Raw genomic sequence first — 139,939 nt, 5'->3', positions numbered from 1 at the left:
GAACAAACTTTCCTCTTCTCCCCCAGCCAGCCCCAGTGGGTTCACCTTTACAGGCTCTGGGACGAGGACAGGAGGTAAGACATGTGAATGTTTCTTCACCGGGAAATTTTAGCTTGGCCCACACCCGGCACCTAAGTTTACTCACCTCTAACTTCAGAGTGGAATTGAGCAGAAATGTGGCTTGGCTTACACTTTCCCTGCAAAAGATCGATTGGAAACTTAAGTCCCCAGCCCTAGGAGTCCCTGTTGCTTGGGGAAAAGGTACACCTGTATAGACTATGTAGGCTTTAACACATTTTATAGGAACAACCAACTAGTCTGAAGAACTTCCTGCTGGCTGTAAAGCCTACTCAATGAACTACCCATTGTCACTTTTCACTCCAAGGCAAGCTCACAGCTCAGAAAATACCTTTCAGTCATAGTGATCAGACTGGGGCGGTATTGAACTCATCACTGGTGAGTGGTTCAGTAATGGCCAAAGACAAACTGGATTAAGCCAATGGGTTCACGTCTTTGCACCGGTATCCAGACTAAAGTGCCATACAAAAACTGACAAATCTTATATAGCAGCCCTAGACTGAAAATGTTGCAAAGGGATTTACCTCAAATCATTCTTGGGCTCCAGAGAAGGTGCCGGACCTGAAACAAACAAGATTGGGTCAGCAATGCTTATTTCTTGCATTGTTGTTCCCACCTGAGCCAGTTCCTAGAAAATCAGATTTCCGAGTCTCAACAGCAATTCATCAGCCGAACGAGATTCCATGTAAATCATCATGTATGTATAGGCCTTTTTTACCCAACATGCACCAACACATATGAAAACCACTCACCTTCTAGTGGCTAAACAGGTTACTGTTAACAGCACCTAGGGAAAGACAAAGCTATGGGTGACAAAAGTTCCTCACACATCGTATCCCCCTACTACCGTCTTCTCCAGTTTCTCAGGTGTTCAAATGTTTTCATTGTGTAAGTCATAGTGAGCTAGTTTGATTCATCATAGAAACCGACTACTTGGTGATATAAACCAGACATTAATCAACTAACCTTTTAACTCTGTCAGCTTTTCAGTAGTACACAGGAACAAGCTGCTCCTAAATGAGATCATGAAATTAGGAAAATAAAACAGCCAAAGCTATTCTAGCTAGCCAAGAAAAACTAACCAAATGCTATCTACAGGCTATTTGTTGTATCTCAGACAGTTCCTCATGGAACAAGTTCTCATCCTCTCTCCCAGTTAGCCCCAGTGGGTTCACCATTACTGGCTCTGGGGCTAGAACAGGGGTTAAGACGGATGCTTGCTCTCCTCACTGGTACCGGACTCTGGGGCAAGCTACAACCATGTTACAAGTACTCACCACTTCCAACTCTTTCCAGTTCAACCCCAGGCAGATCAATGGGCATCTAGTAGATGAGAGATTAAGAATCATTACTAGAAGGACCAATGGGAATCAGCATGCTATATGGGTCAATTAGGGCTCTGGTAACAAAACATCACAACAACCCATGATGATGCTATCCTTCGGATAATGGGTTCACATGTTAATTTACCACGAGAGAAGCAACTTACCATTAAGATAGATGAATATATCATCAGGACAGTCTGCAAATAAGGAGCAAATAATTACTTAAAAGTATTAGGATAGACCAACATTTCTTCATGAATAGAAACTGCCATCAGAACTCTAACATGCTATTAACTGTCATACCTCACGGAACATCAGCATTAACAATTCAAATCATCTGACAGTGACGTGGGTGAAGGAAAAGCACACCCTCTCAAAAACCAACCGTGTTGCTGGTTGTTCTTTCCCTCCCCAGGAAAAAAATCATTCCAAGAGGAACAAGCTGGAAGGAGCAAAAAGCAACACCACTCCACTGCCCCTGTGCTCTCCCGGTTGTGAGGAACCCTGGAGAGCTGACACCCCAATCCCATTTGAACAATTACCTGTAGTCACCCCGGGACACAGCTGAATTCCTCAGGATTGGGGATGAGACCCTGGGAACAGAAAAGGGCGGCCTTATATGTACCGAGGGCAGCCTGCAAAGGAGGAGTACTTGAGTAGTCTTGGCCCACTCCTCAGTATTAAGATGACATCACTTCCGAGCTCAGTCATATGCTTGTCGTTATAGATTCATCACGGAGTGGCCCGCCCAATGTGACGCCCATCGAGACACTGCCCCCACCCACGATTGCATAAACCGTTGTATACACACCTGGAGCATCCCCGTAACACTTGATTTGCACAAAGATTTCGTCCCATCTTCCAACCTGTTAAGTTCTTTTAAACTGAGCCATGTCTGAAAAAAACGGAGCGCACCTTTCACTTCGTTTTAGACCTTGCAGCCTGCCTCGTGTTAGGGCCTTACCACCTCCGAGCTAAAAAGAAACCCCAAACATTTGCGGCAGATGGTGCTACTCAGAATTTTTACGTTTTCTCCACTCATCCCTCAGAAAGAGAGAGTTCAATTCTTAACATCATCCCCGTAGCACATCCATCGGCCTCCCAAACACTCGACAATGAAAGAACCATGGTCAGGGACAGCCGTAAGCACTCACTTGAACAAAAGGGCTGTTCCCGGTTCTTTGGCGGTCAAACTTGCCCCTGAACCCTGCAGACGAGAAAACCTTAGGTCAGCACTGGGTATTTCGCAAACGCTTTGTTTTCCGGAGAGTCTTCTGCATCGGCTGCGCAAGGCCAGTCTCCTCAGAGGTTCTCATCCTCACGGAACTCAGTACAGGTCTGTGAAAAGGTTCTCATCACACAGAGACGGCCGCAAGCACCGTCTGCCATCGCCATTTTGTCCTTCAGAAAGCCCTGCAGCAGATTCGAGGCCTGGAGGCCATGGCCAAGGTCCCCCACCCCGCCAATTAAATAAGTGCAACCCAGACGGCGGCCAAAGGTGCGCCACGCTCACGCGGCGGTTTCTTTATGAAACACACAGTACACTCACCGAGAGGCGCAGAATGAACGAGACCGAAGGCGCACCGTGAAACACTTAAATACCATCCCGCAGAGACCCATGGGATTTGAGGGCGGGACTGTGGCGGGCGCACGCGCACGAGGAGGGTGCGTGGGAGCCTGGGGAGTTGTGGGTAGAGATTTCCAAAGAAGGCGGGCGTGGAGCGCGCGCCCCAGCGGCGCGAAAAAGGCGCGCGTGCGCCTTAGGGCAGTACCCGAGCACGCCTCACCGCGCTGAGACCCGGATTCAGAACGGCGGCCTGGGCACTGGAGCGTTGGGGCTCCGGGCGGTTTCCTGCGTTTCCTGGACTGACGTTTGGTCTGGGTCCCAGCCGCCTGCCCCACACTCTTTCCTGTGAGCTCCTCTTTCCCACACACGCCCTAAACCCGTGTGCAGGGCCCGCCTGTATGGATCCTAAATCTTCTGAACTCTTCTTGACCGGTGTCGTCTCCATTCCACGCCAGCCGCCCCGCGCGCATTCCGGGCCTGGTGCTCAGTGTCCCCAGCTCAGGAGGTGACACAGGTACTGAGCCCCGGGCTGGGCTGAGCTCAGGAGGAGGTCCCTTGCGTGAAGCCGTTTCGGGTAGCGAATCAGGCCGTAGGTGCTCCATTGGAGTCTTACGACGGTGTCTGATTTTTCCTCGCTGGCCACAAATGTCCCGCTGTCCCGTCCGATTTCGCTAGGAGCTTGGCTTGTAGCAGGGTTAACGTTAGGAGCACCACTTTAAGCACAGTAATGAGTGGATGATTAGTCTTCCAAACTCCCAAGACGTAGGTACAATAACTACTCCCGTTTTATAGGTGAGGGACCCCAGGTGTAAAAAGAGCTGTTGAGCGACCTGCATCTCCCCTCCTGATTGGCACGGTGCTTCCAGTCGTCTACAGACTGGTCACTGAGACCCACCGGCATCGCTGCACAGGGATTTGTGTGTGTGCAAACACACGTGCAAGTTTTATCAATACGGGGGCGGGCGGCAAAAAAATGTATACGCCTACCTTGTATTCATCTTTTATTATTGGCATATATTATTACATTTTAACACAGGGTTTTCCTTTGTTAAAATGTGCATACATTTTGGGGGCACCATCTGTATTTACTAAGCTCTTTGTGCACGGCTCTTCTGAATGACCTCACTTGATCTACAACGCTAGGAGTGAAGTGCTAAGGTCATGTCATAGATGAGGAACCTGAGACCCAGGGAGGTGAAGTAACTTGCTTGGTGTTACCCCGCTGAGAAACTTCAGGGCCAAGGTGCAAATCCAGGCAGTCTGATTCTAGAGCCTGCCCGTTTGACCACTGCTTTTGCTGTCATCACACGCTGTTCTCAAGGTAGCCAGAGAGCAAGCACACGCACAGGAAACAGGTGGAATGATCCCTGGGTACTGTTTTCAGTTTTTTTTCATTGATGTCTCCCCCTCCCCAGGAGCCTTAAAGAGACATTTCCTTCTCCAATCCGCCCCCCCCCAAGAAATTTTCATACCACTGATATACTGTATATCTGCTTATGTACTGTAGCCCTTTGGAGGGCCAGAAACCTTTTTTTTTTTTTTTTTTTTTGGTTTGGGTGGTTTTTTTTAAAATTTATTTATTGGGGTGACAATTGTTAATGAAATTACATAATTTCACGTGTACAATTCTGTATTACATCATCTATCAACCCCATTCAAAAACCTTTTTAATATCTAAGATTTTCCTGCCCTCCTTCCCCCACCAAGAACCAATTTTCACTCCTTTGGGGGCAATATTGTCTCCATGTGTCCCTAGGATAACATCACAGTTGACACTACACAATATTGAGAGAATTCCGGTTTGAACACAGTTATGAACTGAAATAAATTCGTTTACTCATTAAGTATTGCTTGTTCAAGTACATGATTGAAACATTGTAACAAAATGTGTAGAAAATGAAAGATAAACTATGGGAAATCCAGAAGTTCCAGAGCAGACAGACAGGGCTAGGCAGGTTATATGCCAGAATGGGAATTGGGGATTGCTTTATGGAGTGTCTGAGCCTTGAAGGGTAGATAAACAGACCTGGGGAGGAAATTCCAGTTAAAAAAGCTATTTGAGGGGCCGGCCTAGTGGCTCAGGCTGTTAGAGCTCCATGCTCCTAACTCCGAAGGCTGCCAGTTTGATTCTCACATTGATCAGTGGGCTCTCAACCACAAGGGTGCCAGTTCGACTCCTCGAGTTCCGCAAGGGATAGTGGGCTCTGCCCCATGCAATTAAGATTGAACACGGCACCTTGAGCTGAGCTGCCTCCCGGATGGCTCAGTTGGAGCGCGTCCTCTCAACCACAAGGTTGCCAGTTCAACTCCTGCAAGGGATGGTGGGCTGTGCCCCCTACAACTAGCAATGGCAACTGGACCTGGATCTGAACGGCACCCTCCACAACTTGACTTGGAAAAAGGCCTGGAAGTACACACTGTTCCCCAATAAAGTCCTGTTTCCCTTCCCCAATAAAACACACACACACACACAATTTGAGCACAGTCTTGGAACTGGAGAAGGAAGGAAATACTACATGGATATAATTCATGAAAGGTGGGCTAATCAGGAATAGTAGAATATAAAGCTGGAAAAGATTTCCTGGGGCAGGCCAGAAGAGGAGGACCTGGAATGCGAAGCTAAATTTGAACCGTAGATAGTGAGAAAAAAGCCAGTGAAAGTTTTTGAGCAGGGAGGTGATAAATTGAAGGATAAGATGGAGACAAGGACATTACTTAGATTGTCACAGGAGTTTAGGCAACAGGTTAAGTGGATTCTGTAATGGCAGAGGAAATGGAAAGGAGGAGAGAATTTAAGTCGGGTCTCTAACTCACCTACAAAAATGGAGGTAATGCAGATAAACGATAAGAACTGGGTGGGGGACTCTGGTGAACCTAGGCAGCCCTTTCTTAGCTCCAGCTGATTGTTGTCTTGCTACTAGAGTATTGTCTCTGTAAAAAAAATCTGACCAAGGGAATCCAGAAATCCAGAATTCTGTATTTATTTGCCCATTTTCAGTGTTGGTGTCTAACTTCCAATTTTAAGCACATTCTATGAGCCAATCAAGATATGCCTGTGAGCCAAAGGTGGCCATGACTGAATTTGCATCTCTGTGGTGACATGGAATCCACTTGAAAGGCGTAATGTCTAAAACTGGAGGCTCTTTTTGGAAGAAAGGGATTCAAGGGCATCATCACTGAGAAAGGAACTGGTGGTTCAGCTTCTCTGACCTAATCAGTAACCAAGAGAACAGTGCCCCTTCCTACATTTTCTTACTAAGGCACAAACCACTGGGGGTAATACAGCTGCTACAGTTTCAACACTAAAGATCAGTGATTATAGGTAACAGTGCCAGTTCTTTCCACATCCTGATAAAAAATCACCTCAAAGAGTTTCGAAGTAATTTGTTTCCAGACCCAAATTAAAACTGACACCAGGGGCTACAGCAACTCAACCTATCTTTTCTATACATCCCTCCCATTAGATGTAAAACTGTTAAGTATTGAACTGTAGGTACCCTAATTGAAACTTCTAACTAACTCATCAGCTCACCAGATGTCGTTTACACTTACTACTGCCTCTGCCCTCTTTCCCAAAGTTAGAGCACTGTTTCAATACTTCTTGAAGCTCTGCTCTCTGGCTGATAGTCCTCAGCAAGGCCCATAATCTTTCTAATATTTCCAAAGATTCAGGTTCTTTTTTGTTTTGTTTTTCTCTCTTCTGCCCCAGCCCCACCGCCTCTGGTTCAAGCTGTTGTTTCTCAGTCTAGTTGTGTAGGACACAGCTCCCTGGCCCATGCTGGTATTATGAGCCTTGCACCTGCCCATGCCCTCCCCGCCCCCGCAGTCCGTTGCCCCTCGTCAGTAGGCCGCTTACAGCAGCTCATGGCAGCTCTCACCGGCTGCCAGCAGCCCACACTGGCTGTCGGCCACTCACACTGGCCACCGGCCGCTCCTGGCAGCACACAGTAGCCCACGGCAGCACACAATAGCCCACACCAACCTCAGCAGCTCACACCAATCTCTGGCTCACGGCAGCCCAGCTCCAGGGAGAGCCGTTGTTCACGGTCCTAGCTGTAGAGGGCGCAGCTCACTGGCCCATGTGGGAATTGAACCGGCGACCTTAGGTTTAGGAGCACGGAGCTCCAACCACCTGGGCCACCGGGCCAGCTCCAGATTCAGGTTCTTTTCGTTACAGCACCAAAAAAAGCTGGTGGTCTTAGCAGTTGGAGAGCACCTGGAGGTTTTTATAACAGATTTATTCTATAATAGCTCCCTGGCTCTGGTTTCCTCCCTTCTCATCCATTCTCCACCTTGCAGCCAGACTGATTTTTCCAAATAAAAAATTTGGTCAAGTCTCACGTCTCAGATCATAGTCCTTCCATATGATCAAGTGTCAGATCAGTGCCTCTCCATAGTCTTTAAGCCAAAGTCTAAATCATCAATATAGTGGTTAAAACCCCTGCTTCCTTTGCAAGTTTCCTTACTACCCCTCCCTCCCCAAGCTGGGTCCATCTTGCCCACCCACCTTAAACTCCCTGAGGTCATGTCTATGTAAATCATCTGTGGGGACAGAGTCCCAGAGAGCAGTTTCCAGGTTCTCAACCTCCTGTGGAAAGGTGCTGGCTCGGTTATTAGATGGCTGTCAGCTGTAATCAGATGGCCATCAGCTGTGACTAGTTGGCCATCAGCTGTAATCAGACATTAGCCACTAATATAACTACCGTGGCTAGGCTAGAGGGTTGGTTGGTTGGTTGGCAGAGAAGCAGACAGCTGTGCCTCGTGTGGAACCTGCTTCCTGTGTCTCCAATCCAGCCACCATCGAGAAAATAGTGGTATGACTCCCCTATCTACACCCGTGGGTGTAGACCCGTGGGTGTTCCTTGTTGGCCTCACCATATCCTGTGTTCTCATGTGGGGAGCGGGACCAGAGCCACTGCATGACATCATCATTGTATCCCTATTGCCTAGCAGAATGCATGACACAAAGTAGGACTCAATATGTATTAGTTTATCTCTATAAAATTTTGAATGATCTTATTCCAGCCTCAATTCATTGACTACCCTGCTTATCCAATGAGCTACTCCTAAGAGAGGTCTGGGGAGTTTGCTCATATAGCAACCCTGCCCCCACCTGGCGGCAAGAGGCACTGTCCCCCTTAATGGAGGAAGAGATTGAAATGGCCAGTGCTTTGCCAGGAACTGGGAGATAAGACAGTAACCTTGGTGGAGGAAAAGGCCCTATACGATAACAGAATTTCCTGGATTGTGGAGAAATATGACACTGGGGAGGATTAGCCTGGTCTCTGGGGAGATGAAGATGGTAAAGATTGTAAGGACAGGCTTACACGTTGTATTTGCGAACCTGAGTGAGGAATGTATGGGGTGTTGATACAGGTAATATCAATCCTTAACCTTTTGGCTAAGATCATATAATATCTGTTCTTATCAGTATAATATCTAATGTGTCCTCCCCCCAAGGACAATGTACTACATTGATTTTGGAACAGGAACTTGGTCTGTCCCATGCACTGACCTGACATTACAGTATTCCTAGGAATGGTGCACCCCCTTAGCAGTATTTAGTTGTTAAAAGATTTGTTAGCTAGATATCTTTGGTGGAGTTGTATCTCTTTTTGAAAAATGAGCATGATAAATTACGGCAACTGGATTGATTAGTAAAGGATTTGAGTATGGACTTGCAAGAGGTAATATAAATCACATGAAGCTGTCTAACTAGGCTAACAAGCATGCTTATTATTTCAACAACCAGCGATTACTTTAGTAACTGTTCACATAGTGGCAGGGTAGAGCAGTGCTCATCAAACTTTTTGGATTATGTTCCTTCTCAGTAAAGAAAAACACTGGAATACCTTAATATATGAAGGCTTTTTAAAGTATATTATTCTCTACATTAACAATTATTTGAAAAGGAGGGAAATTTTTTAAAGGGTGAGATATAAATAGAAGTTCAAGCATTTTCTTTATAAGTCATTGTGTTGATTAAGAGAGTGGCTAGAGCTAGACTGTCTGGATTTGAACCCTGGTTCACCTTGTGCTTTCGGATGAAGGCCAAGAAGTCCTGTTGTCTGTTTTGTTCAGGGCTTCTTTCACGGTGGATGCTTTTTTTTTTTTTCCCCAAGGAGGGCGCAGCTCACGGTGGCCCATGCAGGGATCGAACCAGCAACCTTGGTGTTATTAGCACCGTGCTCTAACCAACTGAGCTAACCGGCCACCCCATGGTGGATGCTTTTTGGTGGACATTAATATGTGATGCAGAAATCTTCCTGCTTTGTGTACACTCCCAAGTGTCCATGAACACACCTCCACCCCAGACCTCACTGCCTGTGTCTTCCAGTCCTTTTCCTTTCAGGCCTCAATTCAGATGGCCAGGCCATTGACCATCACCCTGGAATGTGTATGTATTCTCACCTAGGGCTATTTCTTCTACACAAAGTAGATCATCAGGTGTACTGCTGGCAGATTTTCCCTCTTTGCTGTCTTTCAAGACCACTTCTGAATATGACTGTTGTCCATTTTCAGCTGGCACCCATAAGTTACCCATCTTGAAATCAACTCAGACCTTTACTTCCTTCCTTAGCAGGTTATACGAGATACGCCATAGGATCATGGGTGCTTTTACAAGCATGCTGGGTAACACGGGGGTCTATGCTGTGCAGTTGGCTGGTGTCTCTGGTTCTGCTTAGTCCTGATCCCAGAAATACCACTTCATCTCTTGAAAGACTGCTGCTGAGCTGGTCTGACTTTTTGACTTGATAGGTACAACTCATAATGGGGGCAATTCCTGGTCACTTGGTGCTTCGTAATCAAGTGTTCCACTAGTGTGCTGAGAGCTGTACCTCATATAATTCTCTATTGTGGACAACTTGGCCTTGCTCTAGAATCTCAGGCACCTGCTATTCCCATTGGCACTTGCCATGAGCTCCACAGTGCATATTTTTTCACCACTGATACGTCCACTCCGTTAGATCTGTTGGATTTTATGGCCTGAGTGGCAGGACGTCATGCACTGCAGCTTGGACCTGCTCAGAGCCATTTTCTGTCTGGGCTGCGCTCAAAGTTGGCAATTTACCATGTCACCTGCTATATAGGTGGGAGCTATACCATATTTCCAGGTGTGGAGGTGATAAGTATCACCCTCCATGCATCCTTTCTGTTTTTAGTGGTGGTGCTAATCTCTGCTACCGTGTTTCCCTGAAAAAGAGACCTAGCCGGACCATCAGCTCTAATACATCTTTTGGAGCAAAAATTAGTATAAGACGCAGTCTAATTTTAATATAAGACCCAGTCTTATATAATATAATATAATACCAGTATAATATAATATAATATAACATAATATAATACTGTGTGTGATATAATATAATATAATACTGGGTCTTATATTAATTTTTGCTCCAAAAGATGTATTAGAGTTGATCGTCCGGCTAGGTCTTCTTTTCGGGAAAACACGGTAATCCCTCGCCCCCTCTCCCCAGCATGTGTTAATTGCTTTCCATTTACTATCATGGCTGAAAGGTGAGGGTGGAGATTTCTACTTTGCCTTTTCCACCGTGACAGGTCTTATTTCTGTGGCCAAGGATCCAATGTAGGGGTTGCTCCAACTTCTAAGTATAGCTATCCCAGTAAACACTTGGGAACTGAGGAAATTACTGGATACCTGTAAGTCCCTATTCTAATGGGAATTATGCTGACACTTTGGGTCTTCAGGCATCAATGTTAGCTCAGATCTGGTGTCTAAAATCCTCGAAATATTTGCACATTCTCCTTTGCTAAATGTACAGTCACACCTGAGTAGATGATGAGTTCCCTTTAGGGAAGAACTAGAATCATCATAATTTCAGGATGCTTACCCTAGGGACTTGGTTACCTCTTTAATAACTGAATTTTGGACATGAAAATCGGCTCCGACCCAGAAACTGAGGAAGAGCTCCTGGCTGGTTATTGTGGTGACCCCCTTAGCCTTCCGCTCCTTTCTTCGGGTTGTAGATGTACAGCAGCACCCTCGTTGGTTCCCCGGGACACCATTGTCTGTTATATCCACAACTCTCTGTGGGTCAAGCCCCCATGGCTGTCTCTCCAATCTTGCCATTCTTATGGCAATTACAGCTTTCTGTCTTCTGGCAGTTAAGCCTTTATTATAACTGATCTCTAATACAGTAGTACCTCGGTTTTCGAACATCTCCGTTGACGAACATTTCCGTTTACAAACGCCGTAAACCCAGAACACGCCTCAGAAGTCGAACATGTCACGTGGCTTCTGCTGAGTGCAAGATCCTGAAGCCTAGCTGTCGGCTGTTTTCGAACGTTTCAGAACTCGAACGGTGTTCCGGAAAGGAGTACGTTCGAAAACCGAGGTACCACTGTACTTGATGATGGTCAGGAGGAGGGTGAGTGTCATCCTCATACATCTTAAGTAGCTCAGCTCTGTGACTGCTTCTCCTGTCTTCAGCTCTGGACTGCAGAAGAGAGCCACCACTGGCCTTAGTGATGCTGATGCCCCTCTCAATAGTGCATTCCTGATGGCCTTGTGAATATGGTGTCCTCTGGGCCCTTTTTCGAAACACGGTTCTCTGTGGGTCACTGGCCTCACATAATAGTTCCATTCCAGTATGCCCACTTTCCTCAGCCTCTGTATCACTTCCTCTGCTGTCCACGAGGACATCTCAGGCATATCTATGACACTTCACTCAGCGTACACTGCTTTATCCAGGCTTCTACAAGCCACCATAGCAGTGATTTTGCCCCCATCCACACGTGTCCTTGTCAGGGTGTTAAGTCCTGGGTCCCAAGAAAGTTTCCCTCAAGTCAGTGGATTCTTATCTACTGATCCTTTCCCTGGTCCCCAAGTGTTTAATGGGATTTAATGTACTTGGAGTTGTAGTAACCCCTGCATTGGGTCTTTGGCCTGTGAAAAAGAGCTGTAGTGGGAAAGACAAAGTGGAAAGCTTTAAAAGTGCCCTGTCCTGACCAGCAATTTCCTCACCTCCCATTCTCTCCTCAACCCACTGCACTGTAGCCCCTGTACCTGCCCCTCTACTGATACTGCTTTCCCCAAGGCCATTAGTGACCTTTTACTCACTTAGTCCCAAAAGGTGCTTTTCATCTTTCTTCACCTCAATAGCATTTGACGCTGTTGACCTGCTCCTTCTTCCTGAAGTGTTCTCTCCCGTTGCTTTCTGGGACACGTCACTCTCCTTGGTTTCCTCTTACTTCTTGACCATTTTCACTGTCTATTCCTTACACGTTCCTCAGGGTTCTCTCCTGGGTCCACTTGATCTCTCCCTCACTATACTCTGCCTAGACCAACTAATCCATTGTCATGGTGAAACCGACAGTTACCAGTACCATGTGTAGGTAGGTATTAGATCACAGAATCTAGAGATATAGGCTTTTACTAAATGTTTCAGTTGCTTTTGTTGTCCCATAGCTTGTAATCAAAGATTAAGAAAATATGTTAGTCACTCATAGTCAAAGATTATAAAGTATGTTCGTTATGGCCTGAAGACCTGCCTATAAAGCAAGTTCCAGAAAAAATGTTTCAAAGTACACTTTGCTTGATAATGGATAATAGAAAAATGTAGCCAGTTGAGCGCAACATAATGATAGCTTAAATAATAACAATGGTCACAAGACATTTAGTTTCTGCCTTTTGTTTTAAAGATAATGTCACTGCTGCACAATCATGAGATGTCTTACAGAATCTTGATTCTTCAGCACAGTTAGGTCACTCGACCACTATTACGAAGGCACCAGACAAGATGACAACAGGAAGTGAGTTAACCAGACTAAGGAAATCCACTGAAATTTACACAAGAATTAACCAATCAGCTTCATCCATGACCCCTCACACTCATCCCTCAGTCTTTGCCTATAAAAACACTGGATTAAAACCATCGGGCAGTTGGATTTTGGCACTGGCTCACTGTCCTCCTGGCTCGACGTCCTGCCAGGAAACCACCTGAATGTCTCCACTTCAAACTCGGTGTTCAGTGTTTGGCTCTGCTGTATGGTGAGTGTGCGGACCCGCTTGTTGGGTAACAATGGCTTTGTTTACCATATATATTCTGCCATCTCTGCCCAGGATCTCCTGGACTGCAGATCCATGCACCTGTCTGCCACACGTCCTCGCTGGGGTGGCCCATAAATAGCTCAGCTCAACTTGTCCAAAACTGAATTCATGATGTTTCCCCACAAATCTGTTCCTTCTCCACCATGCCCTCTTTTACTCAATTGTTTACACCACAATTGTGGTCATTATCCCCATACTATAAATGCCCTCCTGCTCAAGGAACATCCTTGTATTGGAACAAGCTGGGTTTATTACTTGTTAGAGCGAGGAAGAACACACACCAGGGGGAACCAGGGTGTGTCTTAGTAAGAGGGTGTTAGAAAGAACTTACAGGATTTGGGCTGTGTTAGGTGATTTGGGGGAGGGTTTCAGCAAGTGGGACTTTACTTCGGAAGGGATGTTTTCAGGAAGTGGGATCATTTTTTATTTTATTTTTATTTTGGTGTTTATTAATTGATTGTCTTTTCCCATGCAAGTCAAAATTTTCTTTTCTCTTTTTTCTTTTTTTTTCTTTTTTTAAATTTATTGGGGTGACAATTGTTAATGAAATGGGATCATTTTATTATTCGATATCTTCCTAAGTCTATCTGGAAAGAGGGAAGACTAGAATGAGGCTAAAGCTATAATTGCTAAGCAGCGGCAGTCACTCATACCAGCCACGTTAGGGAGATGTTTGGACTTTTGTGATTTGGACACTGTTCATGTTTTGGTCTGTGTTTAGACATGATTATGAATGGTCTCCTTTTGTCTTAACCCATCATGACCTCAGAGGGGCCTTGTCCGACGCTGACATTCTGTGAAATTATGTCCTACGGGAGGACATCAAGGCCTGGGATTGAGTGGCAGGCCAGCTTCTGGATGTCAGCAGCTGCTTTTCTCTTTCTCGGGACTCTAGTTCAAGCCATTCACCCCTGGATTTCCGCTGCAAATCCCTAATCCCTGGCTCTGAGTTGACCTGCTTCTCATCGGTTCTCTACATTATAGCCAGAGAGACCTTTCTAAATAAAACATCTAATCTTTTCAGCTCACAATTCTCATCGCTCCCCCTTTGCTCTTAGGTGAAAGTCTGTACCTGTCAACCGAGCCATCAAGGCCCCGGTGCCATTTTCAATTTCAATACCACCGCTCTATTCCCTCCCTTGCTCTCCTTGACCCCTTTCCTGCATAAACTCCCTGAGGTCAGAAATCGTATCTGTATAATTTATTATTTTATCCCCATCACGTAGAACAATGCAAATCCCGATAATTTGTTGATTGCCTGACCTATGCTATGATGCAGACTCCTGAACAGGTTGCTGGGAGAAATACCTTTGAACTGTAGACAGCGCCTAACAGGAATCTCTTAGAAGATGGAAGCCCATTGGGGCGTTTTCCTCAGGGAGCCGCTCTGCCCCCTCCTGGCCGCAGGAAGCACTGCCTCTGTTAGATGAGCAGAGATGCTCCAGGGCGCAGTGCTCCGCCGGGAGCCGGCAGGAGGAGGGCGGTTACCTCCGTGGCACAAATTCAGTGTGAGAGCAGAATTTCCTTATTTCCTAGACTGTGGACGAATGTGCCATTGGGAAGGATTAGACTGGTTGGGGAGAGTTGAAAATGAGGCATTTTATAAAGAACAGCTCTCAGGCTGTTTTTGTTGTTTTGAGTGGAATTTATGGAAGCAAGGCCTGTTAGGAATCTTAATTGGAGGTTGTTTCTTTGGTTTTTGGACCAAGATCAAGAATGGTATCTGTGGCTGGCCGCTCGGGCTCTGGCCCCGCCGCTCGGCCTCTGGCCCCGCCGCTCGGGCTCTGGTCCCGCCCCTCCGGCCGTCCCGCGGCCGCCTTGGCGACAGCCGGGGTGCTCCGAGGAGGTTTGCCAGTCGTCCCCTCCTCAGGTGGCGACGTCTCCGCGCGCGGCTGAGGAATTAACAGGTGGAAGGAGATTGTGGTGGGATGTCTGTCACTCATCCTCAAGTGAAGACAGCTGGCAGCTGCTGCTTTTCCCAGGGTCAGATGGAGAGGCTGGGGCATCCCAGGACTCCCTTCTTAGGAACACACCTAGACAAGCTTACACGGCCCGGCCCGAGCCACGCTGAAGAGCCCCCATTCTTCTTAATGAACCACAAAGCATGCAGAACCGCCTCCACAAGATGTCCAGAGTCACAGTGAACCAGCTTCTACTCCACCCATACTCCCGGCTGCCCACGAGCTCTCCTGTCGCTGACCAGACTTAGTACCCCTCTCCGCCCCTTGTCAGCAGGAAGCTGCAAGATTGACCTCACTGCCCCTTTATAACCCAAAAGGCTGGAATGTTAGGTCAGCTGCGGGCATGGTCAAAATGGTCGGAAACCAAGTCATACCCCTCTGCCAAATTAGACCCCTCCCCAGGAGCCAAGTCATACCCCTCTGCCAAGTCAGACCTCTCCTCGCATGACAGAAATGGAGGCCCCTGGCATTTCCCAGAAAAGGCAGCAGACCGCTGGTGTGATAAGCAACTCCAGACATAGCCACTCACACCCGATGTGCTGCTAGGGGGGCCTGCTCATCTGCCACCTCACTCAGCCAACCCCCTCCCCAAAAAATCGCATATATACCTCCCACCCTCTTCCTTGGGCGTGACTTCGCTGGCCCCCATCTGGGGACCGATGAACCTCGCCCGGGAGCGCAGAATAAAGCATTCACTTTTCTCAAAAAAAAAAAAAAAAAAAAAAGAATGGTATCTGTTCTCAGCATTTAACATCTCATAAATTAGCTACCTGCGGACACTTTATCAAGTGGATTTTTGACACAGGGAGATTAAGTGACACTTGCTCCCTCCATCCCACAAATCAACCTGATACTGCAGGACCTCCAGGAGTGGCGTCGTCTTCCCTTTTGGGATAGATGTCAGTCGAAATGCAGACTGTTGGCGTTCCACGGTATCTTTTGTTTTTTGTGGGGGAAAAAATTAAGGTGAACCTACGATTTCCCTTTTTTTTTAGCGTTATATTTTTTACATGTTTTGCCTGTCTTTAAGATTTGGTTGCTTACATAGTATTTTCTTTAGAAATGTTCTACAAATTATTGTGTCTGTTAATGATAGGCCATTTTTCAGTGTTCTAAATTTTTACTACTATAACCAGTGCCGCAATGAAATCTTTTGTATGTTGCCTTGTGTGTAGTGGGAGAGTTTCTCTGGGGTCTGAATCTAGGGGTAACATTGCTGGGTGGTGGCTATGAGTACTTTCAATTCTGCGGGCTTGTACACATTGCTCACCTGGAGGGCTGAACACATTAATGTTGCCACTTAGGCAGTTTCATATCCTTGACATCACTTCATTCAGTCAGGTGTTTTAATGTTGCCAATCTGGACATGAAATTATATTTTATTACGATTTTAATTTGCATTTTACTAATATGGTCATGTAATCTTTCAAGAGTTCACTGGCCTTTCTTTTGTGAATCCAATTTTGTGAATTGACTGTTTCTATTCTGTAACATTTTTTCTTATTGGGTCATTGTCTTTTTCTCACTGATTTTTCATCATACTTTATATTTTTTATACAAGACTATGAGTTGGTTTTTTTAAAGATTTTATTGGGGAAGGGGAACAGGACTTTATTGGGGGAACAGTGTGCACTTCCAGGACCCTTCCAAATCAAGTTGTTTTCCCTTCAATCCTAGTTGTGGAGGATGCAGCTCAGCTCTGGGTCCAGTTGCCAGTTGTTAGTTGCAGGGGGCACAGCCCACCATCCCTTGCGGGAGTGGAACCGGCAACCTTGTGGTTGAGAGCCCGCACTACAACCAACTGAGCCACCTGGCCACCCAGGAGCTGAGCGGTTGCGGAGGGTGCAGCTCACTGGCCCATGTGGGAATCGAACCAGCAGCCCCGTTGCCCAGAGCTCGCTCTCTAACCAACTGAGCCACCCGTCCGCCCCAAGACTATTAGTTTTATTAGTTCAGATACCTTTTAACATTTGTGATTTGTTTTTTCAGTTTGTTATGGTCTCTTGTGATGCACAGATTTTTCTCTTTGAATGTTGTAGAATTCATCGGTTCTTTTTTTAATGATTTGTGCTTTTGTGTCTTGTTTAAGAACTCTTTCTTTACCTTGCAGTCAGAAAGATATTCTTATTTTCTTCCAAAACTTTTTTTTTTTAATTTATTGGGGTGACAATTGTTAGTGAAATTACATAGATTTCGGGGGTACCATTCTGTATTACATCATCTATAAATCCCATTGTGTGTTCACCACCCAGAGTCAGTTCTCCTTCCATCACCATATATTTGATCCCCCTGTTCTTTCAAAACTTTTAAATATTTGCTATTCATATTTAGGTCTTTTAATCACTTGGAATATATTCTTGCATTTGGTGTTAAGTAGTGATCTTATTTTATTTTTTTCCAGCACCATTTGGTGAATAGTTAATCTTTGCTGATTATAATACTTCTCTATATATCAAGGTTTCTAATACTCATGGGTTACTTTATGGCTCCCTATTTTGTTCTGTTTGTCCATTTGTCCATCCCTGTGCCTTTAGCATGCTATAATTATTACTTTAGCAATATAACATGTTTAGTCTAGGGTAGGATTTGTCTTTAAAAATATTTTTACTATTTTTGGCCCTTTCCTCTTGCCCACAAATTATAGAACCATCGTACAAAGTTCCCAAGAACAGATATTAGGATTTATATTGGAATTGCAGTGGATTTATAGATTATTTTGGGAGCATTCATTTATTTATGACATCAAATCTTTCTATTCATGAATCCGTGATATTCTCCTTTTGGTCTTTACACTTGCTATTCCTCACCTAGAAAACTTTCTTTCTGACAGCTCCCTTGTTCCCTCACCTCCTCTGTTCTTTACTCAACTGTCACCTTATCAGAGGTGCCTTCCCTCAGTAATGTTGTCTCCTTACCCTATTCTATCTTTTCGAAGCACTTGTAGTCATTTGACATATATGTTTGTGTATGTGTGTATATATATATTTTATTATTGTTTCTCTTCTACTCAGTGGAGTTAATGAAAGTTCATGAAAGCCGGGACTCTTCCCTTGCTACATCCCCAGCTTATAGAACAGTGCCTGGCGTATAATAGGTACTTAGTATTTTTTGTGTGGATGTATTTCTGGAGAATACTATCCTTTCCTTCATAAATAAGTTATCTATTTACTGTTAGATTTAATATTAGATCTCAGTTTTTGTTGCTAGTATAAGTGACAACTTAAACATTGTTTTCTAGTTGTTTGCTACTGTTGTACAGAACAGAATTGATTTTTTGTATATTGTTCTGTGTCTAGCATTTTATTGAACTCTCTTATCCTACATAGTTTATCTGCAGATTCAGTTTGATTTTTCTGTACAGAATTTTATTTTCTGGAAGTAGAGAAAAACATTTATTAGATTGGTGCAAAAGTAATTGTGGTTTTGCAATTATTTTTAACCTTTTAAACTGCAGTTACTTTTACACCAACATAGTAGTTCTCAACTTTTTTCCCAAATCAAATGTTAGTTATCTATAAAAGTGTTTTGTAAATTACTGATATTACTGTTTTAAAGAAACCGGATACATAGGAACTCAGTTCTAATGCTGCTCTCTAACTTGAGAATGAAAAGGGACCCAACTTGCTATAAGATCCATTTTCCTTAAACTTCTGAATTTTATTTTATTTTATTTTTTTTCAGGAGGTGCAAGAGAGGATAGTTTATTAAAGCAGGAGAAAGGTTGTAGCTCCCAAGCAGGAGGGGGTACTCTAAGCTGGGATGCCCAAACTTCTGAATTTTAAATCAACACCTTTAAAAGGACAAATTTTTGTTCAAGATTACTCACTATTTTCATAGCACAGTGATAGCCAGGATGTAGATTTCTGCTGTTTCATAATGCCTCTAAATGTCTGCATTTCTATAGCTATTTTGTACCTTCTTTGTTCAGTGTAATGAATAAGAAAAAGCTTTCTTAAATAACATTTCTGGATTTGAGTGCAGTTTACCCAGGGTCTGTAAGAAGAATCTGCTCTTACTGCCTGTTTACTGCGACTGTATTTCCCCGAAAATAAGACCTAGCCAGACCATCAGCTCTAATGCGTCTTTTGGAGCAAAAATTAATATAAGACCAGGTCTTATATTATATTATATTATACCCAGTCTTATAGTAAAATAAGACCAGGTCTTACATTAATTTTTGCTCCAAAGGACGCATTAGAGCTGATGGTCCGGCGACGTCTTATTTTCGGGGAAACATGGTATGATCTGTTTTCTGCACAGAGTACTTCTGTGTGGGTTTTCCACACCAAGCAGTTCTCCAGTTCTGTGCGGACACCAGTTAGATGTCCTACAATTTAATTCAGTTCTGAAACTAACTAGCCGGTGTTTGCACAGACCCCAAGAGGGTCCTATAGACTGTCCTACAGACTGTCTCCCCACTTCCGATGCCGACCTTAAGTAGTGGGTTCCCAGGTTGCCCACACTTTTATCGGAGTTGGCTACAAACAGGGGTCCCCACAGCCTCCTCCTCAGATCAGAATTTGCTATAACAGCTCATAGAACTCAGGGCAACTTAATATTACTAGTTTATTATAAAGGATATGTCAACATAAGAAATATCCAAACCTGTAGAGAAGTTTAATGAGTTTATTTGAGCCAAACTGATGATAATTGCCAGGAAGCAAAATCTCAACGGATTAAGAAAATGCTCTGGAAAATGGCAGTTTTGCAGCTTATTTTATTTATTTTTGTTTATTTATTTATTTTTAAAAGGAGGGCGCTGCTCACAGTCGCCCATGCGGGGAATGAATGGGCAACCTTGGTATTATTAGCACCACGCTCTAACCAACTGAGCTAACCAGCCACCCCCTCACAGTTTATTTTATACATTAGAATCAGCGGAGACGTACTTAAAGAGGTTTACTTGAAATCCATTGGTGGTAGATTAAGGGGGTGGGAGAAAGCAGAGTGGGGACATTTCTGGGACTGGATAAAAGTAAAATGGAGAGACACATCTTTTACATTGGCCACAGAATAATTCATTAGTTAATAATTAACATTTACAGCACACAGAAATGGTATTCAGGGAACAAGATAACAATGAGGGGTTTTATAGTCTCTGCTGTGGGTTGCGCCCTGAAGGGTCTGGAGAAAGGGATTACTCTGACATTCAAGGGTATGTTATCTTAGAGGCAAAAAGACAATAGACAGGTTCACTTAAGGTAAAGATTGACGCTTGTCAAGGAAGCTACAGGCCAAAGATGTAACTACCGGCCATGGCTTGTTTTTAGTTAGGAATTGTTATGTTCAGACCATCCTAGGTGGTTAATCTCGGTCTCTGAGTTTGTAGGACCTGCCGTGCTGACCTCCTCTGAGCTTGGCAGGTGTAGTATGTGGCCCCTTTTTTATCCACAGATATTATAAAAGATACAAACGCACAGCCAGATGAAGAGCTACATCGGACCATGTGTGAAAGAGTTCCGAACAAAGGAGCTTCTGACCCCGAGCACTTGGGGTGTGTTATCTTCCTGCCACAGGGATGTATTAACTAGCCTGTAAGCTGTCCCAACTCTGTTGTTTAGGGCTTTTAGGGAGGTGCCATTACAGCAGGCATGACCCATGGCCACTGATGATTCACTCAATCTCCCACCCCTTTCCCCTCTCCAGAGGCCTAGTTCTAACCGAATCACCATTTGTCCCTCTGGCAACCAGCCCCTCCCCTGGAGCTGTCTAGGCTCTCCCCACCCTCACCTGTCAGCTCATTAACATAGAAAATGACACTCTTACTACTCCAGAGATTCCAAGGGTCTTGGTTTTAGAAGTTCTGTCTGAGACCAAACATTAGAACAAAAGATGTTCCCATCACCTCTATTGCTCTAAGAATTACAAGGGTTTTTAGTAGCTCTTGTGCCAGGAAAAAGGGATAAAGAGCAAATGTATATATAGACATTCCCCAAATTACGGTGTTTCATTTTAGGACTTTCCCACTTCACAATGTTGTGAAAGCTATAAGAATTCGGGAGAAGGGCTAGATTAAACTATGATGTGTGGTAGCTTAGGTGTATTAAATGCATTTTCTTTTTTTTTTTTTTCAAGTTTTTTTTTTTTTTTGGTTGAGAGCCCACTGGCCCAGGTGGGAATCGAACCGGCAGCCTTCGGAGTTAGGAGCATGGAGCTCTAACCGCCTGAGCCACCGGGCCGGCCCCTAAATGCATTTTCAATTTATGATATTTTCAACTTCATGATGGGTCTCTTGGCAGGTAACCCCACCATAAGTTAAAGAGCATTTGTATTTTTTACATCACAATATCACAGCCTGGAATTGTAGTACCTCTGGGAATGTGTGCTATGGGGGACTTAACAATAGTTAAAAAAAAAAAAAAAAAAAGCTTGTGAAAGTGGGGCTGTGGTAATCATGTAAGTTAGTTCCTATCCTAAGTAGTGTGGTCTGGGTCGGGAAAGTTTTGTTCTCAGATTGGTTACATTCTAACTAGCATTCCATTTAGTGTTTCAATTTCTATTTCAAAAGAGAAAAGAGAGTTTCCCTTCTTGGTGATGTACTTCACTTTTTAAAAAATTTTTCTTTAATTTCTCTATAGTCCAATTTTTTTTAGAGTTGGTGTTGAAATTAACCACTTTAGTTGCAGAGAGAGTAGTTATTTCAAATGCAGGCTTCTATTACTCCATGCCTAAATGTCTTCTCAATGTTGTATACCCCTTTTTCACCTTATTGAATATAAAAAGTATTTTAAAACCGTAGTCATCTGCTTCTTTATATGAAGGCCCTAAGAAGGGCCTATAATTGACATGAAAAGGAGAATAGGTTGGGGCAAGGGCAGGTGTGGGCGGGGTTATTCAAATATTGAGTTACTTGTAGCCTGGGAATAAAGGGAAACTTTATGTTCAGGGAGCACAAATTGAAATCTAAGATCACAACTTCTCATTATGTGTATTTATGATTGTATTGTTGGAAAGCTCTGGTAACATTTAGCCATTTTGAATGCTTATGTCCAATTTATTTGAGTACCAGATACTTTTCCGATTGTGCATTTATTTCTCTTCTACTAAGAGAGGGCCTTAGTTGCATTTCCTTTACTCTTTCTGGATTTATCCCCCTCACATTCCTCACCCTCCATAAGACAAGGCTCTTCTTTAGCTGCCTGTGTCCCTCCTGCAGAATTTGTAATAACAAATAATATTATTCCAACATCAGTTCTTCAAATAACAGCTGCCAAGTCAGTCCCTTTGGTTGGGGTCTGCTTTCATCTCAGCTGCACTCTGACTGCACTCAACTCCTTAACGTCAGCCATCATCCTTTTTTTTTTCAAATGGCTAAACTGCTCCAGGCTGATGGGTATTGTGAGAGCGTAGCCTGGATGTTTTGTTTTCGTTTTTCCCCTGGGTCTTTAGAATAATGCCCTGGGGCTTTGGCAGAATTGTTGGGTCTGCTGGACAGAGAGAGTCTCCTGAGTTTCTAAGTGTCCTCCCGTCTTTGCTCTGTCTATGGAAATCCTTTATACGTGGTGGGGGTGGAGGGAATAACGTCCTTTTCTTATCGCCAAGATCAAATAATCCTCATCTGTTAGGAAATATGTGCCATGGATTTTTGCAATAGTGAGTTGGAAAGAATTTCTCTTGGCCTTCTGCGTTTCAGGGCCCCAGCCCATCTGCCTGCTGGAGTGGGAAGTACTGAGGACTGTGGCCTCACATGGTCCTTCTCAGCCTCTGGACTGTTGAACTCCTTTTTTTTTTCCTTTGCTTTGTCTCAGCTTCTCTTAAAGCAGGGGTGTCCAAACTTTTTTCAACGTTTTTTACCAAGGGCCATATGCGGCAAAATACACAAACAGCCAGGCCACTCACTCGAGGTGAAGTACATATTGCCTCACCTGGTTTATTTAAGTAAACTAAATATATTTTTGGAATTTGCTGCGGGCCAATTAAAAATGGATTGCGAGCCGCAGTTGGCCCGCGGGCCACAGTTTGGACACCGCTGCCTTAAAGGCTCAATTCTTTTTGACAAATTATATACTTTGCATTCCTATAGTAAATGTTAAGTTTTATATTTATCAACATACATTGTAGGATCTGAGGCTCTGTAGCCACCTTCTGCCCTTTTTCTCTACAGTTGCTTTTCTGTTCTCCCTTCACCCCAGATTTAGTACTTTGCTTTATTTTGGTTGAATAGTTATATAAGTTTTCGTTTCTTTTCCTGCATAAACAGTTTCATCTTGATAAGGTGTTGTTTAAATTCCTTTTCACTTTTATCCCTTTATCTTCGCATGCTACTTTTGTTGAATTGTGTCTAAGAAGGGAAATATTTGGGTTTGATATAGTTCATCCACTCATTTATCAAACAAGTACCTACTGTACGCTACTTGTGAGCAGGCAGGTCCTTGACAAATAACGCAAGGTCCCTGCTGCATGTCTTGAAGTGCAAACAGACTCAGACAAGGAAACATAATAACCAAATGGTACATGAATTTTAGCAGAGGTAGGTGCACAGTGGATGGAAAGTAATTCTTTCGGGGGAGTTGAGAAAAGCTGTCATTTGAGCTGTCTTGAATGAATAGGAGCTTACGAGGCAGAACGGCAGAGCAGCAGAACAGGAAGGGCAAAACAGAGAGAATGGCATGAACAAAGATGGAGAGGCCTGACAAAGCCAAGTGCGTTGTGAGCTTGGCAGGTGTTTGAAGCTGATGTGGCTGGAGGGTGGAACCTGTGGCAGGTGTGGTGGATGATAAACTGGGAGGTAAGTTGTTAGCTTCTTGATCCCATGTGGAAGGGATTGGCTTTATCTGTCTGGGGCCATGGGGGCTTAGTGAGATACTGGATTCCTGGGGGGGTTATGTTGGGCCATCTCAAAGAGAGCTTCTGACCCCACAACTCTCAACTTTGAGCTTTCATATCGAGGATGAAGTCTGTGCAGAACCCGTTTGGCACTTATCTGCATGCCCGCGGCACCTTGGACTTCTTATCATCCAGCACTGGTCTGAACTCCAACCTCTACCCACTTGCTTGCCCCCCTCTAGGAATTGGCTTTCCAAGGGTGGGGGGAGGTGTGGGCTTTGAGATGAGGAAGGGGATGGCAAAGGATGATCCTTTCACACCCTTGGCTCTCTTTTGGCATCCATTCTCATCTGTTTCTTCAGATCTTGGCTTCTGCCTTCTTCCAAATACACAGCCATCTTGGCTTCCAGCCCAGGTAGGAGACGGAGAAAGAACTTACTTCCTTCAGCTCCTCTCTGAAAATAACCCAGCTGGCACTGCTCAGGAACAACAAGTTCCTGAGATTTTGGCACCTCATGGTGTTGATGTCCGGCAGTCCCTGCTATGAACCTTGTCTCTGCCCCACTTACCCTCAATTCAAGGATCTCTGTGGAGGGAAGCTGGGTGGTCTTCAAGGCCTCTGCAGTACCAGCTGGCTCCAGGACCTAGCATAGTGAAGTGCTGGGGAGGTAGGGGGACCCTGGCGGCCTGGGGAGACGGGAATAATCTGTGGGAGCAAGGTGGGGAAAGGGTCTAACCATGGCATCTTCTGATGTGTTGTACGACAAAGGTGGATGCCTCCAACTGAGGCCAAGCCCAGGAATGTTTTTGCTACAGCCCAGAGGTTGTCTACCAGCCTCTCAGGGATGTGGACACGCTGGCGCCAGAAGCTGGGGGTGGGGTCGGGTAAGACCGGGAGTGTCAGCAACTTTCCTGCCCAAACAGATTCATCGTAAAACATGGAGAAGACTGGATTAGAATTAATTCAATCAAGTTAAAGCAAAGTATTGTAGTGGGAGTTCCATAAATAGTTGCAGTCTGATGAACTGAACAAAATTCATGATGAGTCTTGAGGGACGAGTGGGGATAAGCCCTGCGCGGGAGAGGAGGTCCGGTGCCAAGTCGCAGAGGCCTGAGAAGACAAGCCCCGGTGGGAACGGGCGAAGTTGAGTTTGGCTGGCTGTGAGCCGCAAGTGGCCTTGCGAAGTTGGGAAGACCAGACAGGCGGTGGCCTGAGTGCTGGGCCAAATGGAGTATAGTGTCCGAGGTAGTCACCAGCCTTCAGCCTGGGCGAAGAGGGGCCTCGTGACCCCCGCGGTGCTGGGCGTCCCCTCTCCGCCCACTTTCCGGTGGCCGGAGGGACCAGAAGGAACCTGGGGTGGGACAAATCGCAGAGCCCGCCCACCTAAAGGTGGCTGGGTGCTCAGCCTTTTCAGCGTCCGTCCGGCTCGAAGGAACCTTAGGGGTAGAGGGGTCCGAGACGAGGAGTTAGGCCACACAGCAGTCGGCAGCCTGTTCCAGGCAGAATCCCCCTTCCGCCGCCCGCCCCCCCCAGCGGTCCCAGAAGGAGCAACGCCGACGTTCCCCTTTAAGGGGCGGGCCGGGGGCGGGGCTCCCCGCTGGCTCCCCGAGGCCGCTCCTCCCGCGCGGCGGGGCTGCACCGAGTGACGCAAGCCGCGGGGACCGTCCAGAGGCCCGGAGGTCGGGAAAGGCGTCCAGCCATTAGCTGACCGCAGACTGCGTCGTGTCGCCGGTCCCGCAGGCACCATGAGCCAGGACACTGAAGTGGACATGAAGGAAGTGGAGCTGAACGAGCTCGAACCCGAGAAGCAGCCGATGAACGCGGCATCGGGGGCGGCCGTGGCCCCGGTCATGGCGGGCGGTGCCGAAAAGAACGGTCTGGTGAAGAACAAGGTGGCCGACGACGAGGCGGAGGTAGCCGCCAAGTTCACGGGCCTGTCTAAAGAGGAGCTGCTGAAGGTGGCGAGCAGCCCCGGCTGGGTGCGCACCCGCTGGGCGCTGCTGCTGCTCTTCTGGCTCGGCTGGCTCGGCATGCTGGCGGGCGCCGTGGTCATCATCGTGCGGGCGCCGCGCTGCCGGGAGCTGCCGGCGCAGAGCTGGTGGCACAAGGGCGCCCTCTATCGCATCGGCGACCTTCAGGCCTTCCTGGGCAGCGACGCGGGCAACCTAGCTGGTGAGCGCGACGCAACCCCACCCCCACGCCCCACGCCGTGCTCCCTGGTTTAACTGGTCACCGCCTCTGATCCCGGCCCCAGAGTGACTCGGACGGTAGCCCCCTCACCCCCTACCCCAGTATGGAGCCCGCTCTCTGGGACGTAGGTCCTCCTTCCTTTCTTTGAGGGAACACCCCCACCCCACCCCCATCTCTTTGCATTACCGACTCTGAGTCTGTAATGCAACACTTAGCCCCAGGGAGAGGAGCCAATAGGCGAGATCAGGGGCCTCTCGGACTGGCTTCCCTTTAACCCCCTTCCGCATTTCAGGCCTCAACGAGCGAGTCGATTACCTGAGCAGCCTGAAGGTGAAGGGCTTTGTCCTGGGCCCAATTCACAAGAACCCACAGGATGACGTCAGTGGGACCAACTTGGAACAGATCGACCCCACTCTTGGCTCCAAGGAAGATTTTGACAGTCTGCTGCAGTCGGCCAGGAAAAAGAGTGGGTGTCCTGCCGTTGAGATTTGCAAGGAAGCAGCTTCTTGGAAGGGCTTGGCCTTCTGGCCAGAGGAAAGGCAGGCTACGGTTGTTGTCTGCTTTACTCCTGACTGAGTGTGCCTCCGGCAGACACAAGGAGGTTTAGGCTGCAGCCTAAAATGGATTTGTCAAGTGCTTTAGAGACCTTCTACTTGGCTGTGCAAGCATTTCACTTCTGGGCTCCCACGTCCTTGTTTACAGAATGTAGGCTTTTACTAAATCAGTGGTTTTTAAACTTGAAAAGAGTGGATCCTTTTGAAAACAAACAGATAAAATCTTGTCTTACTTTAAAAGGGTTCACTTTGGGGGTGGGAGCCCAGGCCCAGTAGCTCAGCCTTCTCTGCAAACTTCCCTAAGACGCTAAGGCCTCTCCTAGCTCCTATCTCTGTTTCAATAGAATGAGTTTTGCCAGGGTTCAAATCTAAGCTTTTGTACCAAGTAGTACAAAAGATATACTTTACAGACTTGTGTTTGTTGATTTCCTCCTTTCCCTTCACCCCAAAGTCTTTCTCATGACTGCTTCTTCATTGTACTAGGCATCCGGGTCATTCTGGACCTTACTCCCAACTACAAGGGCCAGAACTCATGGTTCCACCCCTCTCAGATTGACACTGTGACCACCAAGGTGAAGGTGAGTGTGCTGGGTCTGTGCTGGTCCTTTCACAGCAAGCCCTGTAAACCCAGCCCGGATTCAGCTGCGGGGCTCTTGCTCCTTGCAGGCCTGCTCCTCCCACGTAGGCCAGCAGTGCACCCGTTTTTGCTTGTTCCTTTTATGACCGCTCATTTTTCTTATTTCCTTGACTCTGATGGTGAGCGTGCCAGGAAGGGAGCTTCTGAGATATCAATCTGGGCTTGATTTTCCTTCTTTGTGGGAGAGGAAACCCTTTCTCAGTGGGTATCCTGTCCTGACCGGTTTCCCAGTTCTCGTTTGATGGGTTTTGGAATGGAGCCCAGCCTGAATTTTTAAGCACTGGGGTCTTTCTATGTGTCTGGGACTTTGCCAAGTATTTTATATCCATTCTCAAATCCGCTGCATACCCTCATACATACCTTCACATACATACCCAAGCAAGGTCCCTGTCCTGTCCCCTTCTGTAAATGAGGGTTCAAAGGGCTCAGTGGGTCTGGGATTTGAGGTCCCAGGTAATCTTATTTCTCTAATTCCGCCTTCCCTGAAGGTATTGGCTCAAACTTAATACCCAGGGGGCCGGGAGTGGGGCTTTGAATGTCACCCTAGCTGCTAATGCCTGGCTTCTAGGACACTGATAAGTTTGGCACGGGTAGAACAAAAATGGAGGCAGACCCTGACACTTTGCTTGCTCTGGATTCCCTGATTCTGAAGTAGAATTCCATATTCCCAGCATTTCCAGAGGACCCTTTGAGTCTTTAGTTCATCAGCAAATTGCTGGGAGACTCTTTAAAAGTTACTGATAAAGGAAGCTTTCAGATGTTAATGGCGTGAGGAGTGGTAGCTTCAGAGGAAAAGGGAGACAAGAGGGGAAGAGGAGACAGCAAATGGAACAGAGAGAAAAAGAGAAAATTGGGGCTAATGGGAGTGGGGTTCCGTGTTCTATGCCTCAAGAATGCTAGGGCTTCATACCTGGGCCTGTTCTGCAGTTTACTATTTCGACTCTTCATCTAAACTGCCCTGGGGCTTTACTTTGAAAATCGCTTTTTCGTGCTTGGCTGTGTTCTGACTGACTTTTTACTCACCCTCCCCCAGCGTCAGGACACTGGGGAAGGAGTAAGCACACTTGTCTTGGGATCTTGACTAGCATTTTGAGTCCTGTCTCTGCTGCTCTTTGACTGTGTGGCCTTGGACATGCCTTCTTGCTTCTCTGAGACTGTTTCCTCATCTCTGAAATGGGTACACCAGCATTCCACACATGTTAAGTATTAAATGAAGTTATGTTTATGAACGCTTTCTCTTGGGCCATGTCTGTGGTTGTCAAAGGTGAAGCTGTGTGATTTGCTATGGGAGGAACAGAAAAGTGAAATGCTATAGCACTAGTAGTGAATGACAGGTTAGAATGAGAGGGAACCAAGGGCTAAACCTTTATAATAGAAGTGGGAAAGTGAGACCACTCCAGGTTCTCTCATTCAAGTGACTCTCCCAAGGTCATGGGGAAGTGCATAGCAGGCAAGGTTTAGTGTGGGCTGCAATATTCGGAGCCTTTACATCAGAGTGTTAATATCTTTCCTCTTTCTTTTGCGCCCCCTTTCCCCTTTGTAGAATGCTCTGAGTTTTTGGCTGCAGGCTGGCGTGGATGGGTTCCAGGTTCGGGATGTAGAGAAGCTGGCGGTAAGGTCCTTTTGCATGTGAGAGGCAGAGCCTGGATGAGAAAACTCATCAGGGCCTGGTAGTGTTCTCTGCCCTTTGACTCTGCTTTTTGTCTTCTAGAACGCATCTGCATTCTTGGCTGAGTGGCAGAACATCACCAAGAACTTCAGTGAAGATAGGTGAGTGCCACACCTCTTGTCCCCAATGCTGCTCCATTGTGGGAACCCTTCAGTGGAGTGCTAGGGCCCTCGGGAAGCGCGGAGTCCCTAGTCCAAAGAACCTCTTCACCCACATTTTTCCCTTCCCTCCCCTCCCCTTCTCTCCTTTCCCTTGCTCCCTCCCTCTTCCCTTCCCCTCCCCTGTACCAACCTTGACCCCTGCTTTGCTCTCTGCAGGCTCTTGATTGCAGGGACTGAGTCCTCCAACCTTCAGCATATCCTGAGCCTACTCGAATTCACCCAGGACCTGTTGGTGACTAGCTCATATCTGTCAGACCCCAGTTTAACTGGGGAGCATGTGAAATTCCTGGTCACGCAGTATTTGAACTTCACTGACAATCGCTGGTGCAGCTGGAGTGTGAGTACCACAGTGGTGGGAGAGGGGGCAGGAGGTGTTTTGGAGGAAAGGGGTGTCGGGAGATGGGTGGGTGGCGGGCTTGGCAGCTCACCTGTGTGCATTCCTGCAGTTGTCTCAGGCGAGGCTCCTGACTTCCTCGGTGCCAGCTTACCTCCTTCGACTCTACCAGCTGTTGCTCTTCACCCTGCCAGGGACCCCGGTTTTCAGCTATGGGGATGAGATCGGCCTGCAGGCAGCTGACCTTGGACAGGTAGTGTGTGCTGCCTCCCCAGCACAGTGTGGGAGGTCGCGTCCCTCCACAATGGTTCTGTGGCTATCGGCAGACAGGCCTGAGCCGTGGGGTGGAACTGCATTTGATTTCTGGGCAGTTACCTAGTCAGTAGCTGTGTGGCTTTGGCATGGTATGTCACTTCTCTGAGTCCTGGTCAACTCTTCTGTGATACTGGCATTTCTTGTAGGGTAGTTAGGATTAAATGGTGGCTTACTTTGAGATGCAGTACCTGGTACCTGGTAGGTGTTCAGTATGGTAGCCATCATTCCTTCCTTCCTTCACTGGACAGTGGGTACTCTGTGCCCTCCAGGAACTCTTCCTTTGGTGGGGGGGCAGATGAGTACGAGGAGGACACAGCAGCATGCTGTCATAGGGGTAAGACCATGAAGGCTCTTGCTTAGCTTTAGCCACAGGCGTGGAGGCTGACACCTGAGCTGCTGTTTACAGAACCAGTCATTCATTCATTCCACGGGGGTTTATAGAGTAATTCCTAGGTGCCATGCACGGAGATACAGCAGTGCGCAAAAGGACGGGAGGTGGTGAAATTAGGTAATCAGCTGATGAAACAAAGTGCCGGGTGCCAAGGAGCGCTATGCAAAAGAAAGCGGGGTAAGGGGTCGGGAGGTATATTTTATATTGAGTGGCCACAGAAACCCTGACGAGACAACTGAGCAAAGAGGGAGGTGAGGAAACCAGCTTGTGGCTGTCCTGTATGCGAGCACCTGGCATAGGAGCCTCTCTTGCTCATCCAGCAGAAGTGAGGCATGCGTGCGGGAGGGGATGTGTGACCGGGGGTGGGAACAGGAGGGACAGTGGGCCCAAGGCCTTTTCCAAGTCCTGTTCGCCCTGCCTTTCAGCCCATGAAGGCCCCTGTCATGCTATGGGATGAATCCAGCTTCAGCACCTCAGGAGTTATGAGCTCCAACATGTCAGTGAAGGTAAGGGTTTTAAATGAGCAGGGCCTGGCCGGCAGAGCGTGGCCAGGGGGCTTGCAGTTTACACCCGGGGGAGTTCCTCATCCCCTCCTGCTACGTCTTAATCATTTGCAGGACCAGAGTGAAGACCCTGGCTCCGTCCTTACACTGTTTCGGCGGCTGAGCGACCATCGGGGCAAGGAGCGGTCCCTGCTGCACGGAGACTTCCATACACTGTCCTCGGGGCCCAGCCTCTTCGCCTACATCCGTCAGTGGGACCAGAATGAGCGTTTCCTGGTAGTGCTCAACTTTGGGGATATGGGACAACCTGCCAGATTGGGGGCCTCCAGCCTGCCCGCCAGTGCCAGCCTGCCAGCCAGCGTTAACCTGCTGCTCAGCACCCAGACGGGCCGTGAGGAGGGCGCCTCGCTAGAGCTGGAGCACCTGAAACTGGAGCCCCACGAGGGGCTGCTGCTCCGCTTCCCCTATGTGCCCTGACCCTGACGGGGGACCCACCGCCCTTCTCTGCCCCTCCCGAGGCCCTTTGCCTTTTGTTTTCCCTCGCTCTCTCTTTTTTTTTACTGTCATAGATTACATATGAACACCATATAAGGTGTTTTCTGGCTTCAAATAAAAGACACTCCTACAAGAAGATGAGGTCTTGCCTTCCCTCCACAGCTCTCTCAGGGCAGTGATTTCTCTCCCACTCTTCCCCTCTCCGCACCTGGACCTGCCCCACAGTGGTCAGGGCCTGAGAGGTCCATACATCTGCTCCGCTCCAGAGAGGAAGGGGCTTGCCACGCTCATAGCAGCATGGAGGTGTCGGGGCTGGGGCCAGCGCCCATGTCCCCTCCCCAGCTGAGCCTCTGCTGTCCTGGAGGTCTGGGGTCTTGCTGCTGACTCTTTCCTCCTCAGCAATGGGCTCCAGCCAGTGGTGGTCAGTGTTGCCTTTTTTGCAGACTTAGCCTTTCAGGGAGGTAGAGTGGGAGTGGGTGGCCTGTTTTCTAAGAGTACTTCTAAAGGATACTAGAGGTCATTCGTTCAACGGGAATTAATGGTGCACTCAGTATGACCAGGAAATGTTCTAGGTCCTGGGGTTACAGGAGGGAACAAGGTTCAAAAATCCCTGTCTCCTTGAAGCTTAGATTCTAGTGAGAAGACGGATTAGAAATGAGATGAATAAACTTTAGAGTGTGGTGGATATGGCGATAGTGTTCAGGAGGAAGAACTAAAGCAGGAAAAGAGGTGGGTGTCTGGGGGTGGAGTTTGCTGTGGGAGCTAGCAGAGGCCTCCCCAAGGTGACATTTGAATAAAAGGCCTGAAATGAGGGAGTTAACTTGGCTGATACCTGGGGAAGGAGCTCTCCAGTGCCTTGGGGTGGGAGCATGCCTGACTTGTGAGGATGGCAAGTGTGAGGGGAGAGAGGGCAGGGGATGAGGTCTAGTTGGCAAGGAGTGGGCAGATGAAGGCCGTCGACAAGTGGACAAGTGGTCCCGGTTTGTAAGTGGGCGGAGTTTGGCAAACCGCAGTTAGAGGGTGCAGTCCTCAGAAGACTGCCCTCCCTTCAGATTCCAGCTGCAAGTTCCGCGTCCCCATGACTGTCCTCAGTGGGTAGTCGCTAGAACACCTCACAGAGCTCAGGAAAGCACTGAGATGATCGTTTTACAGTGAAAGGATACACGTTAGGACGAAGGGACCAAAGAACAAGATGCATAGGGCGGAATGCAAACCCGAAGCGTGTGAATGATGGTCCTCTCGCAGTGGGTCCTGGACACGAGACCTGGTGTGTAACAGGCAGCCAGGCAGGGAAGCTCCCCTGAGCCTTGGGTGTCAGCGTTTCTTGGGGCCTAAGCACATACTGCCCACGTGGCTGACCTTGAATCCTCCAGCCTCTCCCAGAAGTTCAGGCTAATATCTTCATTGAGTTCCTCTAGAGATAGCATGTCCCACAGCCCTCATCATAAATCACATTGTGCGACTGATGTCTGAAGTCCCTGTACTGACAAAGACACTCCTGCCCGTCAGGACCTTCCAAGGGCCTGGAGATCACCTCCCAGGAGCTGAGTGCAAAGGCCAGCCTCCCAGCTAAGATGAAGTCTTCCTGTACACAGGGTCTGAGGGAATGGCATGGGAGTTGGAGGGTTTTGAGCGGAGCGCTGCGGTCCCATTTGGGCTTTAACTGGCTCCCTGGCTGTCCCACTGGCAGGGAGGCTGGTTAGGAAGTTGTGCTGCTACTTAGAAGACCTACTAGGGTGGTAGCTGTGGGGGTGCTGACGAGTGTCTGGGTCCTTAAGGGCTGTGACCCTTAAGTTTGGTTAAGTTTGGCCCCCATAGGTTTCTTCTGCTAAAGAACACTGGTTTCTGTGGGATGGATGGTGCTTGGGGTGGAACTGTGCCTTTAAGGGTGTCCTGGTATAGGGGACAGATCAAGAGACTCGATGTCCCAAATTAAGGCCCAGTCCTTGTGTGCTCACTTTGGTTTGCCTTGCTCTGCATCTGTGATTGAGGGTTATGAGGGAACGTGCACATTCAGTGTGTACTCTGAGCTGTTCCAGTACAATTCCGCACAAGCCAGCCAGCCAGCCAGCCAGCCAGAGCTCAGCCCTGCTCTGCCTAAGATTTTACTTCTCCCTCCTGATAGCCTCTCCCCATTTGGGCTTTTTTCTAATCCAGGCCCCTCTTCCTGAGGCTCCCCACCTCTTCCCTTCTTAGGTCCTTCCCCAGGGTCCCAGCTGCAGCCCTCCCTTCTTGTCTTTCTCTGCCTCCTGGCCTCCCCTCTGACCCACTATTTGTATCATGGTGTCACTACAGAGGAGGCTCATCGTTGCTGCGTGCTTTGCAATTTACTGTGGACTTTTTTTTTTTAATTGTAAGATATGCATAACAAAATTTACCATTTTAACCATTGTTAGGTGTACAGTTCAGTGGTATTAAGTATCTCACGTGCACCCATCACCACCATCCACCTCCAGAAGGTTTTCGTGATGCCAAACTGAGACTGTCCCCATGAAACTAACTTCCCACCAAATTTGTTCTTAAAACAGAAAATAAATAAGCCAGAAATTCAATGAAGATTTTCAGCAATGCTGGGAGGGGTGGTGGTGGTGCCCTGACCTGTGAGAACAGGTGAGAACATCAACTTGCAAGGCCTCTGAGATTTGTAAGAGCTGTACCATACCTGTCTGTCCCTCACTTCCCACGTTAAAGAAGGAAGGAAACCACGCCAGATGTAGCCACAGGAGCTGTCTCCGTAGCCACCCAACTACTCCGTGAAGGAGGGATTCTCACCCCGACGTCACAGATGAGTTAAATGGCCAGAATACTTCTCCACAAGGCAGTCTGGGCTGAAGCCGGACACGCCTAAAGCAGGGGTGCAGAGGGTAGGAAGCCCCCACAGCACAGGCACCCCTGCTATTCCTTAATCACTCAACCTCTTTTGAGTTACTGCTCTGTTCCTGGTACCATCCTCAACCTTCTGGATTCTGGGTGACCGAGACCCTAACCTCACACGGTTTCCAGTCCCCAAAGGCCTAAATGGTGGAGTTCTAAGAACTGAAGGCCGTCTCTTAAGGGTTAAAGACACTTTTAAATGAGATCGTCGGTTTCATGAGAATTTTTTTCCCTTTTAAGTCATGCGACACCTATAAGGACTGTGGGAACCGTGTTTATAGAGGAGGTGGAGAACCCAGAGATGTAAAGGGACCCTCCTGGACACCAGTGGAGCTGCCATTTGGACCCAGGCCTTAGCTCCGTGGTCAAGTTCCCTGTGCCCCCAGATTGAGTCCCCAGGGCCCCTGGCCAATGACCTGCCGGTGGGTTGGGGAGGGACTGACATTCAGTCTGAGTCATTCTTCTGGTGCCAGTCAATGTGCTACAGTGTTGGGGACAGAATGGGGAATAAAATACTGCCCTGCAGTTCTGGACTTTACTGATTGGGAGTGGAAACAGATGTCCAAATAATTGCAGTCCTGAGATCAAGGCTGTGTGGGGAGCAGCAGGGAGCCAGGCCCTGTGGCGGTCAGAGGAAGTGTTTAAAAGAGTTCCCGAAAACTTGGAGCTTTCGTTAGAGCTGAGGGTGAGGCACCAATAAGCAATCATGTGACGCACTGAAGGATGTGGCCCCCCCCCAGGGAAAGGGGACATTATGTACAACCATTCAGTTGAGACAGCATGGCGAGTGTGAGGGACCATAAAACACGGTTTTGGACAATTTGGGAGAGTGCTGAGAGCCAGACAGAGGCTGAACCATAAAAGGCTTCAACAAGCCATGCTTGTAACTCCCCTTTGCCCCATATGTGGTTCCCAACCTGGTTATGCAGAATCCTCTGGAAAAATCTCTTCTGTCCAACATCCACTAAATCAGAATCTCCAAGGGGGTGAGCCTGGGAGTCTATTTTTTTAAAAAGATTTTATTGGGGAAGGGGAATAGGACTTTTATTGGGGAACAGTGTGTACTTCCAGGCCTTTTTTTTTTCCCAAGTCAAGTTGTCCTTTCAATGTTAGTTGTGGAGGGCGCAGCTCAGCTCCAGGTCCAGTTGCCTTTCCTAGTTGCAAGGGGTGCAGCCCACCATCCCTTGCAGGAGTCGAATCAGCAACCTTGTGGTTGAGAGCCCACTGGCCCATGTGGGAATCGAACTGGCAGCCTTCGGAGTTAGGAGCACGGAGCTCCAACCGCCTGAGCCACCGGGCCGGCCCTGGGAGTCTATTTTTAATCAACTTTCTGAAATGATTCTCACAGCAGTTTGAGAATCACTACATCAAGTTTCTCAAATTTGTTTTGTTTTGCCAGAAGACAATGATTAGAAAAATCCTGATTTTTCTCCTGGATGTTCTGTTTCAGAGGGCCTGGGGTAGGACACCAGTATCCACGTTAAAAGCTCAGATAAGCATGAGAAAGGAACATTGTTCTCATTGGTGGGAAAACCACTGAAGTGTGCTTGGTAGGGAGTGACATGGCCAGATTTGAGTTCCAGAAAGCTCCCTGTGGCTCTGCTGTTGTGGAGGAAGAAGCTGAAGGTGGGTGTGGGGACAGAGCCAGGAGTGCAGTTTCCAGGCTCTCGGCCTCACATGGAAAGGTGCTGGCTCAGGTAGTAAATGGCGATCCACTGTGATTGGATGGCCGTCAGCTGTGGCTAGTTGGCCGTCAGCTGTAACCAATGAGCCATTGGGCACTAATATAACTGCTATGGCTACGCTAGCAGAAAATGGGGGCTGGAAAGAAGATGGTGGCTGAGCTAGCAAGTGCGGATTGCAGTTAGCACTGCGGATTGCAGCTAGCGAGGGGAGTTGGTCAGTTGGCAAAGTGGACAGTAGGTCGTACGTCGTGTGAATCCAGTCTCCAGTGAGACCATAGTGGTGTGATTCCCCTACCTATGGCTCCGTGGGTGTTCCTTTTTGGCCTAGCCACATCCTGTGTTCTTATGTGGGGAGCGGGAGCAGAGACCCCGCCTGTCACCCTGCACGACAGTGGGCAGTACTGGGCACAGGGAACCATTTGGAATAGCCCAAGAAGATGGGGAAGATAAGGAGTCTGTGGGGCTGGACAGGAGGGGATGGTTTGGAGAGATGGTTCAAGAGAAGAAGTCCCAGGATTTCCTGATGGCCTGGGAGGGATGGACTGGATTGATGGGGGAGGGAGCTGTGCAGTGACTGGACTTTCTAGCTTGGGTGAGTGGGGGAGGCAGGAAGTAAGAAGCAGCTGTGGGTGGCAAGTTGATTGGCTCTACGTAGATGTGCTGGGTTTAGGTGCTCTCGGACTTGCAGGTGGAAGTTTCCAGCAGGGGAAGACCTGCAGCTCAACAGAGGGTGAGATCTGGGAGCCCTAAGGATAGAGGTGGGGGTGCACACCATGAGTGTGAATGATGCCCCGTGAGTATGAGGGGTGAGAAGGGTGAGGCTGGAGCCCTGAGGACTGGCAACACTTATAGGACAGACACTGGGAGAGGGACCCACAGGAGGGAGAGCAGAAGAGAATGGAGCCCTGGGGTGGGGTTGGGATGGGAAGGCAGAGGAAGAAGCCAGGTCAGTGTCAGCAGAGCTGTCCCAGCTGGTCTTCAGACTTGGTGACAAGGAAATCATTGGTGGTCTTCTCCAGAGCACTTCCAGAGCATGGTGGAGAAATGGGTTTTTCTGATTGTAAGGGTGGGAGGGATTTGTACAAGTTTCTAGATTGTATCAGTGAGAGTTCCTGGTTTTCTTCCCCCCCCCTTTTCCGCCTCCCTCCCTCCACTCCAGTTCAAGCTGTTGTTTCTCAGTCTAGTTGTTTAGGACATGCTGCCTGACCCATGCCGGTATTATGAGTTTTGCGCTCCCCAACAGCTGAGGCGGTTGGTCACCAGTCATCAGTCGGCCTCTCACAGCAGCTCACCGCAGCACACAGCAGCCCACGGCAGCCCATGTCAACCTCCAGCTGCTCACGGCAGCCCAGCTCCAGGGAGGACTGTTGTTTACAATCTTAGCTGTAGAGGGCGCAGCTCACTGGCCCGTGTGGGAATCGAACTGGTGGGAGCACGGCGCTCCAACCACCTGAGCCACCAGGCCGGCCCCCTAGTTTTCTTAAGCAGCAAAATAATTCATTGAAAGGTAATCAGGAACTGCCAGGAGGAGGCAGGACCAGACTTGGAAAATGGTCAGGAAGGAAGCACCAAGCAGCAGGAAGTACAATTGTCTTTTAACTGGAACAGCCTGGGAGGCTGCCACCAATGTGTGTGTGGTTGGCTACAAAGCCTTTGGCTGTTGGGGTAGGGGAGGATGATGCTGAGATCCAGAACGTGTTCCACTGGCAATGGCTTTGACATGTCCTCAGTCTAGTTACTGAGTCACACACCGTGGTACTGTGCTTGCATTGATGGGACACCCTTTTCTAATTCACACGTAGGGGGGCCCTAGATAGAGCAGAGTCAAGGATGATTTTAAGGGTTTTGGCCTGGGCAGCTAGAAGATTGGATTTGCCATTTACTGAGGTGGGGAAGACTGCCAAAGGAATGGGCTAAAAGGCGAAGGGAACAGCTCAGTTTGGGCTTTGGTGCCTTTGAGATCCAGTAGACACCTAAGTGAAATATCAGGATGTTAGCTGGACAAGGGATGGCCACAGGAGTGAGTGTAGAAGGAAGAGAAGGGGACCAAGGACTGAGGACCAAGCCCTTCAGAGGTGAGAGAGGTGAGGAGCAGCCAGAAAGAGAGACTGAGGAGGAGGAGCAGTGAGGCAGGTAGGAGGGTGCAGCCCTGCAGCCAAGCCAGGAGGGGATGGCGGAGTCTATCAAATGCTGCTGGGGACCAAGTAGGACAGAGGCGGGGCTGTGGGAAGTCTTTGGTGACTTTGACAAGAGTGGTTTTGATTGAGGCTGGGGCAGAAGCTGATTGCAAGGGGTTTAGGAGGATCAGAGGAGAGAGAGAGCTTGGAATCAGTGACTGTAGACCGTACTGTTAAGGAGGGGAGAGAAACGAGGCAGTGGATGGAGGACGAAAAGGGCCAAAAGGCTTTTGTGTGTATGTGTGTATTTCACTATTTTTTAATTGAATTTTATTTTTTTATTGAGGTGTCATTTACATACATTAATTTAGTTTCCGTGTACATCACACTGATTTGATATTTGCATATATTATGAAATGATCACCCCAATAAGTCTAAGTTATCTGTCACCATACAAAATTTTTAAATTTATTTATTTGAATTTAAGTATAGTTGGTGTACAATATTATGTTAGTTTCAGGTGTATACTATAGTGATTTGACCTGTATGTACCTTACAATGTGATCACCGTACTAAGTCTAGTGCAGAATTGTTTTTCTTGTGATGAGAGCTTTTAAGATCTGCACTTAGCAACTTTCGAATATGCAATACATGGCTTTTTTTTTTTTAAGATGGGAACAATAATTTTCACCTAAGTCCACATATACTTCTATAAGAGCATGTAATAAAGGGTTAATAAAAAAAAGATGGGAACAATAACAGCATATTTGCTTCAGTAGAGGGGAAAATGCCAGGGAGAGGTGTCTTGCTGGACGCTTGCATTTGAGGTTGGATGAGGGGGTGGGGTCTAGTGTGGGAGGGGAAAGGAGGGCCAGCTGTTACTGGCAGCTGGTCACAGAGAAGGAGAGCATATGAGTTGGTGGGTAGACATGCTGGGAATTTGTGGAATTCCACCCACAGATAGCTTTTCTTTTCTCGGTGAAACAGGAAACAAGGTCATCAGCTGAGAGTGAGGATTGGAGCCTCCCAAGTATTGGCGGTTTGAGGAGAGGGGAGAAAGTATATGAATAAACACCCAGGACCTTCCTGTTCAGTGTCTCGTTGGGAACGAGCAGCAACCACATCACCTACTTGTTAGAAATGAGAGTCTCAGGCCCACCCAGACCTACTGAATCAGAATCTGATGCTGATTTGAGATCCCAGGTGACCCGTATGCGCACTCAAGTTGGACAAGTCCTGATGTAGGAGAATGGTGGAGCCACTGTTTGAGGGAAATGTAGATTGATTGACAGGCGGTGTGAACAGCCCACTTCAGACATGCCTTTCTTTCTCTTGGAGCTAACTAATGGAATTTCAGCACTTGATCTTGGAAACTTTAGGTCCCTCTAACTGGTGATGACCAAAAAAGAAAAAAAAAAATTCTTTTCAGTATAATAAGGAGAAAATGTTCCATCTTTTTCTGAAGCTACAGAATTAAAAGCAGATCACTTTCTGCATCACAAAACATCGTTGCAAATGTCTCTAACAAGGGAATCTTATCAAGACAATTAAATTTAAGAGGCTGTTGCTTTGTCCTGTGAAAGTAACCTTTAATTTTTAAAAGGCTTGTGATTCTGATTGCTTGTCTTCCTCAATAATGCGTTGCCTGGCAATAATATTTAAATTCCATGTCTGTTTTTAGAAGGTATAAACACCTGTGAGTTTTTTGTTAAGCCAGAAGGGGAGCATTGGCATATCCCTTTTCTCCCATGTGCAGGAGGTAAAATAAACCCAACGACTGCGTGATTTCTTAAATAGTTTGTCTTGTCTCATTTAATGCAGAGGAGTCCAGGACACCTGTTGTGAGGTGGAGGGTAAGGGGCTTGAGGAGAGAGGTGAAAGTTGAGAATACCTTTGGGAACAAGGCAAGGGAGCTGACTGAGGACAAATATATGGATAGTTAGATGGCACTATGAGGCCCATTGGCAGGGATCAGGAGCCCTGTGTCTGTTCTGGAGCCAATCTTCCAGGTAGCACGATTTTTTTGCAGCAGTGCCTGACCACCCAGGTATAAGACAGGGAAGATGGAAAGTGGGGTTGATCCAGGATGGTAAATTTGCCGTGGAAGCAAGTGGCCAAGGTGCTATGGATATTTGTGGTGTGGTTGAAAGACTGCACAGTTCAGGCTTCTTAGGGAAGGAAGAGCAATGGCAGGGGACAGAGCTGAAAGATTGGGAGAAAAAAAGGACAGGGTCTGGAGGAAGGTGAGGGAGCCTGGTGTGAGTGGGGAGACACTGGAGTTTAAGCTGTCCACGAGGGAGCAGTTGAGAACGTGGCTGACATGGGATAGAGGGTGAGCTCCCTGGGGCCGAAGAGATCACGGCACTGGCACTGCTAAGTTGAATGAGCCACCCAGCTGGAGAGGCAGCCAGGGTGACCAGGAGGAGAGCATGGGTTTGGAGATCCTTTGGGGATGGCCTCCTTGCTGTTCCCCTGACAAAACCTCTTAACCTCAATTTCCTCATCTGTGAGGGAGTTGGCACTGTTTTTACTCACAACACTCTGACACCAACCTATTCTCTGATTCTCTGGACACTGGGTATCCTGCAATTCAATTGAATTCTGATACTCTCTACCCGGAGTCAGCATCAGATCCCACGAGTTAAGGGCTCATTCCCACAAGATGTCCCCATTTGAGATACCAGTTGCAAGTCCCAGGTTGTCATTGGTATTTCTGACCAACTGGCTATAAATTCAGGGCTTTCCCATAACTCCCTCCTCAAGCTCGGTAATTCTGTAGGATGACTCGCAGGACTCAGGAAAGTGCTTGTGGGGACAGAGTCCCAGAGAGCAGTTTCCAGGCTCTCGGCCTTACATGAAAAGGTGCTGGCTCGGGTAGTAGATGGCCATCAGCTGTGACTAGTTGGCCATCAGCTGTTACCAGTTAGCCATTAGCCACTGATAACTGCTGTGGCTAAACTAGGGATTTCAGATTGCAGAGAAGCACGGATTGCAGTTAGCACAGCGGATTGCTGTTGGCAAGTGAGGTTGGTTGGCAGAGAAGAGAAGCTGACGGTGGGTTGCGGATTGGGTGGCTCCTGCTTCCTGTGTTTCTAACCCAGCAGCCAGCAAGACTATAATGGTATTGATGTAGGTGATGTTGGACCTGCTAGCAATTTCTGAGTGTGGGCCGGGATCTTGTCTCGTGAAGCTGAAGAATGGAAACACTGACCAAGGAGAGGCAAAAAGTTTTAAAAAGAGGATAGTTTATTAGAGGCAGGAGAAGAGCTTGCAACTCTCGAGTGGGAGGGGGCCCCGAATAGGGGGTGCCCCATGACTGAGGCAAAAGCTCTTAATTTTATACCTTCCCTTTGCCTGCTTGGGGAAGGGGAGCTGTTTGAAGAAGGGAACTTGTTTGAAGAAGGGAACTGGTGCCTTCTAATGAAATTCGTCTACCAGGTTTGTTCTGCTTGCCCATCCTAAAGGAATTAGCAAAGTAACCCACTCTTTATCTATTAGATCTCCATTTGTCAGGCCAAAATGAATTTTATGATTAACCTCAAGGCCTTGTTACATTATGTCCTGGAGCAAAGGAGTGATTTCAAAACCTGAAGTTTTAGGATATGACTGTCTTTGTTTATTCCACCGGGGGCCTCCCCGTCTACCTCGGGACCTCCCTGTCTACCTAGGGACATGCTAACTCTCCTGTATCAGTGTGACTCCCCTACCTCTGGCTCCGTGGGTGTTCCTTTTTGACCTTGCCATGTCCTGCGTTCTTATGTGGGGGAGCGGGACACCCTGCATGACAGTGCTTTACTTATTATTACCAGTTTACTACAGAGGAACAGCCAAACAAAGGAGATGCATGGGGCAAGGTATATAGGAAGGAAGGTGCACACTGAAGCCACCCGAGGTGCATTACCCTCCCAGCCCCTTTGTGTACTCACTGACCTGGATGGAAGCTCTCAGGACTCTGCCAGTTACGGGTGTTTATGGAGGTTCCATTATGTAGGCCTAATTGATGAAATCACTGGCCATTAGTGATTGAACTTAATCTGCATCCCCCCCGCCCTGGAAGTCAGGGGTGGGGCTAAAATTTCCCACCCTTAGTCATGTGGTTGGTTCCTCTGGCAACCAGCTTCCAACCTGAAGCTATCTAGCACCCCCTACCCCACGCCGGGCCCTAGAGTCCCCTCATTAGCATGAAGTCAGGTGTGGTTAAAAGGGGTTTATTCTGGATGAAGTAAGATGGTTCTCTCACCTCTATCACTCAGAAAATTCCAAGGTTTTTAGAAGGTCTGTATCAGGAACTGGGACTTGAAAATCCCTGTTTCTTATTATATTACCCATAGAGACAGTAACATCTAACACGAGGGATTTTCAAGATTCAAAATGAGAATTTGTTTACATGTCAGAGCGGGAACAGTGCTCGTAGCAGTCTGTCTGGTTCCCAGTTGTTCAAGGCAGCAAAAATATAACGCTCATTTGTTGTCTACAATGTCACAATATTCCCAATGCTTCACTAATCCTGAGGGGCCATGGATTGACGTGTGTACCCCCTGGGCTTGGCTGGGCAGAGACAGAGGAACGTGAGAAAAGGAAAGTGAAGACCAAAGCCGGTAGGGGGAAGGAAATCAATGTTTTCTCAATGTTCAATATCCTGTTTCCCCGAAAATAAGACCTAGCCGGACAATCAGCTCTAACGCGTCTTTTGGAGCAAAAATGCGTTAGAGCTGACTGTCCGGCTAGGTCTTATTTTCGGGGAACCACAATATAAAACAGGCCCAGCATGATTATCTCCTTTTACAGATAAGGAAACAGGCGTGGAGTAATGAAGTAATTTGTTCAAGTTCACAAACTCTGGCTCCCAAACTTGCCTTTAATTTCCTGAGTGATAGGGGTGCTAGGAGCATCTTCTGTTGTAGTATTTGGTCTTTGATCCTGGTTCCTGACACAGACCTCCTACATCCCTTGGAATTTCCTGGGTGATAGGTAGGAGTCTTTTGTTCTAATTCAGTGACTCTTGATAGGTTCCTGGGTAGATTCAGGATGGGGGCTAGTTATCAGGAAGCTTGGCACTTTCAGCCCCACCTCTCATTTTCCAGGGAAGGGAGAGGGGCTAGAAATTGAGTTAATAATTAATCACACCTACAGGATGAAGGCTCCATAAAAATCCCCAAAGTACAAGGTTCAGAGAGCTTTCCAGTTGGTGAACACGTCCATATGCTGGGAGAGTGGTGCACCCCAACTCCATGGGTACAAAAGCTCCCACGCTCAGGACCCTTCTGGACCTCGTGGCCCTATGTACCTCTTCATCTGGCTGTTCATCTGTGTCCTTTATCATAGCCTTTGTTATATAACTGGTAAATGTGTTTCCCTCTGTTCTGTGAGCTGTTATACTCGTAGAAAATCATTCCCTGTTTGAGAAAAGCGTCCTAGGAATTGGTTTGGAAAATGAGGATTTCTGATGAGTACACTAACCCTTCTCTCTAGACTTTCCCAGGCCGCTGTTGTACCCTAGATCCTAAACTTGAGCTGCAACTACCAGCTGGATTTCTGGCCTCCAGCCAGCCCTGCTCCCTTTAGACTGGCTAGTCCCCACAATCCAGATTGGCACGTGCCAATAATTTAATCTGTTTTATTGCTACTGTTTCTCCTGATAAGGGTTTTGTACAATCAGGTGGTTTTTGTATATTGATAAAGACTTAGTCTTTGAAAGCCAAGGGACATTCTGTCAGCAACCAATGACCTCAGTTCAGTCCCGAATGGGTTTTTCCTCCAACTGCAAGTTTTCATGTCTACCTGTCCCTAGTTCATAGTTATACCCCTAAATGCATATAGACAGAATTTCACCTCCCCCTAAATTCTCTTAATTCAATATATTCTGCAATATCTATCACATTTTAAAAGCCTTCAGTCCATCTTTGCATTTCAAAACAGGACATTATAGTCAGCAGTATTTAATGGTGATATTTAAGTACAGTAAATAAAAACTTAAAAATAAAATAAAAGTTAAATGCTTTTAAGGAAAAGTAAAAATATAAAATAAAAATCACCCATGTAATTCTTAAAAAGAAAGAAAGAAAGAAAGAGAAAATTATTGAACCTGAATAGGGGGTCTTGGGAACCCCCAACTTATAGTCAAGTTAAACAGAAATGTCGGTAAGCTCGGGACTCACTACTTGTGACTGGTGTCTGAAGTGGGGACAGTGTTGTAGGACTGAGTTCTTTACCTGTGGGATCTGATGTTAATTCCAGGTAGTGTCAGAATTGAATCATAGGTCACCGGGATGTTGTTGGGAGAATTGGTTGGTATGGGAAGAAAACCTACACATTTGGTGTCAGAAGTTTTGTGAGTAGAGTGTAAAGGAAACTGATTTTTCCTTTTAGCAGGGCAAGAATATTCCAAGCAGAGGAAACTGAAGGAGTAAAAATCATGAAGGAGTGAGCTTGGGGCTCAATTTCTAGCCCCTCTCCCTTCCCTATGTGAGGACCAGGAGAATTTCAGAGGCTGGGACTAGGATCTATGGCAAGGAGTCAGAGGAGACATTGAAGAAATAAGTTGGGTTGAATGAAAGGCTTCTGGAGGCTTAAGGAGCTTGCATTTATTATTTTTTTTAATTGGAGAAGGGGAACAGGACTTTATTGTACTTCCAGGACTTTTTCCAAGTCAAGTTGTTGTCCTTTCAATCTTGGTTGTGGATGGCGCCATCCAGCTCCAGGTCCAGTTGCTGTTGTTAGTTGCAGGGGGCGCAGCCCACCATCCCTTGTGGGAACCAGCAACCTGTGGTTGAGAGGACGCGCTCCAACCAACTGAGCCATCCGGGAGCTCAGCAGCAGCTCAGCTCAAGGTGCCGTGTTCAATCTTAATTGCAGGGGGCGCTGCCCACCATCTCTTCCAGGAGTCAAACCGGCAACCTTGTGGTTGAGAGCCCACTGGCCCATGTGGGAATCGAACTGGCAGCCTTCCGCGTTAGGAGCATGGAGCTCCAACCGCCTGAGCCACTGGGCCGGCCCCTCATGTATATATTATTTACGGCTACTTTTGACAGCAATGGCAGAGTTGAATAGCTGCGACAGAGACTATAACACATAAGTACCTACATGGTATTGAGACAGGTTAGTTAGCAAGTCGTTAGGCAGACAGGGAGGTCCCTGGTAGAATAAACAAAAGGCAGCCATATCCTGAAACTCCAGGTTCTGGAATGTCTCCTTCATTCCAGAACAAAGATATGAGAATACGCCTTGAGGTTAATAAATTATCTCCAATCCCTTCTGGCAGGACAAAGGAGCAGATCTGATAAATAGAGATGGGTTCTTAATCCCTTAAGGGTGGGCAAACAGGACAAACTTGATAGACGAATTCCGTTAGAAGGCAAGCAAGGCAAGGGAAGGTATAAAAGTAAGAACTTTTGCCTCAGTCACTGGGCAAACCGGTGGGGACCCCCTCTCATTCTGAAAGCTGCGACTCTCTTTACTCTTTACTTTTAATAAACTATCCTCCTTTACTCCTCGCCTCTCCTTGGTCCGTGCTGCCATTCTTCGGAAGGATTGAGACATGATTCTGGCACAAAGAAAATATTCTACATCACTATTCTTATTTTTTTTTATTTTTAAATTTTTTTAAGGAGGGCACAGCTCACAGTGGCCCATGCGGGGATTGAACCGACAACCTTGGTATTATCAGCCCCCACACAACTGAGCTAACTGGCCAACCCAATGGGATCCTTAATTTTGTCTCTTGCCCCACTGAGCCTAAAATATTGACTACCTGGCCCTTTACAGGAAAAGTTTGCCAACCTCTGAATTAAGGGATTATTTTAGCATTTCAGGCAAGAGACTGCCCGGGGATAGTGACAGTGGGATGGAGAACACTGGATGAATTTGGGAACCATTCAGGAGGTAGACTGTCTGCGTACAAGGGTTGAAAGGAGAAGTCTAAGATGATTTCCAGATTTCTTGGTTGAGCACTGAATGAATGGGTGGTGCTAGCCAGTCCAGGAATGCCAAGAGGGAGAGTGGAACTGGGGGCAGGGGAAATATTGGGACCGTGAGGGAAGAGTGAGAATAGTTTCCAGGCCTATTTTGTGTGATAGTCTGACTTCTGAGTTATGCCATTTGTGTGTGTTACCAAAGATGCTAAGAACAAACATCTCAAACTCTTTAGGGCCTGAGGCTGGTGTGAGGCACCTGGCATTCAAAAGGCTTTCCTGCTGTAAAGGTGAACAGGTACCTGTCTGAATTTCCAGTTGGATCAGCATCAGCTCTGTCAAATCAGAACCAGCCTCCAAAAAATGAAACCAAAAGCCTGTGGAGGCACTGGGAGGAATTGGGGTTGGCCCTACGTCCTTCCCTTGTCCATTGCCTAGTTGTCTGGTGAGGTTGGATACTGGGGAGAGGGAGGGCCTGCCTCTGCAGGTTTAGAGTAGCAGCCACGTGAGCTGATCCTTTGGGGGCCTTGGTTCCTGCTGAGGTGTGGGGGCAGTTGCTGAGATGGCCAAGACCATCTGCTCTGTCATTGGTCCTGCGGTCTTGTTCTCTCGGAAGCAGCCCAGGCCTGGAAGAACTATTCCCTTGATCGCCTGCAGATGGCACCAAAGTGATACTATGGGAATGGAACGGGCCTTGGGGCAGAGGGAGGATAGAGAATCCTAACCTAGTGCCTCTTCTCTAGGCCTGCTCCAGCCTGGTAGGGGGGGAGGAGTGGCGTTCACAAAGCTTCCTCATTCTTTCCCTACTTCCTGCTCAGGCAAGAAACAGCCCTTGTCTCTGGGGCCAAGAAAGACTCCTTCAGGCAGGAGGGGGTGCTTTGTGGAGGGTGGACTGATGCCATTTATGTCCAGATGTCCTCTCCTGCCCAGCTTAAGCCATTTCCTCTATCTTCTGGCAGCTGGATCTGTAGGACTCTTGCTTCCGAGGCTTGCAGGGCACAGACCTCATCTCTGAGAAGCATCCTGGACCACACGCCCTCCGCCATCCAGGCTTGCTCCCCATACTCCTTTTTCCAAACCATTTCTTCCTCCTGGGCTGGGGGTGGGGTGGGGATGGGACTCTGGACTCTTGAAAGAGCAGACTGGAAGAGTAGGGAAAGGTGTGTGTCTGAAACTAGATGTGGTTTCTGGTCTTCACATGTGAACAGCCTGGTGCTGTGATAACACAGATGGTGGAGCCACTGAGGTGCTGTCCCTACAGTCTCTCTCATCTTAACTCTTCCCTGAGGGGCTCATTCTCCTTTCAGAGATGAGGACACTGAAAATGAGACTTGCCTAAGGCTGTGTGGTGAGGCAGGACTTGTGCCTGGGACAAGGGACAACTGTGAACTGCCAGCCCCATTCCTGATCCAAAACCAGCTTTGACCTCCCCTCTTGGTCAAAGTGAGGCCACACCAGTTTCATTTCAGCACTTTTGCTCTCCCCACACTGCTCAGCTTCCTCAGTCCCTCTGCCTCCCAGGACCAATGCCTTTAACACAGGGCAGGGCATTTAGCTCTATAGGGGGCTCAGGGCTAAGTGGAAGCAGTGGGAAGGGAGGGGCCCTCTCTGAGTCTTGAGCTGACAACCCAGGAAGCTGTGCTGGTGGTAGGGCAGGGGCTTGTGTCCTAGCGTCAGTGACCACAGCGCTGTGCTCCTGCTGGGCCCTGGCCAGCCTATTCTGTCCACTTCTTCGGTGGATTGCCCTGCCCCTAGTGTTGGAAGCTTCCTTTTCAAAGGATTCTGGGAGTCCTGACGGTTATGTGTGGGGTAGCTCTCCAATCCCCCTCTCCGCAAGGGTTCAGCCCCACCCAGGACCTTATACTTCTAGGCCAGCATTGCTGAAACTTCAGCCTACGTCACAATCACCTGGATGGCTTGTTGAAACACATGGCCGGGCTCTACCCCTAGAGTTTCTGATTCAGTAAATCTGGGGTGACCCTGAGAACTTATATGTCTAGCAAGTTCCCAGATGGTACTGATGCTACTGGTTAGGGCCACTGTGCACTGCAGGATTAGCTTAGGAGGTCTGGGTTCTCCAAACGTTGTACATGCCAAAGAAGAGTTTGACCCTTGTTTGGCTCCTGGGAGATAATCCTTAAGCCCTTGGAATATCCTGCCTGCTAAGAGTGTCTTTGCTCACCTGGGGGCCTGGAACCACACCAGATTGTCTATGCTAGCAATGTGATTTATATATAGTGAGGGCCTTGGGCCGTATGGTATCAGTTTAACCTCTGGAGGAGCTGAAGACTAAGGTCGGCCATGTCTACATGAGCAGCCTCTAGTAAAAACACTGGACACGAAGGCTCCAGTGAGCTTTCCTGGTTGGCAGTATTTCATGCATGTTGTCACACATCATTGCTGGGAGGATTAAGTGCTGTCCCATAGCTCCACTTGGAGAAGAAACTAGAAGCTTGCCCCGGTCTCTCCTGGACTCTGCTCTATGCGCCTTTATCCTTTGCTGATTTTAAGTTGTACCCTTTCACTGTAAGAAACTCTAACCCTGAGTATAACAGCTCTGCTGTGCTCTTTGGCTTGGACTGCAGGTACCTCATCTCCACTGTCCAGGAATCAGGAGTCTGTGAACTACGTGGAAGCCTGCGTGTTGCTTTGTGGGGTAACCCCGAGCAGTCCAACTGCGTCACTGGGCTTTCGTTTCCCTGTCTCTAAATGAGGCTTTGGAGCAGTTCTGTCCTCCGTGGGTGTGACAGGGCTCCCAGAGCAGCCACATATGGCAAAGCTGATAAGGAATATGCTGGTTTATGGGCAGGGGCAGTTTATCTCCCCTAGTTTCCCTACTTCCAATAGCCAGGTCTTCCCATTACAGCTTTACTCACCTGAGCAAGTGACCCTGGGGTGCTGGGGCCCACAGGTTTCAGTAGATCCTGTCACTCAGTGCTGTCCCTCTTGGGACCCTGTCAGGGCAGTGGCCCACATTCCATGGTACTTGGGCCCTCCCTGTCCCATCCTGCCCAGGCCTAAGACCAAGTCCTTGATCCAATACAGAGAGGAAGGACCCTTAACATCTGCTGGTTATGTGGCTTTATTTACAGACTCAGCCCTTGCTGAGGATGGAAGGAAAGAACACTTGGGGCCAGGCTGGGCCTGGAGATAAGGGTAGCTGGGAGGCCATGCATGGTGGGACTGGGGAGTTCACAGAAGAGAGCCTGTTGGCTAGGCCAGGCCTGTGTGGAGCAACCAGAGGCAGGCAGCATGCAGGAGGCCTGGAGGGATCTGCATGGAGCAGATGTATCCAGGTGATGGCTGTGGACCAGGGAGGGAGGGACGGAGGACTTCTCTGGGGCAGGGGTTACAGGTGTGAGGCTGGACAGCAGGTTCCCCTGCCCCTCACTCCCAGGGAAATGACAGAGTGGGACAGACAGGACACCTGGCGCCTGGTCCTCCTGCTGCCTCTGGACTTGATGTGTGACTAGCCAAGCCGATTCCCTCTGGTGTCATTGACCTGCTGATGCTTAGACATTTGCCTTGGGGGTGACCCAAAAAAGGGATGCTCTGGGCACATTGGTAGGGAGGCTGGACAATCCTGGAGAGTGTGTCTAGGGCCCAGCAGAGAGGGCTGTGCCTGTGGACGGAGGGGATCCCCAGCCAGGGGCTGCTCTCTTCCAGCCAAGCTCTTCTCTCAGTGGTTTGTGTCAGTTCCCTGCTGTGTCCCCAGGGGTTGTCACCTCCCACCGCCAATCCAGACCAGCCACTGGACCAACGATGACTGTAATGGTAAACCTTTCTCCTGGCCCGCCCAGCTGGCTCTGGACAGACTTCCTGCCTAAATGCAAACAAGGAATCCAAAGGCCGGATCCTCCTCCCAGGACTTCTTCCTGGTGAAGAGCCCATTCCCACCCAGCAGGGAACAGAAAAACCAGTTCCCCCGGGTTCTCATCCTGCCTGGGAACAGCAAAGCTTGGAAAGTTGGCAGGGTCTCTGGGCTATCCAGGAAGGTGACCTCGGGGCTGGGAAGCCTGGCTGGGACTGAGCAGGGCCCTGGGTCTGCGGTCATGGCCCCTGCCCGCTCCCCTTCTACCTGGCTCTCCCAGGGACTGGGGTGGAGGGATGCAACGAGGGGCCCATCAGCACTGGCGGGAGGGCGTGCGGTGCACGGAGCCAGGGCGCTTGGGGATTTTGCGCCAGCGTCGCTTGTCCCAGCGGCAGAGCAGCAGCAGGCGGAAGGTGTCCCGGAAGGCCTTGTTGCAGAGGGCATAGCACATGGGGTTGACGGTGCTGTTAACGTAGCACAGCCAGTAGCCCAGCTCCCACAGGGTCTCGGGGACACAGTCCTTGCAGAAAGTGGACACCAGCACGATGATGTTGTATGGTGTCCAGGTGAGGATGAAGGCCAGCAGGATGGCGCTCAGTGTCCGAGCCGCCTTCTTCTCCTTGACCAGCGAGAAGGTCTTCCGCTTGGCCAGCTGCTCCTTCCCACGGGGCTTCTGGCCCTTGCCCGCTCGCTCGCGCCCCTTCCTGGTTGGCCTTTTGACTGTATTCGGGGAGCTCCTGGGGGGCTGCTTGGGGGGGGCCTGTGCTTCCGGGTCCACCATGGGCATTTTGATCACCACCTCGGAACCAGGCTCCTCACCCTCTGACGACGTGAGGGACTCCATGGAGCCTTCATCCTCCTCCTCTTCCTCCTTCCAGCTGTAGGCCTGTAGCAGCCTGGGGGCCCGGCAGCAGCGACAGCAGCGCCCTGGGGGGGTGTCCGCTGAGCCCTCAGCCCCCGGCTGGGACCGCTCTGAGCTGCTGCTGCTGCCACCTCCCTTACCTGGTGTCTCAGAACCCTGCAGGGCCGCCAGCTCCCGGGCCCGGTTCTCCGTTTCCCGGTAGATGCGCCAGTAGAGTGTGCACATGACTGTGACAGGGAGGTAGAAGGCGGCCATGGCGGTGCCGAAGGTGATGATGGGCTGCGAGAGGAACTGAATGTAGCACTTCCCAGCCAGCACCGTCCGCTCCCCCACCAGGTACTGCCAGAACAGGATGGCTGGGGCCCAGAGGACGAAGGAAACCAGCCAGGCCAGGCCAATCATCAGGGCTGCCCGGCGGGGGGTGCGCTTAGCGCGGTAGCTCAGGGGCCGGGTCACGGAGAAGTAGCGGTCAAAGCTGATAAGCAGCAGATTCATGACGGAGGCGTTGCTGGCCACGTAGTCCAGAGCCAGCCAGAGGTCGCAGGCCAGCGTGCCCAGAGCCCAGTGGCCCATGAGCAGGTAGGTGGTGTAGAGGTTCATGGAGACGGTGCCGATGATGAGGTCGGCGCAGGCCAGGCTGAGGAGGAAGTAGTTGTTGACTGTCTTGAGCTCTGTGTTGACCTTGAAGGAGATGAGTACCAGCAAGTTGCCTGTCACTGTGGCCAGTGACAGGAGGCCCGTGGTGATGCCAATGAAGGCCACTTGCCAGGGACCTTTTCCTGGTGCCAGGACGGTGATGTTGGGGCTGACGGCGGGTGGGGCTGAGGTATTCATGGTGGCCAGCTGGGGCTCGGGGGCAGCCCGCTCCTCTAGTCACACGACAGGGCTTCCTCAGGGGGAGGTCATCACCTGAAAAGAGAGGACATTGGCTTTGCTTGGGCTGCTGGATATCCCCTATAGCCTGGAGTGGACGGTGCTAGGAACGCAGCCACTGTCCTGCCAGAGCTTCAGGCCAGACTGTGTCACCCTCCCCTACCAACTGGTCCCTTCCTGTTCTGGTGTCCACACACGGTCATTTAGAATGCACATTCCCAGCCATGAATGGATTTGCCAGCAGCATGGAGGTGGGGTGGCTTTGGAATCCAGAGATCTGAACCCTCATTCCAGCTACACCGTTTAGACTCTGAGCCTCAACTTTCTCACTGAGAAATTGCTACTAATCCCTGTCTTGCTTAACTGATGTGGAAGGAGTCAGGAGATTCGCTTTGAATACAGTACTGCCAAATTTTCAAAGCATTTCACTCAATTTTATTAAAGCTCTCATGTACTGAGTAGTTGCTACACACCAGACACTTCATTGAATTATCTAATTTAACTCTTGTACATCTCTAGGAGGAAGGTCTCTCATGATCCTCATTTCACTGAGGCAACCCTACCTCCGAGCAGCCACAAGGCCTGGCCACGGCGACACAGGTGGGGAGGGTGATCAGAACCCACTTCTCTGTCACTCTTTGAGCATGTGGAGCTCCAGTGGGATAATTCCATCAAATAAGGAGAGATAGAAGGTAGGGGAGGGCTCCAGAGAAGAGAGGGGGAAAGAGATGGGAGCAGAGAGGCGCTGTGTGTGTGCATGGAGAGAAAGAGAGAGAGAGAGAGAGAGAGAGAGAGAGAGAGAGAGAAACGGTTTGGAGCTGGATGTGACCCTCTCTGAGGGCAGCAGGGAAACTTGCCCTGGGCCTGGACGCTCCCCTGTTGGCAGATCTGGAGTAAAAGCAGGCAGCAGGGGCGAAGGACTCAGCTCCCAGATAAGCGGGGGTCTGGCCCCAGATGGGGTGTGGGAGGCCCCCTCCATCTCCCCACTCTGTTCCAGGACTCCAGCTGAGTGGGGGGCAGCTAGGGGAACAGGAAGATCCCCCAGATTTTTCTTGAAGCTGGAGTCAAGCCCAGGAACTAAATGTGGGTAAAAGGAAAAGCCAGGGCTCTTAGCAACTTCCTGGCCTGGCAGGCGGTACCCGCAGCTCAACCATGGCCTTGCTGCTGTGTTTTGTCTGGTCCCTTCCTGTGTTGGGCCTCAGACATCCATCTGTCCGTTGACAAGATTGGGGTCTCCTCCTGCAGGCCTGCAGCTGTAGCTTCAGGGGATATACCATTGAAAAAATTCCAAGGGAGAGATTTAGGGCAAGGACCCACCAACCATTGGTGTCCCTGGGGACCTGGTCTGTGACAGAGAGACTAGAGTGCCATACCTGTGAGGGGGTTGCTGCGTGATAGATGGCCTTGGGGGTGTGTGGCTGCGATGGTGTGTAACCCAGAGTGTGTGTGGTGGAGGCATCTCCACGGCTCATGGTGAGCTGTCGGTATGTGAGAGTGATTCTCAGTGTGGGGAGTTCAGAGTGTGACCCATGGACAAGAAAGACTGCGGCTATCAGTGTACGTGTGGGACAGTCTGCATGTGAGGGGGCACATGTAACATCCTGGTAGAAGGACCTGGACTCTGGAGCCAGACTGTGTGCATTTGACTCCAGGCTACACCATTTACTGGATGTGCGATCTCTGCTCGTGACATAACTTCTATGTGCCTCGGTTTCTTCAACTGAAAAACAGGGATAATACTAGTCCCTAGCTAACAAATCAAAGAATTATTGTGAGGCTTAAACGAGTCAATCGATGTAAAGTGCCTAGAACAGCCCCACCATATGGTAAGCACGGTTCCCATGGAGTTTTAGCATGTGTGGCAATGAGGGCTCCCTCCTGCCTAGTAGTGTCTGTTTGTTTGATTAAAGATTCCTAATACGACAATAGCAACGAGTAGTAATACTGATCATTGCTGTTATTTAGTTCTCCCTGAGTACCACTTGCTGCTCAAAGCACTTATGTTCCTTATGATAGTTAATCTTCACCGGAGCCTATGAACTAAGCCTTGCTCCATTTTACAGATGAAGAAACTGAGGCTGAGAAAAGCAAGAGAATTTTCACAAGGTACACAAGTAAGGTAGGAACCAGGATTTGAGCCCAAGCAATTTGTTCCACTGAAACTTTATTTATAAAAATTGGTGGTCGGCCCTGGTGGGGGGCGGGCATAGTTTGCCAATTTGAACTTTTAAAAGATACATAAAACTGTTATGTATTTTGCTTACTGAGTTTTGTTGCACCCTCCTTCCTTAACCAAAGTCAGGCGCCGGGTGGGAGGCTGGGATCAGATGTACCTGCTGTGGCTAACCCCGTGAGGCTGCTGGAAGACACCACCCTTGATGGGTTACGCTGCACGACACTTGTCTCTGATTAGAACTTAGAGCTGTTTAATGCCCATTGCACAAATAGCACAACTGAGGTCCAGAGAAAAGGGGGAAGCAGGCATCGTGTAGACCATGGTCTCCTGGCTTCTAGACTGGGTGCTGCTCCTCCCTGTCCCCCAACTCCCAGGTGCCTCTGAGTAGCTCTGTAGCCCCAAGTGGCAACCTGGGCCGAGCCCTGAAAAGGCTCTGTTAGAAGAGGAACTTGCTGGTCCGAGAGGCCACACTCCGTGCAGCTGCCTTCAATAGAGCAGCCTGAACGCGGGGTCAAGCACTCCATTCATTCCTCACTGTACCCGGGCCTTAAGCCTCAGCAGGGCTAGGACGAGGGTGAGGAGGGTGAGGCACTGCCTTGGGTGCAAACTTGAAGGTGGTGCCCAAAATCTCAGTAATCAAGAAAATAATAGTTTAATGTAATATTTAAAAAATGGAAATTAATGCGAAACATCCATTATGGACAATTTTAAACAAAGACAGGACCCAACCCTGCACTTGCACAAACATACCGTCCCCCATGCCTCGCCCTAATCCTGGTGCTGGTTCCAGTGAAACTTTATTTACAAAAGCAGATGGCCCACCTGCCTGTGGGCTGTACTTTGCTATTTGATTTCTAAAAATATTACATTACGATAGTATTTATCTTGACTGGGGAGGTTTTTTTGTGTCCCCTTAAATTTCACTCTGAGGGAGTGCCTCCCTCACCTGCCCCAGATTCCCGCATTGTGGACCACACGCAGCCCTGGGTATGAATGTCAAAGCCGTCCCTTCCTAGCTGTGTGACCATCAGCAATCATCTAACCATTCCTTCCCTGGCTGCCTGCATCCCCCAGCTGATGGGGACAACAGTATCCAAAGTGCCTGGCACTGAAACGACAGTTAAAAGCCTCTGTTATTATTCCTGATTCCTCATTCTGATCCAGCACGCAGCCCCTTTAGCCCTGCCCCTTTGGCCCTGCCCCTTCCTCTCCAGACCCCAGGCACAGACTTTCTCTGGTCCCCAGATTGCTTGTTTGTACAATGGAGGAGTTGGATGGATCAGTCTGGCGTCTGTGGAGATTTTACAGAGTCCTGAAGCCAACATCTAAAGACGCTAAAAAAAAAAAAAGACCCAGGTCCCTGAGGCTAGGCTGCAGAGGCTGACAGCTTACTTAGGTTCTCTCAGCTGTGGCTGGAATGACATCTCCTCACGGTGAGAACATGGCAACCGCTGCCCATACAAGCTCTGGTTGGAAGCTAGCTAGGGCTTTGATGAATTAATGAAAGGATTCAGAATGGGAGACCTGGGAGAAGTGGTCCTTGGCAGTGAGGAATCCTTCTCCTTAATGGCTGGAAGTCCCTTCCAACACATTCATTTTAATAGCCATATTGATAGCCACCATGATTAATCACCGCCAGTGTGCCAGTCACTTGATGTATGATATTATTTCCCTCAATCCACAGGACACCCCAACAGGGGACGCTTATCTCTGTTTTATAGGTTAAGACACTGAGGCTTGGGGGCTGAGTGACTCCCTGATGGTCTCACAGGGACTTTGCCTCTACCTGTGGGCTCCAGGGCCTGGTTTCTTTTTACCTGGCTGACCTATGAACTGTGAGGGCTAAGACCTCCCATCTGAGACAACTGGGAGAAGAAGGCCACAGGTTCTGGGGAGATGGACCCCGATTCTTGCCACCCCCTGGGGCTTCTGAGCCCCTGAGATGCAGCTCAGAGCAGAGCTGTCAGTGACTCTGCCTTTTCTCCACAATCAGAAGCAGGTTTCCTCCCCAAATGTCTCTCGACAGGGATTTGCTCAGGCAGTGTCCTGGAGGCCTGCTCTTGTCCCTGCTGTGTGACTTTAGGTCCTTGCTCTGGTTCCTGCTGTATGACCTTGGACAAGTCTCCTTAACTCTTGATTGGGGGCAATTCTCTGCCTGTTCAAGGCTCCTGGGGGTCAGCACGGTGATGGTTGTGAAAGAAGCAGCCTTCCTGTGATTGCGTCTTATTCCCCTGGGGGGACGAGCCCTGGGCTGAGAGTTGGGGTGCCAGGGTTCAGGAGCGCTCCAGAATTTCTGCAAAGGAGGGGCTTAGGGTCAGCCATGTGGTTGAAAGTGGCGCTGGAAGCTGTATTTACATAGCATATTCTGTGAAACATACATGGGGGGAAGAGTTGGTCAATGGGGATTGCAGGGGATGGGCGGAGGACTCCCCAAGGAAGACCTTGGTGTTGCTTCTGCCTAGTTTTAAGCCCTGTCTCTGTTCTTGTCTCGCTGTATGACCTTGGGCAAGTCACTGTTCTGACCTGATAACTGTTCTGGACGATGAGTGTTTTGTGTGTGAGGGTGTGTGCGTTGCTGAGTAAGAATAAGAATTAGGGGGAGAGTCTATAGCTTTGTGGGGATGGGTTGGGACTCATTCTCTGAGGGTGTCACGTTTGGGGTCCAACAAGGTGGTAAGGAAGCAGGGAAGTGCTTTTCTGCCCCGGACTGTGGCCTCTTTGTGAAGGTTGTTGGGAGTTTTTAATAATATTATTTATATTATTATAGCAACTGGTATTTACTGACTGCTTCCGATATCTCTAAGCATTATATACATTATTTAATTGACCTGTTTAAACTTCTTTGCCAAGTAGGTTCTATTATCCTCAATTTGCAAAAGGGGCAACTGAGGCTTTGAGACCTTAAGGACCTTATAGCTAACTCGTCAGCAATGCAACCAGGATTTGGACCAAGGCAATCTGCCTCTAAGACTAACCTCTTAGACCCCTACTCTACACTGCTATTGTGGGGATGCGGGACTTAACAGCTTTCTTGCCCTCCTTGACAAGCTTGGCCAAACTCTAGTTTGAATCAGTCAATTGTGAGGAGCCAGTCATTCTTCAGAATGTGGTCAGTGTGTGTGTGACAGTGTCTGTTGTTATCTGTGTGATGTGTGATGACAGTGTGGTGCGAAGGGGCTGGTCCTGTCATAGTTCTCTGAGAGGCAGGGTATGAGCTGTGTCTGCCTCACTCACTGCTTTTTTTGAGCACATAGTAGTTGCTCAATAAATATTTGTAGAATAAATACATGAATGTGTCCATGGGGTCGTCCTGCTTGGGTTTCAGGCCCGGGGGCACGAGGATGAGCCTGGAGACCTCAGGGCCAGCTCCAGAGCCTGGTCGTCTGTTCCCTCCAGTTCCTGTAACTCCTCACCTACCAAGCTCCTCTCCTGGGTGAGGTCCTGCCTGGCTTGAGAGCACAGGAGAACAGCCTCGGGCATCTTCATCTGGGGACCAAGGAAACCCAGCCTCACCTGCCACTAGGAAGCTGAGTGAGGAGTGACAGGATAGGCATGGGCGTGAGTTGGTGCCTGTCAGTGTTAAGGGAGGAAAAAGTCATCCTGGACTCAAAGAGTTAAGGGATGAGGTCAGAGCCTCTAGCATGGCAGGCCAGACTATTGACCGCCAGCGCCCTGGACCAATCCCCTGGGGCTGGGGATCTGGTTGATGAGAGGAGGGGGAGGGGAGAGAGTCACTGGGGGAGGCTGGGAGAGATTGCTGGGGAGAGGGATTCCTGAACACAAGTGTCTTCAGAATCTTACCACTGGCCAAGTAGTGGAGAAGGGGAGGCAGAGAATGAGGAGGTGCTGGGGAAGAGATCCAGGAGGGAGGAATGAAACCATCTTGTGATTCTGGGCCGGGAAGCTGGCAGAACCTGGACTGAAGAGAATGGGTAATATTGGGGAGGAGGAGGTACGAGGTGCGGGCTGTGGGGCTGGGCACCTGGGACCTGACTTGGGCAGTGAAGAGAGTCTCTTGACTTGTCCCTTCTGCTGGGGCCATAACCCAGAAGCCAGCCTGTCAGAGGTGGCCCTCTTCCCCTTGGGTTCACTTTTCTCTGAAGGCTGCTCTTGACCCATCAAAGGTGCACAAGACTTCCACTTCTGATGCCTGGCCTTGGGAATGAGGGGGTAAACAAGTACACTGTATCACATAGTCAGGCTCCATAGTTACCACTAAGAGTGCCAACTAGCCCTGAGGAGGGCAGCAGCCATCAGTTAAATGCTCATAAAGGCACTGCTGAGCCGGAAGAGGAGCGTCAGCCCTAGAGCCACTGCCAAATACGCTCACTGTTGATGGACCTTAACCAGTGGCCTGGCTTCAGCCAGGCCATGCCAGAGCCTGGCAGTTAGCAGGCTGGGCCTAGACCTCACTTTGCCTGGTGGCATCAGAAGTGCTGGGCCCCTCATCCTCCTCTCCGCATGCCCCCTGCTCTTCACTCCTTGTGCTCCCTTCCCTGTTTCTTTTCTTCTCTCTCCCTCCCTCCCCCATCCTTCTAGGCATCACCATGGCATCAAGCAGAGCAGAAACCTAATGCAATATTCACCCACCTCTCTCCGCCAGTCAGAGCCCAAGCTTCTGCCTCATAGAGCTTGCCGCTCCCCACCCGTCATCCTGTTCAGGCAAGTGGGAGTGTAGTGCTATGCCGAGGGCGAGGAGAATAGGGTCCAAGCCCCCACTGGACCCCTAAGTATCTCTTCTGTGATGACGAGCATGTCCCTTCCCCTTTCTCAGCCTCAGTCTCTCCACCTGTACAATGGGGAGGTTCCTTTCTAGGTCTGACGTGACCTCTGCCTAACCCTTCTTGACATTCTGGAGTCCTCTTTGCACTTCGGGATTCAGCTGTCAGATCTCCAGGCCCCAGCTGGGAAGCCAAGAGTCACATCTTATGCAGCCCCATTTCGCCATCTCCTCCCCTGCCTTCTATATCACAGTGGCGATCACCGCTTGCCTAAGCTGAGGTCAGGGGGCAGAGAACTAACTGTCATCTGACAGCTCAGTGAGCAGCTGATTATCCAGGGACAGGAGACTGTCCGGTTGTAGGAGACAGTATGACTCCTTCCGGCCAGTTGGGCAAGGCCTGGGCCAGTCTGGGTGGAGCTGCAGGTATGTTTCGTGGGAAGAGGTGGAACCCTGTCCACTGGCACTGATAACACCTGAGCAGCACTGTCTGAATGACCCAGTGACAGCTGACCACCCCTCCCCAGCTGCCAGCCCAGGAGCTGGCAACTCTGCAAGAATCAGAGCTTCTGGCCTCCAGCCCATCCCCACATTGTGGAGTCTGGGGGTACGAGGATGGGTACCTGCATGGGTGCCCATTACTGTCCATGCATGACCTGGGCATAGGACTGGGACCGGCCCGGTGGGAGCGCAAGATACTATGGACATAAGGAGGGTCCCTGCACATGTTAGTGCCACGTTCCCTGGCCGGCATGGCCATCCATGTGCCCATTTGTCCCCGGAGAGCCCTGGGGCTCTTGGCCTGGTCTCCCGCTGGCTTCTGGCCCAACACCCACCTTGGCACCCGGCTTGTCCATCTGGCCAGCAGCCTGGTTCAGTTCATCTTGGGAGGCTGAAGGCGGAGGGGTACGGTGGGATTCAGGAGGATTCCCTAAGGGCAGAGAGGAAGCGGTTCTGGGACTGGCACCCCAACTGGGGGGTCAATCTCCCACAGGACGCTGATGGCAAGGGTTGCCCCTTGGCCCCCCACCCTTCCCACTCTATCCGTGGGGTTCTGGGGACTGTGCCTGCTCCATGGCAGCCTGATCCCTTCTGGGCTCCAGGTCCAGTTTCCTAACCCGGGGTCTCCATCTCCTCTGAACCCCAGAAAAACATAGGTGTATCCACTCAAAGCCAGGAGATGGGGCATGAACCCCTTTAGCCTCTAGACCCCTCCCCAGGCCCCTCCCTTCTCTGAGGTCCATCCGCATTTCCTTCTAGTTCTGGTCCCTACCTTGCTCCCAGGACCCTGCTTCTTCAGCTCCCACCTCGCGGGAGCCCCTCCCAAACCCTTCCAAATGTACTCACCATGGGGCTGCAGGGGTCTGTAGGGTCCTCAACCCCACTGCCTCCCTGGGGGCCGGCAGCGTCTTCAGGGACCCAAACACCTGGCTCCCAGGGGGAGCTGCACCCTGTGCTGGCAGCCGGAGAGGCACAGCCAGTGATTGGCATGTCCCACCCCCTGGCACGCCAGCCTGGGGGGGGGGGTGGAGGGAGGAAGGGAAAGAGAGGGAGGGAGGAAAGGAAGGGAGGGGAGCTGGAGGGAAGCCTCAGGCGGCGTCTGGGGTTGGACTGGGTCCTGGAGCGTGACCCTCTACTCCACCAGGGTCCCCAATTCGAGCCACGAGAGGGAGGGGGTAGGACATGAGGAAGACAAGCCCAGGAAGACTAAAAGTCCAAGAAGGCGGATACAGGGAGACAAACACCCACACCCACTGCACAGACTCAGCGGCACACACACCCTCACAAAGGCACACTCTGTTTCCTTGGACTCCTTCCCCCACCCAACCTTAGAGCCCCCAACCCGCATGCACCGTGGCCCCCAACACACCCCCCGTGGTATTCACATGCCTCTTTCCTCACACACGCCCTGCCCCCTGCACATGCCCACGCACCTACCCACCCACCCAGCCCCACACCCTGCTCTTCCTCCCGCTGTGAAGGAGCTAGATTCCTTCTGTTTGGAAATGACACATTGGGCCTCACGTGAGAGGCTCCAACTTGGAACAGACCCAGAGGGCTGGCGTACCCCCGCCCCCCGGCCCCCTCCCTGGGGGCTGAACAGACACGCCTGGATGTTGGGCTGTGTGCTCTCTCATCTGTCCATGCTGCATAGCCCGGTGTGAGGGTATACGGGTGTCTGGTTTGTGAAGATGAGGGCGGGAGGGGGGGTGTCAAGGGGGGGGGTTGTGTGCCTGCTCCAGGTGCTGCTGAGTGCCTCACACATGTGTGTCCCTGAGCACACATGTCACCATGCAGCCTGTGGAAATGCAGGTGTCACCCTGTTGGTCTGGAGCCAGGATGACTGTGTACACGTGTGTCTGTATTTGGTGTGTGTCTGTCTGAGTGTTGCCCAACTGTGGAACTTGTTAATTCTGACAGCGAGGCAGCCTCTATCTCCCTGCCTGCTCCACCCCCAGTTTCCACTTGGAAGACAGACAGACAGGCAGACAGATAGCTCTCCTCCCAGCTTGTCAAATTCTGTCTCCCCTGACTCCTACTCAAGGCTTACAGGTGTGTACCTGGGAAGTGATGAACCTGCCCTTCCACACCACATTCCTTAGACCCACCGCTTGGCAAGCACCCCTGCCCCTAGGTTGGTTTGGATTTCTGTGTTTCCTCAGAGATAGAACCCCTGGGGGCCATTTGCCATAGAGATCTGGGTGCTGCACGACCCTAACCTGGCCCTAGAAACCTCCTGGGGAGCTGACCACTGGGGAGAGAGGGGAAGGCTACTGCTGGGCTGCTATGTCCTTTGCCCTATGGGGCCATGCTGAAGGTAGGAAGGACCAGGATAATCTATTATCCCCATTACATGGATGAGAAAACCAAAGAGCAGAGAGGTGTGACTAATATGTGGCGGGTGAGTGTTTGGATTCAGGTCCCTTAGCTCTAAGCCCAAGGCTCTGGAGTCTGGTCAGGGTGTGGACCTGCTCCACCACTTTCCCCTGCTCACTTCCCCACCAAGCACCCCTCTCAATTTTGATGCCTGAGGGTAATCTGGGGCTCCCTCATGCTGGAGTTCAGTTGCCAGTGGTGCCAGGTGGAACAGAAACTGGAGTTCCTGGGCTTGGCCAGCAGCCATCCAATGCCAGTGGTAGGCAGAGGAGGCAGGCACATGTGGGGGCATCTCTACTTCTCAAAGCCAACTAGTTCACCTCCCTTCTGAGGTCGAGGAGACACTGCAGCTTGGAGAGGAATTTGAGCACTCCCCTCCCACCCCAGGGTCAGCCCGCGGGTCAGGGGTGCGTTAGAACTTGACCAGTCCCTGCCCACGGGCGTGGACTAGGCTGCCCCCTGCTGGGCTGTCGTGGTTTGCGGCTGAGGCTCTTGCGCCGTGGGGCTGCGTGCACTTGTGCGCGTACACGTGGCTGAGTGTGGGGGTGTTAGGCCTCCACGCTCCACATCCATTTCCGAGTCTGAATCAGGCTCTCTCCTTGCCCCCTCCCCCCAATCTCCTTGGTCTCCCTTTTCTCTTCTCCCACCGCCTCTGCACACGTCCCTTTAGAAATAAAAACACTTATTTTGTAGGCGGGAGAGGAGGGTGTCCAGCTTTCCCCTGCCTCCTCTAGAGTGTCCTCCCCAGTCCAAGCGGTTTCCTCTTTAAGTCCGTGCTGCCGCGGAGGCAGGGTGTGACGCCGCTCCCTCACCCTCACCCCTGCCGTGGCTGTATGACTCTTCTCTGCCCAGGTCTTCATGGCTCGGTCCCATGACCAGATGGGGAAACTGAGGCAGGAAGGGAGAAGGGAGATAAGGCCGGGAGAAGCTCTCCCACCCGGCTCTCTCACCGCCCCCGCACCCGCGCCCGATTTAGCCACAGGGAGGCTGGGAACATTGTCTTTATTTTAAGCCGCCGAGTGCGGCACGAACGCTGCTGCTCGCGACAAAGGGCTTTGCGAAGCAGCCGCAGGCAGCGCACGTGGGGGCCCGCTTCCCCTCCCCCCTCGCGCGACCCGCAGCCACTCTGGAGCGGCGGGGCCTGACCTCAGCCAGTTCTGTCTTCTCTCTGGCCGGGTGGGACCCGGGCTGGTGCCGGGCATCTGGGTCTTCGCTTCTGTAGGTTGCTACTTTTGATCGCTTGGCCGAGGATTCACTCCGCCAGGCCACCGAGGGAGCGCGGGATCGTCCCGGTGCAGCTGGGCCCCTCTTTCAGCCTCTCCACCGTGGAGGAGGGGAGAAGCTGCCCTGCGTGCGAATCCGGTTCTGTCTCTTCCCATTTGAACCGCATGTTAGTGCCCCTCACTAAGTCTCCAGGTCAGTTTCTTCATCAATGTCGTGGGAGTTAGAAACACCTCTCTGACGGCGCTGTTTGACGATTAGTTGCAGGTTAAACGTGGCACTGGCGTCTGCTACAAGTGAAAGCAGTTATTCTTGTTATTTAACTTGCACTGAGCACTTCCTATGTGCCAGGCGCTGCTAAGCGTTATGCATTCACGAACTGGTTTGTTTTTCACAACTCTCTGAGGGATGTTCTTGTTATTCCCATTGTACAGATGAGTACATTTTACAGGAGGTGCGCATCCCAGGGGATTCGCGCAAGGGCTGGGGCTGGGGCTGGGGTCGGGGTGGGAGTATGCAAGGAGCAGTTCCAGGACGGCAGAGAATCCGTGGGACAGCATTTTTAAAAGGCGGGGATCCTGTAGGAATGTCGCGGGAAGGACGTGAGCGCCCTCCACGATATTTAAACGCTTGCCCTCGGCTTGAACCCAACTCAGATCAAACCCAGATAATCTTGCCACTTCTCGGTGATGTTTCCTCAGACCTGGGAGGAGGCCGAAATGGGCGGTCCTCCTCGCCCCCACCAGATCTTTGAAGCGGTGCTGGTAGGTCCTTAGTTCCTCGGGAAGGGGCGTGGGTTGGTGTTCTCATCCGCCGTCGAGGTGACGTCCACCGGGAGCCCGGGAGGGGGGCAGTGGTCAGGGGCAGCTGGTCGTCCCGAGGGCATTCCTCCTTCCCTCCCCACCGTTGTTTTAGACCCTTAGCCTCGTCCCCCACCCTACCCCTCACCCAAGGCGAGGACCCCGGGGGAGAGTAACTCCTAGATTTAAAACGACGGTAAAATCCAGGTTCGGGGCTGCGGACACAGTAGGCCTAGTAAGGGCCCCGGGAGTCCCCACCGCCGAAGGGCCAGGGCTCAAGTGGCCACAACGAAGGCATCATCTTGGGACAGGAAATCGGGTTTTCTGGGTCTGGTTCCGAAATCAAGGCCACGTAGAAACAATACCCCTCCACGTACAGGGCGCTTCGCCTCCTCGCGGAGCTCTGCTGGGAGCCTGGGGACGGGGAGGGCCCGAAGCAGTTCCGCTCCCCTGCCCCAAAGCCTCCAGGTCAGCTCCGGAAGAAACGGGGGTCGGGCGGCCCCGAGCGGAGCGCTTCCCGGTCCTTACAGCGAGCGGGGCGAGTGACGCGGCGTTCAGGGCACCTGGGGCGGGGCGGGGTGCCGAGCGCTGGGAACCGAGGCAACGCATCCGGACGAGGCTGATTCTCGGTGGGTCCGGCCGCGGCGTGGCCTGCGTTCCCACTGGGCGTCCCGGAGCGTTCTCTGTCCCGCCTCCGAGGACAGGCCCTCAGACGCCAGGAGTCGGACGAGGCTTGGACGCGTCGTGGACGTGCGGCCTCGACGAGGAAAGGGGCGCTTTCCCTCGCGCTCTGGAGGCGGGTGCTTCCCATTCGGATGTCTATGGCCAAAAGCGGCCGGAAAAATCTCATTAACGGCGTTGATTTGGCTTCGCTTAGTCAGTGGATACGGAGCCCCCAGGTTTCCGCCACATGCTGCCCTAGCCGGCGCCCAGGCCTAGGCGCGACGTGACACTGCTGGAGAGAAGTGGGGGCGCGGTGTGGGGTGGGGTGGGTGAGCTTCGGGCCGGAACTTCGGCTCGGAGCCGGGACCTGAGCTTGGGATTCCTAAGGCTTCTCCCCAGCCCCCCACCTCCACAGCGGGGTCTGCGCGCCCAGGGAGTGACTCGGTTAGGCAAGACCAATTTCGGGGTGCCCTGTCCCCGACTCTGTTCTGTTTGCTTCTTTTCCTCGTAATATCCCTCCCCGGACTCCCGTGGGCGGGTACGCCTTGCCCTCGAGTTACCACCAGAGGCGGAGACCGAAAGCTGCAAGCTCTCTATGGCGAGGAGTGGGACCGGGCCGGGCGAGTGGAGCCACCTAAGCCCACTCCCCCTCCCACCCTCCTCTCGGCGAGACCCTGGCCACTGCCAGGCTCTGCAAGTCCGTGGGTGGGCAGGGTCCGTCCGTCACCCTTCGGGACTGCGGCGTCGCGCACCCGCAGCTTCCACCCGGGTGGTCCCGGGCTGCCTGCGTCGGCTCCAGCTGGACGCACCGCCCTCCGCACCGCCCGCCGCGCCCCCTAGTGGCCTGCCCAGCGCGGTGCCCAGATGGGCGCGACGAGAGGCTGGCTTCCTGGGGTGGCGTGTGCCTGGCACGAAGCGCCCATTTTCCTTCGCGGAGGGACTAATAATAATGGTACCAATTTCTCCTTCGTGCCTTGAGTGGAGTCCTTTTGTTGGCGGAGTGGGTGAGGGATGGTGCAGATCTAACTCTCAGAAGGAATAGGAGCTGGTTGCCCTTCACGGAGTGCTTACTTCTGGCTACCGCATTCACAAGCGCTTTACGTGCACTTTCTCTTTTAATACGCATAACAGCTCCAGGATCAGGTGCAATTCTGATATCAATTTTATAGATAGAAAACTGAGGCCCAGAGAGATTAGGGTCAGCCCTCTTGACTCCTTTACAGTTTGTAGGTTTTGCCCCCAGCTTGGAGCCTAACTAGCTGATAACCCTCTTGGCCCCTTCATGAGACCGAGGGGTATCCTGGGAATTTGCTGGGCCAGTGTCTGTCCTAGCCCTTCATTCGGCTGTCCCATTTATTTAACAAACACATACCCCCAATATGTGTCGACACTGCTCTCAGTGTTTTACATATTTCAACGAATTTAATTTTCGTCATAACCCCACGAAATAGGGAGAATTATTACCCCCATTTTATAGATAAGGAAACTGAGGCCCTGAGAGGTTCAGCAATCTGTCCAAGGTCGCATCGCTAGTAGGTGTCAGAGTTAGGCCAGTTGACTCCTGATCACTGCTTTTGCCCTTATCCTGAAGGTCCTCCCAATGTCAACATCAATGTAGCCACATCGTCTCCCCCGCCACCCCCAGATCCCTGGACTGTGGGGGTAATCAGCCTTTCTGCCAGGGTCTGAGGCTGTCCTCCCCTGTCCCCTTTGCACCTCCTGCCAGCCCCTGCGCTGAAGGAGGCCTGACCAGGGCAGGGACTGATGAATTTGAGCGGACCTTGGAGGCTGCCTGTTTACTTCGCCCGCGGGCACTCGCTTGATTAACAGTGCACAATCGAGTTAGGGCCCGAGCTCCGCGGCTGAGGCCGGGTAGTAGGAGGGGCCTGCCGGCTAGAATTGCCTCTTCCTGGAGGCATCAGGGGTTTGTCAGAAGCGGGAGCCCCCCTGAGTAGTCAGAGAAGGGTCTGTGCCCTGCCTCCGGAGATAGGGAGCATGTGACCTTTGGGGGCCTGGACAACCTCCCCTGCCCTTCCCCTTTCCACAGAGAAAGGGAGGCTCAGAAAGCGAGGGGCTGGGAGCATGTTGGAGGGAGGAAACCCTTTACTGAAGGGCGGCCTCCCAATAGAAAACGAGCCAATGCTCGGAGGGAGCTAGGAAGCCAGGCTGGGTTTGGGTTTTGGACAGTGGGAAGCAGTTCTACTTGGGCCTTAAGGTGCCTCACTTTTGGGGTGAGTATCTATCTCTGTGTTTTTCTCCCAGGCTTGTGGACCTCTCCCGTGAGCACACACCTGGCCCACTCTAGCTTTCCTGCCACCAACAGCCAGTGAGATAACTCTGCAAACCACCTGGGGTGGGAGACAACAGGGATTAAAGCCTAGCCCCAGCTCAACACTCCTTCTGAAGCTCCTTTGCCCCCTTGCCCTACATACAATCAGGGATAGGCTTCCAGAGTTTTCAACTAATAGTCACTGTTTAACAACCACACAGTGCAGCCTATCATGTGTCCTACTTCCTCCAGATTGATAATGCAGCCCCATCCTAAGGGAACAGTCTGAAGTCTATGCCCAGCACTGTCCTCAACACTGGGAAGGAGAAACGAGAGCCCAGAAGCCATAGGGTTGACAAGCTAGTTAAGAAGACGAGATAATCTTGGGAAAGATACCAGGGCAGAGCCCATGAACTTTGGGAACAGGGAAAAAGGTGAAGAAAGGTAGAGGGCTGGTCAGTGAGAACTGGCCCCAGTGAGGAGGGTGTAGGCCTGGCTGGGGAGGATGACATAGTTCCGTAGGTTATGTAGTATGTCAGGGCTCCAGACTGTTGGAGTCATGTTGGAGGCACAGTCTAGAACCTTGTGGGAGAGAAGGAGTCATGGCCTTGCGCTCAGCCTCAGGCTACCCATTTATAAATGGGGTGGGGATAGAGGTGAAGTTGGACTAGATGGTCCCAAAGGACTCTCCCAGCTCTGACGTTCTTTGAAGATGGGCTGGTAGAATCAGGCGCAGAGCCAAGGCTAAGGGGACAGATGGGGCAGGGAAGAAGGGTGGGTCTAGAAACAGAGACCAGGACCAATAGGATTCTGTGCATTGGGTCTTCAGGGGCCTGTGTGCCCTGGTCTCTGCAGAGCCAGGTGCTGGTCATGCCAGTCCTCTCGCCTCCCCCTTGGGGTTGGGGCAATGTGTGCCTGTCTCTGGAGGTGGTGGTGGCACAGCAAGATGTATAAGGTTTTTCACTGTGACTCTAAGAAAGCCTTGAGGGGAGCAGAGAAAAATGGTGAGGAAGGTGGGAACACTGTGTGTGTGTGTGTGTGTGTGTGTGTGTGTGTACACATGCACAAATTCTGTCAACTCTGTGTTCAAGTGTAGGCTCCATTATTTCTTAACTGTGTCTCATAAGCTTCCTCAGCCTGAGGATAATAATACTTACCTTATAGTTGATTGAGGGCTTTGATATGCATGATGATGTTATAGTATCATACAGAATAGTTTTCTTGCCCTAAAAATCCCTTGTGGTCCCCCTATACACCCATCTTCGTTTCCTTTGAACCTCTGGCAACCACTGATCTTTTTCTTGTCTCCACATGTTTCAAATTTTTTGATGCTACTGTACATGATATTGTCTTTTAAATTTTGATCTCCAGTTATTTATTGCTAGTATACAGAAATGCAATTCTTGTAAAATATTGATCTTGGAACTTGCAACCTTGCTAAGCTCATGTTTTAGTGGTAGTTGCATTTGTAGGTTGTAGGTTGCACTGTATTTTCCGCATAGGTGATCGCTGCATGATATTTTTTTCTTTCCCCTTCTTCGCACCCCCCCCCCCCACTCTGGTTCAAGCCGTTGTTTCTCAGTCTGGTTGTATAGGACACAGCTCCCTGACCCATGCTGGTGTTATGAGCCTTGCACTACCCCCTGCTGAGGCAGGCAGTCCCCAGTGGTCGTCGGTCGGCGCTCACAGTGGCTCATGGTGGCTCCCGGCAGCTTTTGTGGGCTGCCGTCCGCTCCTGGCAGCACACGGTAGCCGATGGCAGCACACAGCAGCCTGTGGCAGCACACAGCAGCCCATGGCGATCTCCGGCTGCTCACGGCAGCCCAGCTCCAGGAAGAGAGTCTTTGTTCACAATCTTAGCTGTAGAGGGCGCAGCTCACTGGCTCATGTGAGAATAGAACCGGCAACCTTAGGTTTAGGAGCCCGGCATTCCAACCACCTGTGCCACCTGGGGCTGGCCCTCTGCATGGTTTTTTGAACCAAGGGTTGGCTGATGTGGATTGGCTACTGTGTGTGGGCCAGAGAGGAACAGTGGGAGAAGTTGTGCAAAATGACTTTAATAAGTGACTCTGGCTAGGAGTGGGGGGCCTAGGGGAAGAGTTTCTGAAACCACAGGTCCAGTAGAGGGGCCTCCTGTGCTCCCCTGGCTGCCATTTCTCCATTCTTGCTCTAGTGTGGACATCCAGGAGATGCAGGGGCTTCTTCCTCCACTCTCTGCCCCCTTTCTGTCCTCAAGAGGCCTGGAGCAGGACCATCTGCTGCTCCTGCTGCTTCTGCCCCAATTTCTCTTTCTACCTATGGAGAAGGAGAAGCAGGGCTTGGGAGTAGAGTTGGGGATACTTTTTAGGCGTCTGTGCTCAGCTGTCCCACTTTATGTCCTAACTTCCCACCGTTTTCAAGAGCTGAGAGCCCCAGGAAGAATTCCAGGGGACTCAGCTTATCTGTGAGAACAGGAAGCAGGAGGCCCAGGAGACGAGAGGCCTGGATTCAGGCCTTGGCTCCACCAGAGTCCGGTTGAATGACCCTATGTAAATCCCTGCTGTCCCCTGGGTCTGGCCTTTTTTGTCAAGCCGGGCTGGATCAAGGAGCTGTGAGCTCCTTGTAGCTCTGTGGGTGAGGTGGGTCAGGGAGGGTGCAGCCTACCTTCTCTCCAGGTCCTGAATTGTGTTGGGCTGGCCCAGGGTCTCTGGTAGGAAGATGGTGACGGTGCAGGCAGTCACAGAGACCACTCCGTAGATGAAGAGAGGCAGGGAGGGGTAGATCTCGGTGGCCATGCCCACCAGTGGGCTCAGGATGTTGCCTGCATTGGCCTAGGTTGGTATCATGCTCAGACCCCTCTGCCTGTGGGGAGGAGGAAAACCCTGGAGAGCCCAGTGGGGCTTGTGGAGCCCTAACTCTGCCTGCCTCTGGTGCTCCCTCTTTTCACATTCCCTGCAGTGCCAAATGCTTGCGCTTACCTTAGCTAAAAAAAAGTGGGAAGCAAATAGTTTTGGAATCGGGAAGCCTGGGTTCCAGTCCCAATTTGAACCTGCTATGTGACTGTGAACAAGTCCCGAAACAACCTCTCCCCTGAGCTCCAGAGTATACATAAATATATCCAGCTTCCCACTTGACCTCTTCATTTGGATGTCTAAAAAGTCAAATTTTATGTAGTTGAGGAACCCTTCACTCCTCCCTCCAAGACTGCTCCTCCCCTAGATTTCCCCATCCTGGTACAGGGCACTTCGAACCACTAGTTGCTCAAGCTCAAGTATCTAATTACCCTGAATGCCTCCTGTTCCCTTATTTCCCCGCATCCAAATTAGGAATTTGGATGGCTCTTCCTCCAAAACTACATTCAGAGTTAATCCCCTTCTCTCCATCTCTATAACCACTGCCCACCAGTTCACTCCAAGCTATTTTCATTTCTTGCTATTGCCATACTGCGGTACTAACACTACTTTTTCAGTAGCCTCCTGACTGGTCTTCCCACGTTGCCTTGGCCCTCTCTCCCAGCCTATTCTGTACGAGGAAGCCAAAGTGATCTTTTAAAACCACAACTCAGATCATTTCACACTCTGCTTAGAATCATCCAGTGATGTCTCATTGTACTAGAATAAAATCTGACCTCCTTATAAATCCCTACATGATTGGTCCCTGCCTACCTCAGCTCCTATCTTGTGCTGTGGGGACAGAGCCAGGAGTGCAGTTTCCAGGCTCTCGGCCTCACGTGGAAAAGTGCTGGCTCCGGTAGTAAATGGCCATCAACTGTGATTGGATGGCCATCAGCTGTGGCTAGTTGGCCATCAGCTGTAACCAGTGAGTCATTGGCCACTAATATAACTGCCGTGGCTACGCTAGCAGAAAATGGGGGCTGGAAAGAAGATGGTGGTTGAGCTAGCAAGCGGCGCCATGAGGGTTGCAGATCATGTGGCTCCTGTTTCCTGTGTCTCCAACCCAGACACCAGTGAGACTATAGTGGTATGACTCCCCTATCTATGGCTCCGTGGGTGTTCCTTTTTGGCCTCACCGTATCCTGCATTCTCTTGTGAAGAGCGGGACCAGAGACCCCGCCTGACACTCCGCATGACATGTGCCCTATCCCTTTGTTTTCTCATTAAGGCCTTCAGACTTACTGTTTACCTTTTGTCTTTATGAAAGAGACGTACCTGATGACTCGGATCATCTTATCTGAAGTAGTAGCTACTCACTCTCTCTTTTGCTACTTTTGTTTTTTACCCCAGGTGCAGAGGGTTGAGTAAATTATAATCCTCTGTTCATGACCCTCTCTTATTTGTCTTTGCAATGTCTCCTTACCCCCCTTAATTGTTTATTCCTCTTTATCACCATTACCCACTCCTAATCCCCTCCCCGCCAAAGTCAATCTATTGTGTTTAATGTGTACTCTTTTATTTGTGTATGTTCTTGTAAAATCTGTATTTTTTTTTGCAAATATATATATATATTTCCCTTCTTCCGCCTCCTCCCGCACTCCGGTTCAAGCCGTTGTTTCTCAGTCTAGTTGTGTAGGACACAGCTCCCTGGCCCATGCTGGTGTTATGAGCCTTGTGCTCCCACCGGCTGAGGCGGTCGGTCTCCGGTTGTCGGTCGCTCACTGTGGCTGCTGGCCACTCATGTTGGCCACCGCCCATTCCTGGCAGCCCATGGTAGCCCATGGCAGCTGTGTGCAAATACTTTAGTTTACCTAACTGGTATAAATAATAGATCTCATTCTATTTCTCATTTCCTTCAGCACTCTGTTTTAAAGATACTTTCCTGCTGGTGTGTGTATGCCTGTTGCTGCATAGTACTCCACAGTGTGCATCTCCCCACGGTTTACCTAAATGTCTAGATTCCTGCCACATGTGACCTCAAGCAATACTGCAGTGACTGTCTTTGTATGTGGACCCTTAGGGGTTTTTTGTGTGAAAAGTTCTCTGAGATACAGGCCCAGGAAGGAAATGGCTGTGTCACTCTGTGTGTGTGTGTGTGTGTGTGTGTGTGTGTGTGTACGCATGCCCGCACATGCATTCTGCCAGTTGCTCTCCAGAATGATGGCACCACCTTTCACTCCCACCTGCGGCGCCTGTGGCCCATGTGTGTGGATGTAGGGGTCCTGTGTTCTTCCGTGGCCACCAACACCTGGCATTATCCAGCTTCTTACTGTTGCCAGTTTAATGTGTGCAAAGTGATGATCTCATTCTTCATGCATTAACCTTTTGGGTTTCATTGTCTTTAAAATGCCCATTCGCTTTTTTTTTTTTTTTTGCCTGTTTCTACTAGGGTTCCTTCCTTTTCCTGTGGATTTGTAGGAGATTCATGTATATTCTTTTTTTTTTTCATGTATATTCTTAATATTAGAATTTTGTCAGTGTTAAATGTTACAAATATCTCCCAAATCTGTCATTTGTCTTTTAAATTTGTCCATCGTGTCCTTCAATAAGAAGAAAGTCCTTTTTGATGTAATCAAATGGATGTAGTTGCCATCTATCTCTATTTCCACCTCCATCATCTCCATCATCTCCTCCATCTCCATCTCCATCTCCATCTGACTCCAAGCCCTCTCTTAAATTCTGTTTGTCTCTTGCACCAAAAAGCCGTAGACATACAATGGCTTCCTTATATGTCTTAACAGATGGTAGAGTGAGCCTCTCCTCTTTGCTTTTCTGTTTCAAAATTGACTTAGTAATTGTGGTCTTTATTCTTCCCTATAAATTTTAGAGTAAGTTTTTGGAGTTCTTAAAACATAATCTATATGAAATTCTGATTAGATCCCACTGAATTTCTATAAATTTCTATTAATTAAGTTTGGGAGGGTGGACATCTTTATAATATGTCATTCTAAACAAGAGTGTGGAATGCCTCTCTGTTTACAAAAGTAATCTTCATGATCAAAATTTTTCTCCGTGGAAGTCTTGGGTGTCCTGTGTTAAATCCCTAATAGGATTTAGCTTTTGGTGTTATTTTCAATGGTATCTTAATTTTCAAAGTTTTTCTAGGATATTTCTTAGGTTATTTCTCTATATTATCACTTAGAAGTTATAACTTCTAGATTATTGCTGCTGATATTTTGGTAATTTGATTTTTGTATCCAGAATCCTTGATGAACTCTTTTATTAGTTTTGTTTATTGATTTTTTGGGTCATCTAGGTAGATGATCATATTCTCTCCAAATAATGGCATTTTAAGCACTTTTCTTTTAAAGTTCTTATTTCTTTTTCTTTTCCTGTAGAATGCTATTGACCAGGACCCTCAGTACTGTGTGAAACAGTTGATTCTGAGGTCAGAGAGAATGCATGTAACTTTCCCCATTAGGTACAGTGATTGTTTTGATGCTCAGGTGCTTTGATTTCCTCTTTGGGCTCCTCATTTCCCTTGAACAGTTGGCCTAGTTTTCCCACACTCTCATTCCAGCTCTTTGGTGTTTTTAAGGATATTTAAAAATACTTACTACTTTTGGGGGTTATGTTCAGTGTTATTTTGTTATTTAAATGGAAATAGAAGTCCTTTTTCTAATCGATTTCCAGAAATTCTTTATAAATGCTGGATACAAATCATTGCAAATACCTTCTTTTACTCCTTTTACCTTATTTATAGTGAAACAGATGGCCAGGATTCTAAAAAATTCAAAATAGAAAAATTTATCAATGTTTTTTTCTGCCTTACCCTTTTTATGCCTTAAGAAATCCTCCACTTTGCAGCAGAAATTAATTTCTGTTTAAGGTTGAAATATGGATTGCATTTTCTTTATTTTCCATATGAGTGAGTAGATGTCTTGGGACTATTTACTGACTAGTCCATATTTTCTCCAGTCATCTGCTTCCTCTGCAGGTTTTTCCGATGTGTGGGTTTGTTTCTAGGTTTGCCATTCTTTTCCACTGGCCAATTTGTTTTCTCCTGCTCCATCATCCACTGTATTAATTACTACAATTTTATAGTATGAGTTTATGTCTTGAATTCTGGTAGGGAAAATGCTTCCACCTTGTTCTTTTAAAAAAGTAACTTAGCTATACTTAACCCATAGCACTTTTATATACATTTAAGAATTTTCTTGCCAGTGTCTTGAAAATATCCATCGGGATTTTGATCAGAATTGCATTTAATTTATAAATGAATATTGGAATCATTGATATTTTTATACCATCTTATGTCAATTATGAACTGACATCTGAGATTTCTTATCCATATACATATACCTTTCAGTTTTCTTTAATATATTTCCATACAATTAAATTTTTTTCTCCATATCGGAATTTTTAAAAAGTTAAAATTTCTAGCTAATTTCTACTAGAGTAGAAAAGGCAATTGCTTTTTTTTTTTTTTTTTAAAAAAAACACCTTTTATTGGGGCTGGCCAGGTGGCTCAGGCGGTTAAAGCTCCGTGCTTCTAACTACAAAGGCTGCCAGTTCGATTCCCACATGGGCCAGTGGGCTCTCAACCACAAGGTTGCTGGTTCAACTCCTCGAGTCCCGCAAGGGATGGTGGGCTCCGCCCCCTGCAACTAGCAACAGCAACTGGACCTGGAGTTGAGCTGCGCCCTCCACAACTAAGACTGAAAGGACAATAACTTGACTTGGAAAAAAGTCCTGGAAGTACATACTGTTCTCCAATAAAGTCCTGTTCCCCTTCCCCAATAAAAAACAAAACCAAAAAACTTTTATTTATTTAAGTGTGTTTTTCCAGGACCCATCAGCTCCACGTCAAGTAGTTGTTTCAATCTAATTGTGGAGGGTGCAGCTCACAGTGGCCCATGTGGGGATCAAACTGGCAACCTTGTTGTTAAGAGCACTGCACTCTAACCAACTGAGCTAACTGGCTACCCCTGCAATTGATTTTTTATTTATTGACTTTGTATCCAGTTATCTTGCAAATTTTATTATTTCTAATGATTTTAGATTTTTATATAGACAATCATATGCTCTGTAAATAGTGAAAGTTTTGATATTTCCTTTCTGGTCCTATATCTGTTATTTGTTATTCTAATCCCAGTCACTGACCACATTCTCTTGTATAATGTAGAATAGAGGGGGAGACAGCAGGCACGCTCGTCTGGTTCTCAAGTTTAAAGGGAATGCTTCGAATGTTTCATCATTAAGAATAATATTTGTGGGGCGGCCAGTTAGCTCAGTTGATTGGAGCATGTGCTCTTAACAACAAGGTTGCCGGTTCGATTCCCACATGGGCCAGTGAGCTGTACCCTCCAAAACTAGATTGAAGGACAACAACTTGGAGCTGATGGGTCCTGGAAAAAATACACTGTTACCCCCCAAAATTAAAAAAATATTTGCTTTGGATTTCTGGTAGATGTTCGATATCATATAAAATTCCTTCTATTACTGTTTTACTAAGGCTATTTTAAATGGATGTTAATTTTTATTAAAGATTTTCTGCTTTTATTGGGATGATAATCTATTAATATGGTGATATTAATATATTTTCTAATGTTAAACCACCTTTGCTTTCCTGAGATTAACTCTCCTTTGTCATAATGTATTATCTTTTTTATACATCACTGTATTCATTGTTCTAATATTGTGTTTAAGATTTTTGTATCTGTTTATGAGTGATATTGGCCTATAATCTTATTGAGGAATATTGGGGAACAGTGTGTTTCTCCAGGGCCCATCGGCTCCAAGTCATTGTCCTTCAATCTAGTTGTGGAGGGCGCAGCTCAGCTCCAAGTCTAGCGTCTGTCCTCAATCTTTAGTTGCAGGGGGCACAGCCCACCATCCCATGTGGGAATTGAATTGGCAACCTTGTTGTTAAGAGCTCGTGCTCTAACCAACTGAGCCATCCGGCTGCTCCTGGCCTATAATCTTAAATTCACAGCTATCCTCCTTTGGTTTCAGTATGAACTGTCCTCATAGATTGACTTTGAGATAATTCCCTCTTTTTCTCTTTTTTGGGGAAGCATTTGTATAATATTGGAAGATTTGTTCCTTAAAAATGTGACTTAAGTGACAGAGAATTCAAGATTACAGTTCTGAAAAACTCAACGAGATGCAAGAAAACACAGAAAGGCAATTTAATGAACTCAGAAAGCAATCAAAGAACAACATGAGCATTTTACGAAAGAGATTGAAATTTTAAAAAAGAACCAAATGGAATTTCTGGACATTAAGAACTCAATAGAAGAAATTAAGAATGAAATAACCAGCTTAGGTAGTAGAGTTGACCAGACGGAGGAAAGAATCAGTGACATTGAAGATAGAAACCTGGAAATTACACAGATGGAAGAAGAAAGAGACTTGAGACTTAAAAGAAATGAAAGAACTCCACAAGAACTTTCTGACTCTATCAGAAAGAGCAATATACAAATAATGGGCATACCAGAAGGAGAAGAAAGAGAGAAGGGAACAGAGAATATATTCAAACAAATTGTTGATGAGAACTTCCCAAACTTGTGGACAGAACTGGATCCTCGACTCCAAGAAGCAAATAGAACACCTAATTACCTCAAACCTCAACAATTCTTCTCCAAGTCACATTGTATTGAAGCTGTCTAAAATCAACAACAAAGAAAGAATCCTCAAGGCAGCCAGGGAAAAGAAGACGGTAACCTACAAAGGAAAGCCCATTAGATTGTCATCAGATTTTTCAGCAGAACTCTACAAGCCAGGAGGGAGTGGAACCAAATATTTAAACTATTGAAAGAGATAAATTATCAGTCAAGAATAATATATCCAGCAAAGATATCCTTTAGATATGAAGGAGGAATGAAGACCTTTCCAGAAATACAGAAGGTGAGGGAATTTTCTAATACACGACCTGCACTACAAGAAATACTAAAGGAGGCTATTCAACCACCATCAACAGGGACAATTTGTAGCAACATAAAAAGGGGGAGAGCAAAGGCCTGAACCGGAATATGGGAATGGAGAAAGTAAGCCTGCTGAAGAAAATGGAATACTCTAAATATCAAACTTTCTTTTACATAAACTTAAGGGTAACCACTCAAAAAAAATCCAGAACTGAAATACATACTGTAATAAAAGAAGAAACAAACAGAAACATCATAGAACACCACCACACAGAAATAATAGACAACAACAAAAAGGCAAAGAAACAATGGAGACACAGCCTTACCAGAAAACTAAAGATAGAATGACAGGAAATCCTCACGTATCAATAATCACCCTAAATGTAAATGGACTAAACTCACCAATAAAAAGGCACAGAGTAGCAGATTGGATAAAAAAACTAAACCCAACCATATGCTGTCTCCAAGAGACACATCTCACCTACAAGCACAAGCATAGATTCAAAGTGAAAGGGTAGAAATTGACACTCCAAGCAAATGGTACCCAGAGAAAATCAGGTGTAGCCATAATGATATCAGATGAAACAGACTTCAGGGTGAAAAAGATAACAAGAGACAAAGATGGACATTTCATAATGGTAAAGGGGACTATACAACAAGAAGACATAACAGTCATTAATATTTATGCCTCCAATCAGGGAGCACCAAAATATACCAAGCAACTACTAACAGAACTAAAGGGAGAAATTGACCAAAACAGAATTATACTAGGGGACTTAAATACATCATTGACAGCTATGGATAGATCATCCAAACAGAAAATAAATAACAAAATAGCAGCCCTAAATGACACATTAGATGAAATGGACATAATTGACATACATAGAGCACTTCATCCTAAAATATCAGACTATACATTCTTTTCTAGTGTACATGGAACATTCTCAAGGATAAACCATATATTGGGACATAAAATCAGCCTCAGCAAATTTAAGAAGATTGAAGTCATACCAAGCATATTCTCTGATCACAAGGCTTTGAAATTGGATATCAACTGCAAAAAGAAAGCAGGAATAAACACAAATACATGGAGATTAAACAACATACTTTTAAAGAACGACTGTGTCAAAGAAGAAATTAGAGGAGAGATCAAAAGATACATAGAAACAAATGAGAATGAAAATACATCCTACCATAATTTTTAGGATGCAGCGAAAGCAGTTTTAAGAGGGAAATTTATATCATTATAGGCCTATCTCAAGAAACAAGAAAAATCCCAAATAAATAACCTCATGTTACACCTTAAAGAACTAGGAAAAGAAGAACGAAAGAAACCCAAGGTTAGCAGAAGAAAGGAAATAACAAAAATCAGAGCAGAACTAAATGAAATAGAGAACAAAAGACAACAGAAAAAATTAATGTGACAAAGAGCTGGTTCTTTGAAAACATTTACAAAATTGACAAACCCTTGGCTAGACTCACTAAGATAAGAAGAGAAAAGACACTAATTAACAAAATCAGAAATGAAAAAGGGGAAGTTATCACAGACACCACAGAAATACAAAGGATCATCCAAGAATACTATGAAGAACTATATGCCACCAAATTCAATAACCTAGAAGAAATGGACAAGTTCTTGGAAACATATAGCCTTCCAAGGCTGAACCATGAAGAACTGGAAAATCTAAACAGACCGATCACCAGTAATGAAATTGAATCAATCATCCAAACCTTCCCAAAAGCGAAAGTCCTTGACCAGATGGCTTCACTAATGAATTCTACCAAACCTTCAGAGGATCTAATACCAATCCTGCTCAAACTCTTCCAAAAAATTGAAGAAGAGACAGTGCTCCCTAACTCATTTTATGAGGCCAACATTATCCTGATACCAAAACCTGGTAAGGACAACACAAAAATGAAAACTATAGACCAATATCTCTGATGAATACAGATGCAAAAATCCTAAACAAAATTCTAGCAAATCGAATACAACAATGCATTAAAAAGATTATTCACCACGACCAAGTGGGATTCATCCCCGGGGCACAAGGATGGTTCAACATCCGCAAATCCATCGTGACACATCCCATAAACAAAATAGAGAACAAAAATCATATATCAATTGATGCAGAAAAAGCATTTGATAAGATATAACATCCATTTATAATTAAAACACTTAATACAATAGGTAAAGAAGGAAAATACCTCAACATAATAAAGGCCATATATGACAAGTCCTCAGCTAATCTCATAATTAATGGTGAAAAACTGAAGCCCTTTGCTCTACGTTCAGGAACACAACAGGGCTGACCCCTATCACCTCTGCTTTTCAACATTGTGTTGGAAGTCCTTGCCAGAGCAATCAGGCAAGAGAAAGAAATAAAAGGCATCCAAATTGGGAATGTAGAACTTAAATTGTCCCTCTTTGCAGATGAAATGATCCTATATATAGAAAACCCTAAAGACTCCACCAAAAAGCTATTAGAAACAATCAATTAATACAGTAAAGTTGCCGGCTACAAAATCAACGTACAAAAGTCCATTGCATTCCTATATACTAACAATGAAATCTCAGAAAAAGAAATAAAAAAATCAATTCCTTTTGCAATTGCAGCAAAAAGAATAAAATACCTAGGAATAAACTTAAGCAAGGATGTGAAGGACCTATATGCTGAAAACTGTAAGACATTTTTGAAAGAAATTGAAGACACAAAGAAATGGAAAGACATTCCGTGCTCATGGATTGGAAGAATCAACATAGTTAAAATGGCCATATTACCCAAAGCAATATACAGATTTAATGCAATCCCCATCAGAATCCCAATGGCATTTTTTAAAGAAATAGAACAAAAAAAATCATCAGATTTGTTTGGAACCACAAAAGACCCCGAATAGCCAAAGCAATCTTAAGAAAAAAGAACAATACTGGAGGTTTCGCACTCCCTGACTTTAGCTTGTTCTACAGGGCTACAATAATCAAAACAGCATGGTGTTGGCAGAAAAACAGACACATAGACCAATGGAATAGAATTGAGAACCCAGAAATAAAACCACATAAATATGGACAGATAATTTTTGACAAAGAAGCTAAAAACACACAATGGAGAAAAGACAGCCTCTTCAATAAATGGTGCTGGGAGAATTGGATAGCCATGTGCAAAAGAATGAAACTGGACTTCTATCTGTCACCATGTACCAAAATTAGTTCAAAATGGATCAAAGACTTAAGCATAAGACCTGACACAATAAACTGCATAGAAGAAAACATAGATACTAAACTTATGAACCTTGGGTTCAAAGAACATTTTATGAATTTGACTCCAAAGGCAATAGAAGTAAAAGCTAAAATAAACAAATGGGACTATATGAAACTTAAAAGCTTCTGCACAGCAAAAGAAATCGTTGACAAAATAAAGAGGCAACCAACTGAATGGGAGAAGATTTTTGCAAACAGTGCCTCCGATAAGGCGCTAATATCCAAAATATACAAGGAACTCATGAAGCTCAACAATAAAAAAACAAACAACCCAATTGAAAAATGGGCAGAGGACCTGAAGAGACATTTCTCCAAAGGGGGAAAAAAATGTGGCAGAACTCATTTGTATCATTATCTGGGCCTGGTGTTTTCTTTGAGGCAAGATTTTAAAGTTCACTATTCAGACTTTTACTTTATTATAGAATTGGGTTTCCTATATTATTGTTTTAAGGAATTTGTCAATTTCATCTAAATTTAAATTTATCAGCATAGACTTGTTCATAGATTTCTTTTTTTTTAAACATGTTTGTAATTTCTCTAGATCTGTCGTTCAGTTTCTTTTTTTCCCCCAATATTTGTTCATGTCTTTGGTCCTTTACTTATTTTTTGATTATTGTTACCAGGGATTTTTCCATTTCATTGATATTTTCAAGATCAACTTTTTATTTTGTTGAATCTCTTTTATATTTTTGTTTTCTATTTAATTTATTTCTGGTACTAATATTATTATCTGTGTTTTACATTTGGACCAGTTACCTTATATATCAGAGCCATATTCTTAAACATTGTACTTTTTTTGGTCTTAAAGTCTAATTTGACTCCTGTTAATATGTCTATCTAACTTTCTTATGGTTAATATTTGCCTGGTATATCTTTTTCCATTTCTCTACATTTAACATTTTTTAATGCATTAACATTTTAGATGGGTCTCTTGTAAACTTCGTGAACTAGATTAAAAAAATCAACTTGGAATATCTCTGCTTTTTAATTGGTAGGTTTAATCCATTTACATTATTGTGGTGATTGTTATATATGGAGTTAATGATACCATCTTACTTTTTGTCTTTAAGTTGTCCTAATTTCTGTATGTTTTTGTCCTCCTTCCTTGCCTTACAAAACAATTGGTTGATCTTTGTGCCATTTCTGACTGGAAATCTTCTGGTTCTAGGGCCTAATTGTGCCATCCCAGTAACTGCTGCTCCATACCCCACTTACCGTATTACTGTGAGGTACTGCTCCCGTATATACATAAAGATGCAGTTCCAACAGCTAGCCAGGCAGTTTTTTCCTAACACAGCTATCATGATGTGAAGGAATGACAGGTCTGGAAGGAAATGAAGGTGATGATAAGATGCTGGGAAGAGTTGGGAGGAGTCTTGGGTCTTTTCTATCCTTTAGGTAGCTGGTTTGAGCCAGATTGGGGTCTGGGAAAGGACTGGAACAGGAGCAGGAATGGGGCACGTGCTCACCCAGCGGTATCATCGCACAGGCCAGAATGCAGATCTCTGACAGCAGTGAGGAGGACATTTGGGTATGCCTGCGGCCCAGCAATTTGGTGGTCGAAAAGCCCAGGAAATCAAATAATCTTACAATTGTGAAGAGTGCCTGTATCAGGTAGATGTTAATCCCAAAACTTTGCAGACTCATGACTAAACCATAGAAGCTGAAGAAGATTGCGGACCTGGGGCAGAAGCAGAGGCGATCTGCTTCGGGTAATAGCCATGCCACTTTGATATAGCAATTGCAGCTGGTACACTGCTCTTACATCTGTTCTTTCTTTTAGGCCTTACCTCAGCCCTGTGTTTTTTTCCCTTTCTTTTGAATGCAGATAATTCCCTTAATTCTAAAAGGCAATATTGTTTATCATATATTAGCCTGTATTTTAAAATTATCTAGGAGAAAATCATGTTTTTTTACTTGGCAATAGGTTCCTCCCATTCTCAACACCCTACCTTAGAGACTGGCTTTTTTTTTTTTTTTTTTTTTTACATGGATACTTTTTACTTTATTTTATTTTTCCTTAGCCATTGCAGAGTATATTGAATTGAGAATCCCAGTTGTACAAAATCCCTGTGTGAGAAACGCAATGTGTCAATCTGGCTAGTGGGGGCTGGCCAGTTTGAAGCAAGCAGGCCAGAAGGGGCTGGGAAATTCAAATGATGATTAGCATATCAAGTATTCAAAAAAACCCTCGTTCCCAAACCAGCTCCTCGGACGCTTTTCTCGAACAGGGGAGACTGGCTTTTGATAGGTGAATGCTTTGATTAGTTGATTGCACTGGGAGAGGGTGTTTGTGAGAGACCCCACTTCCTAGGTATGCTCAAGTAATAACTGATGAATTCTAAGAAAAAAGGACTCATTTAATTGGCAGGGGGTTTGCTTTGCTGTGTGACGTATGCAAATTTCCAGTCAGAGATGAATTCTTAGGAGATTTTAGAGGTTATGTGGAGGAAATAAGAGTCAGGAGAGAGAGAAGGGAATATACATCCTTGGCTGTTAGCCAACGATAGACTTGAGGGAGAACAGAAATACCTCGAAGTTTTTTGGCTGTGCGGTGTGTGATATGAGCATCTCTTCCATCTCCCATGGAGTCTTCATAAAATCCACAATGTTTAGTGACACTTTGTGGGGCAGCTTTGCTCCTGAGAGATATAGTAAAGTGCTCTGTCCTGCCTCAGGGTTGATGAAAACCACAGTGAGAAGCTATCTACAGAAGACAATCTTATATGAGCCACATTAGAATTAAGAATTAAACAGAATAGTATAGACAAGACAATGGGACTGAATAGTCCAGAAACAGTATGAGATAAGGATGGTGTTTCACACCAACCAGGGAAGGATTAACTAATCTAGAAAAAAAAATCCTACTTCCTTATGTTTAATTAAATGTCAGATGGATGATCATAAAATATAAAAGCCTAAACAAATGTGAACATACTTGAAGAAAATCTAGGTGAATAGTTTTATACTCAGGAGGAGGGTAACCTAAATGTAAGCTGAATTTTTAAAAAATGGGTAGATGTGTTTAGACAAAGCAATAAAAGGTCTCTATTTTCAGAACGTTATAAATTTAAGACAGTTTAAAATGCCAAAAATATTGATCATACATTGTAATAAGTTAGTATTTTTAATGTAAAAGAGGGTTCTGACAAGTCAGTAAAAAGGAAAATATGGACAAGGGATATGAATAGGAAGTTTAAAAAAATTATAAATATTAATAGATCAAAATCAGGTGAAGAAAATGTTCAATTTCCTCCAGAATCAAATAAATGTGAACTGAACAAGATACTATTTTCTGCTTCTCAGAATAATAGTACTCAGTGTTGATGAGGGTATTTTAAACACTTTTGTAAAATACTGCTTTACTGGAGAGTAGGTTGGTGCCCAGATAAAGCTGACTCCATTTTAAAACTAATATCCCTGAACCCTTAAGCCCCCACCCTTTTCTCCCTGGGTGGACTCTGGGATGTGCAGAGGCTGAGGGTTAATCACAAATGACCATTAATCCTTCTTCCACCATTAACTCTCCATTTGGGGAAAGACACCCTCAGTGTTAGTTATCTTTTAATTGCTCTGGCGCCAGAGCCCCCAAGATCTCATCACTTTGTTCCCCTCGACCACCTCTGCATTCCTTTCAGAGTACTGGGTCCATTTCTTTCCTTTTTTTTTTTTTTTTTAAAGATTTTATTGGGGCAGGGGAATAGGACTTTATTGGGGAACAGTGTGTACTTCCAGGATTTTTTTTTCTCCAAGTCAAGTTGTTGTCCTTTCAATCTTAGTTGTGGAGGGTGCCGTTCAGCTTCAAGTTGTTGTCCTTTCAGTCTTAGTTGTGGAGGGCGCAGCTCAGCTCCAGGTCCAGTTGCCATTGCTAGTTGCACAAGGTGCTGCCCACCATCCCTTGCGGGAGTCGAACCGGCAACCTTGTGGTTGAGAGCCCGCTGGCCCATGTGGGAATCGAACCGGCAGCCTTCGGAGTTAGGAGCATGGAGCTCTACCCGCCTGAGCCACCGGGCCGGCCCTGGGCCCATTTCTTAGGGAGATATAAAGTTGGTGGTCTAGGGGGTGAACCTTGCTAGGATCTATCTTTGGCCTGTTGCTGCCCATCTCTGTAAGTCCCCGATTGAACATTTTAAACTGACAGGCTGGACTCGTCTGGGAGTTCTTTGGCCTCTTGGCTCTTTTGGCGTTTAGGGGACACTTTGCACACACAGCCTTTTCAGGAAACACCCTTACATATATTCATAACTTTGGCCCAGTAAGCACACTTGTAAGGTTAATCTCCAGGGATATCAGGGAGATGCATGGGATGCTTGCCTATGGATAATGATGTCAGCCTTGCTTATTGTTGGAAAGAGCTGGAAAGAACCTATGTGCCCACCACTGGTATGGGTAAAGTAAATTACAAAAATATGGATGTGGGGACAGTGGCTTCACATGGAAAGGTACTGGCTCGGTTATTAGATGGCCATCAGCTGTAATCAGATGGCCATCCGCTGTGGCTGGGTGGCCATCAGCTGTTACCAGTTAGCCATTAGCCACTAATATAACTGCCGTGGCTACGCTTGGGGTTTGGTTTGCAGAGAAGTAGATGGCAGATTGCGGCTACCAAGTGCAGTTAGCAAGCGGATTGTGGATTGCGGTTCGAGTTGATCCTACTTCCTGTGTCTCACTCAGCTGCCAGCGAGACTGGGGTGCAGGAAGACCGCCGGTTGGGGTACTAGAGGATGTTTGCTTTTGTGTCTCGACCAGCCGCCATGGAGAATATAGTAATATGATTCCCCTATCGATGGCTCCATTGTTGTTCCTTTTGGCCTCCCCATGTCTTGCGTTCTTGTGCCGGGAGCAGGACCAGAGACCCTGCATGACAATGGAATACTATGTAGTCTTTAAAAATGGAGTTCTGATGGGGGTGGGGAGAAATTTATTATAATAAAATAGGGGGAACTGCCAGAAAAGGTAATCTATACAGAAAACATTTGGAAGATTCTGTATGTGATCTTGTATATTTGGCGATATTTTGTGTGTGATGTTTTGTTGTTAGAAAGGGAAGACATTCCAGTCAGTATAATTTGATAAACATGATCACTCTCATCAACACCAGCCAGAAAAACCTGGGGAGCAGGATGCTTGGAGACAATCAAGGATAAAGAGGAAGAGACAATGCTTTTCTTATTTTTTATTTTGTGTGTGTGTGTGTGTGAGAGAGAGAGAGAGAGAGAGAGAGAGACAGAGAGAGAGAGAGAGGAGACAGGAGATGAGAAAGGTGGAGTTTGGGAGGTGTTTGTGTGGAGGAAAGGAATGAAATAATAAGGTGGAAGGCTTGAGTGGTGGATAAAATGAATAAATTTCACCTGTGTGCACCTAAACTTCAAGAGTCTGCCTCCTATTTCTGTTGCTGGCATGGGCACCACCAGCACAAATAAACCAAATGCCTGTGAATTGCCCTACCTCTCCTATCCCTTAGTACCATTGCCTGGAGACAACCTGGGCTGGAAACAGGTGGAGCCTCATTTTCCTGATGCCTTTCACAAAGTGACTTGCATTGTGAGTCACTGTGGCAACCTGCTGCCTTTATTGCTCTACCAGCCCCCTGCCACAGCCAAAGGGATGGAGTCCACTTGGAGGGGGTGAATCACGAGAACACAGGCCCAACTGTGTAGGTCAGTCTTCATTTATTGATATGGAAAGATGTTCATGAAATAGTAAGGACAAAAATATTCTAGAACTGTACGAAGAGTACGATTGCAGTTTTGTACCTATATGTATGAATTACTGTGTTTGATGTATGTGAAAACAGGAAAAATCTGGATGAACATACATTCAGATTGTGGGGACAGAGCCCAGAGTGCAGTTTCCAGGCTTTCAGCCTCACCTGGAAAGGTGCTCACTCGGGTAGTAAATGGCCATCAACGGTGATTGGATGGCCATCAGCTGTCGCTAGTTAGCCATCAGCTGTAACCAGTGAGCCACTGGCCACTAATATAACTGCCGTGCCTATGCTAGCAGAAAATGGGGGCTAGCAAGAAGATGGTGGCTGAGCTAGCAAGCTCAGATTGCAGTTAGCAAGTGAAGTTGGTTGGTTGGCAGAGAAGTGGATGGCAGGTTGTGGATCATGTGGCTCCTGCTTCCTCCAACCCAGCCGCCAGCGAGAATATAGTGGTATGACTCCCCTATCCATGGCTCCGTGGGTGTTGCTTTTTGGCCTCACCATGTCCTGCATTCTTATGTGGGGAGCGGGAGCTGAGACCCTGCATGCCAACCCGCATGACACAGATTATTTCTGAAATACAGGATTAGGAAATTAAATTTTTTTGGTTTCTTGTCTTTACTTCCTCATTACTTTATAAACATGGATTGCCTGTAAGTTTTCCTTCGGAGGTATTACAGATAAATGCAAATCAAGTGAGATCATGGCTGTTCCTTTGTCAGCTGCCAGTGACCCCATTGCCAGGGACACATTGTACAGTATTTAGGAAGACATTGGGGCAGACTGACTCTAGGATGGCCCCCTGCTAGCAGACCCTCTCTAGACCCTCTCCATGCTGGCATGATGAAGTAAGCAGCCATGTTGGGAGAAGAGCCCACGTGAGGAGCTGAGGGCAGTCTCTAGAAGCTGAGCCAACAAGAAGCAGGGCTCTCAGAGCAGAGCAGGCAGGGCTTTCAGTCCTACATCTGCAAGGAAATGAGTTCAGGCAACAACGTGGGTAAGCTTAGGAGTGGATTCTTCTCAAGTCAAGCCTTCAAATGTCGCCCGTCTGACACTTTGGTTTCAGGCTTGTGAAGCCCTATGTAGAGGATTATGGCAAGCTCTGCCTGGACTTCTGTGAGATAATAAATGTGTGCTATTGTAAGCTTTTAACTATGTGGTAATTTGTTCCATGGCAATAGAAGAATACAGACATCTTCAGTGGAATGTGAGTGCCTATGACACAGAGCTCTTAGGGCAAGAAGCTCAGGACTCCTGGGATAGCTGCTTCTTTTTTCCCCCCAAGGTCAGTTGGGCCACCTGGTGGAGCTCAGAGCTCTTGGAAGGGGAGGAAAGAACTTGGCAGTTTGAGGGATAGTTGGGCTTTCCCTAGAGAGGTGGAACCCCCTGAGCCTCCAGAGTACCCATGTTCTTTCTTTCTTGCTTGGGGCCTCTCTCAGCCTCTTCCCAGCCTGTTTTGTTTTCTCAGTCTTCTTATCTGTCCATTAGTTTGTCTGTCTCTTACCTGAGTGACGGTAGACCTACCACAGTGCCACGAGGCAGAACAGGAGGCGGTGAACAGCAGGGGAGCATAGCAGCTGTAACACAGGGCTGGGCTAGGAGCAACTCATCAGTTGCTCCAGATGAGTCAGGTTCTTTTGTAGACTCTGCAAAAGGAGCAACTCTGCTAAGGAGCAACTGCTTGGATAGATGGGGCTCAGTGCCTGGGTCCTGGGAAGCACAGGTTTTAGGATGAGGTACAGGCAGAGCCCTGGTGGCGTGTTACACAAGGTCCTCACCTCCATACTAAGCTTAGCTCCCATTTCCTGCTTCCCATTGATCCAGGCCACTCTCTGTAGGGCCTTTAGGGTGAGGTCCAGCCTCCCCAAAGAAAAGGACCAGAGGACAAACTCAGTGAAGTACCTGTGGGTGGGGGCAGGAATGGGAATGACTTCAGCCTGGAATGACAGGCCGCCTGAGAAGGGCACAGACCAGAGCAGGAAGACACCTTGGAAGCATGGAAAGAATTCTGGGCTGGGAGTTAGGAGCCCTGGGTTCCACTCTAAGGATTGCCATTGTCTTCTTGGGAGACCTGGGAAAAGAACCCCCATGGTGTTCCCCATCTATCAAATTGGGTATTGATTCTTTTTGCTTTAACCTGCTTTGGTACTAGGAGGAAAGGGGGAAGATAGGGGATGTTTTAGGAGATACTCTGCCCACCTGTGATTTATTGTGAACTCTCTACCCAATCTTCAGGCCCCACCCACATGGAGTAGATGAAGACAAAGAAGGGCATAGAAAACAACAGCTGCAGGTGGCACCAGTAGGGCACAGTATAAGCCATGCCAGCCTGTACTGGAAACTAATCCAACTAAGAGGCTCAGACATGGCTGGGAATGGTAGGGCAGCCACTCCAGGCCTGAGGAGAGGAGAAAAGCTTAGGTCATAGTCAGGGGTATATGAGTATGTGTGTATTTGCGGGTGGTAGTCACTTCCAGGTGGACGAAGATCCTCATATCAGAGCAGAAGGGCTCCTCTCTTGAGCTCAGTCTTGCTCTGCACCTCCAGTCCCCTCAGAGGATAAGGCAAGGGTGGTTTGATCACCAGCTAGATTCAGTGTATGTGTGGAGCAAGGAATAGGTGGAAGGCTCTGAATTCCTAGGCATGCTCTTATTTCAGAGTCTCCAACCCCAACATTGATATTTTCTGGCTTCTCCCAACCTTCTCTGATCTGTCTACAGTCATTCCACCAGCACTTCCTTCAACTCATTTTAATTCAACCAACACTTAGGGTTAGCAACTCTGTGCCATGCATTTTGCTTGGCCTGGGGAATAGAGATGAATGAGCCCTGCCCTCAGGCCATCCAACACCACTTTTATTTCCTCCAGTGGGTCATACTTTCTGGCCTGTGGACCTTATTTATTATTATTATTATTTTTTAGTCTAGAACTCTACTCCAGAACCTTACTTCCTCTCTCTTTCTGCCTCATTTGGCATTCAGTTCTGAGCTTAGATGACCCTTCTGGAGAGATTTCCTGGCTCCCCAAGTCCTAAAGGAACACCCCACTTCTGAGCTCCCACATCACCCAGGATGGTCCTCATCCCAGCCTTTAGCACATCAATTTGTAACTCCTTGGCAGTTTGCCCCAGTAGACTGTTAACTCTGAGTTCATGGGTAGTGTCCACGTGTTCACTTCTGTATTCCCAGTGCAGGGTCTGACACAAACTAGGTGCCTTTTACAATTGTGTTGAATAAATGAATGTTGAATTAAAGACTCACAATTTGATTGGCCTCTCTATGCAACCCCACCCAATCTCTATCAAGTCTTTACCCAATGCATCATTTCCGTGATCCCTAAATATCTGGGATATATACCAACCCAAATGATCAGAGCCACCAAAGAGGCCATGATCTTAATTTCTTTCTGCCCTGGACACTGCCTATCTCAGGAGGCGGTCCTGATAGGTGGGGATGGTGGACAGGTGGACTCAGCTTTGTACTCAGGGAAGGAGCTGAGGTCCCTTTGTTAGGTCTCCTGGTCTACTGAACCCCTGTGACTCAGGTGTCCCCATGAGCCCGGCCCACTCAGGGCCCCTCTCACTCAATGTCAGGGCGTTGTTGTTGATACCACTGATAGCCATGCTTGAGAGGAAGTGGCAAGTGCAGTAGGATGGGAAGTTGGGTGTGACGGCAGTGTAGGTGATACTGGTAACTGCTGGTAGGTCCAGATCATTACCTTCCACCGGCCCAGACTGTGGGGGAGAGGGGAAACCTGGGTCTGAAGAGCACACTGCTCCCTCCTTGCCCTGTGTCCCTGGCTGTCTCGCCTTTGGTGCCTTGGGAGATCTAACAGATATTTGTGAGGCTGCCCATATGTGCCCATGAGGTGGGTGCTGAGATGGGGAGGTGGGGAATAATAAGGTGAGGGTTGACATCTGGGGGGGGGGCCTGGTATTAGGTTGATCCTTGGGTTGTTGCTGTCCAAGGTCCTCATACATCAGCACACTTTGGTGGAGGGGTTCAAATCCTCTCATCAGAATCACAGGGGTGTGTTAAAACGACTGAGATGCCCGAGTCCCACTCCCGGCCTATTGACTCTCTGGAAGGTAGGCTGACAACATGATTTTTAACAAGCTCGTAAGGTTTGGGAACTGCTGCTCTGGGATGTAGTTGATCCTTTGACTGTTGGTTGATGGTGACTCCTGTCAGACCTTTTCATTGAGGCATAACTGACACGTAACACTACAGTAGTTTCAGGTATACACCATAATGATTCAATAAGTGTATACATTGTGAAATGACCACAATAAGTCTACTTGACATCTGTCACCATACATAATTACAAAAATTCTTTTTGTTGTGATGAGACATTTTAAGGTCTACTCTGTTAGTAACTTTCAAATATGCAATACAGTATTAGTAACTGTAGTCATCATGCTGTACATTATATCCTATGACTTGTTTTATAACTGGATATTTATGCTTTTTGACCCCCTTCACTCATTTTGCCCATTTCCACCCCCGCCTCTGGCAACCACCTATCTGTTCTTTTCATCTATGAGTTTGGTTTATGTGATTTGCTTTGAAAAAGCTCTGCAAAGTTTATGCTTTTGCAATATGGATATGACTGTGGCTAATATTTTATGAATAATAAAGCAGATTTTGTGTACCTTTGATCTGTTTTGACATTTCTAATATTTACAAATTTTATTCCGTAGAAAATTGCCCTCTATTTTCCACTCTCCCTGGTCTGTTTATGGTCTTTGGCCTGCAAGATAGTCAAGGTTAAAGTAACCAACACTGAGTTCCTGGTACTAATTTAGCCTTCACCATAACCCTATGTGTTTAGGACCATCACCCCCATTTTATAGAAGGAAAAACCAGTCTACGAGAGGTTGTGTAGCTTTCTCATGGACACACAGTTAGTGGTAGATCTGGGCTTGTAACTAGCTCTTGCTGATTCTTAGGTCTGTGTTTGTTTCTGGGACACACACCTGTCACATTCAAGGCAGAAGTTGTGGAAAGTGACTTCTTTTGGATGTCAGGAGATCTGGATTCCTGTCCTACTTTTGCCATTTATTAGCTGTATGAATGGTTAAAAAAAGGCAAACATTAAATATTTACTTTTTAAAATTATAAATGCAATGAATTATTATAAAAGTTCAAACAATATAGCAATGAAAAGTGAAGAGTTCTCCTCTTTCTTGCAGTCCCAGTCCTCAGAATTAACAACTGCTAACTTTTTTTGGTTTCTTCTAGACAGTTTGGACAAGTTTTTAACATCCTTGAACCTCAGTTCCCCTCATTGGTAAATGCAGGTAACAGTACCACTCATGCTGGTTTCACAAGGGTATTGTGGGAAGTAACTGAAATGAAGTGAGGCATGGAAAGTGCTGATGGACTGTTGTATGATTCCTATAGACTTTCCAGATGTGATCAGGTTGGGTGGGTTAGTCATGTGACCCTCCCTAGATTCTCAGGGATGCCAGACTCCCCTCTGTGACCAGCCTAGAGGAGCCTATGTCTTTGCTTCTTTAAAAAAAATTTTTTGTTTTATTGGAGAATATTGGAGAACAGTGTGACCTTCCAGGGCCGATCAGCTCCAAGTCGTTGTCCTTCAATCTAGTTGTGGAGGACACAGCTCAGCTCCAAGTCCAGTTGCCGTTTTCAATCTTAGTTGCAGGGGGCGCAGCCCACCATCCCATGTGGGAATTGAACCGGCAACCTTGTTGCCAAGAGCTTGCTCTCTAACCAACTGGGCCATCCGGCTGGCCGCCCATGCCCTTGCTTCTTGATCCAGCCTTATCTACTACTGACCTATCTGTCAAGGTCCCAAACATCAAACTTCTAACCAGCATTCCTGCCATGAAAATGAATTGACTCAGCTGGAGCAAGGTCTTGCGTGTGCACACGAGGTCCCCCTGTGAGGAAGGAAGATGGAGTCAAGGAGAGCTCAGCTGGCTCCAGGGAAGCCCCACTCTCTGTCTCCTGGTGGGGCCTAGGGTCTTGGTATGTGACTAGCACATAAGGAACGCCTCTTTCTCTCTGCCATGCAAACTTTCTCATAATCTTCTCTGGTGACAATTCAAGTTATTTCAAAACATGTAAGAGAGGATTTTCATGGTGCCTGCTTAGACTATGCTCCTTTCTCTGAGCACTAACCCCCTCACCCTCCTTCAGGGCTTCTGAACCTGTCCCTCCTTGGGCACAGCTGAAGAAACCTGACTCTGGAGCTGGACTGGGCTAAATGAATATTTTTGTTATGAATTTGGAAATGTAGACATCTAAAGTTGGGGTGGGATGGCCAAACTGTGGAATAATATAGAAGTGGAGTTGAGAAAACATGACAGAAGGAAATATGAGAGAGAGAGAGAGAGAGAGAGAGAGAGAGAGAGAGAGAGAGAGAGAGAGACCCATGAGAGAGGAAGAGGAGGAAGGAGAAGAATGAAGTAATCCAGTCAGAGAGAAGTCAGGGTGAGAGCTCAGTCAGTGACAGAGAAGTAGAGATGGAGAGTCCAGCTGCTCCATTTCCCTTCAGCTATTTGACCCCGGTCCCTCATAAGGCTGGACTCAAGTTCTTGACCTTGGGTTCTGTGAAATACCCTCGCATCCTTCCATTAACTTTCCATAAGCAAATCTGAGAGGATTGTGGTAATTTGCAGCCTTGAAATAAACAGCAATTGGGTAGTACAACTTGTGGTTTACATTTTGTTGCTCTTTTCAATTAATACAAGAAAAATTCCTCTCATTTTGAAAGTCCTTTCTCTCTAGGTGGAGTAAAATAGCTCTATAGTCTGCAGGAAAATCATACTCATGATGGATGTGCCATTAAGTTGAAATGCTAAGTAGATGTGGCATTTCCCTTACAATTAAGAGCTAATTTCTGTATACTTTTTAGTGGACTTTAAAACTCATTCATTTTGTTAATTGTAAAAAGGAAAACGGCCTGGAATGACCAGGATGATTAGGGAATGCCTCCTAAGATGAGTTAATAGATAGCCAAACAAATTAATCTTTCAAGTGTAGTTACTTGATAATCTTGATTTGGTTGGAGAGAGATCCTTACTTGTGAGTATAATTGTTACTGTAGGACATTTACATCATGTAGGAGGCACATACCACATGATGTAAAATTTGGGATGTTGGCATTGGAACACTTTTTTTCCAAAGAACGATGGACTTTAGCGCTGCTTTATTCAAATAACGGCTCTTCTGTAATTCTATGTGTTCCCTGGTATAGCTTTTATTTGAAAGATTCTGGGGCTGTGTCAGACTCGGAATTAATGTTAACAGTACTCTAACGGAAATCTGTGAATGGAATATGACTGTGGAGACGTGGGAAACAGTGGCGAAGGGGTTAGGGTATTGTAGACAGGAACTGAGCAATGGAAGAAGCAGAAGCAAGAGGACGTGGGAAAGAGGTGAGAAGTCAGAGGACCGCACAGAGAACAAAATCTGTATGCAGTCTAGTGATGAAATCTACGTGTAGTCCAGATTAGAAATTGATCAACAAATACAGAATCCTTAAAAAGAATCTCTTGCCTCTGGTCTGCTCTAAGGCGCTTGTCATTGGCAAAAGTAACAATTGCATGGGGCTCTGCCACCCCGTGTTCTCTTCATGTGCACCTGGAACCCCGAGGATCAAATATTTCTGTGGGCCTCTTTTAGAGAAAATTACTTTATTACTAACAGGAACTGAAGTCCAGGAATAGGAGTTGAGGGAGACTAAGAGAATTGCTGCCTAAGAGAGCTCTGCATGGCTAACTTGACCAAGGCTATGATAAATGACAGATGCTATGAGACTGGCCTCAGGGGAAAAGAAAAGGAGCGAAAGAGAAAACAAGACAAGCAGGACAAGAAAGTAGAGCGGTGAAATGGTAGTTTTTGTTCATCTACCAAACAGGAAGGAAGGAGCGATCCCGATTGGCTCATTCATAATAAGCCACGCCCTTCCCGCTCTACAGTCATTGGACCAAGGGGTAATCACATGACCCAAGCCAGCCAATCAGTCTTTCCTAGATTTTTACAAATTTGGAGCTGAGAGACAGAAACCTTTTTTTCTCTCTGGTGAGGAAGTTGTTAGGAGCGAGCCCAGAATGGTCAGTAGCCAATTTGTGAAGGATCCTGTGCAATGTAGACATGCCCATCACGCAAAGAAAAACAGAGATGAGAGCCAGCAAGGGTCCTGATGATGCCTATGGCCCTGGTTCCCATCGTCCGTAGAACCAGCTCCACCTCTGCCCATCTTGCAGTTTGGTTAGGGGAGCCTTTATATACTCTTTTTGTGCTCAAATTAGCTTGAGTTGAATTACAGCCACTTGCAAACAAGAGTCCTGACTAATACAGTGCAGATGGAAGCTGCTAGTTGTTGCTCAGGATATTTTAATTCAGAAGAAAATCAAGAGAAGAGCTCACTCAGGCAGGGTTTTAATTATAACCCATAGCCAGCCTCTTTTTCTTGTTATATGTATTTATTTTTTGCTTTGCATTCAGCATGCTTGGAGTATCCCTATGGGATACTGGGCCATTTGGGAGTTCCTCTCCAGGGGAAGCTGGGACTTACCTTTCTCAGGTGAACTGTGCTGTTGAACCTGCCAGATACAGCTACGTGGCCCAGGTGGAGTGTCTTCGTCGTGATTAAGCCTTTTGCTTAAGCAGCCCCTGTTAACTTGCCCCCTGTTTCATTTGCTTCACAAGTCAAGAAGTCCAGCTTCACACTGAGTTATATATATAAGCTGCCAGTTATCCTAATGAAATGTTCTCTGGTGTAGCTGTAGGCTCTGGCATTATTGGCCCAAGGAGGAGGTATCCCAGCTGTGCCTATGAAATAGGCCTTCCAGTGCTCCATGCCCATGTGTGGTGGTGGTCCCATCCAGAGTGCCTACTGGAAGAGGATTGGGTTATTCCCGGCATCTCCACACATCTCAGGGAATGGGGTAACTGTGCATCTGGTTTTGTCAGTCCTTGGAACCAAAAATGATGAGGAAATGACTACCAAGTCTTCATTTAGAAGGAAATCCAAGATATTTGCTCACCCAGGTTCTTTGCTTTAGATCAGGGGTGTCCAAACTGCGGCCCGCAATCCATTTTTAATTGGCCCGCAGCAAATTCCAAAAATATATTTAGTTTACTTAAATAAACCAGGTGAGGCAATACGTACTTCACCTCGAGTGAGTGGCCCGGCTGTTTGTGTATTTTACCACATATGGACCTTGGTGAAAAACGTTGAAAAAAGTTTGGACACCCCTGCTCTAGATGGCGAGAAATCTGAGCTTTGGATCAAACTGCCTGCTGTGTGAATGGAAGAGCAACAGGTAGGCCAATAGTTCCCGGAGTATTGTTGACCTTGGAAAGCAGAGTGTCAAGTTTTAAGAAGGGAAACGAGAAAGCAGAATGGGAAGGACTGATGACACACAGGTTAAGGTGGGTGGATGTGGCTGTCTCAGAACTTGGTTTGAGGCTGGAAAGTAATGAAGAAAGTCCCCCCAACTTTGCACGGAGGGGACAGCCTATGACACCTGCATGCCTTGGAGGAGGACTAACCACACTTAGTTACCTTCTGCTTCTGCACCTTGGGTCTCACTGGTGGGCGTATGGCTTAACTTTGATCAGTTTTAGACAGATGCTTCATCAGGCACATTTGGGGACCATGCCTGACCACAGCCCCTACTCAGGGCATCTTACCTGCACAGCCCTGACTAATGGACAAAGGCTACATGATCCCACTCTACTGCCCCTCGGCATGATTAGATGAAGTGTAGACACCTGAGCCAGATGTGGGAGGGGGCCGGGCTCATCAATGTGTAGCATTGAGCCAATCAGAGACTTTTCTAAGAATCTGAACTAGGAGACACAGAACCATTCTGGTTGGTGATGAGCCCTAAAGCTGAGAGGTAATGGGTCAGAGCTGGGATTTGTGGTCACTTGGCAAGGTGAGCACACAGATGAAATGGGTTGAGAAGGAGACAGGAACAGAGTAAGTGTATAGAGATGCCTCTTGTGCTCCACTTTCTGGTTCCAGTTTTTATAAGGCCTGGACACACTTTATTTCCTATTCCTGGATTCCCTGAAGTCTCTGTATCCTCGCAGTAATACCCCCTTTTCCCATGAGCTGATTTGAGAGAGCTTCTCTTCCTTGCAACCAAAAGACCATTGACTAGAACAGATGTTAAGAGCACGATTAATGTGACAGCTACAAAGTGCAGGATTCAGCTGGATGAGCCACTCAGCAGCATGGGGTGACTCTACAAATGGGTATGTGCATATTTGGGGGAGGGGCCTTAAATCGCTAGAGATGAAAGGACTCCCATAACCCTGTTCTCTTTCCCATCTTTTTGCCTTGGCTGCTCTCCATCTCCTGGACCCAGCTGCTGAGAGCTATTTCTAGATGAAGTCAGGAAACGGTTTTTGTCTCTAGGACTCTGAGCCCAGAATCTCCTGCTCAGGAATGCCCCTGTAGCCTCCTTTTTCCCTTCCTCCATACCACCTCCCTACTCTGTGGCATTGTCCACCCCCCTCCCAGGGAAAACAAAGGAGAATATTAAACTCCTATAACAGTGTCTCTCTCGTGGGAGTAGAAGGGCAGACAGCACCTTTCTGCAAGGACTTCCATGTCTTTTCTACAAGGAAGCCCCCAACTCTAACCACTGCTCTCTTACATTTTGGACAAAGCTCTTCATAGTTCCAGAGTCTCTTCCCACATTCAGACAAACTCAGGTCAGGGTCACAGGGTCTGCGTCTGTGTGTGGGGATAGTAAGACGGAGATGCTGGGGTTGGAAGGGGTGGGGCCAAAGGCCCAGGTATCCTCACTTCAGTCACGATGGTGGCAGGAAAGGTGCTGTTGTCGTAGATCCAGCCATTGGTACAGGGCTCTGTGGCCCCCATGCCATCGGTCTCTGTGCCATTGGGAAAGGGTGGTCCCTGTTGGGGGGAGGTGAACTGGAGGCAGGACTCGGGCTGACCTTGTCTGTTGCGAGGCAGCCAGGCCTCCCCCTCCTTGCTGAGGTTGGCGTCGGCAGGTGGGCGGCAGTGGTGGGTGGGGATGGTGGCCGTGAAGTTCTGCAGGGTGTTGTGGGAGGCCATCAGGAGCATGGGGAGGAGCAGCAGAGTGACCTGGATCTGCTGGAAGCGGCTTATGCCCCCCAGCTGCTGCAGAAGGTCATTGAAGGCCATGGGGCAGGACCTAGCGGGAGCACTGGAGCTGAGGCCTGCACCCACAAACTGGTTCCTGTCTTTTGGCGCAGGGGGAGGAGACCGGCCTTTTGTCTTCTTAACTCATAAGTTCCTGTGTCTGTTGTAGCCCTAGGCCTCCTGATGGCCAGCAGTAGTTTTTATAATTTCTTTTAAGGAACCAAGTTAAACTGTGACTTAAGAGTAAGAGATTCAATTATTAGCACTCACTGGTTTAGAGTTTTGTTCAAGGGGATCTAAAGGGCAGGTCAAGTTGTACCAGGTGGAAGAAAATACCTTCTGTGAAGGAGTACATGCACAGTGCCCCCGTGTCTGGCAGCGTGGGTTTCCCCACTAGGCCAGAGCAGGTGACCTCCTCCTTGGAGAAGAAGGGAAAGTACTGACGTCAGGAAGGGAGGCCCCAACTGGTGTCAACATGAAGGCTACACCGAACTCCCTTTTCTCAATGCCACTTTGAGTTAGATGGAGTTAGATGGGGAAAGGCTCTGAAGAGCCCACACCGAAATGCCAGTGTTTACCTCCTCTAACCTGTGAGCACTGTCTCCACGTGACTCCCAGAGCCTGGACCTCCTAGGCAAGGGCCATGCCAGTTTCACCTTTACTCAAAGGAGTACATCCTCATCAGAGGTTTCTATCCGTGGTGTCTCTTTCCTCGTTATGACAGCCTCTACAATCCACTGCCAGTTTTTCTCCTTCCCAGAACTGTGACAGCATACCGGACACAGTAAGCAGCCATCAGATGCTTTAATATTCTTCAGGAGTCTGAATATGTTGCAGTTTACACCCTCAATAAAGCCCAGGTAAATCCAGGTATCTGACATCTTGGCCCTGTTATGAACTGAATTGTGTCCCCCTAAATTCATATGTTGAAGCCTCAGCCTCCAGTGTGACTGTATTTGGAGACAGGGTCTTTAAGCAGGTTAATTAATGTTAAGCAAGGTCCGAAGGGCAGGGTCCTAATCCAATATGTCTGGTGTTCTTAGAAGAAGAGGACGTTTAGACATGCAGAGGGACTCTAGGTATGTGTGTGCTCAGAGGAAAGGGCCTGTGAGGACACAGCGAGAAGGCAGCCATCTGCAAGAAAGGACAGGCCTCAGGAGAAACCAGACCTCCCAACATCTTGGTCGTGGACTTCCAGACTCCAGAACTTTCTGTTGTGTAAGTCACCCAGACTGTAGTATATTGTTATGGCAGCCAAAGCCGACTAATATAGCCCCTAAGGGTGTCATTTATATCCATCATGTAACACAGTTCCAGCCGAGAAGTATGGCAGAAAGCCCATTGTGGAAGAGGCGATTTTTGGGAAAGGTCATCTTGCTCTTTAAAAGAGATGTGTGAGGAGTAACTACCCTTTTCTGCCTTTGGATGCTGCTGCTGTCTGAGGAGGTGATACCTGTACCCCTTTTCCATCACAGGGGCGTGGCTGACCTGCTGAGGATGGCAGGGGAGACAGTTGAAGTTAACCTAGATCTATGATGGTGTTGGGTGCCTAAGTCATAGAAGCCCATAAATCCTCTGTTTTGTAACATTAACCTTGTGTCTTAGTCAGCTCAGGCTGCTATAACAAAGTGCCATAAACGGAGTAACTCATCAGCAACAGAACTCTATTTCTCACAGTTCTGGAGGCTGGAAGTCTGAGATTGTGGTGCCAGCATGGTTGGGCTCTGCTGAGACCCTCTTCCGGCTGCAGACTGCTGACTTCTCGTCGCCTGACATGGTGGAAAGAGAGAGCTGGCTCTCTGGTCTTTTCTTATAAGGACACTGATCCCATCATGAGGGCTCCACCTCGTGACCCAGTTGCCTCCCAAAGGCGCCATCTCCAAATACCATCACGTTGGGGGTTAGATTTAACATATGACTTTTGGAAGGGCACAAACATTCAGTCTATAACATTCTGATACTAAAACCAGACAACAACATGATAATAAAAGAAGAGACTGGTATCCCTTATGAACATCAATGCAAAGTCCTAACTATAATTTTATCAAATTTAAGCCAAGAATATATAAAAATGATAATGCATCTTGATAAAGTGAGGTTTATTCCAGGAATGTAAGATTGATTTAACATTAAAAAAAATCAACTAATGTGACTCACTGTAGTAATAGACTTAAAAAAAGAAAAACTATATGATCATCTCAATAGATGAAAAAAAAACATTTGACAAACTTTGGCATCTACAATGTCCATCATAAAATGTCTCAGCAAATTAAGAACAAAAGGGAACTCCTTCAAATGGAAAAGGCTCCATTTGGTCAAGGGCAGAGTGAGTGTAGGAAGTCCCAGGCCAGGAACTGGGGAAATGGGTTCTGTGCAGATGGTGTGAGCTGCCTGAGTCTGCCCCAGGACTGGTACCAGTTGGGGTGTGTGTGCAGCTCGGACAGGCCAGGGGCTGGCTCTGTTTGAGCCAGATATAGGTATTAGGCGATCTAAGCACAGCGATGAGAGACCCACAGAAGTCTGAACGTATCAGAATTGCTGGCAGGTTTTTGAGGCAGGGGTAAGGCAAGTTACGGGTTGCAAGACCCCCAGGTCTGCAGAAGCAGGGCTAGACCACATGGTGTCCTACCTCCCAGTCTCCCTGCTTCATCCTAGGTGCCCCTTGTTAGCTACGAGGGCAGTGCTGCCTGAGAAATAGCAGCAGGGTTGGGGCTGGTGGCCTTTGGACATCTACTGGATCCTACGATGGCCAAGAAATTCTTGTGGGACCATGGGGAATGTCAGCACCATGGGGGAACACCCAGGCTCCAGATGTCTCAGGCATGGGTGGGTTATATTAGGTCTGCCCAGTGTGTCCTGGGAGTCTTGCTGTCTGAGCTGCCATGAGCTGTCCCAGGGCTTTGTGGCCTTTTCGTGGGGAGCTCCAGGCCACTATCCTTTCCAGATTGCTCTGACTCAGCTCATGCCCTAGGGTCCCACTTGAAAGACAGTGTGCATAGCTTGGGAGGAATGGACTTTCCCTAAGGGATGAGGGGCTGCAGGGAAAAGAGTAAAGGGCAGTGTACGCGCAGCTCCCCTCCCTCCTGCTGCCTGTGGGTGCTAATAGGGCTGTTTTATCCATGCTCCCAGGTGTTCCTGAAGTGAGCACCTTTGCTGACACAGGTGACTGGATATCCCTGTCTTTTCCTGACTGTGACCCCTAAGCTGCCTTCCACCCCTCCTTTCACATGGTTCCTACCACGATCACTTCTCTTCTGCCTCTTAGACCTCTTGCTCTCTTTTTAGCCCAGGAGGGAGGAGAAGAAGCTGGACCCTGGGGATGGAAGAGGCCAAAGTCTCAGTGCCTCAAAGTCCAGGGCAGTGGAGGAGTCAGGCATACACAGTGGCCAGATTGTCTGCATTCGAATCCCGACTTCACAATTTACTAGCTGTGTGAACTTGGGCAAGTTACTTAACCACTCTGTGCCTTGATTTTCTTGTCTGTAAGATAGGGGATAATAATAGCACCTATCTCTAGAACGTTACTGGGAGGAGTAAATGAGTTAACAATATATGCAAAGAGCTTAGGACAGTGCCTGGCACCAAATTAGCACTCAGTGCTGGCTCTATCTGGCTGAGTTCTAACCCCACCCCCTTCCTGCTCCACCCCACCCCTTTCTGTCCTCTCTCCCCTCCATCAGCCCAGGGCCTGCAGGAGACAGAGCAGCAAAGAAAGGCCAGAAAGTGCGGCCAGAAGGATTAGAGTAGCGATCAGGCTGAATCTCCAGCAGCAGAACTGGAAGTGGCAAACTGGTTTTGAGTCTGGAGTCTTCTGGAATCTAAAGAAGCAGGGGTCAACATCCTGACGTCACAGCTGTGGTAATCCTTTTTCTCTCCCTTTGCTGCTAGAGGTTCCCATTTTCTCTCACAGAGGAGGAGGAGCTAAAACAAAGCCTCCGATTGGTTGCTTTCATTTTAGTCCCTTTTTAATTTTCAGTCTGACATGGAAGGGGAGGGAATAAGTATTTAAAATTCACAGAAATATTTGAATATGTTGGAGAATGAAGGAGGAAAGAGGGAACAGGGGAGGGAGTGTGTCAAGGTCTGGGATGGTTTGGAAAGTCCTGGGGGTTGAGGGTAGGGACTGGGCTGTATTACCTTTTGGGCCCGAAACTGGCTGATATGTAGTGGCTGTTAACCTTTAAGACAAGACAGACAAAGGGAGATGCCGCACACAGACAAACCTTTTAATGATGTGGTCTTGGTGAAATCTATTCAGAGAGGAGGGCCCTGGGGAGGTACTTCCCTGGGCCATATAGCCCCTCATGCTTGGGCTGCCATTCCCCCTTCTCCCTCCTGGTGTGGGTGGCCCATGACCTGTAGGACCCTCATGCCCTTTAGGGCTCTGTAAGGCCGCTGCTCAGGGTCCATTCTTCTCTTGTGCTGAGGCCTGGAGTGGGACCATCTGCTTCTGCCACTCTTGCTGCTGTCGCTTCGGTTTCACTCTCATCCTGGGAGCAGGAGATTGGTGACCTAGGTAAGCAGCCTCCAGGCCAGGGCTGAGAACTGGGAGCTCCCAGGGCCTCTCCACTTAGCTGTGCCCAGCTACCAACTCTCTGCCACAAACATCTACCCCTCCCTGAAGCCGGGAGCCCAGGAAGGATGCTAGGAGACTCAGCCAACTGGGGAAACAGGGACAAAGAGCTCTGGCCTGGAAAAGCTGGCGTGGGTTTGAGTCTCAGTGCCACCCCAGTCTGGATGTGTGACCTGGGGTAAGTCCTTGCTTCTCTCTAGGTGGGGGCCCACCTGTTTTCTATGTCCTGCACTGTGTCCGGCAGTGGTTGGCCCATGGTCTCCGGCAGAAGGACAACGACAGCGCTGGCAGCCACAGGGATGGTGCCGTAGATAAAGAGAGGCATGGTGGGGTAGAGCTCGGAGGTCATGCTCACCAGTGGGCTCACAATGCTGCCCACTCGGGCCATCGTGCTGCCCATTCCCAGGCCTGTCTGCCTGCAGGGCCCATAGAGGGTAGATATTGTTAGTGTTCTGGCATGAATGTTGAAGTGCTCAGGTGCCCTTTGGTGCCTCCTCGGTTCCCCGTTTGATTAGTGAGCCAATTTAGCACTTGTTTGAGAGATTAAAAGAAAAAAACAAAAACAGGTCGGGAAGGCCCCGGCCACTGAATCAGGACATTGATTTTGCTGCTGCCCTTAACTTGCTGTGCAACCTTGGGCAAGTCCCTTTTCCGTTCTAGGCCTAAGTTCCCTTAGCAGTCAGATCAGACAGTTGGGGTAGGCCAGCTGTTCTCAGATCACCTGGGGGATTTTGGAGTTACAGTTGCCCCAGCCCCACACAGACCTATTGGATTGGAATCCCCAGGGGAGCGGACCTGGAAACTGCAAGTTAAGTAAGAATAGGTTAAGAACTTTCTCTATGAGAGCAGAGGTTAAAAACATTGATTTGGGAGACAAACTGCTTGGATTCAAATCCAAGCTTTTTCACTGAGAAGCTGTGTGACCTTGGGCATGTCACTTAACTTCTCTGGGGTTCAGTTTCTTCATGTGTAAAATGAAAATAATCGTAATACCTATTTGATAGGCTTGTTATGTGGATTAAAAGAGTTGATAATTGTAAAAAGTTTAAAACAGCTCCTGGCACATAGTGAGTACCTTATACATTTGTTATTTCCCCTGAAATCCCATGAGAGCATACCACAGTAACCGTGAACCCTCAGGGTTCTCACTCCAAGTAGCTTAGGGAAGCCTGACATTTCATTGACATCTTGGGTGGATTTTGAATCCCATTCTTAAAACAGACATGAGTTTCTTGTTTCTAAATTCAAAAATACTCCCTCCACCCAATCTTGGCCCTTGGACAAACTGTGCTATGTTTATCCATATCTGTACCATCAAGGATGGCTTCTTTCATAGGAAAGTACTTCCACATTTGGGGTCTTTGGTTTCAGATGTACCACTTGGTTTATAGATGGAACTTAAGTTTGGTGTCAGATTCTAACTTGTCCTTTGAGGATCAAGATGGAGGTCTTCAATTCATTGCCTCTGAGATATGTCTTCTTGGCTCCCTACCCTGTCCCAGTTGGTGGCTCCTTCTGAGCTCTTCTTCTAAAATCAGGTAAGGTCTTAGTGGGCAGTCACACCTGCGTTAGCCAGGCCACAGCTGTGTATTGAGTGGCTGCTATATGCCTTGCACTGATGGGTACTGGGAGGGGGCTTTGGGCCGGTCATACTGGACCATGCTCTGGGGTCTGACCTGAGTGCAGAGGAATGCTTTGCCCCAACATCCCCCGTTAGGCTGCCACTCACCGGATCATCGTGGGGTATAGCTCCCCAGTGTACAGGAAGATACAATTGAAAGAGGAAGCCAGGCAGCCCTTCCCCAGCACAGCAAGGGAGGTTCGGACAATGGACTGGTCTAGAGAGAAAGGAGGGGTGTCAGCAGGATCTTGGGAGTGGGGGCTGGGAGGAATTGGCCCCCCTCCTTCTGAGAAGGTGGGTCATGTCTGGGGATGAGGCCATGGATGAAGGACCAATGGGCTTGTGAGTGCTCACCCCGGGGCATCACCCCATTGGCCAGGATACAGATGCCCGCGAGAAGAAGTGAGGCCATCTGGGCAGGCCGGCGACCCAGGGAGTTGATGACAAGGAAGCTCACGAACTTGGCAGGCAGGTCCACAGCTCCGAAGATCACCTGGATTAGGTAGATGCTGACCCCAAAGCCCTGCAGGTCCATGACCAGCCCGTAGTAGGCAAAGCTAGTGGCAAACCTAGTGGGGAGGGATGAGGGGTATGGGGTTTGTTAGGAAGGCTTACACGTGGGCTGCTCATTCAAAATAGAGTGAGCTGCACTGAGCACCCTGCTTACGGAACTGGAATCGGCCTCAGCTAATCCTTCTTCTAACATTTAGTATCCAGTTTAAATGGTGAGGTAGTCTTACAGCATCCCAAATTTTCAGTCGTCCGATAACAGGTGTCCTAGTGCTTTAGGAACTTTCCACTTGGTTGCTACGTAGGATTTACATAGTTTTGGTCTTAATCATAGCTACTGAAACTGGACTGAGGGAGGACAGACAGCTGGATATCCAAGCCATCTCTTTAGGGCCAAAGCTTTGGGAGTGGCAATAGCCTCCCAGGACCTGTCCATGGTGCTGGGATAGGTATTGTGCTTCTTAAGATGTCAAAAGCCCACAAAATGAAGCTCAGGTTATTGCATAGAACCTACAGCCCCGAGTAAATCCCAAGTTGGGAGCAAAGAATTCATTGGTGGGATTGTTCCTTTTGACCACACCTTCCTTAACTGTCATGGGATTGCTATGGGATGGGATCAGGAGGGTAGCACATAAGAAGGATAATGGAGAATGTTGCCACGGGAAAGGAAGATTATTGACTGAAATCAGCCTTAGCCAAAATGTGCGTTCGGAGCTGAGCTTTCGGCATGTCAGTGCCTGTGCCTGAGCTGTTGGCAGGCACCACCAGGCTAGTAAAGTCTCCGAATGGTTTCAAGCCAGACTGGTATCTGCCTTCATGATGAAATTCTATTGACTCCGGGGGCCACCAATCCTGAGAAAGTGTTTCTGTATTGGAATAGAGTTGATAAAAGGTGAAGAAAATGGAGGGGAGTTCGCTGCCCGGTTCGAGAACTAGAACTGAACTGAGGCCGGAGGTCATCCGCTTCTTCAAGACTCCCCGTGCTGGAGAATTTTTGCCCCTCATGGTAGGCCCGCGGACTTTCCCTCCCTCTCAGGCTTTCCCCACCCATTGCATCCCCTCTCTCCAACCAGCTGTTTGTCTCTTGGTCTGTCTGACTGGGCCTACCACAGCATGGAGAGGTAGAGGAAGAGGCGGCGAAGGCTGGGGCAGCGGAGCAGCTCCATGGCTGAGGCCTGGACTTTGCCCATGGTCAGCTCCTTCTGCAGACTGGCCCGGAGTACCTGCCAGGATGGGCAGGGTTCAGGGCCTGCACCCCCTCAGGAGCTCTTCTCAGCCTAGCCCCTTACTTAGGGAAGACCTCTGGGTCCTGGGACCTGAGGTCAGGGTTTCGGGCTGGAGCCCTGGGGGGGTGTCATGGGAGACGTTGGCGGGGGTCTCACCTCCATATTTAGCTTGGCCCCCTCTTCCTGCTTCCCATTGATCCAGGCCACTTTCTGTAGGGCCCTCAGAGTGAGGTCTAGCCTCCCGGAGGAGCAGTACCAGCGGGCCGATTCGATGAAGAACCTGGGAGCGGGGGTGGAGGTGAGTGTGGGTGTGGCTTCAGTACCAGTCAGCTGGGCTGGCGGCAGAGGGTGGGCTTGCCAGGGGCCTGTAATGGGATTTTATTTAAGCCCTCTGCACAGGGACTTTGTCAACTCCCTTTCTCTAGGACCACAAAGCACTGCCCAACTTGGTGACGACTCATTTTCCCAGGAACTCATCTCTTGGGTACTACTGGGTAAAGGGAGCAATACAGGCAGGCTGGAGACCTGGGAGAAGCCAGAGAATTGGACTCCCTGGAGCAAATCCTTCCCCTCACAGCCTCAGTTTCCCCATCTATCAGACTCAGGCACTGGTCTGGGTTTGACCTTTGGGTTTTGACCTTCTCTGATTCTGTGGGGTGGGAGTTTCATGAGATCTGAAGGATGTGTTGTCCCTCGCAGCCCTCTGGGGTCCTGTGGCACCCTCGCCCACCCTGGGCCCCACGTACCAGGAGTAAATGAAGAAGGCAAAAAAAGGCACAGAGACCAGCAACTGCAGTTGGCGCCAGTGGGGCAGAGCATAGGCCACGCCAGCCAGGAGGAACTGGCCCAGACTGTAGGCATAGCCAATCAGGGTGCCTACATGGGCCCGCGTGTGGATGGGCATCCACTCCACGTCTGGAAAGAAAGTTAGAACAGAGTGGTGCAACTTCCTGGGTTGCCAGGTCTCCACCCAAACCTTGGTATGTCCCAAGGCTCAGTGGAAGATACATCAAACGAGGTTGGGTACCACGATAGGGGCAGCGGAAGACTCAGTGGAGGCAGGGGTGGAGAGGCGGGTTCAGAATCCCCAGGATTGTCCCCTCTACTCCCTGGCTGTGTTTTGCTCTTCTGAACTACAGTCCTGACTAGGGTGCCCTTTGCCTTCAGAGTGTCTCTGATCACTCAGTCCATCCTCAACAGCAGCCATTCCTCGGGCCTTCCTCAGCCTGGACCCATTCCAGCCTCAGTGGCCAGAGCAGTCTGGAGGAGGCTGCGGCTTTCCTCCGTCCTGGAGAGTCAAGGTGGGAGGGATAGCACCTCTCTGCTGCTGTCTGAAGAGGCCCAGCTCCGTCCCTGGTGGGCTCCTGGGGCAGCGGCCTAGAAATAGATTGGGCTTGGGGCTGGATTCTCTAGGTGTCTCGCCATGGCCCTAACCTATCCTGGTTAATTCCTTTAGTCCAGAGAATCTTAAATCCTTGATTCCCTTCAGAACTTGAAGGATGACCTTGGGTATGTCCTTTCCCTTCTCCCCAGCCTCAGGTTTCTCATCTGAGAAACACGGGGAGGGGGCGCTCTATCAGGAGGGAGCACAGTGATGGCCCCTGGACAGGCCATATGCAATCCATACATGTGTTTGCCCTACATGTTGCTGGCTTGCCCTCTGTTCAGAACATCAGAATTCATTTCAGACATCACAAACTTGGGCTATTTCACAATAATAAAAAGGAGAAGGGAGGATGTGCCAGCCCTGAGACCTCCTGGCTGGCCCACCTTAGTGGCTGTGGCCCCTCTGGATGGGTGTGGCACTCCTTCAGACACAGTCCTCCCCACTCCCTAATGCATCTCGTACCCAGTATGCTCTAGTCATCCACAGGAACTGCCTGTACCTAACTGTGACGTTTGCAAGCCCATGTCTAAATGGCTCAAGATGGTATGCGTCTAAGAAAAAAGCTGTTATTTTGGTGGGAAGGGCAGACCTAAAGGACAGGCCCAGGGCAGACAGCGCTCCATAGGGGGGCCTGGGGAGAGGAGAGTGTGGAGGGACCCGCCCTGCCCTCCAGCATCCCTCACTCAGGGTCATGCAGTTGAGGATGATGCCAGCTATCGACATGCCCGAGAGGAGACGGAAGGCACAGTAGATGGGAAAGTTGGGAGCGAAGGCCGCACAGATTCCTGTCACAGCCGTCTGCAGGTAGTTCAAGATCAGCACCTTCCTGCGGCCCAGCCTGTGGGGGAGGGAAGATGTGCAGGAGGGGTCCTGAGGACTGCGGTGGGGCTGGGCAGACAGAGGAGTGCTTGCCCTGGGGGAGGTCCTGGGATGGGGGTCTTTTGAGGACCTGTGAAATATCATGAGGCTGGTGCTGTAGGTCCTCAAAGCAGCCTCAGTTAGGAATGCCCACCTCCCACCTACGCCCCCCTGAGCCCAGCCAAGGAGCCCCCAATCCCAGCACTGACCTGTCTGCCAGGTACCCGAACACTATGGCTCCGAGAAGCACCCCCACCATGTACAAGGACTGAGCCAGTTGGCGTAAGACCCTGTGAGAGCACACGAGGTCCCACTGTGGGGAGAGGGGGCAAGGGTCAGGTAGAGATGAGCCTGAGCTGCGGGGCAGCCCTTACCCTCCCGCAGGCTGGCCCTCTGAGGGCTGTCATGCTCTTCCCCTGAGACTTCTCTTTGCTCTTGGTCTCTCTGAGACCAGGAGCTGAGAGACTGTTCTTGGCCCTGCAACTCCCACATTCACATTTCCTACAAAGGACCCCGTCTTGAACTCTTTCTTTGTCTTCTCATATGGCCTCTGGAGAATTTGAGACAGTGTGTGTGTGTGTGTGTGTGTGTGTGTGTGTGTGTGTGTTTCAGAGGGGAAAGCACAATCTGGATGGCACAGGAAGGGGGCCCCAGGTATCCTCACCTCAGTCACGATGGTGGAAGGAAAGGTGCTGTTGTCGTAGATCCAGCCATTGGTACAGGGCTCTGTGGCCCCCATGCCATCGGTCTCTGTGCCATTGGGAAAGGGTGGTCCCTGTTGGGGGGAGGTGAACTGGAGGCAGGACTCGGGCTGACCTTGTCTGTCGCGAGGCAGCCAGGCCTCCCCCTCCTTGCTGAGGTTGGCGTCGGCAGGTGGGCGGCAGTGGTGGGTGGGGATGGCGGCCGTGAAGTTCTGCAGGGTGTTGTGGGAGGCCATCAGGAGCATGGGGAGGAGCAGCAGAGTGACCTGGATCTGCTGGAAGCGGCCGATGCCCCCCAGCTGCTGCAGGAGCTCATTGAAGGCCATGGGGCCAGGCCCGGCTGAGTGGCTGGGAGCTGAGGACTTCTAGTCCGAAGGCCTTCGTCTGTGTGTGTGTGTCTGTTTGCCGTCCTTTGCTGGAGGAGAGGGGCTGCTGTTGCTTCCTCAGCTGAGCTGCTCCTAGAGCTGAATCTGAGCTGGCCCTGTAGGGGGGACAGCAGCCTGGCCAGGTTGCCCCTCCTTCCTTCTCTCTCTCCTTGTTCTATCCCTCTCTTTCCTTTGCAGCCTCTTCTCACTTGGTGGGGTCTCAGCTTTCAGGGCCTGCTGTAGTCTTGACCCCTATGTGGGCACGGTTTAATCCTTGGTCTGGAGGGAATGAGTTAAAGTGTGACTTGGTATCAGAATGATTAATCTTCCAAGCATACGTGTGCCAGTAGAATTTCTCCAAGTGGGTATAAAGGGCAGGAGAGGATGACTGAGGTGGGGGTAGTGGGAGAGAATGGACTGGGGGGACCCATCTGGGCATCTGTAGGGAGGAGAGGACAGCGTGGGACCTCATCTTCCTTTTAATGAGAAGACTGGGTTGTGGGAAGTGTGTTGGCCTCTTGAGGGGTTCTGTCCTTTTTAGCAGACAGGATCCTAACAGTCTGTCTTTGGGAAGCTTGCCAGAGAAAACATAGGACACCCAATTAATGTGAATATCAGACTAACAAATAAAAAAAAAATTTTAGTGTAAGTATGTCCTTAAAATTATGTGGGATACACTTATACTAAAAAATTATTTATTGATCTGAAATTAAAATTTAACTGGGCATTCTGTATTCTTATTTGCTAAAATTGGCAACTCTCGTCGGTCTTCTGAGGACACCTCACATCTTATAAGACCATAGTTTGTTTAACTGGAAGAAACAAGAGAGGTCAGAGGCTGCTTTTCAAGGAATGGGAACTAAGACCAACATCGTATATGATGTAGATGGATTCTGTCCGTGTCTTAGCTTCTACCATCTAACTTTTATCCTGATTCAAATCTACCGCCCTCTCCTTTTTGCAATGAACATGAACTTATTTTACTTCTCGCCACAACTCTAAATCATTTGACATTACTTATGAGCAGGGCAGTGCTGAGCTGTGATTGGGTGAGTATCTGTGGGATCTGATTGGTTGGATCATGGGTTGGGTGTATGCTAAGAGAGCAGGTCACAGCCTCTGCTTTTCACTTGCATATTATATAAAACATGGACTCTGGAATCAGCTTACTTGGATTCAAATCTTCATTCCACATTTACTGGCTATGTGCCAGGGGCAGGTTGCTGAACTCCTCTGTATCTCAGTGTTTTGTTTGAAGTATGGGGGGGGGGGAATAGTCGTGTTGGCCTCATTGAGTTGTTGCAGGGTTAAATGAGTGACTATAGTGAAGATCTTAAAGTAGCCCCTGCACCATAGCTCAGTGATTACAAGCTGTTTCTATCATTGGTTTTGGTAAAAAGATAAGAATGTCATATTGACTTCAGAGAGAAAACATGCCCAAGCGCATCTTATCCTAAGAAGAGTGATTCTCCACTGGGGGTGATTTTGCCATGCAGGGAACATTTGGCAGTGTCTGGAGACATTTTTGGTTGTTACCACTGTGGGTGGTAGTGCTTCTGGCTTATGGTGGGTAGAGTCCAGGGGTGCTGCTGATATCCTACAAGGCACAGGACAGCCCCCCACAACCGAGAATTTTTCTGGATCCAAAATGTCAATAGTGCTAAGGTTGAGAAACCTCACTGTAAAAGATATCTCAGACTTATTTCGTACAGTGACCAATCTTGCCGGGCAAAGGATATTTCAGTCATGCAGGCGACTCCTACGAAAATATTTCTAAGATTCTCGTTCAAGTGGGCACACTCTGCAAGGTGAGGAAGAGAACTCCTCTTCCACGTTCTGCTTGAGTACACAGAATAGCCTGGGCTCCAAAGTGCTGCCACTCTTTCCTTGCCCAGGCCTACCCCTGAAAGGCCCAATCGGGACCCAGTCTTTCTGTGTCTAGTCCACCGTTCTACACCATGTTTCTAACTTGATGGCTGGGCCACCACTTGCCCTTTGAGATGTGTTTTCACTTGGGGTCTCTGACTGTCTCTCTCTACAGTCTGGTTCCTACTGACTGACTCTCCATCCCTCTTCATCGGATGCATTGGCGTACGTCTGAATTTGGCGGCTAGTTTTATAGGCGATACCCCAGGCTCTGCACAAATTAGCTGATACAAAGGGCCATGAGCCCAAGGAGAACTTCTCAGTTCTTCTGATGGGCACAATTTCCATTTTGTGGAGGCGAAGCAGTTTGATTTCCGACTTCTCTTGGAAGGAGTCAAGATGCCCGGTTGTCGAGCAGTTTACACAAATTACACTTTTGTGTATTAAATTGGGAGGGTGTTTATTGCCTATCAAGGCCCTGGGATGCATGAGGTCCTAGACTGGCTCAGACTTATTCTGTCTAACTTCAAAGCCAACCTCTTCACTGTTGCTCTAGAGGTGTGGACTGCCCAGTTAAAGAAGTCTTAGAGACCATCCGGTCTCATATGTCCAGAAGAGAAGAAGGGAGGCCCAGAGAAGGATGTTGCTCAGCCTGATCTCCCTTCTCCTACCCATTGTTGGTTCTGGGCTGGGACCCAGTGGGCGTCCAGATGCCTGAAAACATGCTCCACGCCAAAGTATATAAGAGCCTTGTGGCCTGGGAATGTGAGGACAGCTGGACAAATACCTTGGGGCTCTGAGGCCAGTCTCCTGCCAGGACTTGGTGCCCTCATGGAGGAGTGGGCGGAGTGCTGAGGGCAGCGGTGGAGGTGGTGGGTCCCTCCTTCTCTGAGCCTGTGCCCAACCCTGCCTTGGAGAAGAGTGCTCTCCCTAGTGCCTGACCAGCTTCCGGCCAGGTTGAGTCTGGAAAAGGATCAATTGGAGACTCCAGGGACTGAATTGTGGTTGGTTCCTGGGATCATCCGGTTAGCACGGGAATTCCTCACTAGCCTCCCAGCTCTTGGAGAGTTTCTGGATGGAAATGGTCACATGGCAAATGATTTGCAGAGCCAGGAACTATCCTCTAGGGACAAACGGGTCAAATCTAGGGACTTCTGATTGGCCAAGAGCTACAGAACCACAGGCAATCAGAAATTAATGCCATCATACAGGTAAAAATGTCTCATTATGAAGGTAAGGAGACGGAGGCTCAGAGTAGGCAAGGGATTTGTCCATGGTCACATAGCAAGCAATTCTAGAACTCAGCCCTCTTGATTCCATCTCTCTTTCTACCATGCTAGCAGCTATCACATATCCCAGATTTTCTGAGACACCTGGGTTTTGCATAATTTTATTCTGTTAAATAAATGAGGTGTAAGGAGTGTGGCTACATGTGATTTTGATTTTTATTATTTTGACACTTTTCAAATAAATAAGCAACAGACCAAAGATAACAGTCTTGCTTAGGTCACATGCCCTAAATATGAATTTGAAAAGATTGACCTGGAGAGAAGTCTGACAGACTCTGAGTGGCTGTCAGGCCCATAGCAAGATTCTGAGCAAGGAGCCAAACTATGAGCCTGGCTACATTAGCCAGTGGATTCTGCAGAAATTAGATGTTTATCCAAAGACTGCCATTTAAAGGCTGGACATAAGGCTAGTAACCAATGAGGTGGTTCAAACTGAGGAGTCTGCCTGAGCAAGAAGCTCCATACTAATTGGCAATTCACAGAGCCATTTGGAGGCCCTGCCCAGGCATAGAGAGATGAGAGTGGGAGAAGCAGGAAGAGCTGGAGTTGGAGAGGAATAAGGTGAGCTGGAGAGAGGGTGGGATCCAGAACGGGGTTTGGGAATGACAAGAAGAATGAGCCATGTGAAGGGTCGGTACATCCTGACTGGCCTCCCAGTTCACCAGAAGCCCTTATCACGTGACTGGGAAGTGCTTTTCTGGGCACCTTCCCTTCCTTTCCTTTGTGTCTTTGCAATAAATACTCTGGAACAGCATAGGAATGGCCAGCACATCCTGGGAGCTACCCTGAATACTGGATAGTGGAAAGGCGAGGTAGAGTAAGGTGGTTAGTGTTCCTCACGGAGCCCAATTCTTCTCCCTCCAGGTTGAAATCCGGTTAGGCCAAGGGAGGCCTTGGGGCCCCATGGACAGCTGACTCTAATCCAAGTGCAATGGGAATGGCATGGGGACAAGTCAAATGCTGGGCATGAAAGAAGGGCAGGGGTAAGAGAAGGTTGGTGCAGTCTAAGAACTGAAAGAAGTGGAATGAGGTTGGATTTTAGGGTGCAAGGTAGAGTGTGCTAAAAACAAGCCGTTGAAGCAGGCTGGGGCCTGATCATGACAGGCCTAGTAACAGAGTTTAAACTTCATCCCAATGGGAAGTCACTGAAAGGTTGAAGCAGAGGTACAATATGATCTCTTTCATGTTTATTAAGCTTTCCCTTAATTATCTAACTATAGGTTTGAGGGTAGTTGGCTGATAATCAAAGCCCTGGGGTGTGTCTGAGTTGTCCAGTACGGTAGTCACCAGCCACTACTGGACACTTGAATCAAGTTCATCTGAAATGAGACACGCTGTTAGGATAAAATACAGACCATATTTTGAAAACTTAGTATGAACTAAAGACTAGAAAATATCTCATTAATACCTTTTATATTGATTCCATGTGGAAATGGTAATATATGGATACACAGGGTTAAATAAAATTTATTATATATAATATTAAAATAATTTTGCTTTTAAAAAATAGCTATGAGGCATTTTGAAACTGCATAGGTGGCTTGCATCATATCTCCATTGGACAGTGCTAGAAAGGTTATTAGAGGAAGAGCTCCTAGGAACAAGTTCTGAGAAATGTCAGCATTCAAGAGATGACAGAAGAAGAGGAGCTGATTTTGGAATTATTTGGTTACAAGGAATGGAATTCTTCAAGTTTAGCTTAAACAAAAAGGGGAATTTATTTGGAGAATTCAGAGATCTTTACTAGACCTTAGGTCAGAAAGTGCTTCCAGGGCTGATAAGAATCTGGGACTTGAAATCCATGAAGAATCAGTGCAAATAGTCTCACCAGTTCTATTTATCTGGGCCCCAGTGTCACTTGTTCTTTTCTTTGTGCACCTGCTTCATTGTTTCTCTGCTTGCTGGCTTTCTCTTCTCTACTTGCATCTGGACTAGCCCACCCTCCTGCTAACTTGCCTTCCCAGGACAAGGACTAAGAGATGGACTAGAACCTCCATGGCTCAAATCCCCGCCGAGGACAGAACACGTGATTAATGAGATTTGGATCAGCAGTGCCCTCTGGTCCAGAGGTGTAGGGTCATGTAACTGTTCAGTTAGTAGGCTCTGGGGATGTAGACCCTTGAGGAAATGCCAAAGGAGACTGAGAAGGAACAGACTGAATGTGGGAAGGAGCTGCGAGCACGTGGCATCTCAGAAACCAAGGAAGGAGGGTGTGGCCAACAGAACCAAATCTGCATAGAGGCCAAGTAAGAGGAGGGACATAAAGTGACCTATGGATTCAGCAGAGGGGTGATGAGTGTCCTTGGTGAAAGCAGTTTCAGGGAAGGGGTAGGAGCCAGTATGGAGAGGTATGAGGTTAGAATGTGGAGGCAGGGGAGGCAGACACCTCCTCTGTGAAGTTTGGCTATGAATGGGAGAAAGAGATAGTGTGATCTCTGGAGGGAGATCCGAGGAGGGTTTGTTTGCTAGTTTGGTTTTTGTTAAGATAAGAGAGGCTTGAGCTTCTTTAACTGGTGATGGAAGGAACCCGGAGAAAGGGAATGGGGAGAGACCCAAGGGGGAAAGCGGATAGTGGCTGGTGGGAGAGGCTGGATGCAGGCCCCTAATGAAGGACTGGCTTTTCTGCTGCGATTAGACGGAATATGGGAAACATGGCAGCAGACATCAAAGGTGTTCAGCTTTGGCTGCCGTTTTCTCAGTTAAATAGGAGACAAAACTGTCTGATGGGTGTGGAGCTGGTCATGGATCAGAGACTTGAGGCAAGCAAGGCAGGAAGATCAGGACTGGAGGAGACCCCTCTTCTGTCTGCTGCCTCTCTGGGTTTGTCCACTCATCTACTCACATGCTCTCTGGGACATGTAGACACGCCCAAGCACAGCACTTGCTTTGGACTGCATTGTGTCCCTGCCCAAATTTATATGTTGAAGCCCTAACCCCCAGTGAGATGGTAATTGGAGGTGGGGCCTCTGGGAGATAATTAGTGTTCAATGATGTCATGAGGGTGCGGCCCTCATGATGGGATTGGTGTCCTTATGGAAAAGACACCAGAAAACTTGCTTCCCCTCTCTCCTCTACATGAGGATACAATTGGAAGGTGGCCAGCTGCAAGCCAGGAAGAGAGCCCTCACCAGGAACTGAGTTTGCCAGCACCTTGATCCTGGACTTCGAAGCCTCTAGAACTGCGAGAAAGAAATGTTTGTGGTTTAAGAGACCTAGTCTGTGGCATGTTGTTATAGCAGCTGGAGCAGACTAATATGTAAGGTGTGTATAATAGCTCAGTGCACTCCACATGCACGTACATATTCATATCAGGCCAGCTTGTGTGAACCTATATGCCCACACTTGCTTGTACACAAGTACAGATGGGTACATGTGCAGCTCACATGGGTACACAGTGGCCTGCCCCCTTCCCCTTCCCTCTTCCTGAGCAGCATGTGTTCTTCATTGCCATTTATTGAAACCTCCCATTGAAGAAAGGGGTGGAGGGCAAGAAGGGGAGGCTGTCTTTGTTAGGATCGAGCCAGGGAATCTGGGGGAACGTCAGGAAAAGGGAGCTGGAACAATGGGAGAGGTGAAAGTGGGGAAGGACTGGGCAGAAGAATGGCAGGGCCTGGGCTGCAGGGAGCATGAGGACAGAGGGGTAAGGGAAGGCTGAGAACCTTCACAAGCTCTCAGAAACTTTGTCCTAAGAGCATGGACCCGCCCAGGGCCCCTCCAAATGCCTGCGGAGCCCAGAGGCAGGCAGGGGACTGGCTGGGATTAGTCTCTGGAGGCAGAGAAAGGGGGTTCTGCTGCCCTCAGCTGGGGCGCAGGTCCAGTCCACAGGGCTGCAGAGGAATCCTCTGGGTAGCTTTTTCTGTTTCTGACTCCAGCTTTGGCTCCTTTGCCCGTGGGGACCTAGGGAAAGAAAGCTCAGGAAAAGTCTTGGGCCTACACCTGCTCCCCCAAGGAGGAACATTGATTGGGCCAGAAGCAGGGGACTGACCAGTTTTCCATGTCTTGGATGGTCTCTGGCAAGGGCCGATTGAGGGTCTCAGGCAGGAAGAAGGCAGCACTGCCTCCCAGGAGGGCAGTGGTCCCAAAAATGACATTGGGGATGAAGGGATGCATCTCTCCCGTGATTCTCACCAGTGGGGCTGTCATGCTTCCCACGCGGGTCATCAGGTTAGTTATGCCCATACCTGTTTGCCTGGGAGAGTTCAGAGCAGGGATTGGCAGCCTGTGTGTGAGGTTCTTAGAGGACAGTGCTAGGACTCCTGGGAAGGGGTCAGGAGGATGCCACAATCCCACCTGACCCTGTTTCCTCTGGCCGGGTCAGCCCTAGGCCCAGAACCTACCGGATGACTGTGGGGTATAGCTCGCTTGTGTAGAGGAAGAGGCAGGAGAAGGAGCTTGATAGGCATCCCTTCCCAAACACAGCCAGTACTGTCCTCAGGGTCTGCAAGTCTGCAGAGGGAAGAATATGTAGGGCCTTAGGGCTCAGGAGCACCTGAGTGTTCTTTTTTGCTTTGGCTGCTGTGAAGTTCAGATCCACACTTAAAGCTGAGTAATAGCCACTCTGCAATTCCTAGGGCTTTGCAGGTTTGTGTCCTGCTGCATTTGTGATTTTTTCCTGGCTCTGATTTCCTATTCCCATTTATATTTTGTTGTATGTGTTCTTGTCCTAAAGTATCCCAAGTTCCTTTGGAAGGATTTAGGTGTGTCAACATACAAACATCTCTACAAAATGGAAGTGGCGTGTCCAAAGTTGTGGTGCAATAGGCTGCAGGGTGTTCCGTGAGCACTGGGCTCTGCTGAGTCCCCATCCCCGCTCGTTTTCTGCAGAGAAGCCACACAGGCCATACCCAACCTCGAGCAATTCTGTGCACCATCCAGACATCACCATACTTTGCCCAGTGCAAGTCAGATCTGGAAAGGAGCTTTCATACCATCTAGCTCAATTGAATTATTTTCTAGATGAGAGACCTGAGCCCCAGAGAGCACAGGGACCTGCTCAAGGTAACACAGTGAATTAGAGACGGTAGAACTGGAATACCTGGTACCCCAACTTCCCAGCCTGTGATACCCACAGACACACTGGCCTGCATGGGTCAGCCTCTTTCAGAAGGTTCTCGGGTAGTTCCAGCTTCTCACCTGAGGGCACAAAGATGAGAGCTAGGATAGAACCTCCTGCCAGGAGTAGAGTAGTGGCCTCGGTGATGTGCCGGCCCAGATAGCTTATGGAAAGGATGGTGATGAACTTGGCTGGGACGTCGACCCCACCAAAGACGAGCTGGAGGAGGTAGAGGTTGAATCCGAATTCTTCCACACCCATAGCCAAACTGTAGTAGGCAAAACCGGTGGCAAACCTGAGGGGTAGGCAGGGATCGATTAGCACCTTCTGCCAGGCTGAGGCCTTTCCCTGTACTGGTCAATGGGTCACCAGGATGATGAATAGTTTCATTTTTGTGTGCCATCTGCAACTGATTAGTAGGGACTGCTTGAGTAACATTTTGAGGACTCTGAGATTGTGTCTGGCTGGACTCAGTGAGAAAGTGCTGGGATTGATTGGTTATGTCTGACACGGGCATGGTCAAGAGTGTGGTGGCAAAGATGCCACATAATTAACTCCAGAGAATATCAGGGCTGGAGGGACTCTGAGACCAAAGGAGGCAGTGAATGATCTCTCTTGGCTGGGTAATAGTTTAACATCTAGAATGGAGGAGGTGGAAGCTGAGCTGTGCACATGGGCCCAGTGCCTGGCCTTCCCTTCTCAGAAGTGAAGGATCACTTTTGAAGAAGAGTTCCTGGATAAATTGGCTCCTATTTGGAGGTGGCCAGGCTGGAGAAGGGCCTTAGAACCAGGTTACAGAAAGGGCTCTGAAGGAGCTGTGGAAGGTCAGACAGAACAGAAAGCTCAGGAGGAACACAGTTTCTATCTCAAGCCCTGAGGACCAGTCCTGCTCTCTGAGGTCTCAGAGGACAGAGCTGGTCCAGTGGGGAGCAGTGGCAGAGAGACACAGCGTGGGGATGTGAGCTGGTAAAGGGATTTGGAACATTTTGCCTGTGGGTGGGGTGAGTGTGACCCCAGAGGAAAGCGAACCCTAATGTGTGGGGCAAAGACACAGCCGATTTCTGAGGTCAGGGCCGGGCTGGGGCAGCCCAGGGTAGGGGATCTCTTGACTCCTCTTGGAAGTGCCCTAGGCTTTGCTCACCTGAGAGGTGAGCCTGCTGGAAGCCTTGTTCATCACCCTGGCCTTGGCAGAGGTGCTAGGATGTGGACAGGGAGGGGTGGGGGGTTACCAGGCCAGGGAAAGACAGAAGGTCACACGGCGCAGGATGGGTATTCGGAACAGGTCTGCTACGCTGTATTTGGCCTTGGCCAAGGACATCTCCTTCTGCAGGTTGAGGCTGAGGTCCTTGAGGCAGAGGAAGGGGAGGGATGCCATTAATGAGCAGCTGGTGGGCAGGAGGAAGAAGAAAGAGGGGTACAGGCCTGCTGCCTTGAGAGGAGCTTGCTTAGAGCATCAAATGTGAGGCTGGTTTGTGAGCAGGGGAACAGAGGCAAAAGGAGGGTACAGCCCAAGGTCAGAGCCAAGTTTCCTGCCACAATTCTTCTTGGCCCCTACCTCTAGGCTGAGTTTCTCTCCTTCTTCCTTCTTGCCGTTGAAGATAGCCACCCACTGGAGAATCTTAAGGGCCTTCGAAGACTTTCCAGACAGGACCATCCAGCGTATGGACTCCGGTACCCACCTGGGGGCCAGAATCATCACAGTCGCTCACCCCATGCCAGAAGCCCTTTTGAGAAGTTGGAAGAACATCAATAGCCAGCGCCAAGGGGTTGGAGGCCCAGAAACCCAAGTGACCTTACTGCAGATTTCATGGAATTTCAACTTGGCCAAGCTTTGTACCTGGGCTGCCTGCAGCCAGCACACATTCCAGTGTAGTCTTCTCCTTCCACAAGAGCCTTTCCTCTGCTCCCTACCTGTGCTGCTTGTTATCGTTGGGCATCTTCCTTAGCTAGGAGCCTTGCGCCCTAGGCCAAGGCAGGTGGGGCCTGGGGAAGGGACGGCACGTTGGAGGCTGGACAGCTGGAGGGTCCTGCATATCCACCTCCTCAGCCTTCTTTGGGCTGTATTCCAGGTCCTGGGTGAAGAAGGGGCAGGGCTCCAGTCCCAGGGCAGCTGGGGAAGGGGACTAAGGTTAGGGCTGTGGCCTAGGGAATAGGTTAGAGGACCCTTGGATACTCCCTGCAAAGGACCGACTATGCTGGGTTCTTGGGATTGGCAAATGAGATGCCAACCTCCTTCTTTCTCACCTCCAGGCTGTACTTTTGGGGTCGGTTTGCCCCGAGCAGTCCCTGAGGGTCATTAGGTGAAGAGGAACGGGGAGGCGGAAGTGTGGGGAGAAAGGACTGATGTTTGGAGAAAGCTGGTCTGAGGTGAAATCAGTCCCCACAGGCACTCAGGACCTGGCTCCAGCAAGGTCCCTGGGGGAGTGGACATTGGTCACGTGGCCTCAAACCACTGGGCCCAGCTGACAGTGGTGGCTTCCAGGGCCAACCCCCACTCACTCTCCTGGCCTTTTGATTTCCATTTCTGCCCTGACAGTTTTCTCAGCCTGCTCTCACCCAAGATTGTCAGTGACTTCTGCCCAGTCACCACAATCAGGACCTGGACTTTGTCCTCCTCTTCCTGAGAACAATGACAAGTGGCTTCCAATGAGTGAGGTTTCCTGAGGGCTAGGCGCATGTAACTCTGGGTGACAGGCATTATTAACTTCGTTTTGCTTAGAGAAACCTTGAGGCTCAGAGTGAGTGAGGCCTGTTATACAACGAAGGGGCCCTGACCTCTTGTACTGTGTTGACGTCTGCCCTTATTTTGTCTCCTGACTCTCTGCTCCTTCTCTGCTTGCACCTCAAGGCTGTGTACATTTCCTGGCTGTACCCTGGATACTCTGACCATCTCTCCCCCCCAAGATTGCCCATCCCTTCTAGAAGCTTCTGTTTCTCATTTCCAAATGGAGGTCCCATCCCAGTTCTGTATCTTTTTGTGTAACCTTGGGGGATTGATTGCTTCACTTCTCTGAGCCTCTGTTTTCTCATCAGTGAAATGGGAAGAATAATGCCCCCTTCATCTGTGAGGGTTGGAGACAATATAGGTTAATGCCTGGAACAGGGTTTTGTACATTGTCAGTACTCAGTAAAGGGTCGCTCCACAACATCTTTCTTTTTCTGAGTTCGTTCATTATTTCCTGTTCTTTGGCGCCAACTACGTGCTGGAGATTCGTTTCCTGTCTTCAATGTGTCCTCAGGTTTGATGTGTTGAATGAGCTCTTGGTCTACCAGGGTGTGGGGGGGGTGGTCTTTGACCCAGGTGCCTAGATTGTCCCAGGTTCTCAGGCTTTGAGCTTTCCTTTCCTTTATATCTCAAATCCAGAAGTCCCCAAACTGTGGTTTTTCCTTCAACATGCCTCTCAGACTTGTCCCCTTGCTCCTCCTGCTCAGTCACCTCCTTCTTGAGGTGCATCCCCACCTGCTTGAGCCTGAGCCTGTTCTGTGCTGTTATTTCACAAACAGAAGCTCGGTCAGAACTTTCATCACCACACACACTGTCAGAGGTAGTCTCTGTCTCTTCCTGGCTTTCTGTGCTCTCCACAGCCTGGCCCCATCCCGTCCATCTCAACTCACCCCTTCTTCTGCCTTAGGGAGTCCCTGAATGCCCCCAGACACCTGCTCCCTCGTGCAGCGTGACTTTGTGTTGGTAACTCCTCCTCCCTGGAAAGCCCGGACTCTGGGATGGTGGTGCCCAGGACAGATGTAGTTGGCCAGCCTGGTCAAGCATGGGCTTCCCCTGTTTGGCTCTGGTGGACCTAAGACAGGATGTGAAGGGGAGACGGCCACATACCAGGACAGCAGGAAGAAGGCAAAGTAGGGAATGGACACGGTTAACTGTAGCCAGCGCCACTGGGGGATGCCATAGGCCAGGCCGGGCAGAATGAACTGGCCAAAGGTGTAGAAGTAGCCGATTGTAGTCGACGTGATGGCTCGCATCCGGGTAGACACCCACTCGACATCTGCAGGAGGAGCCCAAGGACCAGATCAGCATCCTGCGGGGCCCTGGGCACCTCCCTGTGAAGGAACACATGCTCCTGCCCACCCCACACCCCACTTTCTACTTGATCTGACTCTGATCCTAAGGCTTCTTCGCCCCCATTTTACAGATGCTATGTCTGAGGCTCAAGAAGGCAGGACTCAAACTTAGGACTCTGTCTGGCTGCCAAGCCCACTCTTTCGAGTGCCTTCCCAGTGCCAAGTGACTTCCCTTGTTTTGCCTCAATTTCCTCATCTGTGTAATGGGGATAATAGTATTATCCACTAGTGTGTGTAGACAGGATGAGATCATGTGCCTAGCAGAGTGACAGGTCCAGGGTAAATCCTCAGTATTGACAGCTGCTGCTATTATGTTTGCTGTTGTTATATTTAGAGGGGGCCTCTGAAGTCCTGAGAGGGGTGACACCTTGCTTTACCAAGGTCATAGGGGGCCCATGGTTGAGCCAGGCCCAGACTCTACTCTCTCCGCTTCAAGCTGTTGCTCCCTAAACTTCCGGTCCCCTCCCCCCTCTCCTGTGTCTCACTCAAGATCACGGTGCTCAGGCTAACACCTGAGATGCTGAAGCCACACAGGAAACGCAAGGCCATATAGGTGGGGAGGGTGGGGCTGAAGGCTGCCCCTGAGCCACTGGCCGCCAGCATCAGGTAGCTGCAGGACAGGATGGGCTTTCGGCCAAACCTGCAGCTCAAAGGAGAGGAGGGGCTGGGTTAGCCACTGTGAGCCAGCCCAGGTTAGGGACTGCAGGCCTGCAGTAAAGGGCTGCACCTACTACCTCCAACCTCCCAGGCAGAGCGTGTAACTTCCTCCCCAGACAGTGCTTTGCTTGTAATTGCTGTTTTTTTGGACAAGTTTGCAATTAGAAGTTTGAGTTAATGAGTCATCTCTACACATAGTTTAGCTGCTTGAGCACGGGTCAAAGAACCACCCATCTCTAAGCAGTCCATTCACCCCACTTCCACTGCTACACGGCCCCTGCACTGTGTCCTAAAACCTTGAGGCTTTCCCCGCTGGGTCTGGGGAAAGTTGCAAGGGCTTTGGGGCAGAGAGAAGGCTGTGGCCAGGAAAGGGGTTGGGACGTGTGCAAGGCTACACAGCAAGGACAATCCTTCTCACCTCCCCCAGCTCTTTGCCTCTTTGGCGGTTCATGGGTGGAGCAGAGAGGGCCAGGGTCATCTCCACGGGTTGTGACCCCCTTGGGAGGCCCCAGTGTCTCACCTGTCAGACAGGTCTCCCAGCACGATCCCCCCAATCAGTATGCCCGCCATGAACACAGACTGGGCCATCTCCTTCAGTTTGTTGGAGTCGCAGACCAAGTCCCACTGCGCAAGAGAAAGGTAGCGCCAGCCTGGCTCAGTGCAGACCAGCCCTCTCAGTCGGGCTCAGCCTGTACCCCGCCACATGCGCGCTCACTCTCCCAGCACCCTCATCTGACTTCCCTGAGCCTGGCCCCCTGCTTCCCAGGCACAGTTGCCTCTTTCAGCCTGGCCCTGGGCTCCTTAGGTCTGCCTGTGGCTCTTTGGGTCCCTGACCCGTGGTTGTGTAATGACAACATCCCTCTAGCATGTGTGGCCTCTCACATGACTTAGAAAGTCTGCTCAGCTGTCCCATCTACCTAGGTCTGTCCTCAACCTCCTCCCTCAGCCCCTCGGAACTTGCCTGCATCCCCGCGGCTCCCTGCTTCTCCTCTCCCCACTTCACAGGTCCAAGGTCAGTCCCTCTGCTGTACCCGCAACCTCCCCCTCCTCCTCTATGGGGACATCCCTCCCTCCGTTGTGGCCACCTCATTCCATCACACATCCTCACTCGCTCTCACTCTCCTGACCCCTCATACCAGCATCTGCATGGGCTCAAATCTCTCCTGAGAACCTCTTCCCCTCATGTCTGCTCCACGTCGCCCTTCCCTTCAAGGCTAAATCTCTCGCAGGAGGCACTACACTCGCTATTACCCCATCATCGTCTCCCCACTAATGTCTCAGTTCCACCTCTGCCACTCCACTGAAACTGCACTCTTCAAAGCCACCGACGATGTCTTTTTCACCAAATCCGTGCAACCTTCTGTGTCCTGACCTGACTCGGCCTCGGGCAGCTCGTGACACTGCTGACCTCTCCCTCCACCTGGATTTCCTCCTTTTCATCCGAGGGCTCCTTTCGCTCTATCCCTTAAGTTTTCCTAGGCTCTCCTCTCTTTTGTTATCCATTCTCCCCAGGAAATGCCACTGGCTCCTATGGCTTCAATTACTATTTTATGATGAAGACTCCAAAACCGTGTCTTCAGCCCAAGCTTTCTTCTGGCCTCGACACCAGTAGATTCAGCTGCCAACTTGAAGTCTCCACATGGATGATCTCTCACGGGCATCTCAGAGTTACCTTACCATTCCACTCCCTGTGAGGTCTCAATCTCAGTGACTAGTAACCGTTTTTTTTTTAACTTCTTTCTCCTTCACTTTATAATCATTAAATCCTTCAGTTTGTAACTTTTTAATATTTCCTGAATCTGGATTCTTTTATTTCCACTGCTACTATATTAGTGCAGGCCTCATCATCTTGCACTTGGGTTAAGAACAATGGCCGATATTTACTGAGGGTTTGCTATGCACCCAGCACATTCCATGCCTCCACTTCTTCAATCCTCACAACAACCTTATGATGTAGCACTATCATCCCCATTTTGCAGATGAAGAGACTGAGGCCAGAGACAATTACTGTGACATTCTCCTGGCAGGTCCCCAGCCTACGATCTCAGACCCTCCTGTCCATTCTTACCCTGATAACTGGAATGACTTTCTAAAACACCTCTCAAATCAGGGTCCTGTCTTGCCTAGAGCACTCACTGGCTTCCTCTTGCCCTTTGGGTAAAGAGAAAGCTCTATTAACACGGATTTGTAAAGCCCTCAGCTTGCTGGCCCCTGCGTACCTGTCTGGCCTAATCTCTTGCTAATCCCCAACATGCACCCTTTGTCCAGCTAACCTGAATTACTTGTGTAATGAAGTGGAGAATTTTATTCACTAGAAAGCCCTCACAAGAATGTTTTGGAAGTAAAGCAGTGTAGGGGAAGAACTACACATTCCAGGGAGCTCTTTCCACTTTCCTCTGCTGGAAGTGAGGAAGGATGGGGGTGGATAAAACTCTAACTTCTCCAGCTGTCTCCGAGGGGCCCAGCGTGGCCAGGAAACCCAGTGGGCAATTCTGGCTGGAAAAGGGAGCCTGCATGGTTGTGTGTGGGGGTGGGAGAGGGAAAAGGGTAAAGGAGGAAGTGAGGGGGTATGAGGGGAGTACCCTGCTGGGTGTCTAGAGGGATTTCTGGTACTCTGTGGCATGCTGTGTAAAGCTATATGTGGTCCTCTGGCTGGGTGGGACCACTTAGTTCTTGGCAATGGAATGTGAGTGGAAGAAATGTGTACTACCACCTCATTTGATGAAGAGGGAATCCCTGGCCTGGACTTGCATGCTTTCTCCCTTCCTGTTGGTGGGAATAGTGACAACTAGAGGAACTCTGGAAGCCATGTGGTGAAGATGTCAGAGCCGCTGTCAGTCTGGGTCCCTGTGGAGCAGAGTCACCCAGTGGCCTGAAATGCTCACCTTAGAACTATCGCATGAGAAAGGGAAACACTTCTAGATCCTTTCAGCCATTGAATTATTATTGACTCCTCTGTTATGGCAACATAGCCTATCCTGATACATCCGCAAGAAGTTGCAAATGGAAATTTGATTGCCCCCCAGCCCCCGCCATTCCTCGATGTTATTTAGTGCCTTAAGCAATCAATCTGTTTGGATCTTGAGAAGGTCAGTGTCAGACATGCTTGGATTAGTTTAAGTCTGTTGCCCTGCTCTACTGTCTGAAACCAGATCTGCTGGGTCTTCATTTCTACCATGGTCTTGGTGATGTAGGCTTTAGAATAACTGTCGCAAGCAAGTTTCTTCCAGTTTCTTCCAGAAAATGGAGCAATTTGCGGAAAATACCATTGGATGAACTTTGGGTCACATTTAAAATATGCCGCAGTCCTTCCACATTCCTGCAGAATCTGCCCCCATCTTTATCTTCATCACTTCCCTGCTCTCACTTCCTACTACTGTCTCTCCACATACTCTCCTCCAGCTGCATTGATTTCCTTGCTGTTCCTTAAACATGTCACACAGCCCAGAGTCTCGGTGTGTGGTATTCTCTTGCCCTGCAATGTTCTTCCCCCAGATAGCCACTTGGCATGCTCCTTCACTTCCTTCAGCTCTTTTCTCAAATGTTATCTTCTTAAAGAAGACATTCTTCACCACCGTATTTAAAATTGTAAGCCCCAGCAGTCTATATCTCTCTACTGTACTTTATTTTCTCTTTAGCACTTATACCATCAGGCATATTACATATTTTCTTTCTTTCCTCCCTCCCTCCCTCCCTCCCTTGCTCCCTCGCTCCTTCTTTCTTTCTTTCTTTCCTTCCTTCCTTCCTTCCTTCCTTCCTTCCTTCCTTCCTTCCTTCCTTCTTTCTTTCTTTCTTTCTTTCTTTCCTCCCTTCCTCCCTCCCTCCCTCCCTCCCTCCCTTCCTTCCTTCCTTCCTTCCTCTCCCCCAAGTATATCATCTTGATGAGGGCAAGTCTTTTAGCCTGTTTTGCTCATGACTATACTTACATTGCCTAGAACAGTGCCTGATACCCGGAAGTCACTCAGTAACTACTTGTGAAATTGAATGAGTGAACATTCTATGGGCAAAACAGAGAGCTGGAGAGCCTTAGAGGTTAGAGGTACGCTGATGTCTCAGCGAGAGGTCACAGGGTCCACACCCCAAGGCCTCAATTCACTCTAAGTTTCTCCTAGAGATTTCGTGGTTAATGAAGCCCATCAGAGCTGAAGATAAAAAAGTGGCCACGGTTACTCTGAAGATGAACACAAATCCATGGGGGCTCAGATCTGAGATGTACAACTATCATGGGTGGAATTGTGTCCCCCCAAAAGAGAGGTTGAAGTCCTAACCTCCAGTACCTGAGAATGTAACCTTATTTGAAAACAGGGTTATTGAAGATATATTTAGTTAAGATGAGGTCCTACCTGGGTAGAGATGGGCTCTCAATCCAATATGACTGGTGTCCTTCTAAGAAGAGAAGAGACACACACACAGGTGTACACCATGGGACACTAGAGGCAAAAGCTGGAGTGATGTGTCTACAAGCCAAGTAGTGCCAGGGATCATGGGCAACCAACAGAAACTGGAAGAGGCAAGAAAGGATTCTTCCCTAGATCCTTGAGAGAGCATGCCTACACTTTGGTTTTGGACTTCTGGCTGACAGAACTGTGAGACAATATATTTCTGTTGTTCTAAGCCACCCACTTTGTGGTGCTTTGCTATGGAAGCCCTAGGAAATGAATGTGTGATTCCTGTATGTTTGCTTGAAGTACCTGCTGGCTTGGTGGGTGGTGATGGGAAGGGATTGGGAATAGAGAGTATGGCAATGAGGGAATCCAATACAGAGAGAATTTTAAAGATATCCTGGAATTTGAGGGGGAAGGAAAGATATTTAGAGAGATTTTTGGTGACATTCTGTGTGGCTAGCTGTGTAAAACCCTTGAGAAAGCCCTGGTAAGAAAACCTCTAGCCGAAGGCTCAGTTATTCTTCAAGGTGTTAATAGGGTGGTTTATGTTTCCTTTGACTCCACCATAGGCTGGGCCATGTGGGTTCTGTGGTTTTAATCTGGTTACACTAGTGATTCTATCAAAGCTTCATGCTACTATGTTTCTCTTTGCTTTTGCACTTGTCATCATTTCCTTATTCTAATAATGTTGCCAGTCCTTTTAAACTCATGTCAAGATTATCTTTTCTGAGTGCCAGGAACATCTTTTCTGGGTGTTTGGCACAAGGAGGTGGTCAGTAAATATTTGTGAAAATGGATAAGTGGCTGAGAAGCATGTCCAGACGCCCACTGTTATTTTTCATTTCTCCTTCCACACTCAGCATCTTCATACCTCCAAGAGGACACATATTATGTAGCATTCTAGCTGCTTATTTACTTGTCTCTCCAGTATCCTGTAACCTCGCTGAGGGCAGAGAATCTCCTTTGGCTCTTTCTCCCTAACAGAATAGTTGGTACGTGGTCAATGTTAATGTTTGTTCAATGAATTATTAATGAGTGAACAGGGTTGGGGTTACTATCCATATTTTACTAATGAAGTCCAGGAAAAATAACTTGCTGGTTGGATGGAACTTCCTGGTACTTCCATCCAGCCCTTGGTATGGCCTGGACTGACCTCTTCCTCATCAGCTTTTGGAAACTCCACATAGAGTTCTTGGTCACAATATCCTAGTCCAAAGTTCTTAGCCTCCTTTTACTCTCTTAGAGTGTTTACTGAGCCCCCAGGGAGCTGGGTTCTGGAAGGGAAGGAGAGAAAGCCCACTGCCATGTCTTCCTGAGTGAGCTGATACACCAGGAATGTGGTAGGAGAGTAAAAGGGGGTCTGCAGTGCTCAGGAGCAACCTTTGCAAATGATGCCGTAATAACCTTATGGAGTAAGTACTATTATTACCTCCATTTTACAGACAAAGAAACTGAGGCACAGAGGGTAAATAACTTGCCTAAGCAAAGCTCAGTTCATTTCAAGGCAGAGACTCAAACTCAGGCCTGCTGGAGCCCCAACTGATATTCTTGACCATGGCTTGCTGATGCTTCACTCTGAGCTCTGGGCTGCAGGAGGGAAGGCTCAGTATGTGGGAGCAGTTGCTGTGAGCCCCCGTAAGACATGTAGGCCAGGATGGACTGGAATTGTGGTTGAGGAGGCAGCCAGGGCCAAAGCCAGGTGGGCTGGTCTGATATCAGGTCCAGAGGGGGAGGGACAGGCTTAGGAGCTGGAGCTGCAGCAAGATCAGAGGCCAGGAGGCCCCTCAGAGGGAAAGCAGAAAGCAGGCCATCAAAGGTCAGGGTGAGCCATTTGTGATCAAGGCCATGATCAGCAGAATGGGGCCCTGTTATGTGGTGCGTTGTGGGGGGAGGGGGCTCACTCTGCCAGGGAACCCCACACCTGAGCCATACCTCCCAGAGCAAGGACAAAGGAAACAACCTTCTCTAGCTTTGGGGTCTTTCAGAATCAGGTGAGACCTTGGGGAGAATTGCTGCAGCCCCTGCCGACTCTTGGACCCTCAATGGAAACTGTACTGGGGCACAAGGGCTGGAGAGGATGAGCCAGGTACCTGGGGATGAGTCTCCAGCTCTGCCCCTTAGTAGCTGTGTGTTCCTGGGCCAGTTACTTAACCTCTCTGTGACTCAGTCTGCTCTTCTATACTATGGGGGTAATGCTAGTACCTGCTTCTCAGGATTGTAAGTAACATAAGGAATGAAAAGCATCCAGCACTGTTCCTTCGCAAACAATCTGCATTCAACACATGATAGCTGTTTTATTGTCATATGCATTGTAAGTCCTGTGCTTACAGGGATGCAGTAGAAAACGCATGGATTCTGGAGTTAGGTCCCCCGTTTCTCCTCCTGTAAAAGCTTGACCTCATCACTACGGCTGAGAGGATCAGCCATGGTGATGAGCCCAGTGTACTCCTCTGTAAAACAGGGTCAATATTCACAGGCTCATGAAAGAAGCGCAAAGCACTAGCCCTGGGCCTTGCACACAGTAGGTGCTGACCTTGGAAATTCCTGACCTTGGAAGGCCCAGAGGATGGCCCCAGGCCACTCCTACATACATGATTAGGGCCTTCTAAGTGAGAGCTGTCACTGGGGGTCAGGCTGAGCCAGCAACATGGCTGAGGTGGGGTTGCTTGGTCCTTACCAGGAGTCAGATTGGAGACTAGGAAAGGGGAGATGATAGGAGTACCCAAGTGCAGGGTGGACAGTGAGCAAGTGGGGATGTGCAACAGGGTAGAGCTGGACACAAGAGGTGGGCAGATTGACTGGGATTTGGGCAGCTTCGGGACATGGCAGTTGGGATGGAGGAAGACCAGACCCTCATCAGGGGAACCTCCCCAGTGTGGAGACCTGCTTCCCAGAGGATCCACTGGGAAGCCTCTGCTTCTCCAGCAGCTGACCTGGAGCCTCCAGGGACCCATGCAAGGAAACAGGATTCTTGTGGCCTTGGAGACAGGACAGGAAGGCTCCAGCCCCAGACAGGAATCGCAGAGAACTTAGAGGGAAGGGCCTGTTCATGCAAGGTCAGGCCCAGGCCTCTGAGGGCCTCGGGTGGGGTTTCAGGGTGCCTGGACCAAGCTGGGCACCCACCCACAGGGCTGAGGTTCAGTGTGGGACGGGGGAGCTGTGGCTATGGCTTCTGTCCAGGGAATCCAGAGCCCGCAGGGAAGCCAGCTAAGACTGGGAACTTGGCTGGTAAGGATGTGAACTCATGCAAGACCAGGTACAAGACCTGCAACCTCTGCTCTTGGCGAGGTTCCCTGTGCCCTGCCTCTGAGCAGTCAGCAATGGGCACGCGTGTCCTGCCTGGCTCTGAGGGGCCATGGCCTTCATTCACAATCCACGCTCCCCACTCTCTCCAGACTTACACGGAAGACCTTTATTTCCTCTTAATGTCTTAGTAAAGGTCCTTCTGAAAAATTCCAACTTTGTTTCTGCTGAACCCAGAGAAAGGAACTCGTGGTCACCTCTGCCAGGAAAGCTTAGGGGATAGATGGGGAGGAACCCCCTCCCATCCTCGCCCCTTCTCTCCTGGGGGAGTTCCTTATTATCCTATTCTACAAATGAGGGGACTAAAGTGGAGGGGGCGGTGACTCACCAGGTCACTGGCGGCTATGGGCTATGGCGTTGGAGCTGGGGCCTGCACTCAGGCCTGTGCTGTGCCCAAGAGAGGAGGGCTAAGTGGGGACCGCAGAGGGAGGCAAAGCCCAGGGGCCTGGGCAGGCAGGAAGAGCTATGACAGCAGAATTCCCATTGATGATGGGTCCGGGTTATACAGGGGTGAGGGGTGGGGCGGCTCTGGAGCCTGACTGCCTGGGTTTGACTCCTGTTTATGAAATGTGGTGCCAGGAGCCAGGGGCCTGTCCCTCGGTTTCCTCACCTGTAAAACTAGGATAATAAAGGTGCTAACCCCAGAGGGTTGTTGTGAGGATGAAATGAGTTAACATGTGCAAAGTTCTTAGGACTATTTGGCATGGGGTCAGCACGCAGGAAGTGGTGACAATGATAATTATTTAGTTTTTAAGCAATCAAACAATTCCTTGAAGTTTTTGCTCCTTTGGCTAGGTTCTGTGTTTTTGGAGGATAGGGAGGGTAGCTGTTACTCCTCCCATCTTCCCAGGGACCAGGTGTCCAGCAAGTTGCCCAAGCGTTTGGAAACTTATTTACAGGCAGTGAGGCCTCTTCGACTCCCTGTCCCTTCAACCCCCGAAATCCATTCAGTTCCCAAGCTCCACCGATTCTAACTCCCCAGCCTGTCCCGTCCCGACTGCCCTTTCCATCAGTCATCTTCCTCCTGGAGCCCCGTGGCATTCTGCTAACGGGTCCCCCAGCTGCGGGAACCCAAACCCTCCACAAGCCACTCTCCTCCCTGCGGACAGAGTGACCATCCTTAGGAAGCGATCTGAGCCTCTACTCTCCTGCTTAACACCGTGCAGTGGTCCCTGTCACCTCGGGACGGACGCCACACCTTCGAGTTAGCATCTAAGTCATCTTGCTGTCCTCTCCAGCCCCCTGTCCGGAAGCCTCCATACCCCACTGCCCGCCCCTCCAGCCTCCATTGGTCGCTTGCAGCCCTGTTTTGCTTTCTTCATGCTTCTGTGACTGCATTTGACTCCACACACAGCTCCTTTTGCCCACCTCAGCCTGCTGGCTAACTCTCACTCAGTGCAGGTGTTGCTGCCTCCAGGGGGCCCTCCTGGCTGCCCTCTCCAAGAGCACTCTGAGTTTATAAAGCTCCTATTGAGTCACTCCACCAGTGTTTATTTCACAGAGCACCTCTTCTGTGCCAGGCACTGCTCTAGCTGCTGGGGACATAGCAAAGCATCTGAAAATCCCTGCCTCAGGAAGCTTGGAAGTCCCACCGCACTGGTGGAAATCCTTGAGGGCTAGACCTGTCTCCTCCTTAGAGGTGAGCTCCTGGAGGGCAGGCAGGGCTCAGGTGTTCTGTGACTCTCTGTCCTCAATATCATGCATGTAGCCATCAATAAATATTTATTGGTGACTGGATGCATTTCAGGCATTATGCTTGGTGCTGGGAGAAAAAATGCATATGACAAGGAGGAAATATAATCTAGGGGCTACGAGAGTCAGCAACTCTCATGGTTAGGAGCTTGGCTCTGGGGCCAGGTGCCGGCGTTCGGATCCTGAATCTGCCACTTACTAGGGGTGGCTTTGCACAACCTTCTTAACTTCTCTGTGCTTCAGTCCCCGTGCCCGCCGGAAAAATGGGCTTATAATACTAACTACCTTATAGTGTTGTCAGGAAGGTTGAAAGTGTTAATATTTATAAAACACTTAGAACAGTGCCTGGCACACAGTAAGTGCTTTATATGTCAAACGCTATGCATTAAACAAATGAAAAACAATCATATAGACTCTGAACATAGGGAATCCTGGATTCAGGTCCTACCTCTGCCAGGTACTAACTGTGTATAATCCTGGGAAAGTCATGGAACCAGGCTGAGCCTGAGTTTCCTCGTCTGTGATACTAATAATCCTTCCCTCGCTGAGATGCCATCTCCTGAGATTCTAGGAGCCCACATACACATAACGTGCCCAACTCAGGACTGGCACGGGGTAAACACTTTGAAACACAGCTCTTCTAGTGAGGCAAAAGCACGATCCTGCCTTTGAGGAGCTTATGGTCCCCTAGGAGAGAACGAAAACATTGGCCTCTGCTCACGGCTCAGATGCCACCTCTTCCAGGAAGCCTTCCTAGCATCCTATGGCTCCTCCTACTTTGAAGTGCCATAAACACTCGTCCCTCTGTGGCTCTTGTGGACTTTAGCTTTAAATTCCGGTTCTGAAACTGACCAGCTGTGTGGCACTGGACTTTTCCTTCCCTTCTCTGAGTCTTAGGTTTTTTTTGCTCTGTAAAAAGAGATAAAGTCACCTTCACAGACTATCACTGTGGGAATCAAATTGGGAGACAATGTCTGGAAAGCCCCAAAATGTACCTGGCAGTTTGTACACGCTCAATAAATGCCAGTTTCCATTTCCTCCTCCTAATCCTACTGCGGTCTCCTGACTGGCCTGTCAGCTTTATTCAAGAGTCTGATTTAACTCTGTAACTCCTGGAGATGGCAGGTGAACAAATCAGGGAATGATGAAGGCGTGAATGAATGGGGGTGAACCCAGAAATGACTGGATATTTTCTGGGTCTGCTAAGGCATGTTTCAACCCTCTACTCTGTCCACTCCCTCCTGCACTCACTTCCCACCCTGGGCACAAACAAGATGGAATTTTCCTCCTTTTCCTCCCAGCCTGGTTAACTCTTGCCAGTCACCAGACATTCTCATACCGGCTCCAGGGTCACTTCTTTATGGATGCTTCCTCCAATGCTCTCCCCCCTCCCCCCACCCCCCTCCTGCAGCCCAGGGGTAGGCCATCTCTAAGGTGGCAGACCAAAGTACTTTAAAGTTGGCATTTTACACGTCTTTGTGCAGTGCTTTCATTAGTTGATGTGCCCCCCTCTCGGCTGTGGATCAGGGCGTGGGTTTTGTATCCTCAGAGCTATGCCTGTCATAGAACGGGCTGCTTGTACTCTGAGTGTGAAGAAACCAAACCTTTTGGCTGGTATGCGTCTGCACCCAGGTCCTTGCTCTCTGCCTGCCCAGTGCCCTGTCCCCCGATCTTAGGAGACTGGGCCCCAGCCTGCTCTCCCATTCCTAAGTGCTGCAGGGTGTGGGGGCCCTGCTGGAAGTGGGGGGCGTGGGCTTGCCTGGGGCCATACCTCAGTCACAATGGAGTTCCCCGTGCTGATGTTGTAGACCCAGCCATCCAGGCAGGGCTCGGTGGCCCCCTGGGTGGCGTTGGGCAGGCTGGCGTTGGGTGGGTATGCGAAGCGGAGGCATGGCTCGGGCTTCCCATTCGGGCCTGTGGGGAGCAGCCAGGGCCCTGCGGAGGCGTTGGGGGGTGGGCGGCAGTGGTGGGCGGGGGTCGCAGCGGTGAAGATCTGCAGCAGGTTGTGGTTGGCCATGCCCAGGATTGGGATGCCCAGCAGGACCGTGACGAGGAGCTGGAAGGGGCCCTTGCTGTTCACGTTGTCCATGAGCTTGGAGAAGGTCATTGCGTCGGGCAAGATGGATGGTCCAGAGCTGCGGGCAAGGCACCAGGCCGGGGAGCAGTGTGTGTGTGTGTGTGTGCGCGTGTGACGGACGTGTGGGCATGTGGATGGGTGTGCAAACACAAGTGGGAGGGTGTGCCCAGGTGTGTGTGGGAGCGCAAGTGTGTGGCACAGTGTATGTATAAAGGCATCAGGATGTGGGGGCTCAGCTGCGTGTATGCACAGATTTGCGTGTGGCTGCATGAGGAGGCGCCCCACAGCATGTATTGATGTGGGGTCACAGATGTGTCCCACAGGGGTCTACAGGGATGTGTATAGATTGGAGCATCAGGGCACGGCGGTGTGAGTCTGGGTGTGTGTGTGTGTGGACTTGTGGGAGTGAGTGCATGTGCTCCCTGGGAGGAGCACGCCGGTCACACGTGCTGCATGCATGGGCAGTGAAGGTCACACAGCTGGGACCAAGGGGCCCAGTCTTGGACACTGGATGGGGGGGTAGGTTAGGGAGGTCCCTGGTTGTCCTGAGCAGACATACAGGGTTGGCTCAGGCTGCCTGCTGGGAAAGGCCTCCCTTAGCCGAGTCTCCAGGCTTTTGGCTGTCCCCTGGGGTTAGGCCCACTAAACTGGGGTAGCAGGAAGGGCCCAGGCAGGTCCCAGAGGGCATCAGGGACTTGGAGAGTTGCAGTGAGGAAGCAGGGCCTGGCTTTGGGGGTTTCCCAGGAGGGTCGCGGCCTGGGGGGGTCCTCCATCCCTCCTCACCTGATGGCTGGGCCTGGCTCCCTCCGGTGGGGCTGGTGGTCGAGGTGGCTGAAGCCCTTGCTCTGTCCAGGGTCCAGCAGCTGCTAGAGTTGGGCAGCTCAGCTCCAACAAGCTGTGTTTGTGCCTTCCCCAGGGGGCCTTACATAAGGCACAAGCTGTTTCCCCTGCTAATGTTTGACTTTCTTCTGAGGATTAGCAGCCGGCCGCAGGGAGCGCGCTGTGGACCCATCAAGCCTAGCTTTCCTCAAAGGGCTGCCTCAGCAAAGGTTGGGTCAGTGATGTGGCTGAGCCTGGCCGGCTGCTGGCTGGACAGAGGGTGGGTCATTCCGGCAGGCTCACAGAAGGAGGAATCCGGGAGGGGGTCTGCCTGAGTCCTGAGGGCCCAGAGTCATCTCTGAGCTGACGTTCTGAGGACTCGGAGCTGAGAACAGCTAGGGAGAGGTTCTGCTGCCCGTGAACAGAGGACATTTTCCAGGGCACCAACTTCTCGAACTGCCTCATGCCTCCTGAGAAGGGGCCTGGAGACTTGCCTCCCAGGAAATGATAGGGCATGCCCAGGCAGAAAATGTCACCTGCACATGTCCCCAAGGGCTCAGGACTGGCACCCCTGGGGCCTCTGGGGCAGCCAGGGCTTCCCTGAGTTTTGGACCCAAGGGAACACCCCCCCTTCCAGCCCACTCTCAATGGTCAGGCTCCTCTTCTGACTGGCTGCTTCCGTGTGGGGACAAATTGTAGTCCCTATTGTTTTATTTTTTCTCCCTCAATATTATTTTAACTACATAATAATGTATTTCATGCATAAAATATAGGGAATAAAACAAGCCAAAGAAAAGCAACATCCAGTCTCACTGGAGAGCCAACTCCGGGAGTGTGCTGATATATGTTCTTCCAGCCCTTTTCTCACCAAAGACTGTGGTCTAAGACCCCATCTTCTAGCAACCAACATGAGGCTCATTTTACCCTCACAGCAATCCTGTTACTATTCTAGCATTATAAATTAAGAAATGAGGCACAGAGAAGTTAAGTAACTTGCCCACTGTCCCCCAGCCAGGAAGTGGCAGGGCAGGGGCAGCGTGGCCCTAAGCTCACTTCTGTCCCTTGAAACCCACATTTTCTACACAGTCTAGGGACGTTGTACTGCCTCTCCCTTAGCAAAGTCACCAGCTTGGCTTCCCACAGCATTCCTGCCTGCAGCGAGCTCCCCTTCTACTGCTACTTCGCAGCTGCCCCATCCCACCTGCCTGCTCTGGGGCAAGGGAGGGGTCCACCTAGGGCTCCTATTCCTGGTTGGGAAGGGGTTTCCCATTTTCCTCCCCCACCCCAGGCAGCATCCAGCTCCCCCTGAAGTCTTCTCCAGCAATCCCCACCCCCCCACCCCAGGGCAGGGTCAGCTGGTAACCAGGTCTAGCCCCTCTCGGCTCCCCACCTGGGCCCCGCAGTAGTTGATGTTCTCTGAGTGGCCCCAGGCAGGGCCAGATGAGTCATCAAAGGAAGATTAAATTATGCTCCTAGGCAGCCACGGGGTTGTTTTAGGAAGGTTTTCCACTGTGAGGCTCGTGGAGAGCTGGGCCACTGCCCCGAGTCCCCCTGTTCTGGGCATTTACCCTCTGTGAGATTTTCTGGTTCCTAATTGGGCCTGAGTTATCCGTCTGTTCCTGTCCTAGTGGAATGTTGTTTAAAGGAGCCTGGTGATTTCCCACTGAGGCTGCTGGAGGTGAGCCAGATAATAGATGTGTAAGCTGCCCAGTCAGGGGCAGCGCTCTCCCAGCCCCCAGCGCATGTGCTTGGATTCATTACATCTGAACTGAGGCCTTCCATTAGCCAGGCCCATCCAGATAGTGTCCATGCACTTGCTGTATGACCTTGGGCAAATCACCTCCCTCTGGGTCTCTTGCTTCTCTTTATTAGTTAAGTGGCTTTAAAGTAAACACCAGAAATCTTTTATTCAAACAATATGTTGGATTCATAAGATCAACATATAAAACAAATACTAGAGGAAGTGGACTGGTTAAAGTGGGGGAGAGGGTAGAGCGAAAGTGGCCCCCTCCACAACCCACAAACCCCCCTCCCTTACCAGCTCATCCCTCCTCCCCAAGCCATCCCTGCCTGTATGTCGTGCGGGAGACCCTGCTCGCTGCTCCACTTGTGTGCGAGGCGTCCTGCAGGGTCTGTGGTTCCGCTCTCCACATGAGAACGCAGGATATGGTGAGGCCAAAAAGGAACACCCACGGGGCCATACGTAGGGGAGTCAGACCACTATAGTCTCACTGAAGGCTGGAGTCACAGGACCGGCAACCTGCTGTCCGCTCCTCTGCCTGCCAACCGACCGACTTGACTCTCGACTCTCTTGACTCGACTCACCCGTGCAGCCGGCAGTTATGTCAGTGGCTAATTGGCTATCTGGTTACAGCTGACGGCCAACTAGCCACAGCTGATGGCCATGCAGTCACAGTGGATGGCCATTTACTACCTGAGCCTGCACCTTTCCACGTGAGGCCGAGCGCCTGGAAACTGCACTCCTGGCTCTGTCCCCACACTGCGGCATCGCCACTGTATTAGAGGATCCATCACTTCTTACATGCTGTGGGGACACAGCCAGGAGTGCAGTTTCCAGGCTCTGGGCCTCACATGGAAAGGTGCTGGCTCAGATAGTAAATGGCCATCAACTGTGATTGGATGGTCATCAGCTGTGGCTCATTGGCCGTTAGCTGTAACCAGTAAGCCATTGGCCACTAATATAACTGCTGTGGCTACGCTAGCAGAAAATGGGGGCTGGAAAGAAGATGGTGGCTGAGCTAGCAAGAGCTGATTGCAGTTAGCACAGGGGATTGCAGCTAGCAAGTGAGGTTGGTTGGCAGAAAAGCGGATGGCAGGTTGCAGATAGTGTGGCTCCTGCTTTCTGTGTCTCCAACCCAGGCACCAGTGAGAATATGGTAGTATGACTCCCCTATCTATGGCTCCGTGGGTGTTCCTTTTTGGCCTCACCATATCCTGCATTCTTATGTGGGGAGCAGGACCAGAGACCCCGCCTGACTCCCTGCCTGATACACGCTGTGATCCTAAATTCAGTATTGTGGGGACAGAGCCCCAGAAAGCAGTTTCCAGGCTCTCGGCCTCATGTGGAGAGGTGCTGGCTCAGATAGTGGATGGCTGTCAGCTGTGGCTGGTTGGCCATCAGCTGTAGCCATTATGCCATTGGTCACTGATATAACTGCTGCCGTTACGGAGGGGAGCTGAGGAGAGTGAAGGAGGAGACTGAAGGAGAGTGAAGGAGGAGACTGAAGGAGAGTAAGGAGAGTCGAGGACAGTTGGTCGGTTGGCAGCAAAGCGGACAGCAGATCGCACGTCGTGTAAACCCAGCCTCCAGTGAGACCATAGTGGTATGACTTCCCTACCTATGGCTCCGTGGGTGTTCCTTTTTGGCCTCACCATGTCCTGCGTTCTTATGTGGGGAGCGGGAACAGAGACCCCGCAGGCCGCCCCGCAGGCCGCCCCGCCGGACACCCCGCACGACAAGTATGTTGAAAATAACTTTTTTTAAAAAAAGAAATGATGCATTTGGGGTATCTTAAATGCATTTTTTAAAAATAAATTTTATTGGGGAATATTGGGGGGACAGTGTGTTTCTCCATGTCCCATCAGCACCAAGTCGTTGTCCTACAATTTAGTTGTAGAGGGCGCCGCTCAGCTCCAAGTCCAGTTGTCATTTTCAATCTTTAGTTTTTTGGGGGCGGGCACAGCCCACCATCCCATGCGGGAGTTGAACTGGCAAACTTGTTGTTAAGAGCTCGCATTCTAACCAACAACTGAGCCATCCGGCCACCCCACAGTTTTAAGTTTGGACATGGAAATCAATTTTCTTTCTCCCTTCCTCTCTACCTCCCTCCCCTCCTTCCGTCCCTGTGGGGACAGAGTCTCAGAGAGCAGTTTCCAGGCTCTCGGCCTCACGTGGAAAGGTGCTGGCTCGGTTATTAGATGGCCATCAAGTGTAATCAGATGGCCATCCGCTGTGGCTGGATGGACATCAGCTGTTACCGGATAGCCATTATAATATAACTGCTGTGGCTATTCTAGTGGGTTGGTTGGTTAGTTGGTTAGTTGGCAGAGAAGCAGACTGCAGATTGCAGCAAGTAAGTGGGGTTGGCAAGCATGGGTGGCGGATTGTGGATCGTGTGGATTCTACTTCCTGTGTCTCACCTGGCCGCCAGCAAGACTGCGGTGCAGAAAGACCCCCTGTTGGGGTACTGGCGGATGTTTGCTTTATTGTCTAGGCCAGCTGCCAGTGAGACTAGTGGTATGAACCCCCTATCCATGGCTCCGTTGGTGTTCCTTTTTGGCCTCACAGTGTCCTGTGTTCTTGTGTGGGGAGCAGGAGCTGAGTCCCTACATGACAGTCCCCCTCCTTTCCTTCTTTCCATTTTCTTCCTTTCATCTTTTGTCTAAACTCTTCTAGAGTTCCCTTTAAGCTGAACTGGGTTCAGTCAGTTCTTTTCTGTTCTCTGCGGGGTCCCAGCATAGACATGTATTTTGAGTTGGAAGGGCCCAAGGAATCATCTAGTCCAATATCCTCATGTTATATATGGGAGATTGGGGTCCAAGGAGGGAAGGAGCACAGATATGACTCCCAGCTTCTTCTGCACCTCCACACAGTGCAGTCTTTCTAAATCTCAAATTCATTGAGGCAGGGGAGGGCCTATGACAAGTGAAACAGGGAAACTTTATTCCCTTGGAGCAGTGGGGGAGTCTGGGTGTTTTGGCCAATTACAGGGACCACACTGAACTGTGGGCCATCTACCCTCCGACCCACTCATCTGTTCATCTGTTTATCTTCCCATCCATCCATCCATCCATCCTCCCTCCTTCCTTCCCTCCCTCCCTCTCTCTCCTTCTTCCTTTTTTCTATCCATCCTTCCATCCATCTAAGGAGTCTCATGCCTTGTATGTGTGAGGACCCATGCTCAGAGCTGTGGGTCCCTACCTTTGGTCTGCTTGCCAGAGAAGACAGCAGCCCAGAAACAATTGTAGCGCAAAGGAGATGGACCTCAATACCGCAGGAGAGGTCCTCACAGCTCCAGCTGTCTCAGGAGAGAAGAGAATGACCAGGTGTGAGAGATCAGATCAGGGTGGGCTGCCCAGAGAAGGTGGTGTTTACACTGGGCTTTGATGACTGGGTGGAGGGATCAACAGGGGGAATTGGGGGAGAGCCCTGCCGACCCAGGGGTCTGAGTGAAGGGCATGTTGGGAAGATGGGAGGTAAATTGGATGACATAGCATAGGTGGAACCTCTCTTCCCACCACAGTGGTGACCTTGGTCTCAGGCTGGGACGTTGCTGTGATAGTCTCCGAGGAGCTGATGATCCCCTGGGCTTCTCTGTCCCCCTGTAGTTGGGAGTAGGGAAGCACCTAAACTCACTTTGTGCAGAGTCTGGGTCTCTTGCCCCTCACAAAGGTCCTATCCAGCTGATGGGTCATTTGAACCTTACAGGTGTCTCTGCTGCTGATTGCCTGCTCTCTAGCACCTTGTGGGTTCAAGGCAGAAGCTGTAGCATGTGTGGGGACCTGTCCTCCTGCTCAGACTATGGCCTCAGGTGGAGATGGCAAGGCAGTCAGTAAACTCCCAAGGGTTGGGAGCTATTCCTCCCTGGTGGCCATGCTGAAGCCCTCGGCCTTCATCACTGATTTAGGAGCCCCAGATTCAGCCCCTGTCCTTGGGCAGCTCCAAAAGAATAGGTGATCTGTGTGGGGTGGTTTAAGGCTGGACCTGAGCAAAGGATTGTCCTCTGCCCTCAAAACCTAACCAAACCCTTCTCCCACTCCACGGGCTGATCCTAAAATTCCTTTCTCAGGACCAAGGCAGTCCAGGGAAGAGGGTTTCTGCAGGCTTGGATTTGAATCTTGACTCCAGCACTTGCTAGTTGTGTGGCTTTGGGCAGGTGATGTCACCTGTTTAAGCCTCAGTTACCCCTTGTAAAATGAGGATTAATACCTATCTGATAGGATTGTTGGGATTTTAAATAAAGTATATACAGCCCTGAACACAGTGCTTAATTTGTAAGGTCATTACAAGAATACTTAATTTGAGGGACAACCCTGAGGGAGCAGGCCTCAGGAAGGCTGAGTTGTCTCAGAAGAGAAAGAAGAGAAGGTTGCTGGGAGAAGGGAGGGCATGAGGGGTGCTCTTTGGCTCCTTGGTCTCAGGCTAGAAGGGCTTTGAAGTGGGTGCATGCACTCTTGAGGCTGTCCTTGCACACCTGGAGTGTGTTGGGGCCCAGCCAATCACTGCCGAGCTCATCCTGTTGCCAGGCAGGCTGGGCCTCAGGTGTCCCCAAGTGGGAAAGGGACACAAGGACCCTTCCGGGACCCAGGGTGACCGAGGCACTCTGCTCTATCTAGCAAATGGAGCCCGGCAGCCCTGGAGATGGCAGAAATGGCGCTCTGAAGGACCTGCGGTAGAGTCACCCCCTGCCTGAGCTCAGCAGGAACTGTATCTCTTGTCTCCTCCGAGTGGCCGAGGTTTGTAGCCCTCCCGCTACCTGAGCCCAGCTCAGCGAACGGATTTATGTGGATCAGGAACCTCGCACACTATCCAGTGTGCTATGAGAACTTGAGGGACGGGACCTTAACCTCACTGTCCTAGCTGCAGGCTGATGGGACAAGATGCCACCGTCCCCCTGTCCCCGGCACGGCTTTCTGCTCATCAAATGTCTTAGACTTGGGTCGTCCGACCAAATGCCCATGTGGCTTGGTGATGTGAACAAGCCGGATGGGGGTTAGGTGTGGGCAACAATGAGTGGCCGGGTCCGTGGAGAAGCGCAGAGCGCATGTCCAGTCTGAAGGGGGCAGTGGCCGCTCTGCATAGGCTGGTGTTGCCATGGGGATATGCAGGATCCGCGTTACCAGATCTTCAGATATTTTAAAAATAGCTTGAAATCTGGACTCTGTGTGAAATTTTCCAATTGTGTAGGCGACCTCTCCTCCCACCTTCTGGGATCCCTTTGTCTTTTCTGCTTCTACCACCTATAGGAGCCACAAACTCCATTAAGTGATTCCCTGGAGAATAAAGTAGGACTTCCTCGGATTTGGCCTTGTGCTGCGTCCTTGTTGGACCTTAGGATTTGGTGAGCAGAGCCTTCCACGGTTTGTTCATCTGGCAAACCTTTATCCAGCACCTGCTTGGGACTGGGCCTTGTGCAGTAAAGTGTTGAAGATGGGTGAAAATGAAGAAGACACAGGGCTTTGTTTGGGGGGGTTCACAGACCCTTGGAGGGCACAGGCAGCGATGGCCTCAGTTCCAGGTGTCAGGCACTCACATGCTTCCCCACTGACTCCTCATATCAGAGCCATGTGGTTTCCTGTAATCATCCTGGTGGGGTGGATGGATTTGGACCACGCTATGCTCCTTCTCTTTTAGCATCTTTACACTCGCTATTCCCAAGGCCAGCTTCTTCTCAGGTCCTCAAATGTCACCTCCTCAGAGAGGCCTTCCAGGAATAGGCTAGCTACATCAGCCCCATTCTCTTCAACTCTAGGAATGCCTTCTCTGCTTTGTGCTCTTCATACCATTTGTCACTCCTTGAAGCTGGGACTTATTATCTATCTCCCCTGCCATGACTGTGAGGCCGTGAGAGCAGGCCTGCCCCATTATATTTGCTGCTGACTGGGCTTACGGCCCAAGCTCACTGAATTCATGTTCAGCAGATGCCCTTTGTTCACAAGCGTCCGATTTCTTTTCAGGAAGCAGTCCTAGCAGAAGTGCTGCTCAGCCATGGACCCCAGTTGCTGAGCCTTGGTTTCCTCACTTACAAAATGGGTACAACCTTGCAAG

The 139,939-nt window shown here is 49.0% G+C and overlaps 5 protein-coding genes and 1 long non-coding RNA gene across 17 annotated transcripts in view; 1 reads left to right on the top strand and 5 right to left on the bottom strand.

Moving 5' to 3' along the window:
- LOC308504065 overlaps positions 1–3,021 on the bottom strand; it is a 3,432-nt gene extending 411 nt beyond the window's left edge. The window contains exons 1-10 of one of the 2 annotated variants that reach the window (XR_013994294.1): positions 2,953–3,021; positions 2,558–2,610; positions 2,215–2,298; positions 1,946–1,996; positions 1,568–1,600; positions 1,356–1,401; positions 1,045–1,091; positions 831–865; positions 603–639; positions 146–197 (exon numbers count right to left, since the gene is read on the bottom strand). This is a non-coding gene — a long non-coding RNA (uncharacterized lncRNA). Of the gene's footprint in view, positions 1–145; positions 198–602; positions 640–830; positions 866–1,044; positions 1,092–1,355; positions 1,402–1,567; positions 1,601–1,945; positions 2,039–2,214; positions 2,299–2,557; positions 2,611–2,952 lie in introns of both variants that reach the window. The other variant, XR_013994295.1, reaches the window with a different exon arrangement.
- Positions 3,022–23,410: 20,389 nt separating this feature from the next.
- SLC3A2 (solute carrier family 3 member 2) lies at positions 23,411–31,155 on the top strand. 2 transcript variants are annotated; one of them, XM_081064935.1, is made up of 10 exons: positions 23,411–23,731; positions 25,511–25,942; positions 26,253–26,426; positions 26,998–27,092; positions 28,695–28,763; positions 28,863–28,921; positions 29,138–29,318; positions 29,428–29,568; positions 30,447–30,527; positions 30,639–31,155. In XM_081064935.1, exons 2-10 carry the CDS (start codon positions 25,516–25,518, stop codon positions 30,999–31,001), a joined length of 1,590 nt encoding a protein of 529 aa, XP_080921061.1. In that variant the 5' UTR covers positions 23,411–23,731; positions 25,511–25,515; the 3' UTR covers positions 31,002–31,155. The 2 variants fall into 2 exon arrangements, with proteins under 2 accessions (XP_080921061.1, XP_080921060.1); XM_081064934.1 differs by having other exon boundaries at positions 23,428–23,731; positions 24,694–25,942.
- A 14,150-nt stretch (positions 31,156–45,305) lies between these two features.
- On the bottom strand, positions 45,306–59,878 carry CHRM1 (cholinergic receptor muscarinic 1). Of its 4 annotated transcripts, none has more exons than XM_081062273.1 (4): positions 59,395–59,709; positions 58,884–58,978; positions 57,129–57,246; positions 45,306–51,187 (listed from the first exon to the last, which is right to left on the bottom strand). In XM_081062273.1, exon 4 carries the CDS (start codon positions 51,110–51,112, stop codon positions 49,730–49,732), a length of 1,383 nt encoding a protein of 460 aa, XP_080918399.1. In that variant the 5' UTR covers positions 51,113–51,187; positions 57,129–57,246; positions 58,884–58,978; positions 59,395–59,709; the 3' UTR covers positions 45,306–49,729. The 4 variants fall into 4 exon arrangements, 3 of the variants coding, with proteins under 3 accessions (XP_080918399.1, XP_080918398.1, XP_080918400.1); XR_013994157.1 differs by lacking the exon at positions 45,306–51,187 and adding an exon at positions 53,297–55,620 and having other exon boundaries at positions 59,395–59,697; XM_081062272.1 differs by lacking the exon at positions 57,129–57,246 and having other exon boundaries at positions 59,395–59,878.
- Positions 59,879–63,414: 3,536 nt separating this feature from the next.
- Positions 63,415–95,733, bottom strand: LOC308504186 (solute carrier family 22 member 6-like; the record flags this gene model as incomplete). Its single annotated transcript, XM_081064311.1, has 6 exons — positions 63,415–63,764; positions 64,361–64,497; positions 68,521–68,687; positions 86,358–86,481; positions 90,378–90,481; positions 95,371–95,733. The coding sequence occupies 6 exons, from the start codon at positions 95,731–95,733 to the stop codon at positions 63,415–63,417; spliced, it is 1,245 nt and encodes a 414-aa protein (XP_080920437.1).
- A 3,899-nt stretch (positions 95,734–99,632) lies between these two features.
- SLC22A6 (solute carrier family 22 member 6) lies at positions 99,633–107,194 on the bottom strand. 2 transcript variants are annotated; one of them, XM_081064004.1, is made up of 10 exons: positions 106,531–107,194; positions 106,076–106,179; positions 105,692–105,846; positions 104,368–104,536; positions 103,778–103,901; positions 103,503–103,618; positions 102,240–102,454; positions 101,994–102,102; positions 100,477–100,680; positions 99,633–100,181 (listed from the first exon to the last, which is right to left on the bottom strand). In XM_081064004.1, the coding sequence occupies exons 1-10, from the start codon at positions 106,891–106,893 to the stop codon at positions 100,091–100,093; spliced, it is 1,650 nt and encodes a 549-aa protein (XP_080920130.1). In that variant the 5' UTR covers positions 106,894–107,194; the 3' UTR covers positions 99,633–100,090. The 2 variants fall into 2 exon arrangements, with proteins under 2 accessions (XP_080920130.1, XP_080920131.1); XM_081064005.1 differs by having other exon boundaries at positions 99,898–100,181; positions 100,477–100,548; positions 106,531–107,177.
- Positions 107,195–111,783: 4,589 nt separating this feature from the next.
- On the bottom strand, positions 111,784–132,360 carry SLC22A8 (solute carrier family 22 member 8). 6 transcript variants are annotated; one of them, XM_081064001.1, is made up of 11 exons: positions 132,115–132,360; positions 131,026–131,389; positions 120,395–120,498; positions 119,703–119,857; positions 118,973–119,141; positions 116,696–116,819; positions 116,370–116,485; positions 115,221–115,435; positions 114,425–114,533; positions 114,216–114,276; positions 111,784–113,984 (listed from the first exon to the last, which is right to left on the bottom strand). In XM_081064001.1, exons 2-11 carry the CDS (start codon positions 131,359–131,361, stop codon positions 113,847–113,849), a joined length of 1,527 nt encoding a protein of 508 aa, XP_080920127.1. In that variant the 5' UTR covers positions 131,362–131,389; positions 132,115–132,360; the 3' UTR covers positions 111,784–113,846. The 6 variants fall into 6 exon arrangements, with proteins under 6 accessions (XP_080920127.1, XP_080920124.1, XP_080920125.1 ...); XM_081063998.1 differs by having other exon boundaries at positions 111,785–113,984; positions 114,073–114,276; XM_081063999.1 differs by having other exon boundaries at positions 111,785–113,984; positions 114,073–114,276; positions 131,026–131,346; positions 132,115–132,224.
- Positions 132,361–139,939: the final 7,579 nt, after the last annotated feature.

Source organism: Rhinolophus hipposideros (genome assembly GCF_964194185.1).
Source record: "Rhinolophus hipposideros genome assembly, chromosome: 10".
Classification (NCBI taxonomy): Eukaryota; Metazoa; Chordata; class Mammalia; order Chiroptera; family Rhinolophidae; genus Rhinolophus; species Rhinolophus hipposideros.
Note: the sequence above shows the minus strand (reverse complement) of the source record. Positions and strands in the feature narration are given on the sequence as shown.

Coding starts and splice junctions, on each gene's coding strand:
- SLC3A2 (XM_081064935.1), top strand. CDS start 25,516: ATGAGCCAGGACACTGAAGTGGACATGAAGGAAGTGGAGCTGAACGAG. Junction 27,093..28,694: donor CTGTGACCACCAAGGTGAAG/GTGAGTGTGCTG, acceptor TCCCCTTTGTAG/AATGCTCTGAGTTTTTGGCT. Junction 28,764..28,862: donor GGGATGTAGAGAAGCTGGCG/GTAAGGTCCTTT, acceptor TTTGTCTTCTAG/AACGCATCTGCATTCTTGGC.
- CHRM1 (XM_081062272.1), bottom strand. CDS start 51,112: ATGAATACCTCAGCCCCACCCGCCGTCAGCCCCAACATCACCGTCCTG.
- SLC22A6 (XM_081064004.1), bottom strand. CDS start 106,893: ATGGCCTTCAATGAGCTCCTGCAGCAGCTGGGGGGCATCGGCCGCTTC. Junction 105,847..106,075: donor TTCGGGTACCTGGCAGACAG/GTCAGTGCTGGG, acceptor CCTCCCCCACAG/GCTGGGCCGCAGGAAGGTGC. Junction 103,619..103,777: donor GGGCCAAGCTAAATATGGAG/GTGAGACCCCCG, acceptor CCATCCTGGCAG/GTACTCCGGGCCAGTCTGCA.
- SLC22A8 (XM_081063998.1), bottom strand. CDS start 131,361: ATGACCTTCTCCAAGCTCATGGACAACGTGAACAGCAAGGGCCCCTTC. Junction 119,858..120,394: donor CTGGGAGACCTGTCTGACAG/GTGAGACACTGG, acceptor TTTGAGCTGCAG/GTTTGGCCGAAAGCCCATCC. Junction 113,985..114,072: donor ATCCAAGACATGGAAAACTG/GTCAGTCCCCTG, acceptor TTCTTTCCCTAG/GTCCCCACGGGCAAAGGAGC.